The sequence below is a fragment of the Carassius gibelio genome, chromosome B7 (assembly GCF_023724105.1).
Source record: "Carassius gibelio isolate Cgi1373 ecotype wild population from Czech Republic chromosome B7, carGib1.2-hapl.c, whole genome shotgun sequence".
Lineage (NCBI taxonomy): Eukaryota > Metazoa > Chordata > Actinopteri > Cypriniformes > Cyprinidae > Carassius > Carassius gibelio.
In genome coordinates this window covers 23,259,424-23,381,319 of record NC_068402.1, presented here as the reverse complement: position 1 = coordinate 23,381,319, position 121,896 = coordinate 23,259,424, and the positions used below count along the sequence as shown (strand labels likewise).

Here is a 121,896-nt window from a genome sequence, read left to right as displayed (position 1 = left end):
TTGGCTCATAAGCTTTATTGGAACGTGTCATCGTTTAGAGAAAAACATTTAAGATTAAGAACAAATGTTTGTGGAAACGTATCAAAAAACATGCCAAGTTGATGAAGACAAACTTAAGAATATGGTGTGATGCTTAAAAACATAATAGGTATTGGTGACTTACAAGGCATCATTTTCCAGATTATGCTTTACCGCAAACACCCCCACATTGGTTTCCACTGCAGTCCGTGGGTGTATTTTCTGAACTGAACAGGAGGGGAGTATGAGAGCGAGGGGGCAGACAAGATCAAATCAGCATAAAACAAGACAGACTTTGGGCCTGTCCCAAAACACACTTACAGTCTTGGGTGCTTGAGAGCATGTGTACGTGACAGGAAGTTAGTTTGCAAAAATCGTCCAAGGTCTAAAAAAATGCCAAAGCTCAGGTCCCTTAATGCACACTAATCCCACACTATCTCTAACACTGGAGTATTTGAGGCTATGAAAAGTATAATATTTTATTGATGCTGAGATGTATGTGTATTTTGTAAAAACACCACAATTAAATTGTGTGATACATAGGGACTACCGAATACAAATTTAGAAGTACTACATGTACGAAACGTGTTAATAAATCTCTGTAAAAACTTAATTTACATTTTACAGCACTATGTTATAAGTGTGTCCCATTGGTTATTTAAAAGTCTGAAACATAGGCTACTTGTGGTCAAAATATGTTGTGCAAGTAGACGTGGTGAAGAGCAAAGGCCGCAATCGTGGTTATTGTTTTTCACAGCTCCCAACTTGTTGCTTTATGGAGTTTTTGTCTACTTATTATTATTATTTTTTTCATAAAGATATTTTGTAGGCTGAAAAATAATTATGTTTTTAAACAACAGTACATTTGCTACACTGTACTTCTAATGATTGAGCTGATCGTTCACTGTACTTCTATCCCTCTCGACCGCCTCTTCGTGTCTGTCAAAACCTAAACATGAAGCAACCCTGAGTAAGGTGTATATGCTAATATATGTCAAACACTAGTCTGAACGCTCTGTACAGGATCTTTGCATATGCCAAGACAGAAGAGAGTATGACTTCAAAGCCTGGTTGCTGCCTAACAGCATCCTTTCAGTACAAGAAAATATTTCACAGGAATATATTATACAGTCAGACATTTCCTCATGATCAGAGTTGTGCAGCATTTGAATTGAAGGATGCAAAATTTCAATTCAAATCTGAATAAAGTAGAATTCCAATGACATTTACTTTAACTTTAATTTCTCATATTCCCTGTTATCATAAACTTAACAAACAACATGTGGGTTAATTATTTCTACATATGCATATATATTATTATATGTAATTTCAAGCATTCATTGGCTAATTTAATTTTACATAACGTTACCAGGGTGAAATAATTATTCGTCATGCCAATTCAAATTCAGCTTCCTGAGATACCTCGCAAGCCACTTATTTAATTCTGAAATGTGCTTAATCATGCTTATATTCACAAACAATGCAGGTAAATTAAGTTGCTGGATTGCAGTTTTTCTTCCACATAAAGTTTGCAACTTATGTTTGTCTATGGTTAGGTTAACGTAACGTTACACAAAATATAAGGGGCAATACTTTTGAAGCGAACTGACCCACGGGTGTGTCACCTTACTAAAACACAATAAATGTCATTTGATAACAATGGCTGGTAGAAACTTACCTGATAAATAAAAAAATAATAATAATAATTAATAATTAAAAAAAACGCTAAAATCTCGTCACACTTCACATATTCTTGTTTCTGCGCACGAGACGATGAATTTGTGCTCGCGCCCATTCTTGACTTTGGTTGATGACGTCGAGGTGGGCGCCACTCAGCGAGTCACGTGTGTAAACAGATGCTGCCACGTGGTTTGGCGGGAAAGCTTCCGTGACAGTTGAGTTTGACAGCTAACAGGATACACTTCTTGACATAAGAGTGGTGAAAATATATATATATATTTTTTTTTTTTTTAAACAATGTATTGTTTTTAATAAGTGAGGTCACTTTGAAATGACGTGATGAGAAAGTTATTTTGTAGCCAAGAATGCAAAGTAGGCCTTTTGCAATTGTAGGCCTTTTTGTTGTTTTAATTCGTCACTCAGAAAAGATCTACAACAGTAATTTACTAAATATATTAATATAGAAATGAAAATAGTTATATAATATACTAATATAGTACTATAATAATAATTATAGTATTACTATATTTTAATACTATTGCAATTTCGATATTAATAGATTTTGTAAATTATTGTTGAGTGACAAGTTAAAACAACAAAAAGGCCTACATTTGCAAAAGGCTTACTTAGAAAACAAAAACAGTATACATAATGTACATAAAAAATAATAAGATTTTTCAATTATATATATATATATATATATATATATATATATATGTGTGTGTGTGTGTGTGTGTGTACTGTACTATTTTGCTGTACTGTGTAAATATCAGTTTACATTTCCAAACATTATTTTTGCCATTAAATACAATAATCCAGTGAGATTTTTGTTTGCACAAGAAGTCTGACAGATCTAATCTCTTCATCATCAGTCTGTCTGGAATGACATGAAGAAACAAAACAAACTGAGACAGATTCAATCCAGAAGAACTGTGGGAATGTCTCCAAGAGACTTCAAGAAACCTGCAAAGCTACAGTACTCGGCCAAGTTTTAGGCACTTGTGTAAAAATGCTGTAAATTAAGGGTGCCATCAAAAACAATGCAATAAATAGATGTTATTAAGTAACCTCTATTAACTTAACTAAATTAAATCCACATTTGGTTAAAAAAGCTTTTGTCCTAGGTGCACTTGTGCATTGCTTTTTCAGGCAGCTTTGCAGGTTTCTTGAAGTGTCTTGGAGACGTTGCCACATTTCTTCTGGATTGAGTCTCTATCAGTTTTATCTGTTTCTTCATGTCAATCCAGAAAGACTGATGATGAAGAGATCAAATCTCTGTGTGGAGCACTGGCTGCTGGCAGACTCCATGTGCAAACAAAAATCTCACTAAATTATTACAATTAATGACAAAAATAATGTTTGGAAATGTAAACCGATATACTGACACACTACAGCAAAAGATAGAAATAAGTAACTTAAAACAATATTTGTTGGTGAAAATAATAGTGGCCTAAGACTTTTGCAGAGTACTGTTCATCCCTGTCCACCATCGACTGCACCTCAAAAGACCACTCTCTCAAACTCCTGAAGTTTGCAGATGACACTACAGTCATCGGTCTCATCCAGGACTGCGACGAGTCTGCTTACAGACAAGAGGTTTAGCAGCAGGCTGTCTGGTGCAGTCTTAACAACCTGGAACTGAACACGCTCAAAACAGTGGAGATGATCATGGAAACCTAGGAACCCCCCCCCCCCCCCCCCTGCACTTCCCCCACTCACCATCATAGACAGGACTGTGGCTGAAGTGGAGTTAGATTCATGGGAACCACCATCTCTCAGGACCTGAATTGGGACACTCACATTGACTCCATCGTTAAAAAGGCCCAACAAAGATTGTGCTTCCTTCGCCAGCTGAGGAAGTTAAACCTGCCACAGGAGCAGCTGAAACAGTTCTACTCAGCCGTCACTGAGTCTGTCCTGTGCACTTCAATAATGGTTTGGTTCAGCTACAAAATCAGACATCAGAAGACTTCAGAGAATGGTTCAGACTGCTGAAAGGATTATTGGTGCTCCCCTGCCCACCCTTCAAGGACTGTTTACCCCCAGAGTTAGGAAAAGGGCTCAGAAAATCACTCTCTAGATCCCTCTCATCCAAGTTATCCCTTTTTTCAACTTTTGCCATCTGGCTGGTGCTTCAGAGCTGCAAATACCAGGACAGCCAGACACAAGAACAGTATCTTATTATTATTATTATTATTATTTTACAATCTATTTTAAAAACAAGTAGTGACTGGCAACTGGGATAACAATTTTTTTTTTTTTTTTTTTTTTTTTGGAGTGGGGGGTGATGATTATAAGACTATACTGTATAAAGAGACCCACTTAACCATGTTTTTCCTTTTATTATAACAATATTGTATTAAAAGAAAACACTTCTACTCCATTAGTTGAACTGTTCTCAGTGAAAATGAGACAATGAAGATTGAATTTTCTCATTTGAACTGAAGAAAAGTTGTGTGAATATAGCTTTTAGCCCCCGCTACCTCTATGAACCGTAGGGGGCTTTTGATGAAGATGGCTCACTAACAACCCGAGAAAAGCACGTTTATTTTGCCTAAAACTGAGTCATCTAAATGAATTATCTAAAAACAATTTACTCCCCAGCCCGTGTCATACAGGAGACAGAACAACACAACACAAACTCATTAATGCATGTAGGCTGATTATACATTTCAACCCTGGCAGCACCTGAACTACTCAATTAACAATTACAAACAAGCTATTCACTCAAGGACTGGAGAGCTGACCCTATTGTTGGTCTGAAAAGAAACTTGTTCTTGTGTCTTCTCCACTACTGAGTGGAGTGACTTTCACACATTTAAATGAACTAAGAGTTACCTACCAACCAAAGATGTAACTAACATAATTTTACCTCATCCAAAAATATTATCTATTAGATACTTGATGGGCAATACTCCAATATTGGAGACAATAAAATGTATATCTTTTTTTTTAAATGGCATGACTACAAAGCTTACTGAATGCTTCATTTTTTATTTTTATTTTAGTGTTTCAGTTTATTTGTGATATGAATGGCTGTAAATGTTTATTGTCTTGGTGGTAACATGGAGTCACAATTTCCAAATGGGTAAAATAAAATGCATTTTTATTCTGAAATCTATTTTAAAAATCAGTGATGACAAAACTCAAATGTAAAATATATACAGTGTGTGTGTGTGTGTGTGTGTGTGTGTGTGTGTGTGTGTGTATATATATATATATATATATATATATATATATATATATATATATATATATTACTATTTCAATACATCTGCCATATGAATGACTGTAAACATTAGTGATATTGTTCTTTAACAACCAGATGGGACTACAGAACAGCTCTAAAAAAGCCAGATTTAAAAAAATGAAACGCACACTAGCTTCTTCTTGAGGACCAAACTGCTTCGAAACGTTCTTCATCCTAAACAATTAAAAATGTAAAACAATACAATCAGCATTGAAACCAGTTCTCATTATTTTAACTAACTTCGAGAACTCTTTATTGGTTCGTGTCGCAGTAGTTCATGGCATTATGAATATTAGTGGCAGACAGGGGACACAGAGCTCAGACTAGGTGTGACTTTTGGCGGTGGTGGCTGGGAGATCATCCAATGGGCACCTGCTGCTGCTGCCACCAGCGTCTGCGCGGAGAGAACAAAAGGGGCCATTGAGCACATAACAGCTGTTGCGCTGTTGCCTGCCTGAGGGCCCCCCGGCCCCCAGGGTCTGTCTGCTGGGGCAAGACCCCTCCTCCTCTTCAACGTTGACCTCCATACAGCTCTTTTAAGAGACTGCATGGTAGCCATCCTGCTGCCACATTGTTAAATACAGACCAGTGACGTGGTGCTCCATTCACGGTCATCCACAGCAAGGTTAAGAGCTTAGCATGAGGGACAGAAAGCTTGGAGTTTGAGAAGCTTTCATGTACCTCTTCTCCAAACCCCTTTTATTATCAACTGCTTAATCTGCCATTAAACATGAGGTTTTCATAATTGCCTCGGTCTACATTGTATGATACACAATGGTCATTGTTTGAGAATCGTATGCATTGAAATGACGTACGCTTGTAATGTTTCACTAAAATAATGCAAAGCATATTCAGGAGTTTGCCATTTTCAATAACTGAAATAATAAAGCCAAAACCCAAATTGCCTTAAGCAGATTCCAGTCACCAGCACAGCACCCAAACACTGCCAGAGCAAGGCAGCAGAGTGTTGTCAGTGTGCTATGTAATGAATTAGCCTTGTCTCAGCAGCAGCTGTTGAGGAGCTCACAGACCTCCAGTCCAGCCTTCTGATCGTGACAGACAAAGCATCACACTGACATCTAGTGGATCATGTCCTAGGTCTCTCTGTAACACTCGTTCTCAGACTGCAAGCAGAGGGCACTGTGTATGTAGATGCACGAGAGAGACAGCCATTACAGGCCCTGTTCACCATTTTGTAAGGTTTCATAGATGCTGTAAAGCAGCTTGTAAGTGCACATATTTTTAACCAAACTGCATGGATTGCTCTTTAATAATCAGATCAACTTAGATATAAGGCTGTTCCTAATGCAATTATTCCAGTTCCATTAACAGCCAAATTAGGCTGCTTTTTTACATGTATGTCAAATTACACACGCTTGAGTTTTTCGCATTAAGTTGAATGCAGCGCACTGCAGGGTGTAGCCTTGTTCGGAAATTAAAAATAGTTGCCAACTAAATGATGTTTTATTTTTGGCAATGCCTTAATTTCTACAGTTGCTCTTTTTTTCCTGTCATTTCACTGACAAATGTATAATGGTTAAACAAAGCTTTTTTTTTTTTATTAAAATGTTATTGTAAACATACGAAAAACTTATGTTTACTTTATGTTACAACATTTAAAAATAAAGACACAATAATTAGTAATTTATACAAATTAAGAAACAAATCAGCATGGTTTACGTAAAAACTGTCTGAGACAGTGGCTTTATTTAGACATATGATATAGAGAAATGTAGCAGCATCTTGTTTAAAAATAAACCTATATAAAAGTGACCGGTCAAATTTGGTTACAAACACTTGGGAGGCGACCAGAGGAAAATCTTAAAATATAAAAACCGAGTCCTAGCTTCTGAAGCCGATGATTTCTCCGGTCCTTTCTGGCATTGGAGACTCGAGAGACAACCTGTCAGGATTTCCTGGTCCAAATGGCAACCTGAGCCCCAGAAACCCATGCCCATATTTGTGTGGGGATCTCTGTGGTCATCTTTCCATCTGCTCCAGTCCCACCCTCTTTTAGCAGCAATCAGAGCCAGCAGCAGCTCTGAGATTTTGGCAGGTAGTCTACATTTGGAAACTTAAAATAAAAATAAAAATAAAGACACCAAACCTTTGGACCATTAAAACAAAAAAGTATTTCATGTCTTGCAAGTCTCGCATAAAGGAGATAATAAAAAAAAAAAAAAAAAAAAAAAGGAGGCGGCATAGGACTTTTTGGTCTTGAGTCTTATGCATGTGAATTGATGCTTGGGTTCAAGCAGTAATGCCATTGATTTGTTGATTTTGATTTAAACGCATCAGTCAGGGTCGGGTCCTATTCCATACATTAACAGTCAGGAGCTGGTGCTCTCGGGCTTCTCACTGCTGGGTGGTGGTGTGAGCACTCCAGAGGGAACTGGAGACCTCTGACTGCTCTCAATGTCCACTAGCTGATACGAGTGCACTCTTCCCTGAAAAATAAGACAAGAAACAAGAAACCTTTAGGCCAGAGGAATGAATGAAACAAGTGTTGCGGCTGGAAAAAATGTATGCAAAATTCTGTAGTGAGAACAAGATAGATGCTAATGTTCAAGCCCAATTTGTGTTTGTACATGAATACACACACACACACACACACACACGAGCTAAAATCCAATTTAAGACAAACTAAGCAAAAAGAAGTTTAAAACACAAGTAAACTTACCAGCCATTCCAAGTAAGGCACATGGGTCTGGATATTGTGCAGATCATCTGCTGCGACTCCTTTGAATGTTTTGAGGGGCGAGCTGCCTGCTTCACGGATTGACATGGCGAAAGGGACCATCCATCTCACACACTCCTCCAAGTCACACCACTTCAGCCCTGAAACCAAAGAAATCAAAAAGGTCACTTCCAGTTCCTTAAGAAAAAATTGTGATGTAAATGCTCAAATTGAGCCATTGAGAAGAAATTCACACAAAAATCATACCTGAAACTTTCATCACTAGCTCTAGAGAAGAGAAGTGGAAGAGTGCAGAGGCTGCGAGAAGACCAGAAGAGAACTCCAGACTTCTTACATCCAATATACACAGATCCAAAAGCTACAATACATACAAGACAAAGCCACAATAAGTAAATCATAACAGAAAGAGACATCCATAACACAAGGTTATAAAGAAGTCTGATTTTCTATCTGTGATTTTTATTTCAGTTTTGCAAACACTAACGTTTTGTCTGTAGGTTCACAACTTTCAACCTTCAAGCCCTTCAAAGAAAAACTAACAAAATCCCCTGGAATTTCAGAGTGGAGATCACAAAATTTTCCAACTGTGTAACAGTAACTCGTACTGAACGATGTCTAGGGTTAGATTCTTTTAAAAAGCAATTTGGAAGAGTTCTGTTGTCAAAAGGGACACCTAAAATTAAATTGTCATTATTTCCTCACCCTCATGCCATTCCAAACATCTATGACTTTTTTCAAAATATCATCTTCCACAGAAGAACACAAGTAACATCCATTGCATGAACACAAACAGTCATGTCTCAAAACTGCTTTCACATTCCACAGAATTCAGGTTTTGAATTGCATGAGGATGAGTAAATGACATCATTTTTTTGGGTGGATTAGGCCCTTAAAGCACATTTTCAGTGCAGCGCTACAGATGGACTTTGTAGGGTGCATTCATATACTGGGAGCAGCTTTAAGAAAGCTAAAATCAGTAGCCTGTGGAACGGTTTGAAGCCTTCACACTGCAGACACAACATGTGCAGAATATAAATTTAATTGAATCCGAGCCTTTTGCAGTAAATATAGTCACACACCATATTGCGATTTTAATGTGATTAATTGTGCCGTCTTACTTCTGCAATCTGCACAAATGTAGCCTGTGGGTACTGGGCCATGAGAACTTGAGCGGTCTCCTTCAGATAGGCCATCTGCATGTAGATGTTGAGCCAAGCCACCGGGGTTAAAGGACTCAAACTCCAATTCAACTCCTGAAGAACAAGAAATGGTGTAAAGAGTAGTCCAATACATCATACAAGCAGCAGGGCTGCAGGTTTAGGCACAGTACAGATTAAATGAAGATAATATACCTTCATGATGATAATCTCCATGCTAAGAATGTCATCCTCTGTGCAGGCCCCATCAGAAACGTAAGCAAACTGATGCACCTTAGGAGGGTAAATTTCCTTCGGAGAAATACACAAGTCTAATTACATTTCAAGCTTACAACATTGTGACAAATGCAGCACCTCCATTTTTTTTACAAACAAGTACCCAAATTGCAAATTTACACTGCAAGGATAATATAATTCTTCTCCAAAGTTCAGGCTGAAATATAAAAGGCATCTACAAGTAAAACACACCTCCATTTTGGCAGCGATGAAGAGACAGGAGATGCCTATGAGCTGTAGTGTTGTTTTGAGAACATCGTCTTGTGTGGCCATGAAGCGATCAAAGTAATCCTGACCCAAGTAAAACGTCTCTCGGTGTAACTTATAAACCTCACAAACCTGGAAAAAAAATAATAATAATAATAATTTTAGTCAGAACTATTGTGCTGTTTGCCATTTTTATTCAATGTTTGTAAAATTTAACAGAACCATGCATGTCCTTACGACAGTCCTTCCTTTACAAAGGAAACACTTATGTGCAAATGTTGCAAGATATACATTGAGCAAAATGATCCTGAAATGCAGTACACATCTGAGCCATCTTAAATGAAACTGACAAGAGTCATGACAATTTTCGTTACGAATACATCTACCATTTAACCCCTATTATGACATAAATTTAATCTTCAGCATAGTTCAGAAGTCGTGGCTAATGGTTAGAAAGCTCGACTCCTAATCCTAAGGTTGTGGGTTCAAGTCTCGGGCCGGCAATACCACGACTTAGGTGCCCTTGAGCAAGGCAACATTCACAGCGTTACCTAGATAGTTGATATTAAGCTGGTCCTAAATTTCAGCCAAATACCATTGTTGCAGTGTTCAATACATAAAATATGCATCAAATGTATACATTATATAGATTTATTTTTTTTTTTTAATCAGTTCCTGGACGGAACAAACTCTGCACAAGGATGAAATGTTATTTTCTACATGTGTTGATCAGGCATGCCATCAAATGGATGGAGTGTTTGCATTAAAAGCGAAGTGTACATTGGGCTGTACTTGTAGTTAGCTTTTAATTTAAGAAAAGGCTGTTCCCCAAGTTCTCAGGATTTGTAAACAACTTGAGGTTTAGAAAAGAATGAAGGAACTTTTGGTGTCTCCACCCCTCTAAGGGAGATCAGATTGAGACGTGTGAATGGTTAAACAGTGATTACAAACCTCCATTAGCCAATCCAGCAGAATCGCTCTCATTTTAGGTTGAAGATTTGGATGTCTCTCCATAACATGTGTATCTCGCAGGTAGAGTTGGTCTTTTCTGAGAAGGTTGTTCCACACGTCATCTTTGCTTGCCCAGCTATGTGAAATTACAATATTGAAAGTCAATGCATGTAATGTTCCAAAACACAACGGATATGATAGACCAAAAGCAACATATTGTCTAAATGAATAAAACTAAGTGGTTCGGGCTGAAGATCAATGCAGATGTTGACATCTCTAGAATGTTAACTTTTGCATGTAACACCAAGCATATCACAGGATAGTCAATAAGGCTGTATTAAAGATTCTTGCCAGACAATATATTCTACAGGCAAATATTTAGACATGTCATTCTAACATAGCTAAAAGTTCAAAAGTCATAAATATCTCACCAGAGGGCCGGCAGAGGGGTAGAGCGCGTAGGGGTGATGAAGATGTTTTCTGAGGCGTACTGTGTGAATCCCACGCTGCTAACAGCAACCGGTTCCTCGACTTCATCAGGTGTGGGGATCCGCCTGCATGGGCTTGTGTAACCAGTGTCGGGATTCCAGCAGGCCTGTGCAGGAGGACAAGAGGAGAGGAGAAGAAAAAAAAAATGGGTAAGCGCTCTAACGGATATAAACAAATACAACAGCCCACCCTCTTCAACTAGGACAGGCTTCAAAGGCATTTTGAAAAGGACCTTCCATGACACAAAAACAGCTTGCCATGTAAATTCAAGCTGAGATATTATTAACCTTAACCACTCACGATAAAATGGTAGTGATATGGTATGATACCTTTGTTATGCAGGTCTGTGATCAGCAGAGACATGTAATAAACTTGATGTTGCTTTTTGTTGTCAAAATGTTTAAAACTTCCATTTTTAGACTGGCCTACCTTAGCAATCAGTCGAAAATATATCAAGACAGCCAGATATATTGTTTACAAGGACCAAACACTTCAGTTTTTAACAGTGAAAGAAAGATTTTAAGGTAAGTTAGGGTTGGTCCAAAACATTGTTATGGCCTTGAAATTAGGTTCAAAATTTACGTATACATTATCACAGATGATACTGAATAATTTCAGTACATTTCGGACACAGGTCACATTATACATTACTCCGCAATCTAAAGAAGAAACTAAAAATGAAAGTGGAATAAGTTTAAGGTCACTGATATGCCATGACTGGCGAGGCCTATGGACACACACACACACACACCAGTCAAGACTCATTTATACCTGGGAAGCACATGGTTTCTTTCTGGTCATCTCTGTGATCTCTTCATCTGGATCTTGTAAATGCTGTAAATTCAAAAACCAAACAGTCAGAGACTTCATCTGTCTGAGTTTGTAGTATGCAAGTATTAGTTTAAGAACGGTGTCCTTACAATAGCCACGTCTGCTTTCCTCTTCCTGGGACGCACTGAAGCAGTTGGAGGAGCTTCATCTGTAGTGTTAACCTGCTCTGTTCGTAGCCTGCATCGAAAACATAATATCGTTACATTTTTCACATTGGCCTGAAACTCCGTGGAAGTCACTAACTGGGCTAACTCGCTGCTGCAACTTTTCCATGCACACCGATGTCAAAACCGCCTTAAAAAAGACACGAAACCGAAACTTACACTTTCTTGCTTGGCATGATATCCCCGCGTGTGACCTTCTTGAGTGTCGAGAGCCTAAAACATAAAAATATTACTTTATAAAAATGTCCGATTTGAGGCGTTTAATCCCAACCCCCTCATGCAAGTAAATCTTCACAAAGCGCTTTGGGCGCGGGGAAGTAGAGCTGGGCACAATGTTCAAGAAGTCAAAACTACACGAAAATCACAACTAATCACTTCAAAAGCTCAGACATTTTCACTTCACATTCTATATTTTCAAAGTTTCTGCACTGCACGCTCATATTTCAATCGTTTGTATTAAAAATACACGTTTGCTTTGCTCTACCCATAGGAGTCAGAAAATGGCCGAGCCAATCATTATTACTCATTACATTGAACCCGCTCTCTGTAAGAAACAAAAGACTGTACAATCCGATATTCCCAAATTTGCTTCCCCAAACCCTTTTAATGTATCTTACGTGTTTACTGTTACTTTTACCGATCTTTAACAATAACCCCACGATTGTGCAATGCACGTACCTTCCTGTGATGCTCTCTGAAAATGCCTTCTCTCCACGGATGTCCTTTAATGCTAAAGTTAGGATGGTGTTACACAAGTCATTATTTAGTAAAACCGCTCCAGTAAGAGGTAAGCAGGGCGCATATGGCTAAGCTGTGCTGTGTTCCGCAGTCCTCTCGCTCTGAGCTGGCGCCAGTATCTTTGCGCCTTGTCTTATAACCCGCCAGCAGTCGTTAAGGGGCCGTGAACGCGGGTCATTTAAAATCCCCGCTCTGCTCTGATATAACAACAGCGAAGCCCTGCGATCGGTGACGCGGGGGGACTGACAGCAGCACGGAGCGGGCACGCGAAATCCCCACGTTACACTTCAAATATTTAATGTCAATAAAACTAAGTTTAGAAACGTGAACATTTTGCCGGCAAAATAAGGGGTGTGTTTGGTGACGTCACTTGGGGGCAGTCCGAGGTGAGGTAGCGGAAGTACGTTGAGCACATGGCTAGCAGGCTCAAAAAGTAAACAATCCGAGTATTTGGGCTAAATAGTTGGATTTTATCTCGCTATTTTGATAGTGACATATAAAATGCAATGTTTCGGCTGTGCTGGGATGGCCGTTTGAGATGTCAAGTGTTGTCACGGTAATATAGTTATTTTTTTTCTGGTTCAGTAGCTGCAAAGGGTTAACGTTACGCAGGCAAATCAGTTTGCGGGCGCCCCTTAGAAATACACGATATACTACAGTATACAGCAGCATTTTAAATATATTAGTATGAAATGTGTTTATTCTACGTGCCCATGTAGAGGATGTATTACATGTGGCTAGGGTGTTGTCATTAGAGCCGTACTTTCTATCTAACCTTTGACCAGTCACATGACCATCAAAACACACAAATCTGGGTTTTGTTCACTGAAGAAATGAAGTTTTTCAACCTTTTCGGTCGCTTAAAATCAAATGTCATAGGTATGATTCACGTTGGAGCCTTGCCAGGTAAATAACGTATTTATGTCACCAGAACAAACTTGAAAGAGAAGAAATACTGAACTTTTAATGTATTTCTTTTGCAGGAGCCCCCTTGAGCCGCGCAGCTATCTCTGAGATCACAGAGGAGGCTTGTCGAGAGGCAGAGATTTACCACCGCGCAGGACTTGTACGTGTTCAATATAAGTGAAATGTAACGTATACATAATCATACAATTATAATCATAATGCGCTTTCTCACATTCTGAAGTTTATTAAGTATTAGGGGTGCTTGGTTCGTGAACGAATCATTTGAATCTTTTCAGGTGTCGAATCTTGGCATCGGTTTAAAACGATTCATGAACCGGTGAGATTCTGTCCGAGCGGTTCTCGAGTCATCTGACTCACTGAAACGAGAATCATCTTCTACATGTCCGAACTCGGGAGTATTTATTTCATAGTGAACCTAGGATTGGACTGATGAGGAAAAAAGTTAATTAAAATGCATAACCATGACAGTTGTTAGTTATTAATAATAACGGTTTAATAATAATTATATGGAGAATATGGTATGTCCAAACTAGTTTATAACGATAACGACACAGAGGAATGATATCGTTGGAATGGAATCACCTTTCTAACTATTTTCTTTCAACTGATGAAGGACAAAATATTGCCAGTCAGTCACAAGCGCGATAATCACAATCAGACCATTATCTTTCGTTGGTTTACACATAAATAATGACTGAACATGAAATTGCAATAAAGAACTTTATTAATGTAATACCGAAAGTGCCATATGGCTTTGTTGTAAAGTTTTAGTAAGAACTTTCCAACCGATTCTTTGTAACGAGCTGTTCAAAAGAACCGTTTAATGGAATCGAGTCAGAACAGTCTTTGGACTGACTTCTCGTCGCTTCTAGCCAGTACGGGTGCCTGCAAGGTTCATAAACCTAGCTTTCTTTAGGAGATATTTTCCATGTTATTTTAAACGTGTCTGAACGAAATTACACGAAAACAGTCTTGCATACATTAGACAATATATACCTTTTGTCCTTTGTCCACCAATACCTTTGTCAGTTGTGTTTCTGGCCAGTGTGCTCTAAATGTTATTGCTAATTTCAGACAATTCTGTCTATGGCAGGATGGGCTGATCATTGAAAACATGCATGATATTCCATACACCCTTGAGGTGGGTCCAGAAGTGTGTGCATCTATGACAGCTGTGTGTGCAGCAGTCAGGCGCCTGTATCCATCTTGGCCGCTTGGTGTTCAGATTCTCTCAGCTGCAAACCAATTGGCATTGGCTGTTGCCCTGGCCTCAGGTGTTCACATGACTGTACAAGCCATCAACGACATGTCATTTCAAACCCAAGTGTTCTCTGACAAGATATTTATTGAATATTAACAACTTCACAGGGCTGGATTTCATCCGTGCAGAAGGGTTTGTGTTCTCACATGTTGCAGATGAAGGCTTGTTAAATGCATGCGCTGGTGAGCTGCTGCGCTACCGCAAACACATTGGAGCAGAGCACATTCAGATCTTTACAGACATCAAGAAGAAGCACAGGTATGATCTGATATGAGTACATTGCATGCAGCTGGCTGGCCACAGAGCTCTAAAAGAGGCACAACACAGTGTGGTTTCTGTGTTATTGTGTCACATGATCACATTAGTTATATTTGAAAACCGTCATTACAGTGCTCATGCCCTAACTTCAGATGTCAGCATAGTTGAGACGGCCCAAGCAGCTGAGTTCTTCCTCTCTGATGGAGTCATCATCACAGGAACTGCCACTGGAGCGCAGGCCGATCCAGAGGAACTGAGGGGTGAGTCTGGCAGTCTAATGGCTTGATACACTTTAATGTGACTGTAAAAGTGGTTTGTGCATTTTTATGTTACATACTACACCTTCATCGTATCATTAGGTAAATTGTGATGCTATCCAATATGTCCTCTTATACTATTCGATGCACAGCATTTAAAAGTTGGCAAGTTTTCGAAAGACGCCTATTATGCTCACTTAGACTGCATTTATTTGATCAAAAATACAGTAAAACTGTAATATTATTCAATATTATTACAATTTAAAATATTTCTGTTCTACAGGATTTAATGTATATTTTAAAAAAAATTCTTTCTTTTTTTTTTCTTTTCTTTTGATGGCAGAGGTAAATTTTCAGCAGTCATTGCTCCATTCTTCAGAAAAGCTTCTAATATACTGATTTGGTGCTCAAGAAACATTTCTTCTTATCAAAGTTTAAAACAAATGAATAGGAAGTTCAAAGTTTATTTTGAACAGAAACCTTTAGTAATATGTATTGTAATGTATATTTGAGGATAGAAGAGGTTGAGGTCTTTTACCTGAAATGTTCTTTAACTGTAGTATAACTTTTGTATTTGATGTACTGTATTAGGCCATACTGTGGCCATCCTAGTATGCTGTGCATGTTTGAATTAGGCAAATTTGATCTGGCACTGTACAACCCACCTTTATCTCATGTCATCTTGACATTTGTCTGCAGCTTCCTAACAGCTCACAAAATAAAATCGAACTATTGGTAATTATACATTTACTGATGCAAACATCATTCGTCAAGGTATCTTATCATGATCAGTTTATCATACAAAAAAAAAAGAATTGAATGAACTATAGCCTGCAAAAGACCTATTTAATATATGGTCAACAGCATGTGTATGGTGCCACACATGCACAAACAGTTTTTGAGGGCTTTCATGTGACCAGCGTGATGCTTGAGTTAACAGGACTTTAGCCTTTTGCTTTCCTGTGTCCCTTTACACTCCGACACTGCCTTTAACTTTTTTTTTTTTTTTTTGTAAATAGAAAATGAATACTTTTACACAAAATGTTAGGACTTTTACATTGATTCAATTCATTAATAGTTATTTTTAACTTTATGTTAATCAAAACATGCTTAAAAAAATATCAAGGTTTCCCAAAAAAATATTAAGCAGCAAAACGGTTTTCAACATTGATAATAAGATTTTATTTAATTCTTTATCTTGAGCTGCAAAGCAGCATCATTTCTAAAGGATATGTCACACAAGACTGGTGTAATTGCTGCTAAAAATTTAGCTTTGCCACCACAGGAATCAATAACTAAAATATATTATATTGAAATCTGTTATTTTAAATTGGGCATCATTTCATAATATTAAAGTTTTTACTGTATTGTTTATCAAACAAATGTTCCCAGGTGAGCAAAGCTGTACAGTTTTAACACTAATGCACTTCTGTGATACGCTCTCAGTGTTCAGTCCCATTCAGAGGTTAATCTGCTAATTTAGAGGTTAATCCGGTTTAATATCTAATGGAGCACATCAGACAGGTGTATAAATCCTTAAAAACAGTGGTGTCCTTCAGGCAGAAAGATGCCACATAGTCTCCTGGCCTCCCTCAAAACAAGTGGCCTTGTATGGGCTAACATAGACACCAGCACTGCCAGCTATTTTAAATCCCACTTCCAGATGGCTGGTGATCGTGGAAGGCTGTAAACACAGGCATGAAAACCAGGCCCAGCCTAGTCTGCCACTGCCCTGCTGCCTTTTTTGGACTTGTGCCTATTGCCTCCCTTAGTTCTGATCCATTGGACTGGGGAAGCTGTCAGATGGAGGATGAGCCACAGTCTGCCAGAATCCTCATTACAATGAAGGAACAACATGTTTTTGTATTTTTATGCATGCATGTAGCAGAAAGATGTTCTCACACTCATGTTTTGCTGACCCGTTTTCTGAGCCCTATTTGTGTGACAGAGGTTACCCAGTCCGTCCGGATCCCTGTTCTCATCGGCTCTGGCGTAACCCATGATAATGTGGAGCACTACCTTCAAGCAAGTGCCATGATCATAGGCTCTCATTTCAAGAAAGGAGGTCACTGGGCAAATGGTGTGGATCCTGAGAGAGTCAAAAGGTTCATGGGGAAGATGCATGAACTTCAGAAGTAACTGTTGTAATTCAGTTGCACGGAAAAAAATAAACAAATGCAATGTTAAGATTAAATGTTTATTTTTCACTTTTTTTTAAAGGTTTTATCAAATACGTTCTTGAAGATAAAAAATAAAGCAACACCAAAAAGGCATTTAAATATACAGAGTCAAACAACAGTTATGAATCAGATAACAATATGAATCACTGGCAGTAAATCACAGCATATCGCTTTGTCATGTGAGCAAAATTAAGGTAGACTTTCACCTTAATATTTGATGTAAAGAATGCATTGCTTTGTACAGTACAGTTTATTTTAGGCTTCAACACTGAATCTTTTTTTCTTTCTCTTAATATGCATGCAACAATCACAGCTAAGCTAAAATAGAAGCACACGAAACATCATTACACTGTTTAAAAACGTTAAAATCCTAGACTATTAATGCAGCTTACTTGCAGTTTTGTAACACATGCTTTTCCGAGTTATTACAGTGTCGGGCCTATCAGTGAGGCTTTATCCCTAAGATAATAACACACTGCATTTATCAAAATGTCTCACAGGGGAATGGTTTTATGGCATGATTTGCAAGCATACCCCTTTAAAACGACTATTCATTTATCAAGGCTGGCTGTTCAGTGGTTTCAGATGCGATTGATTATTATCAATAGTTGTACAGACGCTGAGTGGGCTGTTTGAAGAAGCCATAGTGGCGCTCTGAAGGTGAATAGCGTGTTCTTGCGAGGTTCTGCCTGTTGAGGGCACCACGGGTCAGCTTTCTGTGCCCATTATAGACTCTGGCACGCTGCACTGAGAGCAGAATGGTGCTGCAGGGCAAGGGGCTGCCCCATGCAGCTAACCGCCAAGAAACGTGACGTCTGATGGGCACAGGCCTAAAGGGGTAGATTGACAAATCACAAGCCAACATAACCACACTTACAACATGGATATATAGGTTACATATCAGTGTGACATCAATGGATTTGTTAATATACGGGTATGACTTTTGTGCTGCCTGGAGTCATAAATGTGGCCCATATGAAATGCGACTCTCAAACTCAATCCACATACCTAGCTTATGTGTATGTATGTTTTTTTTTTATATATATATATATATATATATATAATATATTGTTTAATAGATGATCTTATTTACACTACCATGGGGGCCAGTAGGATTTACAGTTTTAGTTTTTAAAATAAATACAATTTATTCATTAAAGATGCATTAAATCAAAATTGACAATAAGGTCAAAAAATGTATTAATATTTCAAATAAGTGCTGCCACTTTGAACTTTACATGAATAGTAACAAATGATTAAATAACAGGTTCCCAAAAAAATAAAAATATATTAAGCACAATTGCCTTTACTAAGCTAATCTGTTTTCAAAATTAATAACAATAAATGTTTCCAAAATGGTATTAGAATGAGACAATGAAGACTAAAGGAATGCTGCTGAAATAAATGACATAAATCTATTCTGCCAGGAATAAGTTACATTTTATATTAAAAAAGAACAGCTATTGTTTTTACTAATATTTCACAAAATTGTTGTTTTTATCGTATTGTTAATCAGTTGAAGCCTTGTTGAGCATGAGACTTTTTTAAAATCATTATAAAAAGTCATTTGAGCAATATAGTTATTTAAATAATGAATATTAGCACTAGAAATTATACTCGCTTAAAATTTGTAGTTGTTGTTAAATGTACCTAGCCATGTCCTCCGTTTCTTCAGGCTCTTCCTGGTCATGCCTCATTTGGTATACAGACATGCTGGGGTGCTCGATCAACAGGTTCTCAAGACTGTTTGTGTCAGCGGAGCCGAGGGACTGATTCTCTGCACAGGAAGCATAAATGACTTCAGTTCAACAGCATTACTAGAGTGAGTCAGCTATACAGTGTGAGAGATACTGGGACTAGTTGTCACAAAGGTATGTTTGCCACAAAGATGAGTTTAAGACTGTAAATATAAACAAGTGTATGCAATAAATCCACACGGCTACATTCAGACAAAATCATGAAGGTTGTTTCCTTGTATATCCACTATAAAATACACAGACTAGAAATGAGCCTGCTATGATGTGATTACTATTTACATCAATAAACCCAATCATTACTGCACAGTAAAAATCAGTCACATTTTATCAATACTTGAAAAGTATAGCCAAAATAACTGACCGTGCATCTTTATAATAACCCACTCTCCATCATCAAACTCGAGGAGGTCCGCACAGTTATCAGTCTCTTCTGCAACATCGCTGTCTTTCTCTTCTCTTCCCACCAGCTGTGCAAGGATTCTACTGATCATTTTCTGTGATGGATTTGTAAGAATGCTATCTGTTAAAAAAAAAAAAAAAACAATGAAGAGTTATGTTGCCCTCTAGTGGAATCGACCCCCAATGCAATATTTTCCTTGCAGTAAGATATTTTGCATGCAAGTGTCTTTCCTTCTGGTGGTTGGAACTTGTTGATGGAAAGTAACGTGCTAAGTGTTTCAGGTGTCACATCAGACACCGTAGACAGCTTTACTTAATAAAAAATGTAAGGTCATGTTGTGCTGGCCTGGTACAACTCATGCACTTGGCACGTATCAGCTGGTTGAACTGAGACATGGTGTTCCCTTCCACAGATTACTTATTTTTAACATTGTCTGGAATTCCTTTATAAATTTAGCTTGATTATAGACTAAATTCATATATGAATCAGAATCAGATCATCAAAAACCCCTGTACAGGATCAGATATGTGCAGGCACGCCATCCTGCTATGCTAAAGGTAAAAACTACGAGTTATTTTGTAACTTGATTCTATGAGCCCAGTGTACAGACACAAACTGCGACCAGACACAGACACACACACACACACACACACACACACACACACACACACACACACACACACACACACACACACACACACACACACACACACACATATATATATATATATATATATATTACTGCTTTGAATAGCAATGACTTGTTTTTTATTTTTACACGAGTTTACGATGTTTCTTGGTCGGTTTAAAAATCATCGGTCAAAAACTAAACACTGTTATGTTTATTAATAATACCCTAAAAATATCCCCAATACACGTCAGTGAAATGGGACAGGAAGGAGTGATCAGCTGTAGCCCTGACCATGTAAAGTATCTAGACTTGTTTACAATCAAGAGCTGACTGTACATTCTTATTACCTGCAGAACTAACTCCACCATAAACATGAGAATAATCATATAGGCGTATTATCGAAGAAACTAACGACATTAATGAAATAAGAAAAAAATAACAGACACACTGCTTTTGTCTATATTGTCCTTCAGAAAGTTTCAGTGACACATTTGAATATACTAATAAATAGTTTTTAAAAAATATTCGAGTGTCTAATTACAAAATAAAATAAAATAAAAATCAGCTTAATTTAAGTGTTCAGATCAGTGCAGTTTTCTCGAGAAAACAAAACACAGTAACAGGTTATCTTAAACCCATAAGGAATTTGACACTTCAATAAAATGCGATTAAAAGCGTTATAATAACGTCTAAGGTTTGCCCACCTTATTAGCTGTAAGAAAATATTTTTTGCAGCTTGGATGCTTCTGTTTTACCTTTGTTGTGTCGCAGTCGCTCCCGTCGGTGTACAGTCTGTACTTGTTTATGTACACGAGGCTCCTCCCACTTGTTCTTGACTGTACTCGACTTGACGTCGACTAGCTCCGCCCAAAAGGCTTGGCGTCAGTGGTGTTCACACTTGCGGATGTTCTTGTTTAAATACATAGGCCTTCTGGATGTCTCACATGTGTTCACAGATATCTTACAACAATTAAGAATTTTTCATTTATTTATTCACAGCCGCAGACGCTGTCTGGACGACTTACCTCCTGCTCACTGTCAAACTGACTGGCCAAGTGACCATGGTGATGCACAATGTAGGCAACATTTATAACACCAGGCTAAGTCTTTAAACTGAGCCTAACAAACCGAGTGTAGCATTGTCTTAGACTCTGTAATTCTTTTTCTTTTGCACTGTGTGGTAGGCTATATGGGGAAAGTTTTCGCTGTTATATTACAATTTTCCCCTAGGTGGCAGTAGCAGTGTAGTAATAGCATTACCTACTTGTAATGTTAAGTTCTTGTAACCTACCACACTGAATAACAGGAACTAAACAGATGGACATTGTAAAATTAGTGTATTCATTTATGGATTTGTTTATTTATGCATTTTTCTAAATGATTATGCCAACCCTGCCACCACTCCACCTTTTATTTAAAACCTTTTTTGTTGTTGTTTATGCTTTTGATACATATACTAAAAAACATTTTAAACAAAAAAACAATTTTGCTTCTGCAGCCTAAATATTTCTTTCTTTCTTTCTTTCTTTCTTTCTTTCTTTCTTCTGTCACTTTAAAGGGTGGTGTTGTGACACACACCACACAAATGGAATGTGTCCCTCTAGAGGCCAAAACAGTGTGGGGGAATCTTCTGAATAACCAGAGCCACTGCCAATTCTTTTATTTTACTTCTTTATCTTTATCCCCCCCCCCCCCCAACACACTTTATGAGAAACATCTCCTAGTAATTAAATTTTAAAATGAATTATATAGGCCTATTAACCTCATTTGGATGACTATCTTGGAGCTGACAGGATCTTGAGGAGGCCTAGATGCATATATGCAAAACGAATCTGTAAAATGAATTTTCCGAGTGTGAGATGTGTTGTGTGTCATGTACATATTAATATTGTCACGGTGGTAACACAAATTAAAGGGAGGGGACCCACAAGGCAATCAGCTCTACATCAGATGAACAGACTGCGGACGTGTGCAAATGTAGCCTGCTTGAGCAATCCCTCACTGATTTCACCCAGAGTGACTGGAACAGGCGTCTGCAAGCTCCTCTTTAAAGAAGTAAAGGTACGCTTTGAAAAAAAATCAATGTTTATCATATCAAAACATGACAAAATGATCTGAAAATTTTTATATATTTAGTTTTACATGTTTTAAAATTATAGCTTATATTTTAATTATTATTTTTCTTTTATATATAAAAAAAATATCTAACATATTTCTAAAAAGTGTTTTCAGTTTTGCACTTATTTTTCCATTGTTTGCTAACGGAATAATGAAATCTAAATGAAGGCTGTATTACTGTGAGCAATTAAATTAGCATATCATGAAATAGTTGATAATGTTCTGAGATGTTGCATGTGAATGGGCGACTCGTTGATTAAAGTACTTCATTTACGTTTGCATATCAGTGTGCGTTTCTGTTCTTCTCATTTGTGTGTAAAAGGGCAAATGATCCATTAGTGTTTATTTCCAGGTTTCTCTTGACATCATAATGAGCAGTCGAGTGGATGATGTTATGCAGCTTTGCTGTGAGGTCTCGGCCAGCAGGAAGATGAAAGCGGCCGTGAAGAGCTCTGGAAAGGGAGCTGCAGCGGCTGGTGGAGGTGCTTTTGTAGGGGGAATGGTCGGAGGCCCAGCCGGAATAGCTGTTGGTAAGATCATGCCTCTGTTTTCCATGCAGTCCACAAACTTTCATCTACTTTCATCACAGGGTGGTGTTATAATATCTTCTTTAATAGCCTAGTGCTGTGTTACTCAACCATTTTTGTTTTCAGCAAGGCTACTCCTTCATCAACACCAAACAAGATCAAATGTCAAATATGTTACATTTACAAATACAGTGCTGGCCAGAATTATTAGAACACTAACATTTTCACTTGCAAAAAAACTGGTTTCAAGTGAGTTATTTCTATCTTTTGCTGTAGTGCATCAGTAGGAAAAAAATCAGTTTACATCCATTTTGCCATTAACTGTAATAAAGAGATTAATGTTTGACAGCAGCCAGTGCTCCACACTGATCTCTTCATCATCAGTCTGTCTGGAGTGACATGAAGAAACAGATGAAACTGAGACAGAATCAATCCAGAAGAACTGTGGCAACATCTCCAAGTTGCTTCAAGAAACCAGAAATAAATAACTGACTTAAAACCATTGTTTTAGCTGGTAAAAAAAGAGTGTTCTAATAATTTTGGCCACCACTGTATACATAATAGTAAATGATTAAATAAAATAGGAATCATATTCTGTGCATCTCTTAATGTTATATTTTTATTTATAATATTATAATATTGTTTTACTCTAGGTGGTACTTTGGGAGGTCTCTTAGGAACATGGATGACCAGTGGCCAATTCAAACCTCTTCCTGAGATCATCAAGGAGTTGCCTCCAAAATATAAGGAGAAACTGTACTCTGATGTCATGGGTGCATTGGGCACACTTAACTGGACAGACGTGGCTGGCCTTATTGCTCTGGTTATGGGCAGTGTCACTCTGCAAGAGCAGGTGCTTGCTGCTATTCTCACTTATGCCACAAAAGAGCTCAAGGCTGAGGTGCAGTATGGAAACTGACCACTAGAGGGTTAATGTCAACAGCCAGAGGTTCTCTGGAGCTCCTGGGCAGCATCTTTTTTAAAGGGGGGGGTGAAATCATGGGCGTAGGTTTGGTCTCAGCTTTGGTGGGGACACCAAAGAATATCACAATACAGAAGTGAATCTACTTCATCTCATTATATTGTATCCTGACCCTGATATACCATACTGTCCCTAAAGAGCTAGTATAACTGTATAATCTAAAAAATGCACTCTCAAAAAATAAAAAATAAAAACCTGAGACTGTGTAATGCTATACAACCAAATTAACATAAATTATGTACATTAGTATTTACACTAACAAAAAATACTCTGCCACAAGGAAACAAATCTAAATAAATAAATAGAATAACCCTTTTCTGTTATAAACACTAGTTACCCTCCATTACACTCACATTAATACCTGGGAATTTGAAATGCTAAACAACCATATGGTTTATTAACAAACTAAAATAATTTACTATGTCAGTAAAGTAGCCTATTTATACTTACAAAAAACACTGTTGCAAGAGGTAGACTTTGAGAACTTTTGGAGCATATAATAATAAACCAAAAAACAAAGCAAAAAAAAACATCTTTATTCTACTTATAAGTATAACTCCATTATGGCTACTTTCCACATTTTATCTAAACTTTCCAAACAGATGCCTACGTCTTTCATTTACAGATACAAACTGTTGGCCTACATCATTAAGGTCCACTTTGTCAAGGGCCTCTGGATGTATATGACATACAGTTACATTATTAAGGCAAATACACATGTATCAGTATGCATTCAAAGCATCATGTTTATATTTCAGAGCAATTTAAATATGAAGGTGGCATGGTTTTGTGGATTAATGTGTTGAAATGTATGTTAATCTATGTGTTAGTTTGTCTGTATGAGACTAGCAGTAAAGTAGATTAACATTAGAATAAAATACAGATCATATTCTAATATTTTATCATTGTTTCACTAGATAACATTGATTAGTGACTGGTCAGTCACTACTGCTAGTTTATTTGTGTGGCTAGCTAGTTATTTTGCCAACTTAAGGCGGGCGTACACGGTGCGAATTCGGATGGTCGGAAGATCGTATGTCCACGCACACGGCACGAGTGAGTTTATCTGAAAATCGTACGGACGAGATGATATACGACACGATTTTACAACCTGCGAATTCCAGAAGCAATCGCACGAAGTTGATAGACGCGTTCGACTTGAAGCAGAGCTGCACGCACAGAAGGATCACTGTATGACATTACCGCGAGAGCGATATGAAAGCGCACACATATCCAATGCATTCGAATCGCTCTCGCGGTACTTTGATGTCATACAGGTGATCATTCTGTGCGTGCAGCGGTGCTTCAAGTGGAACGCGCCTAATATAACTGCTCTCCCTCTCTTATAACTGCATATAAAATATTGATACGAGCCGTAACTGTTTCCTACACTTACAGGTTATTTTTCAGCAATAGGAAACCGGGACGTTTGGTTACCCTGTGTGTGTGTTCTTGTATATGGTTTATAAATATCTGAAATGGGTATTAAAATGTTAACAAGGTTTATGAGGACAATTACTGTGCCCTCGTAAACCAAATGGCTTTAAAAAAATACTATACGGTGTTTAATAGAAAATTTAAACATGCATTTTCCGTGATGGATAGAGGTAGAGAATGGGGATATACAGTATAGAATACCGTTACGTTTATGGAGAGTCCCTGTAAACTACATATGCGTGTGTGAGAGAGAGAGAGGGAGAGAGAGAGAAGGCATTGGAAATACGTTGCTAGAAACATCATAACAGCGCTCGCTGTTCTTGACCAGGGGGCAAGGAACTCGACCGGAAGTTGAAGTCGGGTGGGGGCTGCCATCTTTTAGCAGAACTTCACTTGCGTTAGCATTCCCATTGACTCCCATTCATTTTGGCGTCACTTTGACAGCGAATAACTTTACATCTGAGGCGTTTAAAGACTCCGTTTGTCCATTATTTATTTCTAAAGATACACGACAATGTATAAAGGGCTCCATTATCTTCTATGTTACATTATGGCCCCGTATAAATAGTTTTTGTAAAAAATAGGCTAACGATTGCGTCATAACCACTCGTCTCTCTGTCTCATTACCGTACAGACAGGAGGAGAAGCTTGCAGGCAATTAACTTAATATGGCGTACTGGCGTTACATTTTAAAATACTATACAAAATAATTAATCAGAATACTTACTCCTGCTCACTCACGCCAAAGAACTCCCCGCTCAAGCTCGCCGTCTTTGCAAGATTAACGATGGCAGTTTGCACGCACAGCCACTTAGAAGATTTACATCTGTCAGACAGGTTGCTGACGTCGTCAAGCTTCGTTTGAGTCTGCGCGTCAGAAACGGAAGTGCTATAAAACGCTAAAAATGGGCTTCACTTGTCTCAATTGAGTTCCAATGGGGTCGCTGTGTCCATTTCTTTTACTGTCTATGTTCCTGACAGACTTCAGCTGCCGTCTTCGTCTTTCTTCTTCTGTGGTTTTCCTAGTTCGTGATTGGTCAACTTCAGATAAATCAACAAATCGGCTCGTTCAACAGCACAAATGGCACGAATTCAATCCGATAGCTCACAAACTTTTTAGACATGTTTAAAAATGATCGGGAGGTCGGGAAGTGCTCGTAAGCCACTCTGCTCGGCTCGTAATTCATCGCAAATGATACGAGCCGCGACCATACGAGAATACGCGATTTCCACACGATTGAAAAAAATCGCATCCGAACTCGTACGACAGCAAAAATCGCACCGTGTACGCCCGCCTTTACACTCTGACTCTGTTTTATGAAAAAGCTTCTTATGCCCTCTTTCTTCTTCTTGGGTGGCATCTACAAAGTACAAAAAGGGGCAAAAAAACTGAATATTAAAATGTTTTTACTCTGGCCTTTGAATGTGGCAGAGAGACAGCCCTGGTAACTTACCGTCAGCATCGTCAACATGCGCTCGCACACAAACCACCCGCTCGCTGCTAGTGCAAGCACAAAAGTAGTCCCTGCCCGCACGTGTAGCCTGTCAGATACCCCGCCGCCAATCAAATTACGGCGTTTCTTATACTGTCGTCGTCCTGGCCGTTAGTATCGATCCAAATAGCAGTGCAAAGATCCAAATAGCAGTTCAAAGGAGCTTGCTAAATATTGGTGGGGACAAATTTGTCATCTCAAAATATTGATAGGGACTAGTACCTAGCGTCCCCCCCTAAACCTACGCCCATGGGTGAAATGCTCGTTTTCACTCAATATCCTGTTAATCTTGAGTACCTATAGAGTAGTACTGCATCCTTCATAACTCCAAAAATTCATTAGTTGTATTATATTCATAATAGAAAGATAGTCTGTACCGATTTTTCCCGTACAAACACGACCGGCTGGAGGCGTTACATGTGGGTGGAGCTAAAGAATCAGTAGCGCGAGTAAGATTTTGAGTTGAAAGCGTTTGGAAGCTGTGACATTACCGTGAGGAAAAAAACATCTAAAACAAACCATGGCTAACAGTCAGATTCAGCGTGTATTTATGATCCAGAATCAGATCCAGAGGCTGAAATTTAACAAGAGCAGCATCAGCAACGACGTCTCTATGTGGTATATGTACTGAAACTGTATATATTTGCTTAGCGGTTTTGGAAAATGACTAAGTTCCACTTTATGTCGTCTTTTTTTTTTTTTTAAGCTGTACATGTGGAAAGTGCAGTTTGATGACAACATTGCATGTTGTTTACTTGATGTGCTTACACGCCGATAGCTAAGTTAACAACACTGATATTTGAAGCAGTTTTACTCACCGCATGCGGTTTCAACACACGATCGTGACCCTTTTTCGTTGGGACTGCATTACCCTTAAGAAATAAACGATGTGCAAATCTGGCGTCAAACTGGGCCTTGTTTGTAAAACAAGAATCTTCGAAATGCAGGGAACAAACAAAAACACTTGCACAACTCCGTTGATGCTCTGTAAAAATAAACTCCGTCCACTGGTTTTTTTTTGGTAATCTGTGCAGGGTTGTCTTGCCCTGGCAACCAAAAACACACTTCTTTTGTGACATTTCGCGATGCTCTCGCTCTGATCAGTGAAATGTCTGTGCTCAGCCTCGCTATACGGGAGCGCGCGCTCTTCCGGCAGAAGTGTCCTCAGGACCCATATAAGGAAATTCCGCTCCATCTAACGTCACACAGAGCCATACTCGAAAAAAACTTTCCGAAACTTGTGACAAACCGGAAGGAGTATTTTTGGAACAGAAATACTCCTTCAAACGTACAACTTAATTTTTGAAACTTTGTCCATGTTTAGTATGGGAACCCATCTCTTTAACAGTGTAAAAAAACTCAGTATGCATGAAATAGCATTTCTCCCCCCCTTTAAGCATAACGTTAGCTTTATGAAGACAATAAGTTGCATAATGCAGATTATTCCAATAAATCAGACTAATTTGTGGTCTGTTCTGTGGTGGTTTGTTGCATTTAAACCAATAAAATTATATTCCTCATTTTAAAAAGTTTAAATGTTTTATATATGTTTTTTTAAACAATGAAGTGAGTCCTATCATAATATATATAATTACAGGTTGCACGATTTGTTTTTGTTTTTTATTTTAAACCCCAGCAACAATTTTGAAGTTACGTTTCATGTCAGGTGAATTTTATTCTGAAAAAGTTTATCAAACATCCAGTAAGTCTTTGTCTTATGAATATGAGACCGAAAGTAACGTTAACTTGCCAGACCCTTGCTCTAGTGCAAAGACAAACAGGTAAGGTAAGGAAAATGTTAAATATATTTACATTATAATTTAGACTTATAGCGCATCGTTTTCTCAAACAATTAAATGTAGCAATGTTTTTTTTTTCGTTTTATTTTAGGATATATCTCAGTGTGGCAATCGTTTATCGCCAGGTTTTGTAACGTGTCAAAATGGTATATCGAAAAAAAATATATAGGATGAAACTTAGTTGTAAAATTTCCGCAAACAATAAAATAAAAGCAGCATTTAAAAACTCAGCAAAATGAGCTGCAGTTGCTGGAGGAACTGCTTTTGTTGGAGGGTTGATCGGTGGTCCAGCCGGGGTTAAGCTGTTGGTCCAAGTAGGGCTCGCTGCAGCCTGTGGTGGACATTCAACCCCGCCCACATCCAAGCATGATGTCGGAAACCACACCCACATCCAAAGACATCACACATCCAACCCTGCCCACCCGGATGTGCCATCACAAACCACGCCTACGTCACGTTCTCATTAAATTTCAAACAGGAAGAAGCGTCGAGAAAACCCAAGGGGCAAGGAACTCGACCGGAAGTTGAAGTCGGGTGGGGGCTGCCATCTTTTAGCAGAACTTCACTTGCATTAGCATTCCCTTTGACTCCCATTCATTTTGGCGTCACTTTGACAGCGAATAACTTTACATCTGAGGCGTTTAAAGACTCTGTTGGTCCATTATTTATTTCTAAAGATACACGAGAATGTATAAAGGGCTCCATTACCTTCTATGTTACATTATGGCCCCGTATGAACAGTTTTTGTAAAAAATAGGCTAACGATTGCGTCATAACCACTCGGCTCTCTGTCGCATTACCGTACAGACAGGAGGAGAAGCTCGCAGGCAATTAACTTAATATGGCGTACTGTCGTTACATTTTAAAATACTATACAAAATAATTAATCAGAATACTTACTCCTGCTCACTCACGACAAAGAACTCCCCGCTCAAGCTCGCCGTCTCTGCAAGATTAACGATGGCAGTTTGCAGGCACAGCTACTAGAACATTTACATCTGTCAGACAGGTTGCTGACGTCGTCAAGCTTCGTTTGAGTCTGCGCGTCAGAAACGGAAGTGCTTAAAAACGCTAAAACTGGGCTTCATTTGTCTCAATTGAGTTCCAATGGGGTCGCTGTGTCCATTTCTTTTACTGTCTATGAGAAAACCCTAAACAAGAAGATCCGTTGAAGACGTTTGTGGTGTTTTTAATTGGTAAAAGAAGAAATATTGTTTTGCATTCGCCAGAAAGAACAAGAAGAGGAAGTTGTTGTTTTCCGTGTTTGCCAGTCGCCCAGAAGAAGTTATTTGCCATGAATGTAAGTAATGAAAAAATGTGGTTCTTAGACCGGTATAACGCTAATTCCAAAAGTGTCACATTGTATGTCTCTGCTTAACGTGAATAGTTAAAATGTTAAAATGTATACATTAAATTATCAAGGATTGTAATGTAGCACATGTAATTGTTAGACATTAAGTGAAACTAACAGCACAACGATAACTGTTACTACGGTTTGTTTTGAGCCATAGTAAAGTAACAAGGACATGAGGCTGATTTCACACAGGCACGTTATAAGGCTACCAACACTGCTTTGTTTACTTTCATAATGTCTATTATGTTCCCAACTGTATCCTGATAAAATGTAGGTGCTTTCGTTCATGTTTTTTTTTTAACATCCCCAACACATAATACTGATCTCTTTCTCTCACATATAAACACACACATGTTGGTATATGTGGTTTATGGGGACTCTCCATAGGCGTAATGGGGGTTTATTCTGTACAAACTGTATTTTCTATTGCCCTACCCCAACCCTACACCTAAACCTAACCCTCACAGGAAACTTTGTGCATTTTTGGATTTTCAAATTAACTAGTTCTGTATGATTTATAAGCGTTTTGAATTACGGGGACACTAAAAATGTCCTCATAAACCACCTCCTCATTGTAATACCTGTGTCATACCTATGTCATTATACAAATTTGTGTCCTCGTTAACCACATAAACAAGCTCACATACACTTAACCTCTTTCACATACATGTACTACACTGGCCCCACGCAGAACACATAGAATATATTTAATGATATACACTGACAGCTCTTGCACAACAACTCGTTTGAGCAACCACATCATTTCACTATGTCTTGCTTGATAACTCTCTGTTCGTGTCAAATGTTTGTATCCTTCTATATTAATACACATAATAGTTATCATGTTTTACAGCATCCTACACATCTGCAGTCCAAACCTGATCCAGAACAGTTCTGCCGGGATGGGGGGTTTGAATGTCCCTGCTGCAGTTTCACCACTGAAGAGAAGTTCTCTTTTACACTTCACCTAGAGAACCACATAAGTCATGCAGTGGAGCACGGAGGTATGGTGAGAGCATGTCTTTAGATATTGATTGGCTTTTGTGTTTTTAAATCATATGTGCATGTATATGTATGTTGTATCATCTAAACATGTATGTGAATCTCAAAGAACGACAAGATAAGCTGTAGTTTCTTGGCAACAACTAAATTGATGAGAATATTGTTGTTGTTTATCTATGTGCGTTTTGTAACTTGCTGTGTACACTCTACAGTTTTGTTAACTATTTTTTTTTTTCTACAATCCTACAGGTTACTTCATCTTAAAATGCAATAAACTGTGCAGGACCACAGCCCATTTTCACTGTCTTTACTGCAGCCAAACAGTAATACGCAAGGACCAATACATAAGGCATGTTTCCCAGTGCTTGAAGACAGAAGAATTTGCAACACCACCTCCATCTCCCTCTGTAGCTGCATTTCCGACACCACCACCACCCCCAGCTACTTCTGTTTCAAAGCCTCCAGACTCTACCCCCCTTTCCTCTGATCCTAGTACCTTTGCATCATCCCCCATCCCACTCCCTCAAATTAGAAAGGAGAGAGAGACAGTCGTGTGTCCTCATTGTGAACTGACACTTAACAGGAGAAATGTAAAGCTGCATATTCTAAGACGACATATACCAAAAAAAATGGACATCACCGCCCAGAACCACTTTAAATCACAGTGTGTGGATTTTACAAATGGTATATATGCGGTAGCAAAATCATTTTCAACATCAAGCACTCCGATCCATGTCATCAAAAAGACACGGGGCTCTGAACATAGGACATCATGTGAACTTGACATCTGCAGAATCAACACAGAATTTGCTGAACGGTCAAACAGCCGTTCCTATGAATGTCATCACCTTCAGTCGCTTGCGAACCAGCTGAAAGGGATATTCCCTTACTGACAGAGCAAGTTTTACAGACCATGGTCGACGACCTTTGGTTTGGGGAGGACAAGAAGGAGAGATGTTTGGCACAGCAGAGAAAGGCAATTAATGCAGGAGCCCCTCTCTCCTGCCTAGTGACAGTTTGTGGACCCAGCTACAAAAAGTACATTTCTGTGTTTGAGCCCAGCATTTCGTCCTACAGCAGGCTTGGTCGCGTCATAGTTACATATGATGCCAAAACCATTTCTTGGCATTGTCCTTGTGCCAGACCAAGGCAGTCATGCCTTCACAAATATGTTGCAAAGTGGCACCTGTTTGAAGTTGATCGGGAACTCTCTGGGAAAACCAGAAGTGTGGAGGCGGACAGCATCACACAACATATTCCCACCGATGTGGAAGGTTTTGAGGAAGAGGAAGGAATCCAATACCCACCTGAAGAACAGAATCTATCTCAAATGGTTAAATACATTTATGAAAAAAAGAAACTGCCTGCTGTGATTCCCTCCGATGTGGTAAACACAACAAATTTTCCTCTGAGCTTCACGCCATCTGAAGCCTTCTGCACTGAATGTTCAGAGGTTACTCCACTAAGCGACCCAGTGATTATCACTTCAAAAGCCAGAATCGTGACGATGACCAATGTCATAGAAGGTTTGTTGCATTTTCTTTACATGCGTCATCAATTCAACATTTAAATGTACATTCTAACTGTAATGTGAAATGTTGATGGCCGTGATTGTCAGGGTCTTCCTTTCCATTTGTAGGCGTATTCAAATGTCCACGCACTCATTTTAGTGTTGTTCATTGTGGAGGGTTGTACTTTATAGCAGTATTAGAAAATGTTTCACCTCTTTACTGGCACTTGTTTTTGGCAGGAATTTCAATGTACAGGAAAGAGTGCTACAGATGTGGCATGGTGTATCGGTATCAGGAGTGGAGTGATGGGATTCATAATTTTGATGATCACATACTTTTATCGATACACTTGTGCCATTTTCTGCGCAACAGTCTCCAGGTAAGAACCATGTTGGTTTAAATGTGTTTAAAACAACAACAGGTAATTATTGCATGAATATGTATTGTAGAGTCTTAAACTGTGATGCATCTCTTTGGCAGACTCAACAGGCTGTGGATAGTGCAATTGAGGTCTTGGAGAGGACCTCATGTAAAGCCTTCCCTTCAAAAAAAAGGATCCTGCAGGCCTACTTAAGCTTCGAGGCACTGTCCGACCACACCTACACATTCTCATGCTTAACCTGTGGTTATCACCCAGTGTCCGTAGTTAAGGACCTTCATAAGAAGGGTGTTTTTGGTATGCCTGGTAAGTCCACACATTTAATTAATTTTTTTTGTTTTGTTTTTTACTCCTATATTATTTCATGCGCACAGCATGTCCAGCTTGGGTAAAACTTGTTTGTTGTAATGTCTAGGTTTTTTTTTTTGTTAGTTTTTTTCAGTTAGCAGCATTGAGGAACCACCAGAAGATTTTGATGGGCATGTGAATGCTGAAAACTTCTGGAAGCTGGTTTCTCTGGAAATTATCAGCCGTGGTTTAGTTCCAAGTTAGTATGTTTCATACAATGACTACCATTATAGAGTTGGGATTGTATTATTAGCTTTCTTTTAATATTTCTTAATATTTTCTTATTTAAAGGCAACAAGGCATTTTTTCCAGAAGGTTTTTCGAATGCATTCTCAGTTTTGTCTGTTGTCTGTGATGACATTCCTCAGCTCAGAAGGTGGTGGTGTCGTTTGCTCTTGCAAAACATGTCACATGCAAGGTACACACAGATGGTTAATGAAATGAAATGGATTCTTCTACATTCAAACTACCCAGGCATACTTAATGTTTCCTCCTAGAATGTTAAAGGGTTGGTTCACCCAAAAATTTAAATTATGTCATTAATAACTCACCTTCATGTTGTTTCAAACCTGTAAGACCTCCGTTCATCTTCGGAACACAGTTTAAGATATTTTAGATTTAGTCTGAGAGCTCTCAGTCCCTTCATTGAAACTGTGTGTAAGGTATACTGTCCATGTCCAGAAAGGTAAGAAAAACCTCATCAAAGTAGTCCATGTGACATCAGAGGGTCAGTTAGAATTTTTTGAAGCATCGAAAATACATTTTGGTCCAAAAATAGCAAAAATTAGGACTTTATTCAGCATTGTCTTCTCTTCCGGGTGAGAGAGATATTGTGTGAGAGAGTTCAAAACAAAGCAGTTTGTGATATCCGGTTCGCGAACGAATCATTAGATCTAACCGGATCTTTTTGAACCAGTTCACCAAATTAAACTGAATCATTTTAAACGGTTCTCATCTCTAATACGCATTAGTCCACAAATTACTTAAGCTGTTAACTTTTTTAATGTGGCTGTCACTCCCTCTGAGTTAAAACAAATCAATATCCCGGAGTAATTCATTTACTCAAACAGTACACTGACTGAACTGCTATGAAGAGAGAACTGAAGATGTTCAAGGCGGGATTTTCAAAGCGTTTGGCCATAAAAGAGGGTTCATTACCAACTTTATTTAGAACAACGAGCATCTCCGAATCACAACGCGAAGTATGATTATGAAGTTATGTGTTTGTTTTCTCCCGAGCGTCTTATCAGTATGTGTGCTGTCTGCTATCTGCAGCATTTTTCTGCGCTGATCTTCATTTACAAACACGTCATTAAAATGAACTGTAACTCTGTGAATACTCAACGAAGAGATATGAGAGAGATATCTATAGAATGCCTGAACTGTCTACTTTTAAACTAAACAAGTGACTAAAACAGATATTCTGTAATAAAGTAATCCATATGAAAACAACGCGATGTCTGTTTTTCATGTCTCCCTTCATTAGATATAATGTGACCACTCCGCGCTGAACGTACTATTCAGATTCAAACTGAAGCGCGCGGCTTGAATACACCCACACAGAAGAAAAAGCAGCGAGACTGTTCAAGTTTTTTATTTTACTGTTTGCTTCGCGATGAGAGGAATAAGACATAATTCACCCCAAAAAGATGCTAACGCATTGTTTACCGTGAAGTTGTGTATGGAACAACCAATCAAAAGTGACTGTTAGTTGACCAATCAGAACACAGTATGCTACCGAAAGGTGGGGTTTAAGGAAACTGAATCTTTTGAACAGCTTTGCGCGAACCGTTTGGGGATCTCTGAGAATTGAGGTAATTTTAAAATTATATTTTGACAAAATGACAATGTTTTTTAACCTTGGATGGATTTAAACCTATTGTACAGGACTTATAAACAGTGATAGGAAGCTTAGAATTTTCATCTTACTGGCTCTTTAATGTTCAAATGTTTGCAAGTGTCGAGTGTTACTTGGGGTCATTTTGTATCTTTTACATGATTCAAGTGACTAAAATACGTATTTTACCACAGTAAACTGACTTTTACTAGTGACTTTTACTAGCCAACTTGTGTTTCTGTTATCATTGCCTCACTTTAAACCTGTTTTTCTCTAAATTCAAAGTTCAGATAGCCATAACTTTTGTAAGCAATAAGGTACGATAGGCCGTGCTGTATTGTGAATAAATCATGGCTGAAAGCCATTGTTAGGCAAGACGCAAAGTAATAAAATGGTTACCACACAATAAAAAATAATAAAAACTAAAATTCATGTATTGAAATGTTACTTTTTGGAAGCAAGTTCGTTAAATGCTGTCCTTCCGCAAAAGAAATAAAAAAGTTCCTGACAGCATCAGTAAACTCAATGCAACAGAATGTTCTGGGCATGCCTCATCTGATGGAGCTTAAATAAAAACTGAATAGATGACTCTTTTCATCCGCTGTGTCATTGTAGTTTATAGTCATGGTGTCCTAAAATAGCACAGTTGAATACAAGTACTAAAGAATCATGTCAGTATATTAAGTACAAAATTAGTGTGCGAAAATGGAGCAATTTAAGTACATTTTGTAAGTGTGATTTCTTTAACCTGGGGTGGGGTCATGAAAGTGGGGACCTAGAGGAAGACTGTAATGGTCTAGTGTGCCATTTGGGACAGGGCCAGAGTAAGGCGGACCACCCTCGGGCACATTTCTAACCGGCATGCATCTTGTGGTGATCAACGGAGATCGATTCTGTGCAGATCTTGCTAATCTCAAATGAGCCTAATATATTTAGATGTGTAGCATGTGTGCATGTATCGTCTTTTTGTATCAATTCCATTTTAAATGACCTTTCCACAACGATATTCAGTTATTTTGATAATATCTGCCTACTTTAGCAATGCTTATTTTATTTTTTTTCAAATACTCATTTATTCATACTTTGAATAAGTACAATGACATTTTTATTTTTAACTTCTTTATATGATTTTCTTAGCAAAAAAAAAAATGGTTTATACATGAAACCATTAAAAAATGGGACGTCTGAGACAACAAAGGCACCTTTTTCCACCTTTTTCCACCTTTGACCACAAGATGTCATTAGTGTGCCATGCCTTGAAAAGCTTCCTGTAAAAAAAATTATAATAATAGTTACGAAACAGTAGAGGACAAAGTCTTGGTGCTTAGTAAAGCTTTTTGCTGTTTTATAATACAACTGAATTGGTCGTGGGCAGAGTGTACTGCACTGCCCCATTGTCCAGGCTGAAATACCTGCCGCTTTTTGCAGATTTCTCAAACCAGGAGTAACTTCAACTAAAGAGGTACTGTAGGCTAAAGTCTGAGTTATATCAAAGCTGTAATGTAGTTTCAAAACTAAAACTAAATATTTCAAAAGCTAAATTGTAGTTGACCTTTTTCCATGTAGCCTAACATGTTTAGCTTCAACATGTTCAGCTTCGACTGTATTTAGTTTGTTGTAGTTAAAGACTATTTGTTGGATAGAAACCATTTACGAGTCTATGATTCTGTGAAGTGTTAAATCTTCTTACATTTAAGAATACTCAGCTCTTTGATTCATGTTTCTCCTCCTCAGGCAGTGTTTGATCACAAAACAGTGATGGCCAGTGCCGTGTACGTGGAGGAACTGTGTGACTATGAGGAGACCGAGAGCCCAAGCCCAAGCCCAAGCCCAGGTTCAGTAGACCCCAATACATTAATTATATGTCAAACTCAGCACTACAACCCCCCCAGACCCCAGAACTTCCGCAACCCAAGACCAGAATCTGACTTTCAAGTGACCTCTTCGTTCAGCCAAAAAGACAACAATAAGGTTCTGCATAAGGAGAAAACGTACCACAACAACCCCCCCAGACCCCAGAACTTCCGCAAGAGCCCAAGACCAGAATCTGACTTTAAAGTGACCTCTTCATTCAGCCAAAAAGACAACAATAAGGTTCTGCATAAGGAGAAAACTTACCACAACAACCCTCCCAGACCCCAGGCCGCTTTTTCTCCTCCGCTCCCCCGAATAGATGATGTAATCAAGTTCTGCTGTAAGATATCAGAGAATACCCAGATTGAAGTGGCTTTAAAAAAATCTAGAAGTGGAGCTGCTGTTGCTGGGGGAGGGGCTTTTTTAGGAGGGCTACTTGGAGGTCCACCCGGTATATTTATTGGTATGTACACTTATGTTTTATTTTATTTTTTTCGCTTACAACCTTTGACCCACTTCACTTCCTAACCACAGAGTGGTGCTATAATATCATCAAAATAAATAAATGAAAACACTTTTTTGGAACCTTCATTTTTGAAGTGTTGTTTAAATATTAATACATTTCGATTGAACTATGTAGAAAATATGGAAAATCCATCAGTGAAGCCAATGTTTAGGCAAATTGCTAACTTGATATGATCAACTTTCACATGAAGAAAACAAATTATTTTATCAATTAATAATTGTGGACGGTATATTTAGTGAACCAATGCATCTTTAGCAGTTTGTTTCTTTGTTCTTGATCTTCTATTGTCATATTCAGGTGGTACTTTGGGAAGTGCTCTGGGATGGTGGATGACTAAAGACCAATTCCGTCCTCTTCATCAGATCATAATGGAGATGTCTCTTGAACAGAAAGAGAAACTGTACTCTGAGATCATTAACAATCTGGGATGGGATAACGTGTCTGAACTTATTTTGTCAGTGATAAGTAATCCCTCTCTAAAGAAGAAAGTACTTGATATTTTAGAGTCTTTTGCCAAAGAGCAGCTCAGAGCCAAAGTGAAGTGTGGAAAAAAATAGCATCTTATAATTTCACCTGGGGGCTTTCATAAAACAAGTTTACCAAATAAGCCAGGTTTATATAATTTAGTCTTTAGTTTATCGTATGTTTTGTTTCAAAATAAGTCAGACTAACTGAAATACACCTGGCTTATTTGGTAAGCTTTGTTTGTTTTTTGTTTTATGGAAAAAGCCCCCTGCTTAGTCTAGTTTGACTATCTGAAGAGCTTTTTAGGTTTTGTTTCAAAAAAAAGAAAAAAAAAAAGAAAAGTGAATTACTTTATTTTTCTTTATTATAAACACTTATAGCAGCCCTTCAGGATCCAAAAAAGGAGCAGTTTTGATGGTTGTCTTTGATTTATTTACTCGAATAAACTTAATTACTGAAGTATTTTCTGTCTCTGTGGGTTTTTTTTTCTTTTCTTTTTTCTCCATTGCATCTTAACACCGTGTTCACACAGTAATTGACATCATAGCACAATAACAATCACATTACAACATCATGGGATGTAAAAAAAAAAAAAAAAAGACAAACATGAACGAAAGAAAAATAAACTCAACCAACATTCACAAAAACAAACATTTACTGCATTAACAAAACATTTAATATTATTAAAATGAATCAACAATATCATGCTAAAGAAATACATGAAAAACAAACACTCTGCTTGCCAAAGGGATATAAATGAAAGCTCAAATCATTCTCCTAAGCTGTACATGTAACAAGAACAAATGTGGACTATTGCTCTACTCTAGTAGTGATGCCAAGCAGAGCGAGTTAAAGGAGAAGGTCATTACACTCCCACCAAATCACAATTTCAAACTTCAATGTCCTTTTTCAACAAAACCTTGTAATAAACCTATTGTGGGATGCAAGAGATTTACCTGCATCAATGAATCACCATTGAACCATCGCTCCCTTGAATGACCTCAACAACCGACCTAACTGGTTCCTTAGCAGCATGTCATTCTTGATAATGACTTCTGTCGATTTGAGATATTCAGGAGATACTCTCTTTTCTGTTGAGTCCAGACCAGAACTGTTCAATTAAACATTGGACTCTGTTCCACCTTTAGTAACGTGTTTCTTCAGACATTTCTCAGGAGTTACATATGGTGTTATGGTTGACTCCTTCTCTACATATCTATTTCAATCCAGTTTACCAGAGCCACGGAGTATTACTGTGAACCTCAACATGGTTAAAATATTTCAGTGTTGAAACTACTTAAAAGAAATTAGTAATTCATCAATAATCTAATGATTCATTCTAATGAGCCATTTCAGTACAGTTAAAGGTACAGTGCAACATTAAATTAAATTAAATAGTTTAAGCAGTGACAAGAAGAATGCAGTGAATTATGATTTAGTTGTACAACAAGAGTGCTGTCAAGGTTGTATAATGTTGGTTGGTTGCCAAGAAAAACGTAACTTCCCCATATCAAGATGTAATTGCTGACTGTCCCCATGAATAGGACATTGCATGTTTTCTAGCAGTAAACATGAAAAAAAAAACAAAAACAAAAAAAACAGCAGCATAGGAAGACATACATCCCTTTTAGATACACATGCAATCGAAGACCTTAAAAAATAGGTCATTTTAAACCTACATCACTTTCTTTTTTTCTGTAGAACATTAAAAATATTTAGGGAAATGTCTTGTTTATTGTGTGTGTGTGTGTTTGTTTGTCTGAAACATTTTAGGGTTGTTGCCTTTACAGGCATGGTTGAACCAAATATGAACCAAGTCTACAATTTTGTGCAGTGTTAAATCTTCTTATATTTAAGACTAGTCAGCTCTTTGATTCATGTTTCTCCTCCTCAGGCAGTGTTTGAACACACAACACAATGAAGTCCAGTGACGTGCACAAGAGGGGTCCGGGGGCAGCTCAAGCCCCTCCCTCTATAATCCCTGACTGTATGTGAAAAGTGACCATTTGTTCCAGCTTTAATAACCCAGAACCAATATATTGGCTGAGGAGGAATCTCTACCACCACAACACCCCCCAGAACCCAAGCAACTATTTCTCATCTGCCCCTCCCAAGTTCTGTGCTCCATCAAATAGATGATGTAATGGTGCTCTACTGTAAGATATCAGAAAATAGCCACTTGGCTACTACAAGGTCCACCCAGTGTATTTATTGGTGCATACACACTTTTTATTTCTTGTCATTTACAAACTTTGACCCACTTCACTTCTTAACCACAGAGTGGTGCTATAATATCTTCTATAAACAACTGAATGGCTTGTTCTCTGAAGCCAAGCCAGTATGTTGAGTTTTTCTGTAATAAAAACTAAGCAAACACAAAAAGGTTATTTTCTGGCATGTACTGTATGGTTCCATGAAGAACCTTTAACATCCATGGAACCTTTCCATTGCACAAAAGGGTCTTTAGTGGGAAAAAAGTTGTTGAGATTTTTAAAATGTACTTCACACAATGAAAAAATAATAGTTATTTTAAGAACTCTTTATTGAAAGTGAAATTATTATTTATTATTATAAATTTATAAATTATTAAATTTATTATTTATTTTATCGATTAATAATTGTGAATGGTATATTTAGTGTACCACGTACATCTTTAGCAGTTTGTTTCTTTGTTCTTTATACACTCACCATCTGACACTGTCTCGACTCTTTCTCTTTTTTCTTTTTTTTCTTCTCTCAGCTTGTCAAACCTGGTGACTCTAAAACTGAGGAAGAATACTGAAATCTTTACCCTCGTGAGTATTTTCCCATCAAACTACACATAGATCCACATAGTTAATGCTCTGCATTTACACCCCCAAACAATGGGGAAAAATAACATTAAATGTGAAACCTGTCTCCATCATCCTCTAGCTCTTGATCTGTTGTAATATGAAGGTTGTACTTTGGGAAGTTCTGTGGGATAGTGGATGACTAGAGAAAAATTCTGTCCTCTTCATCAGATCATAAAAAATGAGATGTCTCTTCAACAGAGGGATAAACTGTACTCTGTGGTGATGGAAGAACTGTTCAATATGGCATGTGATAACCTGTCTGAACTCATTTAGTCAGTGATGAGTAATTACTCTCTAGAAATGAAAGTACTTGATATTTTAACAACTTTTCCGAGAAAACAGCTCAGAGTCAAGGTGAAGAATGGAAAAAAAAATAGCATCTTCAAATTCTCTCCACTGCATCACAACACCACGTTTACCCAGTAATTGACTTCATAGCACAATAACAATAGCATCACAACATCATGGCTCGTAAAACTACAAAGAAAACAAATAAAGAAACTAACATGAACAACGAAAAATAAACTCAACCAACATTCACAAAAACAAACATTCACTGCATTAACAAAACATTTAATATTATTAAAATTAATTAACAATATCATGCCAAAGAAATACATGAAAAACAAACACTCTGCTTGCCAAAGGGATATAAAGTTGTTTGAGTCCAAACCAGAACTGTTCAATTAAGCATTAAGCACCTTTAGTAACGTCTTTCTTCAGACATTTCCCAGGAGTTACATATGAAGGTGTTGGTTCACTCCTTTAACTACATCTCTATTTCAGTTCAGTTTACCAGTATTACTGTGAATCATTTCAGTAAAGTTAAAGGGATAGTACAGTGCAAAATTAAAATTCAGCCATCATTTACTCACACCACATGTAACTTTCCAGTATATGGTTAAAACAACAACAACACGGAGACAAGTTAAAGCAAAAACTAAATACTGTACAAGTTAAAATACTGTAATTGTAATTGTAACATGATTAACTGCAGGAATAACCCATTAACAGATAGACCACATTATTGTATTTATGCTTACCTGGCACCTTATATACACTATTGTTCAAAAGTAGGATTGGTCAGGTTTATATATATATATATATATATATATATATATATATATATATATATATATATATATATATATATATATATTATTTATTTATTTATTTATTTATTTATTTATTTATTTATTTATTTATTCTTCTCCCTCCAGAAAGTCTGTTTTGCTCATCAGTGCTGCATTTATTTCTCATTGTGTATTTAATAAGCGTTATTTATTAAAGTAGTCATTACTCCATTTGGTACTCAAGAAAAAACATTTTCATCATTGCCAATGTTGTGCTGCTTAATATTTGTAATATTAAACAAAAAAAAAAAAAACAAAAAAAAAACTTTTTCAGGTTTCTTTGCTGAATAGAAAATTAACAGCAGTTATGTGAAACAATTTTTATACAACATTTCAAATGTCTTTACTTTTGACATGAGAAGCGGCTGGCCATTAAACCGCAGTGCCACACTCTTTCTGAACTGTGCTCTGTCAAATGATTCGTGGTAGAGTGCAGTTCATGTGGTTTGCTGGAAAGCAGAAAACTAACTCTTAGAAAAACCTCTCTGAGGTTATAAGCTAACGTTACACAAGAAGAGTGGAAAACAGTTTCAGCCTCTATGTGCATATTTCATCTCATTTGGGAGTGTTTTTCTCTTCAGCTCTCTTACCTTGGTAAAAATTATGCTGGACTGATGCTTCCTCTGATAACTTTCAGAGTAATTGCCCGAGACTAAGTGATTGTTTAAAAGAGATAAATGTTATTTTTTGTTTTGTAAGCCACAGATAATTTGACTTGTTCAATCAGTATAGTGTTACACACCCTAAAACAATATAGTTCTTTAGTTCTATTTAGAACCGTGTCCTTCTGAAGAAGTCTTTCATGTGCTGCCTTCATGTGCACTTGTGAAATGTTGCATACTAATATCAGACTAATATAAGAAACATTACACTAAAGTAACTTTAACAAAAGAGATATATTACAAACATTAAACCCAAATACTGAAAAATTTTAATTTATCTATATGTTATCTATATGTACATCTATATGTTATCAAAACTATATATGAAGCAGAAAGTTGAGTGATTAACACCCTTTTTGCTTTACGCTCACTGATCTCTCTCTCTCTCTCTCTCTCTTTGTTATAATATATATATATATATATATATTACATTAGATACATTACAATAATGTTTCCTCCATGTTTTATCTTGACGTAAGAGTTAAACTTGTAAATATGATTTACTCTGTCATTTGTTATGATATTTCAGCTCTGCACAATATTCCCTCAGTTTCTAAATCTGTAAAAAACTGTATTTAAAAAAAAATTGGTAAAGCACTTTGTAATACGTCATTAAATTTTAACTTTTCAATTATAGCTTGCTTAAGCGAAACTCTCAAAACTGAGTTATTCCTCTTCGTATCCAAAGTCACTGAATGTTAAAACCATGTGAATGATGGGATTTATTAAATATGCATGATCAGTCATGTGTGTCATTTTGTATTTCCTCAAAAACAAGATGGACTACTGTTTATCAATGATTAATCCATTTACTTCCATTAATAACAATTTAAATAATCTCTATTGTGTCTGTGTCTATTTTGTAATTTAATTCCAGGGTAAGATGATGTAATATATAGAGTATAATGTCAACGTGTGTATGTGTGTGTTTAATACAGTCGCCAAAGTATTTTATGATAATGTTTATTTATTGTATTGATTGCAAAAGTCACATTGTTCCCTTAATACTATACATGCTATAATACAAACATCTCTTATTCAATAAAGTTATAATATATATTTACTTACATACAAATATAAATACAAATACATGTGCAAAACAGAAGTCATAGAAGTGACTCAAATGCATTAGTGCAAAATACTTTATAATTACTGCTATTAATCTCTCGTCTCTGTGCTTCTGTTCTTGGGCGAGGTCAGTTTCAGTTTCTTTAAAGAGTTTCAGCTTAGTTCATAATAGCACTTCATCACATCTGTCCGGTTCAGAGTCCACTGACGGGAGGATTCATGTGCTCGGGCTTTATGTAGCAGTATGGGGAGTAATCCTCATCCTCTGGGCTCTTGAACCACTTGGTGGACACCTGGTAGCCCTCCTCACAGGACTCGTCATCACTCGACGTCTCATACTCATGTAGCGTTGTCGTGTCCTCTACGGAGTTTTTCTTCCAGTGCTTACCCTGGGCTCTCTGCTTTCCTTGCTCTTTTCCCTCATGAACGCTGCTCACACAGACCCGGCAAATTCTCACCGGTCTGGAGGAGATGTTTGGTATCAAGGCCCGGCTCTTTGAGCAAGCTCTACACACTATATAACCGCATCTCCGGCAGTGGTGCCTCCGATTGGCAACGTTAAATCGCTTTGAGCAGCGCATACAGATGGCTGATGCCATGTCAGGGATCCAGGTGGCAGCGAAGTTCTCTACAGCTTTGTCAGCAGGGAGGCCCTTAGCTTGCATTAGGAGGGACCTGTACTGCTCAATGCGTCCCATCCACGCATTCTTTTCGTCAGGCGAGGCCGCCGACACGTAGAAAGACTTTCGTGGCGTGCGGATGAGCCATTGGTTGGGCATAGCCACTCCATCTTCCAGATCTTCCTGCTGCACATCCTCCAAAGGAATGATCTTCTGCCTACTGTTCCAGCGACCGGGCACCATGATTCTACCGTAGACCAAAATGTCATTGAAGAGGAAGAACGCTTTGGGTTTGGGTCCACGTCTGCACAGCTTTGACAAGTAGCCCTCTCCCACCAGAATACGGCCCGGTTTGAGAAGCATCTTTCCGGGTCGGCCGAAGGTGCTCTCCACTGCCTGGATCCGCTCACGGTTCTGAACAGTAAAGATCTGTTGTTCTACCATTTTGGTGCTGTCTGTAAAATGTATAAACAGTAAATGGTCAATTTGATTTCGATGGACTTGTAACCACTGGATTATTTATCAAACATGTAGATTTAGTAATTAATTTTTAGCAGTACTTACAAAGCACTTTAACCCGATTACTCAAATTAACAAAAATTACACAACACACACACACACACACACACACAAAATAAATGTTTAAACATCTTAAAAATGTATTCAACAATACCTGATTGATTTGGAAAGCAGTGAATTACCGCTGGGTAAACAGACTGTGTAGCTGTTCGCAGTTCTTCTGTCCTACGAGCGCCAATAAAAATCTTGTAAAAATATTCCTCTGTGTTCGTCGCGACAGATCTCTTCTTTCTCACGGCAGGTTGTTTGAGACGGCCCTTTTATAGTGTCATGAGCTTGTCTTTCCTGTTTGAAAAGGGGAACTCCAGATCTGTTCTGTAGCCTAGAATTTCAGAGTTGTAACCTTCCTTGTGTTTGACTGGAACAAATTAAGACACACCCTCAAGACATACAAATACAAAATCAAATGTTTTGACCTGATGTCATGTCACTAGTCCTGTGTGAAGCGGTAATATATGCTGCCAAGACATTATTTAGACCTCTTTTGTTCATCATATTGAATTTAACCCTTACAATCAGTGCTGTATGTTTTTTGCACGCCTGTCTAATTTATTTCACAGATTAGCTTAATTAATTGTTTTAAAGATGAAATAAAAATATCTAAATATTAGATGGAAAATGTAAAAGTTGAATGTTTCCTTGGCAATGAAATAAATGTTTCATGTACAAAACATATTCAAACTAAAATCAAAACACATTCAATATTAAAATAAAACGCACAACCAAGACATTCATTCAAGTAAAGCATAAATGTAATGTAGTGGCATTCTTTCAATTGAAATATTCCTGTTCTCAGTACTGTTCAGATTTTTCCCATTAAATTATTTTATCATAAAATGAAAGACGTAAATATCTGCAGTCATTTTTATGGGCCTTATCTATATGATTATATTATGAAGAAAAGTGTCTTTCTTCATACGCATTTCCCGTTACAGTGAAAAATGTGTGGGCTGAAGTGAACAATTAAGTCTATATTTACTATTTAATCTGATAAACAGTATTGGCTTAGATAGCAGAGAGCTCCATTATCAGATTTACTAAACAATAGTATCTAAACAACAATAAAACTTTGACCCTTAAACAAGCCGGACGCCATAACCAGCCCAACAAGTTTTTGGAAAAAAAGTTCTGCAAAGTGACTGTAAACAACAGGCTTGTTATATGGGAAAGGAATATCCATTTAATGCACAGCACAACCTGAAACTGTATGTATGCCTTTTTTGTTTATGTTTTGTGTAGAAAAAAAAAAACTGATGTAGAGGAAGTGCATATCCTTATGATGCAACACCTTATGATGAAAACACAGTGTTTTCAAAGGAGTGGACATTTAACGAAAGGACCTCTTTTCTCATAAAAGAGATTGCACACCAGAATGATGAATGGACTTCATGTGAATTTTCAAGAATAATGACATCCATGCTTTTCTCATTTCAGTACATAACAAGCAGTCATAGTCTCCTTTAACTCAAACACTTGCTTTACTCAAAACCTGTACTATGTACTCTTAGAAGAAAAAACAAAGAGCACTAAGCAAGAAATATGTAATCATTAAACAAACGCATACGTATTTCATTAGAAAACCTGTTCTGTGTCTTGGAAGGCGGGATTTCCCTGGCATTACAAGAAGAGGTGTTTACAAGTCGGCTAACAAGGAACAAACCTTGACTACGTTATGGCCAGTTTCACTGTAAAGAAAAAAATAAAAAAAAATAAGTCCCTTGTTTTGTAATTGGGCAAATATTACCACACACATTTCAATGAAACAAACCACATTACTTATTCCAATTTTACTTGAAATGCTTTTAACTGAAATCTGAAGTGGTGCTAGCTCAAGAACACTGAAAAAAAAAACTGCTACTAACAGTACTTCACTTAAAATTGAATAAAAATGAACTGTAAATAATCTAGTTAAATACCTCCCACTATGAGGAAATCATTATACAATATAAACATTAGAACAGCTCTACTATCATACCATCTAAAACTAACAAGGAAGAAGCACTTTTATTTGTAGCATTTGGAGTGCTGCCTACCCCTGACGATATAAGATCATAAATAAACAGTTTGTGGAAAACGTGTATAAAAATTAAGTGACAGGTACGATTTATTTATATATATATATATATATATATATACAGTACAGACCAAAAGTTTGACCTGGCCTAGACAGTCACCGGACCTGAACCCAATCAAGAAAGTTTAGGGGTGAGCTGGACCACAGACAGAAGGCAAAAGGGTCAACAAGTGCTCAGCATCTCTCGGGGAACTCCTTCAAGACTGTTGGAAGACCATTTCAGGTGACTACCTCTTGAAGCTCATCGAGAGAATGCCAAGAGTGTGCAAAGCAGTAATCAAAGCAAAAGGTGGCTACTTTGAAGAACCTAGAATATGACATATTTTCAGTTGTTTCACACTTTTTTGTTATGTATATAATTCCATATATAATTCCACATGTGTTAATTCATAGTTTTGATGCCTTCAATGTGAATCTACGATTTTCATAGTCATGAAAATAAAGAAAACTCTTGGAATGAGAAGGTGTGTCCAAACTTTTGGTCTGTACTGTGTGTGTGTGTGTGTGTGTGTGTGTGTGTGTGTATATATATATATATATATATATATATATATATATATATATATATAAAAAAAATCATTCTTACTCTCTTCACCTCCAAAAAGGCTCCACCTGGTGGACAATGAAAAACAACTACTTTTCCTAAATGGCCCACATATTTTCAAACCTGGTCAAAGCTTTATATAAAGAGTAATAACAATAAGAGGATCAATGATTAAATGTCTTCTGTTAAATCTCCAGGATGAGTCCACTGTTACAGAAAGACATGATGTTTAAAATGCCCCATTACAAGTCAATAGTTCCTTTTACTTTGAATTTCTCTGCTGACCGCTCACTGGAGCACAGTTCAAACTTGCTGCCATAGATGTGTGTCACAAAATCACCAATCCCCACACTGAACACACCATTCCTCTTTGGGATAACTGCAGACAGAGAGCAGGGCAAAGTCAATATTAAAAGGAACTTAAAGAAAAACATATGTATGAGCGATTGAGAGATTAAAGTTAATCAACTGTCAGACAAAAAAAGAGGAACAGATCTTTTTAAAAGACTTTGTTCTCAGGTTTTTTTTGGCATAAGTGTTCTGAAAGGTGGCAAATGACTGTGAGGAAGAAGTTAGAAGTATTTTTGAGACAGAGAGAGCACTCACTTTCGGTCTGGACTAGGGCTGTCATGAGAATATTTTTTCTTAACTATTATCATGGTCAACAACAAATTCATGATAATGATATTATTGTGATATCTCTAGAATAAAAACTGCTCAAATTAATCTTTAACATGTCAACCAGAGAGTTACTGTAATTTATGTGTAACTGTCCTTTTAACAGAGTATCGGCCTTCATTTTACATTGTGAAACCCCTAGTCTGGAAAATGATAAAAGAATAAAGTTTTACATAATGTTTTTTGACTTGATTACCATATAGCCACAGTAAAACCTTTATAGTTAACTGCAAATTTGTTAGATTTAATTTGTTTTGGACTCCACCTTCCTTTAGACTAATGGACAACAGCTTGGTATGGCATCTTTGAGTACTGACATAATAGTGAAATGACGTGAACCTGTAAAATAATGTATATTTACACATATACCTTTCAGTTTGTCCTCTTCTGTAATGATTTTGAAGATGTGCTTCAGTTTAACATACAAAGGGCATTTTGATCTGACAACTGCAAGAAAAAGAGATGTGAGAGAGAACATGAGGCTCCACTATATGTTAAAAATATCACCATTAAAATGAATCAGGGTATACCACTGCTAAAGCAAAAATGTGTTCCTTTGTTCACAGACATTTTCAAATGGGCATGTTGTACCTGTTAAGACAGCACTGTGGAAATCTGCTTTCAAGAGCTTCTGCTGGATCATCTGTGGGTCGCTGCATTCAAAAGAAACAGGGAGCACATTCATGGAGCGTTAGCAAGACTGGAAATTAAATTACACTCAAAAAGCCAGACATTCTGAAGAACATCTTCAGGAAATTATGACACACACATCTTACCTTCCTGGTTTCAATCCATTACACAGATTCACAATGTACTGTTTCCACAGCTCAGACAGAGGCTAGAAGAGTTCATATCTACAATCATTACCAAATATATATGAGTGATTTTTGGGATAAGCAGTACTTTTTTCTCACATGATTCAATACTACAGAGTGAAATTGAGTATAATCTTTGATGTTCAGGTTTGAGCTGGAATATTTTCAGCTGTTTTCTTTCGTTGGCATTCAGTCCCTTCGCCTTTCTTGTCCTTCCCTTCTTTTTTTTCGGTCTTTTACATTCCAGTACCACTGCCTTGTGCCCCATCATTTCCTCAATGTTTTCATCCTTCATTTGGGGAAGGCAATACGTTAGGAATGCCTTGGTGAATTCATCCGCTGCCGCTCCTTGTTGAGACTGTGAAAAGTGACATTGAGCAACATATGGGCAAGTTTGTAAAGTTTTTGTACATCAAACAGTGTGAGTGAGTGCATCTGCATCACTGAACTAACTGTTCCATGATTTCACATGTTTACAGATCCAAGGAGCCCCCATGCAGAGCCCCGATATAATCACTCCGTACCACTTTACATATGAACAGATTTAACAGAATTACTAGTATTTTTACACGATGGGACAGCAGGAATGAGGAAAATAATGATAATGATAATTAACCCAAGTCACCTCGCAAAATAGAGCTTTGCTATGGGATTCAGGGGATCAAACCACACCCGGGAAAGTGAAAGTAGTTAAAACAGTATAAGAAATATCATATATATGAGATTAATTTTGTTTTTTTTTGGCAAAGAGCGAGTAAATGACCGTAGAATTGAACATGATGTGGTGCTGACTATAGACAGGACAGGCGAGCTGATCACAGATTCAGTCCCGAGTAATCGAGCACGGCACCATTCACCATATTTACAGTCTACAATAAGAATAAATAATATTCTGAAGATGATTTATGTCTAGTTATATTGTGAGAATGTTGCACTTTTGATGACATTGATTAGAAATTATGAGGTTAAAAATATTAAACTCCAAAATTAAAGATCGTTCATAACGATATCAATAACATACATTTAGAGTTTTCAATTCTTCCGACTTTAAAGGATTGAAAGTGTGTGTCCCTTTAAGTCGTAGACAGTAAAGGTATGTGTCGGGCTCTTCTGCTCCGCCCAAGCAGCGTTTGAAAAGAGTTACAAGTCAAGGGAGGAGACCGACAGTTGATAACTATTAGTTAACTAAACTTTTTTTTATTGATATCTATCCCTCGTTTACTTTAGATAGATTGACGGTTTAAGCTTCAGTAATGTCTGAGGTGGTGAGAAACGCCGCGACAGAAAACAGCGTAGAAATAGTTATTACACTGAGCAGCGAAGATCCTCCTTAACGTCAGACAGAAAGAGAGCCAGAGACTGTCTGTGATGAGATCAGACCCAACCACAGGCGGGTTTCTAAAGGTGTGCGATGTTTACACGGTATATGAATGCAAGTGTGATTTCTGTGTGACCTCTTCCATATATAAAGTTACTTTGCATGCAATTTACTCTCATTAAATTGAAAAATGAATCCAGTGTCTGGCTTTGAGACTGCTGTTTTTTTTATTAATTTATTTTTATATAAAATTATCCAATATACTTTTGTTTGGATGTTGGATGTAAGTCTGTAGGCTTACATTGCTAATGCATAATGTTTTTAGAGTTATTTCAGACAGCTGCAGAAGAAGAAGAAGAAGATGATGATGACAGCGGCACCCATTATCTGAATGCTGATGAGAGACCCTGTAGTGTACGAGGAAAGAGGCCAGGATGACATGGAAAACTGCCGGACACCTTCCAGACAGACCATCTTCTCTACTATGAGAGATTGAAAGCATATCAAGATTACATGCTTGGTAACCCTCCAAACACTTCTGACAGACACCCGCAGCAGTAAATGAGTTAATAAGTGTGTTTATAAACCTGAGTTGTTTGACAGGTGACTGTAAAACGTCTGAAGTAGAAGCCTTCACGACTGAGTACCTGGAGAAGACCGTGGAGCCGTGTGATTGGCAAGCCATATGGCACACAGATGTGTTTGATGTGCTGGTGGAAGTGAGTTCATTATAGCATGCTTTTTGAGTATTTACAGTTAAAACATGAAATGGTAATGCTGCACAAGGGACAGTTTAGAAAGCCGAGGGTTGTTGTTGTAGGTTGCTGATGTGGATTGTAAGGAGCTGAAGGCAAAGGTGGAGCTGGAGTGTGAGACCAGAGGCTGTGATCTTACTGAAGAGGCCATGAAGCTCCTGCTGGAGGCTACTCTTCATAAAGTGCCTCTTCTGGAGCTCTCGGTTGTTTATGATGAATCTGACTTTGATCAGACTGCTTTGGCCCTAGAACACCTCAGGTTCGTTAACCCTTTAAAGGTATATATTTTTCCCTTATTTTTGAGCATCCATACTATTCAGTTTATGTTGGTTGTTCAACAAACATGAAATAACAATGAACAATAGTAGGATTTATTGGAAGGATTTATAGTAGGAAGTAAATCTGCTAAATATTTGAAATACATGCACTACCGTTTAAAAGTTTGGGATCAGTAAGAGTTTTTATATATTTGACCGAAGTTTCTTGTGCTCATCAAGGCTGTATTTATTTGATCAAAAAATATAAAAAAAGGAACCTGTTATTTAGTAAAATATTATTGCAATTTAGAATAACAGTTTCTATTTTAATATACTTTAAAATATACTTTATTCTAGTGATGCAAATCTGAATTTTGGCAATGATTGTGCTGCTTAAAGTGGGGGTGAAATGCTATTTCATGCATACTGAGTTTTTTACACTGTTAAAGAGTTGGATTCCCATACTAAACATGGACAAAGTTTCAAAAATTAAGTTGTATGTTTGAAGGAGTATTTCTGTTCCAAAAATACTCCTTCTGGTTTGTCACAAGTTTCGGAAAGTTTTTTTCGAGTATGGCTCTGTGTGACGTTAGATGGAGCGGAATTTCCTAATATGGGTCCTGAGGGCGCGTCTCCCGGAAGAGCGCGCGCTCCCGTATAGCACAGCACTGAGAGCACAGGCATTCACTGATCTGAGCGAGAGCGTCGCGAAATGTCACAAAAGAAGTGTGTTTTTGGTTGCCAGGGTAAGACAACCCTGCACAGATTACCAAAAAAAAAAACAGCATTAAGGGACCAGTGGATGTAGTTTATTTTTACAGAGCATCAACGGAGTCGTGCAAGTGTTTGTGTTTGTTCCCTGCATTTCGAAGATGCTTGTTTTACAAACAAGGCCCAGTTTGACGACGGATTTGCGTATAATTTATTTCTTAAGGATGATGCAATCCCAACGAAAAAGGGTCACGATCGTGTGTTGGAACCGCAGGCGGTGAGTAAAACTGCTTCAAATATCTCTGCCTCCTTGTTGGTGAGTCCCCTCCCATGCCGGAGACCCGGGTTCGAGCCCCGCTCGGAGCGAGTCGTTGCTGCTGCTGCTCTCGTTCAGTTTCAGCCTCGGGATCTGATTCTGGATCATAAATAAACGGCTGAATCTGACTGTAAGCCATGGTTTGTTTTGGATGATGGGTTTTCCCTCACGGTAATGTCACAGCTTCCAAACGCACTCAACACAAAAGCCTACTGGCGCTCGTTATTCTTTAGCTCCGCCCACACGTCACGCCTCCAGTCGGTCGTGTTTTTCCGGGAAAAATCGGTACAGACTATCTTTCTCTTATGAATATAATAAAACTAAAGACTTTTTGGAGATATGAAGGATGCAGTACTACTCTATAGGTACTCAAGATTAACAGGATATTGAGTGAAAACGAGCATTTCACCCCCACTTTAATGTTTTTTGGAAACTGATACTTTTTTAAGGATTATTTTATGAGAAAAAAAACAGCATCTATTCAAAATGGAAATATTGTTACAAAATACACTACCTTTCAAAAGTTTGGAGTCGATACATTTTTTTCTTTCTTTTCTGAAAGTAATTAATAATTTTATTCAGCAAAGATGTGTTAAATGGATAAAAAGTGATACTAAACACTTTATTTTAAATAATTGCTGTTCTTTTAAATTTTTTATTCATAAAAGAATCCAGAAAAAAAGTATACGTTTAAAGTAAAAACAAACAACAAAAACAAAATTCTGTCTCCAACACTGATAATAAATCAGCATATTAGAATGATTTCTGAAGGATAATGTGACACTAAAGACTGGAGTAATGTAATTAAATTATGTAAAGAAAATGCAGCTTTCATCACATTCACAACAATAAATGATATTTTAAAGTATATTAAAACAGAAAACCACTATTAGAAATTGAAATAATATCTCTCAATATCACAGTTTTGTTCTGTATTTTTGATCAAATAAAAACAGCCTTGATGAGCACAAGAGACTCCATTAAAAACGTAAAAAAAAAAAATACTGATCCCAAACTTTTGAACAGCAGTGTACATTCACATATACTACAATCAAAAAACAGCTGGACTAAAAATACAGTTAGCCTAAATAGTAATATTGTGAAATATATGTTATTTAAAATAAGTCTGCAGTGCATTTTGCAAATCATTCTAATATGCCTATTTGGTGCTCAGGAAACATTTCTCATTGTCAAAGTTGAAAGCGTTTTTTATTTTTGTGGAAGCTCTGATATTTTTCTTTTCCAGTGTTCTTTGAGTAAATGTCATTCTTTTGAACTTGTTATTTAAAATAGAAATAGTTTATTTTGTTCTAAGTGTATTTTATTGTTACTTTTGATCTTTTAATTAAAATCCTTACTGAATAATAATATACATATTCTATACACATGCATGCAGCCCCACACATTTCAACTACATAAGCTGTAAACCAATTAGTACATTTCTTATTTCTTAATATATTATTGTTAATTTTCATTTTAAATTTCATTCCATAATCCATGAACTAGTGTACATTTCTACATTTTGAAATGTGGCATGAATATCTTGGTTTGAGTATCTAATGATATTAAATTCAGTGTGTCATAATTAGTTTATTAAAAGAGTGATGTGAATGGACAGTTGTGTACCAGTTTGTGATTCTGAAGAGGTTCTTCTCTTAATCTGACCTGACCATCTCACTCTCACACTGTCTTTGTCCCCCTCCCCTCCATCATCCCCTCTCGCACCTTCCTCTCTAATCCCCACAGGTTTTTCTACGAGCACATCTGGAGGAAGTGGGATGAGGAAGATGAGGACGATGACTTTGATTACTTTGTTCGGTGTGTGGAGCCTCGTCTTAGGCTGTAAGTGTCCTCTGTGTGTCCTGTCTCTTCCCCTGAAGCATGACCGCATAACACTGAATAAATCTTTAAGCGCTATCCCAGCAGCCCTGTGGCCACTGTAAAGAAGCTCCGACCACCGGGTGGCAGTGTGTACTCAGTAATGAACAGTTCATTATATGAAAACACTACAAAATGCTTCCAGTATTGCAAATCATTTACAAAGTCATTATGAAATTTGCTATTTAATCTAAGTGCAGGATATCTCATTTTAAACTCACATGGGCAGAAACAACAGTGGAGATGTCAGACAAATAAAGGAGTCTAATGGTACCATTGTGACATTGATTTCTTTTTTAAGTTTGATTGCAGTTCTTTTTGGTGCCACCACTTATGCAGAAACTACACATTGTCACCTTGAATGAGTGGAGGATTTCCCGTCTGCCCATATTCATCTCCCGCTCTATGTATTTTCCACAGGTACTATGATATCTTGGAGGATCGTGTTCTAGCTGGTCTTGTAGCCGAGTATCACTCGACACTGGCACTCTGCTCGCCTCGGAGAGGTTTCAGGAGTTTTCCAGCCTGAGAAGTGGCCTGGACATTGACTCGGAGTCTGAGCAGGACAACGTATCCATGGTGGAAGGACTGCGTCTGTATGAGCAGCTGGAAGCACTTAAACGCAAGCTGCGTATTATTGAAAACCCGTTGCTCAGGTGATTATTACTGCTGCGTGTGTTGAGATTGAGAGGTGTAATGTAATGAGTATAAATGTGATTAATATTGCAAACAGACATTCACGCTTTCTGAAGTATTGACTTATTTACGTTTTCCAAACCTCCGGATCAATACGCACTGCTCCATAATTAATCTTCAGTCTTTCCTAGTTACCGGATTTCAGAAGTCAATGCCAAGAGCTGTGTTTGAGAGACTATGCCTGTTATTCTTTGGGTTGCTCACCCATTCCACCTGTGTGTCCCTTGCAGGTACGTTCTGGGCTACAAGGTGAACTCCGGTCAGCAGTCATACAGGGCAAAGGGGCCACGTCCCGCTGGCTGCCGAGTGCTTCACTTGGTATCTGCCTTGTCCACAGTTCACCAGCTTCAAAGCTTGATAACTGACAAACTGATGCCTCACTATTCAAGTGAAGAGTTTGAAGTGCAGGTGTGTGTGTAACCCTTTTCTCTTTCTCATCTTTAAGTTACATGCTGGTCAGAAGACCTTGTACTCACCTTTTCAGGATAATGGTCTTGTTTCGCCCTGTACTGGCTTTGTAAATGAGGATTTTGGAAGGGGTTTATGATATCTGGACTGTGAAATGGAGAATTCATACTTTATCTTTATTGCTTTTTGTTTTATATATGTATATGTGTGTGTGTTTATGTGTGTATGAACAAGAAACATTAAGTTTAAAGTTATTACTTTCACAGGGAGATATATATTATATATATAGACTCATACACACACACATATATATATATATTCTATAGCATTTATTCATCTTTATTGATGTCAATTTCTTTACTAATACATTTTTGAGGTCAGAAGTTTTATGTCACCTTGTTAAAATGAACCAAGGTTAATAAATGCTATAAAATATATTGTTCATTCTTAGTTCAAGAGTGTTAAATGTTTTCTGGGAGATTTTATGCTTAACTTAACTCCTGTCAATTTGGAATTGTGATACAGATCTAGAGTAACGCAAAACTTCCATGAATCCTGATATGATTGTTCAGACTGAGGTAGCATTGCAAGACCTGTATCAAGACCTGTATCTGATTTAAGACCACATATGGAAGTGACCCAAATTAAAAATGAAAAGTAAGATAAAAAAAAAAAATTAGTTTTTGCGGTTCACACTGCTATTAAAAATAGAAACAGATCTGAGTCATATAAGCAAAAAAAAAAAAGGGTTTAGCCCACTTTAGCCTGCATTCTGAGAAAAGCTTAGTTTCAAGCCATGACAAGACATTTGGGTGGAAAATTTGGTATTTGAATTGGAAAAGGTCACTTCTGCCATTCTGGGAGCTGAATCTGGATGGAGGATGGTCTGATCGTTTAAATAAAGTAGTTTCAGACAGGGAAGGTAGAGTCCAAAGCCTCCCCAAATGCTGATATTAATGTCCTGCTCACTTTCTCCCACAGCCTCTGATCACTGTCTTTTAATTTCCTGGGTTTACCTCCTAAAGGTTAATATCTGCCTCAGAGCACTGGCCGCCTCAGAGCTCTCCAAAAAAAAAAAAAAAGAAAATCAAATCATCGATTTCGCTCGTACTAGTATAATTTTATGACCACCAGGACTCGGTGAATAATTTTGCCAGTAAAATCTCATGTGTGCTCGCTTGCTTCTTCATCTTCTGCTCGACTGGTAAGATTAAAGAGCGGTTTGTACAGAAAGTTGTTAGGACGGTCTGATCACTAATGTGTCAGGGTGCTGTAATGTAGGATTTGTGAAGGTTTTTAAAGCACTGTGTTCATGCAATAGCTCATGTTTGATCTCTCTTGTTCTGTGAGCCAGTTTATCCCTCAAGAACTTGTTAAAATGGTGCAGATGTGTGTGATCAGATGCCTCTACTCAGCCCCACTGAGACCCCACGAGATGGTTTTTATTTTTCCTTTTTTTCCCCACTCACTACAATTGGTACTTCAGTCTTCGTTGGCTTTCAGGGCAAAGCTGATTTGAGTTGAAGTAATATGGTGTGTGTTTTGATCCCAGTTTCACAGTGACCCAGTGCTTGCAGTCAGTGCATGCTATGAGGGGGATGTGGTCATCGTGTGCCCTGGTCTTTACAGCATCACCAGCTCTATCAGTATTGTTGATTCCATATTTCGAAGGTAATCACATGATTCACCGTGTGCATGTCTGTCTGAACTGACATTCGTTGACATTGGTGTCATAGGATTCATCACACTTTGTGCCTAAAATGATGTTAAGGCTTAAAGTGTCACCTGTTGCAGCACTGGTCTGTAACACCTTTAGATTTGCAGTAGAGTGTGGAAAGCTGTGGAAAAGGGTGGGAAGAGGGGAGAAAACAACCAATAACAGACCTACAACACAGTGGTTATACAGACAAATGAATATTCAAATATGTTTATAAAAGAAAGAATAAAGTCGTAGTTATTTTAATACTCCTCTTTGAATTTGTGGTCTATATATCATTGTTTGATGTGTATCACAATAATCCATTGTGTCATCGCATTCATGATCCGATGTACCGCTGTATTAGCAGCCTTTCTTTGTGCATATTTTTTAAGAAGAAATGATATGTGTGCGTGCATGGTGTTGGTTCATATTTGGAGCCTTGAGAGAATAAATATGTTCACAAAAACGTGAAACACGCTTGCTCTAGTCTGGATTATGAACTACTATCCGCATAGCGAGTGTTGTTAAACTCATTACAGCGTTCGGCGCAAAAACTGCTCTCTCATGCACACTCCATGGGTTGTCTAGTCTGTCGCAGCACTAAGAAAAGATGTGAGAAACACATTTTACCCTCACGGGAGTTTCAGAACTAGACAACAAAGGCAGAGGCTGTCTACTTTACCTGCAAAGAGCAATAAATACAATTCACATTCATTTTACTATTAATACTAATTGTAGTCATTTGCAGTCACATGCTGTCATTCGCCGGAGTCATGTGCAAATAGTCACTAGAAGTGGCTATAAAAACTAAATAATAACAAATTCAAAGAAATGTTTTTATTTTGTGTCTGTGCATCTAATTTTGCAGTGTCCATTTGACCCCTAACACAATCAGAGTAGCCTTTTTATTAACACAGCAGGAGGGTTACAATCTAAATTCTGTTTACTAATTTTTTTGTTGTACCAAATATGTATGACTTTCTTTTTTCTCTGCAAAATGAAAATAAGTCTCCAAAATAATAATAATAAAAAAGTGTCATTCAAGTGTCAAGTTATTCGTATGACTCGCCTCAAATATTACAAATCGATATGATTTGCCTTGTGTGAGGAGGACATTGACAATGAAAAAAAAAATAATAATTATGAATGACCTATCCCTTTAAAAGTTAGTGACATTCATTGTTGGGGTAAGTCTTAAGTTATGTAATCAGATTATTATTTTCAAGTAACTAGTAGTAATGCATTGCTTTCAAGTTTACAGTGAAATATGAGTTATTTTTCAAATAATTAACGCAGGTTACTGTGTTTACTCATTTATTCACTGACCCCCTCTCCTGTCCTGTTCAAGAAATTGGGAGTGAGGTGCAGAGGCAGACACTTCCTTAATTTCTCTTTTGGTGTGAAAGGGCCTTTACAGTTGTCAAAAATAACTTTTAGGGTTTTTGTTATAAAAAAAAAAACTACTAAACAAGCTCAGGCTAGATAAGAAAATGTAACGCAAAAGTAATATCATGTATTACTTTCCATAAAAAGTATCTAAATAAAACAATTGGTTACTTTTTTTTTGGAGTAATGCAATACTTTTAAAAGTAGCTTTCTACAAAACTACTGACATTAGTGGTGTCTAAATGGTTTGCCTAGTTTTAGCAGAAGTAATGTAGAGACATTGACCTTTATCATCCGATTGATTTGGAAAGTACTTTCTTTCTTCTTTTTTTTCTTCATCCACCTCCATCTAAAACTCAAAGGAAATCACCTGTATTTTGTTCTATTCTTTTCCCTTTAATAAAGCTTGGTGATACAGCATGCTTCATAACACTAAGTCAATAGTCTGGCACCGGGCCTTGTTTGTCAAAATGGTTCCCTGGACGTGTATAAAATGAACACCGCAGTCGGTGTGTGATATTAGAAAGCCTGCTGAGGTAATTGAGCTCGATGGCGCAATAACCACCTTTCAATGATGTGTGTGTGGGGGGGGGATTAATGCATGAGAAATGTGGAGGCAGACGAGAAGAGAGAGCACGGGGTCAGGGTCGAGTCTCTTTATGCAAATGGACGACCTGGAAAGTCAGATAGTGATGAAGTCAGATGAGGAAGAGGAAAGAAGGCCTGGAGGACGCTGTTTAAATATAGAGGTTTTGTGTGCTTGGCAGTCCCTCTTGCAGCGTCAGGGAAGCCCTGAAAGAGGAGATAACGCACAGGCGGCTGCTGGCTCTACTACAGGAGAAGAGCAACTCAATTAGACCACTGCCAGATTACCATAAAAGAACCCGGCTCCCCGCGCACTAAAGGTCTTTGATATTTAGCGAAAACTTCACGCATGCCTCTGTCTCAGGCTACGGCTTTGTCACCAAGATTAGCTCTAAATAGTTTTGCATGTTTAAAGAAGTGATTGAGTCATTGGGACATGCAGTGATGTTGCACTTTGGAGTGCAGGAGGCACGGTCTGTGAGTTGCTGTTTTCCCACTTCAGAGTGTCCCACCGCTGTCAATTATGGAGAGATCCTTCAGCAAATCCACTGTTGTTACCTGCAGATGTAGAAGTGAGGATGGTGCTGTGACCTTATTGGTCTATATTCAGCCTTTGGCATTTGAAAGAAGAGTGTGAGAGCTGACCAGAGTGCTCAAGTTCATCTGGGCATTGTTAGAAAAGTCTGGGAGAAACCTGCTTCAGGACCATCTGTCAAAGAGCAGCGTGTAATGAAGCCGGGCTGTCAAACTCTGAGGCTTTGAACCGCTGCTCTCGCTGACCTGCCACCACTATCTCAAACCGAGATGGTGCTGAGCTGACCTTTCAGTCATCAGTCTGCCGGCTGCTATAAACTCAACATCCTTGTTGATGGTCATTTAACCACATTGTTACTTGGAAACCACGCGTCTAGACCGAGAGACGGTCTAATTTCCATAGAGAATTAGGTCTTTTATGGAGAGGCTTTTTCTATAATGAGATGATCTTTGCTGGATGGTAGGCCTAGTGGTAAATGACAGTGATCCATCAGGGTTAAGGGCCTGTCAATTTCCCCTCAGCATTTTTTTCTGTCATGCAGGTTCAGAAAATGTTTTATTCAAAGAGTGTAATTTTAACGGGTTCTTGTTACTGGCTAAAGTATGCTATTGACGGCCTGTTTTATAACAAGGTTATTGTAGAGTTTTTGTGTTATTTAGAAGAGGTATAAACAACCTTAAACATCCATGCAGTGATTATTTATGCTTATTTTATTTTGTCAAATACATTTTTTGTTTTTTTAACTTGCTTTTGATAAAAAGTGTAAGGGTTGGACATAAAAGTGTTTTTCCTAGAGCCGTTTCTCTCCTGTCTTCCCTCAGGATACGGTCTGGCGGACGAGGTGGTGATCGAGAAGCGTAACAAGGGTGACACATTTGTGGAGTCAACAGGATCAAACGTCAAACTCTCGAATCTAAAGTTCGTACAGCGCGACGCCGTTGAGGGCATCTTGTGTGAGTTTCAAAGAAAAGAGTCCTGCCTCTTTCCCCCTTTTCCAGCTGTTTGTCGAAGAGTCTTGAGGGACTGCTGCTGTTGAATGGACAGCAGTATATTCAGCAGAGACCTGACATGCACTTTTTGCTCAGACATTCATTTGGCCTCTACAGTAACAGGAGAGTCATCTGATGTTTTTCTTGTCACTTCATTGGTGATCCCTTCTGGCATGCCTAGCCCAGGGAGCTTTTAAATCTGTATCCCTGTGTGCGGCTACACTAAAGGTTTGCTTCCTGTGGCATTTCTGATCTGGTCAGAATAACAGGCTTGTTTATAACCCATTGGATGTACTGCGTACACTGTACTGCTGCAAAACAATATGTTCCCTATTGTATTATGACCAGACAATGTAAATAAGAGAGAGAGAGAAAAAAATGTAAATCACTATTTTTTACCAGTCATTGTAACTAAATAATTTCCTTATTTGAAAGAGATGTTATATTTTTATTCAGCAAGGATGCATTACATTGTTCATAAGGGGTGAGTTTTACAATGTTACTAAATGATATATGATTTGACTAAATGGGCATATAGGATGATTTCACAATATTTTGCTATGTTTTTTGATCAAATAAATGCAGCATTGGTGAGCATAAGAAACTTATTTCAAAAACAAAAAAAGGTACTGAGATCAAACTTTTTAACAATAGGCTGTATTGACCTTTATAAGCAATTGTTAATAAAAGAACAGCAATAGATTAGACACATAGATTTATAAAACATTTTTAAACACAATAAAATCAATGCCAGAAAGGTTTTATTTATTTATTTATTTTAATAACTTTTAAAGGTATACAGTTATATGAAAATATAATTGCATAATCAAAATGTTCAGTTGTTCATAACTTTGAAGTGGTTCACAAACACTGTATGAGTAAAACATTAAATATAAGATGCGAAGAAAAAAACGTTTTCATACTCCGATACCAGGATGACACATCTTACTGTTAGTCTTTTTGAAACTCCGTAGTCAAAGAAAAATCATTGTGATATGACCAATGTTATTTAATTTTATATTGCTTATATTCAATATAACCTAGCACTATTCTGTATCTTTATATGTGACCGGAAACTTCTCCTCCTTGCATGTCCTGTCGCCGCCCTCCAATGTCTTTTCGATTTGTCGCCCTTTATCTTTCGTCAGGTGTTCGCCAGGGGAAGCTGGAAATGGAAAATTGTGTGATGCAGTGTGAGACCACAGGTGTGATTGTGCGATCGGCGGCCCAGCTCTGCATGAACATGTGTGACCTGTACGGCTCCAAGGCAAGCTGCACTAGCACAGGACCTCTCACATAAATTATAAAATGACTTCTTCAGTTATGGAATGAATATTCCCAGTTTAATGCATTGCTTTACTATCTATTCTTTATAGTAGTTTTTACAGCATGAAATAGAAATGTGAAAGGTCTTGCCAGCAGCATTTTTAGACTGATTTACCACCAGCCGTTTTACTAAAGAGCCTCTTCTTCATTGACCAATACCATTATCGTTCTGATGGTCGCTGTGTGCTCTGTGCTTCAGGGTGCCGGTGTGGAGATCAACCCTGGGAGTGTATGCAGTCTGGTGGGCAACGGCATCCATCACTGCAATGAGGGGATCCTGATTAAGGTGAGGAAGATGGATGAGCTCCGGCTCTTCTAAACGCCTATAGATTAGCCCGTCTGGCTCCTGGTCACTGCTAATCGTTGTCCAGGCAACAGCAAGTATCTTACCTGACCCAACGGAGCTGCACTTTAAAGCTGTCTTAGTATCGTATTAATGATCTAGTGGATTAATGCATTTAGAAGATCTCCAGGGAAGTTGGCCCCTTTAGTGTGTTAGTGCAGTGGGACTTTACCGGCCACCGTGGGGCGTCTTTGATGGTAATAGCTTTAAGCCGTGTCACCAGAGGTCAGTACGCTCACACAGTTCAGAGAAAATCTTAGAAAAGCCAGTGAGCTTGTAGACATGAATCTTTGTGGAAAATCTCGCCAGTTGGCTTCATTTGAGAAAGTGTGTCTTGAGAAAGCCATTGCACAGACTTCATCTCAAGTCAGTGGTAGTGTTTCACCTGAGAGCAAATTAGATTCACACACAGGTAGCAGCAACCCAAAAGGATTTTTTCGGTAATTAACTCCAGCAGAATAATTGGACATTATCCTAAAGCTTTGTGCGTTTGTGTACATGCTGCGCCTTCCCGACCTCAGTGTTTTATTCTTCCTCACTTTGCCTAGGCCAGAAAGAGATGTGAGAGTGTGCATGCACATGTTCATTTGTGTAGGCATGCTGCGTGTTTACCACCCCCTGCTTCCCCTTTGGCAGGATTTTACAGACGAGTTGGACGCCATGCCTAAAATCACTATGGTGAATAACATGATCCACAACAATCAGGGCTACGGGGTTATCTCGGTCAAGCCAGGTGAAGCTACCGTGGAGGATCTGCCCGCAGAGCCCAGTGCCGCAGGTGCCTTTTTCTTCTTCTGTCTGCTTCTGGCAGGGCATATTCTCAAATTATCACCAGCTAGTTCATTAAGGGAAATGAACTTTTGAAGTACCTAGCAACACCTGAAGAAGTAGAAACGCTAACGGTTTTGTGAAGACAGATTGCTGCAAGCATTATAGGGATCGTTCACTCAAAAAGAAAATTTTCCCCCTTTTTTGTTCTAAAATAGTATGTTAATTTTTCTCAATGGAAAATAATGTTCACACAGCTCTTTTTTATATAACAGCTGTTAATAGTGACCAGCTTGTCAAGCTCCAGAATGATGCAACTCCGAGAGAGCCATGGTAAACTGATAATATTTCAGTTATTAGCTGATATTTGAGATTTTCTTTTAAGTTTTGATATAATGTGTAAATTTTAATGTAATGTTTAATCTTCAAAATTACTAACAATACATGTCAAATCTTCAGCAAATATTACTAATAATTGTAAAATCCAAATAATAATCAATAAATGTTTTGTATTGTACATCATGTATTCCCAAACCCAGTTTTTTTTTTTTTTACTCCCTGATATTTATACATTTACACATTTGTATGCTCATGGTTCATACTGTAGGTGCCATATGACATGCAGGCAAACAAATAAAGTGTTATATTGTTTTATGCTTTTTACAATTTAATTAATAGCTCCTCATCAAATCACAAAGCCCCTCCAGTTCCCTTACTAACCTCGGTAACCTCGAATTTATCAGTTATCGGCCATAACACAATTATCAGTATGAGTCAGAATTTGTGAAATAATGCATTAAAATGATTTACTTAATCGTACTCTGTCAGCTGTTGCTGCCCGAGAATCTCTACGCCTGGATCATTGGTCAGTGAGTTGAACCAGAGAACCAGTCCAATTTGTAAGTCAGATTAACCGAATGACATTGGCTTCAGAGATGACTCGTATGAGTCGTTGTTTGGACTACGGATTTGATGCAGATTTTTCTTTGTCTGTTTGTTTTTCACAAAAAGTGGTTACTATGAGCTGTTGTTGTATGTATAATGTGAATTATTATTATTAGTATTACTATTATTAATATATAATTTAATTCCACATGAAAACAAAACAGGATTTAGTATTTAAAACAACGTGAGGTGACATGATGGGAGAGCTATTCCTTTAATTTGTTATTTCGTTCATATGCTGAATTTTCTTGCAGTTTACTAGGGAAATATGAAATGTGCTTGAGCTTGCAAATAATTCAGTACATAAATAATACATGCATGTGTCCAGGGCCTCCATGTAAGAACAGTGTTTTGTTTTGTTTTTTTGTCTGCTGCATGTCCTTGGTTTCTTGTATGGGGAATAGTGTAACCTTGATGTTTTCGGCTTTCACACATCTCATCTTCTTTGCCATAAATTAAATAGGGCACGACCAGTCTCCCCATTACTGTAAATGGTTCTGTGCATGCCTGCATACGCCACACGTCTATATCGCTTGTGAAGGAACCCGCAGGACTATGAGAAAAGTGCTCTACTTTCTCCTTTGGTAATATCTGTGAAAATATATTCGCTTGCATAAAATTTTTGTTAAAAATGCCCCCCTGGGGCTGTTGGAAGGCCTGTCTGTAATGACTGCCTTCCCCACGGTACTTTTCTTCAGCAGGATCTGCTTTTTTCCCCTCTCTCTCTCTCAGCCAGCTCCATTTTGAGAAAAGGAAAGAACGGAAATATGCTTGACATTCAGTGAAGGGCAGCTGTGAATGCAGTATGCTTAATTTCTGAATTATGCTCAGCAAAAGGCATCTTGGCTTCAAAATAAAAGTAGACCCTACTTCTCCCTCTGGTTCCTTTATGCTTCCGCCTCTCACCGTCTGCCTTTGTCTGTTAGATGCATTGGCATAGTTACATTCTGTTCTCAGGTGAAGCCTCTCTCACATTAAAAGAAAGCGTAATTTAAATTATTTCAGTCTACATATGTGCATGTTTTCATTTGGGTGTTGGTTAGGGGAATTCAGAATCAATTTTCTTTCAAATAAATGATGTTATGCATTTTTATTATGCAGGTGAGATATGCATGGGTTGCCTTAGCCATTTTTGTATGTGCAGATTTAGAGCAATTTAGATTGCAAATTTCATTGTATTCAGATGAATCCATTTGAATTAAATAGAATACATATTGCAAAAAAAATGTAGGTTATTGGATAGTTCTTCCTTGAAGGTCTCATAGCAAAGAGAAAAAAAAGTTGATACTACCCTGAGTATAACTGTTGACTTTTCTAAAGATGTTTTCTCATATATAGGAAATTAAAGTGTCTCAGTCTAGTATTAGTGTAATTGTTCTTTATGTCATAAATGACTTTGTTTGCCAGGAAAAGCAGGGTTTAGTTTGAGTGCAGAGGCCCTCCATTTAGGGTAGAGTCGTAGATGTTTCAAACACATACTTTTATTGTATCCTATCATTTTCTGGCTGACTATAACTATTCATGTTGCTCCCTGCTGGAATGGTGAATGAGAGCACTTTGTGTTGACACAACAGTCGGTGCTTCCTGCTTTCTGGTGAGGAATCAATGGAATAATTCACTCAAAAAAATGAAAATTGTGTCATTTACTCTCCCTCATGTTATTCCAAACCTGTACGAACGTTTCTGAACTGTTCAAGCATCACAACTGAGATTAATCTCTGTTTGTTCCAATTATGTTTGCACAGAGACTTCTCTAGTTATGATTTACTGTTTCCTTTTAAGGTTTGGGGTTTTAGATTAAAACTGCTAACACAAATTTTTTTTTTAAAACCAAATCTATTCTGAAGCCTATTGTGTGCCTCTTCTGTTTTGCCAGATGAGAAAGAGAAAGAATCTGAGGACACAAGAGTACAATCAGAGGCAGATATAGATGATGAGGATGATGATGATGATGATGTGCCTGCCATTGTCATGGAGGAAGAGTGCCCAGCCATCAAACATGACCATTCTGTCCCCCCAGACTTCACTGAGGGAAATGATGCCATCAAGCAAGAGTTGGTTGCCACATCAGCCAAGAAACATGGGCTTCAGATGAGCCGGATCAAAGCACTAGGGTCCATGCAGGCTGATGAGAATCTACTCTCACAGGAAATGTTCATTTCCATTCATGGAAATCAATTCGAGCACAATGGAGAGGGAAGCTTTGGTACCTTCCTGTACTGAAGGTTTCTCTACGGCAAGCATGCACAGACACACTTTACCGTTTAATTATTTATTGTGTATTTCTTCAATTTTACTTCAAGTTTACTTTGTGAGCTTTCGTTAATTACCGTGCGAGTGAAGTGTCAAAATGAATGAAATGTGCTAAAATGTGTAGGCTTTTAAACATTCTCTTTTTGCCCTGTGTCCTTTTGAATTAGGTTTTTGTTTATCAGGAAGTTTTCGAACACTGAAACACTTATAATATATAAAATAACAGAATATATTATATCATATATTGTATAGCATGTAGTAACACAAAAGAACAGCACCTTGGAATTTTTTGGTTCATGTCACGTTTAAGAAAAGAGAGAGAGTTTATACAGTTCACATTTTGTTCACATTCTACTTAAATGACTACTATAGTCACTAATAAGCACTAAAAAGCATTTAGTCACTAAAAAAAGCATTTCCCTTAACTGTCCCTTAATTGTCTCTTCATATTTTGTAGAAATAAAGATGTTTTGTTGTTTTAAATGGCAAAAATCTGCTTTATGTTACATGGAAGAGTAAGAGTGTTACTGGTTTTGCTGGTCTATAGGGGTTCCTTTTGTGACAACTTGATTCTCGATGATTAAATTCACTTCGATTAATGCTAAGAAAGTTAAAGGTAAATCACTTTATAATGGAGACCATTTAATTAATATCATAATCCAGCATGCTCTGTCAAAAAATATGGTTTTGGTCTGCTTAAGGAGATGCCGCTTGACATGCATTAGTCAAACTTGTTCTCCAAAACCAGCTGAGGCTTTCATTTCAAGTGGGTAAAAAAAAAGAAAAAAGAACTTCAAAAAGGCATAATGAGATCTATAAAGTGCATCAATGTGAAATATAACAATACAAATTCATTGGAGGAAATGAGATAAAGAACAATTAAAGAATGTTAATGGTTTGTCTTTCGGAGTTATCCATCCTTGTACCCTCCTCCAGCACCACGTCAAATTCAGTTTTACACCAAATTAATTTATGAAACTTAATTAAGTGTCCCTTTTTAGACTTTGTACTTGCATATTAACTGTCTCCTTAAACTGCTGGCAGAAGTGTGTGTTTAGGAAAGGCCCATTGTCTTATGGAAAGAAATCTTTTTCCATAAGTTTTTCGCTGTTTTATAAGATGTCTGTGTTTGTTGTATAGGTCAAAGTCTTTGAATGGAATCGATGGTAAAAATAAAGAAATAAATAGAATACACCTTTCTTTTTGAAGGGGGGATAAAGGACCTAGGGGTTATTGATTTATTTTTTTCTTCCACTGATTCTTCAGGCATATTTTAGATGCAACAGAAGTGGAGGGGAAAGAAGTGACAGGCTTCTTTTGTGCCAATTGTTTTATCTTCAAACGAGGTGTCACAGTCTGGACAGACTAAAGCAAGAGCTTGCAGCCATGGAGGACTCTAAAAAGTGTCCCATTTTGAAGCGGTGTCCTTCAGACCAGCGAGCGGTCCAGGGAACAATGGCGGCATCTATTGTTAAAGGTAAGGGCGACTGTCAAAGCCACTCAAGGTGCAGTTAGTTTCAGTGTGTCCCCTATGACTAAACATCACCACCCTCTCCTTGTTTGTCTCCCTTGTCTTCTGCCTCAAAACTAAGGTGACCTACAGTATCTACCAGTTGCTCATTAATTTGTGACAATAAGTGTTTCACCTTCCAGAGTTTGTAATGCTGCGTATGAATGCTAGAGAAGCAAGTTGCTCGTGTACGCGGCGAATATGTTTTTGTTAATTAGCAGAACTGTCTCTTAATTAAATGTCAGGGAGCATCGTCCTTCTCTTGAGGTTGGACGTTTCTAGGATACTGTTATTTAAAAACCCCTCTGTGTTTTATAACATTTTGACAGAAATAAAGGTTTGTTGGTCTCGTCCTGTCTACCTCTGTGCTGAACTGTATTAAAACTGGACAAATGAATTGACCCGGGGCGAGAGAGATCTAAGGAAATGTGGATGCAAGAGGGAAAGCTCTGATAATGTCAAGAATGAAATGGTTTTGTCAGATGGTTTTTCTCCCTTTGTGTACTTGCTTGACCTTTACCAATGATTGTAAATTGTAATTTGTCAGGTAAGTTAATATTCTCACTCTTTTAAGTAGTAGTAGTATTTGAAGCAGGCAAATTGTAAGTAGTTGAAATAATTTTATACAAAGATTAGTTACGGTCCTTAAATTTGAAATGCGGAACATTCCGGTGTTTGTATCACTCCTCTTGTCTTTGAGCATGTTCCAGACAGTCGGTCTGTATTAATGGTTTCTGACTCTCTGCAGATTACATCGTTCAGAATCTTAATACCACTACTGCGAGTTACTCCTGCTGCGACTGCATTTGGAATTATTTCTTCTGCTGGAGCAAAAAGAGGTAAATTAACTCACAAGACTGCAGATTGTGAGTAACTCTGTATATAGCTTTGATAACCTTCAACCTTTTGTAGACAGACAAATAATATTCAAACAACAGCACTCTGTGACTGTGTGATTCTCTTGCAAGAGTGATAAAAATCTGTTTCATACTTGTATAGCAGAAAAATAACTAGCTGCACTCAAAATCCCAAACTATCATTGATAGTTACATTGATATGTCTTGTTAACTAGCGATATTTTTATTGCTCAATAATTTATTGTCAGCTAAGTGGCACCAACTTCTAGAACTGTATACCATTATATTTAACATTAGATAGTTTACAAGTTTACCACTGACGAATGAACAATGAAAATAAGCAGATTTTGGAGATGCCTTTTTTGCCAGAACTAGCTGAAAACGAGATGTTTTTGTTGATAGCGCCACCTTGTGGTTGTGATTGACTGGAATCCACTGAGGTTGGAAGTGGGACGTTTCAAACCCTCGCCTCCCATATTCACACCCCTGACTTCTTCTCGGATGAATTATTAGGAATGTTGGTTGTAGTAGTACTAGTTGTACAATTTCAATGGAATTTGTAGCCTATATGAATTCAGACATAATACTCTTTTCACATAGTAATTTCGTCAACTTTATAGTAATGTCCATATTCGGATGCAGAATGGGGCGTGAATGTTGCTACATCTAAACAGCTGAGGCTGTCTACATTGGTCAAAGCAAAAGCTCTAAATCTATTTGTCCTTTCTTTGGAAGTAGCACAAGCACACGGAGTTAAGAGTTAAATCAAAAATCGAACAGGGCCTCATGTAATGCGGTTGAGCTTGCGATCAGCTTTTAGCTCTGAGAAAACCTGTCACAGATGGTAGGCCTATTATCTCCAGGCCAAAGTGGATGAGTGGTTTGAGTCCTCAATGGACTCCTTCATTTAAATCTCCATATTGGCTCAAGCGTCCAGTCAGCAGACTGTTATTGCCAAATCTGTAAAGGAGCCACTCAAGATAAGTGACTTCACTCCATGAGTTTGAGTCTGAGTACAAGACAAAGCAATAACACCACTGAAGGGTTTAAAAAATAAACCTCCCACCGCCACCTTAATCCAGCAGGCACAAATCTGAATATAATTCATTTCCAGCTAGAAATGTGAACAGCAAGAGATAATACTAAATTGATTCTTTCAGGAGAGGCTCAAGATGCTCTTCTTTCGTGCCCTCCATCACAGCTAGCTCTCTATTATTAGATCGGGGGGTCAGGTGTAAGGTGTCCAGGCTGGATGTGTTGCACACGCTCGGATCAATGAAGTCTGCGCTCACTTGGAGGATCACTTTGCCAGAGTTTCCGAGCTTTAATGACTGCAATATCTCACACCATCTGTCACTCTGCGCGGGACGAGGCGGGAGGTCCGATTCTGTTGTTCAAGATTAAAGGCTGTAATTGTCAGCTCATATTCTGTGTTTCTTGCCAGTATGTTTTGGATGCTATCGACATGCACACCCCCTCAACACCACCTCCCTGACCATTTTCTCTGTCAGCCCCCTCTCCATCATCTCCGAGGAGGGACAACAGCCGGGGATGGCGGTAAAATGTGTATACTTCCATTTGTTCTCACGCTGTGAGTTCAATGAGTTTTGAACTCAATGAATCTACAGTACCCATCCTGTCACAAATTACTTTTTTTTTTCATAGGCTGTCTTGAGTGCTATAAAGCTATTCGTTTTTTTTTTTTTTTTTCAAGCTGACTCGTTTTAAAGGGTTTTTGAAGTAGATGACTTTGTCAATCTGTCAAATTCCGGGTCCTAATATTTTGTAATGAAGGGTTCTTGTATAACTTATCTTTCAATGATTTTCTGTCAAGTCAAGTGTCAGCTTATAGTCAAGTGTCAGGTGAAAATTTGAGAAGAATATTGAAGAGCTCCCGAGAGATTCTATGCCTCACACATTTATAATTGAAGCTGCGACTTTTTGGCTCAGAAATTGTGATCTAATATTTTCATATTTTAAGAAAATTTGATTTAGGACACCAGGCCTGGTTAAAGATCTCCAGAAATTGTGATTTTGCAAGTAAAAAACATGCCTGTGTACAAAGATCTACAGCACTTTTTTTTTACTTACTAAACAATGTTTTCTGTCTGTCAAAATATCTTTGACTGAAATGTCAAATGATTAATCAATTCTGCATAGAAATATCAGAAGAATCTTGTGTAACAGGCGAGCAAGATGTGAAGATGAAATCTTTTTTTATTGGGAACTGAAACACTTGCCCTTTATCTTCATTCATCTCATAGCTTTATGAAATTCTTTCATTCTCATCTCTCCCTTGCTGTCTGTCTGAAGAACCCAAATATGATTTTTGACACATATCAAATAGCAGAAATCGATGTTGTGTCTCATGCTCTTTGAAGATCTGGGCTCTCACTGTTGCACCACTTTTGCCAGGTTTATTCTGTAGTCTCTGATTATTTCAGAAGAATACTGGAGCTGAAACAAATTGCACTTATTAATTTCATCATGTAATGGTCTTAGTTTCACTGAATGTTTGCCTCCATAGAAACAGGCCAGCACAGACCTGCAATAGACATGACATGAGTATCAAGAGGTTGGAATTGGCCTGTCATATATGTTACTGTATAGAAGTGGTTACCCTGGGCTCCCATCAAATTGAAGGCCTTTGTGAAATGGTCTGTTCATCTTTATTCAGTCACTTGATCTTTTCATCACAGCTACTGTCTTTCAGTGAAAGAAGCATGGCAGGCGATTTAACATTCGAAAAGCGAAATCAAGAAAACTACATTTATGTACATTTCTTTACATATGTGAGTCAGAAAGCTTTAGAGTAGGAGGTGGAGAACCTGTTTAAATTTTATGGTTATATTACAATAGGAAAACACAGAAGGCAACCATAAATACATTCGTATTACAGTACATACTGTAGCTGATAATAAAAGTGTGAAAGAGAAATGACCCTCTTTACAGTTTACAATTAATAAAAACAATATTTATTTACCATTTAAGAAATTACAATTTAACACACAAAGGCTGAAACATTTCAAATTATATATACAATTTTAAAATGTATTCATTCGTGTGCCACAACCCAGACTTTTAATACGTATATTAATATTTATAGAGTTTTTCCTTAACTGTTACACTTGTGCATCCTATGTTATGAAATGAACATCGATTTTCATGAAGTGAATGAACTCTTGCGCGTTGATTGGAATGGGATTGCTCTGGTTTTGCTGTGCCACATGGTTCACATCAACGATTAGTCTGATACCAAACCCATCAGAATGGCTTAGACATGCGTTTCACACATATATATAACCCACAATAATTATGACATTCAGAGAGCACATAGTTAAAACACAAGCTCTGAATATCACTACCTGACAAATAACTAAAGTGACAGCAAATATAACAACAGCATTAACAAAAGCAGCAAACTGTGAAACAATAATAGAAACACCGTAATCTGCATAATTTATTCATTCTACACCGTGCTCAAAAATACTCAGTGCTCACACTCAACAGAAGTGAAGGAAGAATGGAAATGCTTACTTTGTGGTTATTTTAGGTTTTTCTGTTCTTGTTTTAATGGTTCTTTAATTTCACTTTCGCATGGGAGAAACACAGCCTGTCAAAGTTTAAGATTTTTCTCTGGATAATATGAGGGGAAAAAAAGTCATACACTTCTGATATAGTGGCACTTAGAAGTTGAGTTTAAAACACAAGCGGTTCATTTGCAAGCTAACCTTTCTACAATTATCTGCTCTTTAAGAGGTCTTTGTAAATAGTTCATACACATCTCTTCCCTTTTCTAAAGCGGATTTAATGCATTTACTTGGACAAAATCAGTTTTCATTGTGTCCTTTTTTCTCTTTTATACATATACCTCAATTAATTTTGTTTACGTTGAATCTGCTGCACTAAATCTATACACATGTATACACATTATGGGACTCATGATGGGATCTTTGCCAAAGGTCTGACAAACACTGCAAACAGTCCAGTCTAACAATTATAGAAAACATTTGCTTTACCACCAAAATGATATTGAACATCTCTAGGCCTGCAGAGCTGCTGATAAAAGTCCAAGCTTGCTGGGGTGAATATATATATATATATATATATATATATATATATATATATATATATATATATATATATATATATATATATATATATATATATATATATATATATATATATATATATATATATATATATATATATATATATATATATATATAATATATTGGAGTTTGGCCACAACACAGGCGGTGGGGGAAAGCAGTGAGCCATGGGATTCTTATTATGTGTGACTTATTGTTGGCCTCTTTGTCTCAGGTGGTATTCAGCATTACTATACAACAGCTTCAGGATCGTGTTCCTATAACTATTTCACAGTGTTGCTGCATAACTGTTATTTAATATTCTGTAATCAATTTAAAACAATATGTAAACAGTTACATTTTTAATCTAGTCTTTAATAGTAAAGTTAATTGCTTGATCAAGCAATGTGCTATTTCTGCAAACCAAGTTTATTTATTTATTTATTTTACCCAAACTGCCTCCAAGCAGGGACAATTGTAGCACAGACACTCTATTCCAAGTTCTTTTGGCTCTGATTGTTGCAGATTGTCTAGTGGCAGGGTTTTGTGTTCCCACTGTTATTTTCTTCCATTTGCCCTCATTAAGGTGTCAGCACCCCGAGTCCTCTGCCATCTGCTGGAGCTAGACTCAAAGGCTCAAGGTGGACAACAGCCACAGTCCCTTCTGAGGTCAGAAAACCATCACCTTCTGTTTGGACATGACCATTGACACAGCACTGAAATATGAGCCTTGAGAGAAATTAACACGAGTACAACTTCTTGGTTTTTAACTTCACTGTGCTCATCCTTTTGTTACAGAATATTCAGATACATTTTGAGTTCTTTGAAGGTAAAGCCTCTCTCACACCCTGTGAAAACTTTTGGTACACATATTAACAAGCAGAGCGGTGATGCATAGGACTGCATGAACTCTGCAGAAGAAATGATAAAAATGCACTATAAATCTATCAGCATAATCTGTTGCAATTTGAACATTATTATTATTATTTATATATAATACATATTATCATATTTTACTTTATATTCATGAAAGATTCTGGAAAAATAACATTTTCACAAAAAATATTAAGCAACACATAACTCATAAAAATTTCAACATATAACTGCCTTTTTTTTCTTTTTCTTTTTTTTTTCTTTTTTTGGTGTGGCCATTATTATACGAAATATTTAATATAGTAAGATGGAAACTGATTTTCTATACAGAGCTGTTTGGTTACACAGTAGAAACTTTTTTCTTCGGTTTTCGTCTGCTTGGGCATGTGATGTGAAACAAACCTGAAGACTACTTGAGGCATTACTGTTGCTGTTCTAGCTGTACTTGCTTGTGTCCACTGCAGTTTTTCTAGCTGAGTACTTGTTAGTGTCAGCGCATAGTATCACAGTCTAACCATGAAAAATCCCTCAGTGTCTTATTAAGTTTGACTGTAAGCTGGGTGTTTGTTTGCTGGACACAGAACTGTGTGGCTCCTCAGCCAACTTATGGGCAGTAGTGCTCCACACACAGTGTCCAAAGTGGAAAGTGGAGCATGTAGGAGTAATGCAAGAAATATCAGAAAACATTGAGTTTGCCAGATTTTCTGAAAGATTGTTAAGCAAAAGTGTTCTAACTCCCGGGCGTCCATCTAAAATAGCTAGAAAAAAAGTCAATTGTGAGCAAATTTCAGTAACACTATCTATGAAGCCCGTATTTATAATACATTATAAGGGTATTTTTAAAGGGTTAGTTGATCCAAATATTAAAATTATGTCATTAATAACTCACCCTCATGTCGTTCCAAACCCGTAAGACCTCCGTTCATCCTCGGAACACAGTTTAAGATATTTTAGATTTAGTCAGAGAGCTTTCTGTCCCTCCATTGAAAATGTGTGTACGGTCTACTGTCCATGTCCAGAAAGGTAAGAAAACATCATCAGAGTAGTCCATGTGACATCAGAGGGTTCGTTGAAGCATCGAAAATACATTTTGGTCCAAAAATAACAAAAATTACGACTTTATTCAGCATTGTCTTCTCTTCCTGGTCTGTTGTGCGTGCGTTCATGATGCTGCTGACGTGTTTTCTCGTGCTCCCAATAACAAAGGTAACACGTCAGCAGCGTCACTGCAGTGTTGTGAACGCGCTTACAACAGACCCGGAGAATACCCTTATAATGTATTATAAATACTGGCTTCATAGTTTTTCCCAAATTTCTTATAAAAAACAATGGCTAAATTAGTTTGAGCCAAATCAACAACAACGATACACATTAAAATGACTGTATATGCATGTCAAGTCTATTCTATTTTGATTCTTTTACTGCTGCTTTGGAGCATGTAAAATGCTATGTATTGCTTAAATGGTTATATTGATCTTGCTGTAAATGATTCATCCATGCATGCTTAAATTTTTGACCTTGGGATGTCTTCTGTCTAGAGACGTACTGCAAACTTCTCCAATTATTTAATCTGCATAAACCCATCTACAATCAATTGCAAGCTCACTTTGAGATCTGCCTCCATCCAATCAACATCCAATGAATTGAACCAAGCCTCCACCTTATATTTTTGTCTAATAATCTGTTTCACTCAGATATACGTTATAATAGAGAATAACAGATCTATCACAAATTCCAGTACCTTGTGACTTTCATTTCTTGCTAATAAAGCTGTCATTTAACATATTGACAAATGGTCAATAATGCAATGACCAATGACTAATGACCAATGTGGACAAAAATGGGGGCAGCCTCTGCCTCTCGATGCTGGATGTGCTGGATGCTGGATGCTACATGTCTACTAAGGCTCAGAGTAGACTGTTAGGCTAGGGGTAGGGGTAGGTTTAGGCTTAGTATAAATTGACAATAAGTTGACAAAGAAAGTGTTAGAAGATATTAAGCAGACAGTCTACTAATACTCTACTAACTGCTAGTTGACATGTAGTTGCAATGTTAGTTCTAGTAGAATGTCTAAAGTGGACTATCAAAATAAAGTGTTACCCTCCAAGCAACTGGAAGAAGGCATCCCATTCTCTGGAGATTAATTAGGGTACGCAGCCGGAGACAATATCTTCAGGGATCCCCAAATGATGAAAGACTTGCTGGAAGAGCATTTTGGCAGTTCAAGAGGCAGTGGGTAGTCCATTTTTAAGGAATTAACTTACATGCTGTTGAAAAGTAGTTTATGATGACGTGTGTAAGAATCTAAAGAAGGTAAGTCAGTGATAAAATAAATTCCAATGTGGGACCAAGGCCTTTTAGATACTAGAAGTAGGTAGGACCAGCTTTCCTCAGGTAGGTTGTGAGGTAATTCGGATATGGCACATTCTGAGCATCCTTGGATGAACTAGGAGACGACCTGGGCCATTTTGGGCCATTAATAGTGATTGGTGAGGAGTGAGAGGGTTTGCTGACTGCCTGGATGTCTAGTCCATGAGGGTAAGAAAGAGAGAAGTTGGCACTTAACTCTAATCCTCAGGACCCCCCCAGCAGAGCATGTTCAGACCACGTGGCTTCCACAATCTGGTCATCAATGAACCACTCAGTCGTGCTGATGATGATGGCTGGAGGAACAATGGGCTCAGGGGGAGTTGTCTTGGACTCAAGATGGTAGACACAGGACAGAGCGTTCATTGGTTCTTACTTCCTGGCTGGTAAGTCACAGTAAAAATTAATCTGAAGAAGAGAGCCCAGCGATCTTAATTTTTTTTTCCGAAGATACTCAGGTTTGTGATGACTTCAAAGGGATGTTTAGCTTTCTTCACCCATTGATGCCACTCTTTTAAGGCTAGTTTGATAGCCAGCAGTTAGTGGTTACTGATGTCTTAGATGTGCACCATTGGGATTGCAATAGCAAATCATTGCCGATTTTGAAAGCGATTTTGTGTAGCTTGTCAGTGAACTACGGCTTTGTTTAGTACATGCCACTCCACCTTAACCAGTGTTGCCAAGTTCATGGGTTGAAGTGACCCCAATCCCAATAGCGTGATATTTAGCCCCTAAAATGTGAGTTTTACTAAGGCAACCCTGCCAAAATAACGTGTATTTTATTCCCCAGAACGCATTTTTTATTGGGGAACCCCCTAGAAACGCAATTGGGCAGTTTTGGACTAGATTTGAGAAGCAACTGGAGAGGCTTTGTTGTGAAAACATGGCAACCCTGATCTGAATGCATGTGCTGGAGATATACTACTAATCACAGGAACGCTTTTACTGACGAGATGCACATGAAAATTGCATTTGATTTTTTTCACAGCCCTACTTGGTCCCTTTTTCCAGCAGGTTAGAGGTAAGCAGATCTTACTGAAATTGTTGATGAACCTCCTGTAGAAGTTTCCAAAACCCAAGAAGTGTTGTACTACTTTTATGGATGTGGGTGCTGGTCAATTCTCAACTGCCTTCACTTTCCTCTGGTCTATTTTGATGCCATGTTGGTTGATGGCAATGCAATCGATACTCAGAAATACTTCTCCATGGTTTTTTTGTTCTGGGATGGACAATGGGAGACTTTACCATGTGGTATGAATCCCCATACGGCAAGTCGATTCCACAGTCTGATGGGTGCCAAAATGTGAAACTGAAAAGCATAGTCTGTGACTGAAGAACTCCCTTGGCGGAACAGGTCGAGTTGATCATGTACAGATAGCGTGCTGGCCAAATACCTCTTTGAAATGAATGGTAAACATTGTCAGCAAGTTAGTAACTGGTCCATCGGCATCCCACATAGTATTTGTCCACTGCAAGGCTCTTCCATATGACAGGGAAATAAATTATCTTTGTAGGTTTGGATGACCTGGTATTGGTGAATCTCCGGATCCAGAAATTGGATGCAGAGGAATGACAGACTGAATAAGTACCTGTACATGCAGGTAAGCAGTTAGATAGCATCCAGGATCAACAAGACCAGAAAAGACCTGGAACAACAAGACCAGAAAACAGAGAATTGAGGTGAGTGGGTTAAATGGTGTGTGCTGATGGTTGTGACAGGTTCTCTCTCTCTCTCTCTCTCTCTCTCTCTGAGCTGTTAGGAGTCTGTGAACAGTTTGAAGTTATGAAAGGGATCTTTGGATAAAGTTTCACACATTCTCTAGACTGAGCAGACTGTGGATTGGTGTCTGTTTAACTATTCAATTTGTCTTTCCCAGCCCTAGTAAATCCAGGGCAGATGTCTTCCTTCTTTCAGAGCTTATTAACAGTGGGTGGGCAAACACCATGTTGAGCAGCCAGCGAGTGTGTGTGTGTGTGTGTGTGTGTGTGTGTGTGTGTGTGTGTGTGTGTGTGCGTGTATACTGTACCTGAATTAATTATCTTTAGTGTTCTGCTCCGGCCCTTCTCTAACCTTCATGCTGGTCATACCCCAGTCTTCTCTGTTCTTACCTCAAGGCAGTGTACTGTGAGTGGAGAGAACACAGCTTTGACACTTTGAATATGAGATGTTTGGTACATTGAAAGGTGTAATTATCATTATGAACATGTGGTTACTACTTCTGACACGTGGATCTGCCAAATAAAGAGTACCGTTTTGACGTGCATTGCTGTTGGATATGTCAGGCATCAGGTGTCGGCTCCACTATTCTGTTATATCTGCTCAAGATGGGTTTTCTGATGCTGCTGGCTAATTACACCAGCGTCCTTTTCAGGTCGGAACTGTAAAAACACACTGAGTGGGTTTCTCTGCAAGCTATGTTTTCTGTTTATGACACACTTCTTTTGACAGGTCTAATAATAAAGATGACAGGCATCTCTTTGTAGGAGCTTCTCCAGCTGACGAGATAATTTTGGTCAAATACCCAAAATCGATGGAGCAAATGCAGTATGCATCACATACAGTATGTGATATTTAGCCCAAAAGAAAAAAAAAACATTGATTATAAGCAAACCGTTGAAATTGCAATGTGTCAGCTTTCAAATAATGTCACTACAATTAATGCAGTTTGACACTCTTCAATGTAGTAATGACATACAGTAATATAACAACGTCAAAAAGATAAGTCTGAAAGTAGAACGGAATCTTTTGTTTGAATACATGCATTCATAACTACATAATTAGAAAGCAAAAACTTAAATGCGTTTCTGTGTCTAAAACTGATGGAGCAGGTCATGCATATCCACCTGGTGCTAAACTATGTGCACAGATACAAGTTAGCAGAAACAAGCCTGCGCTAGGGCACAGTTTATCACAACAACATGCTTCCCGCTCTCTTTCTCCCTCTATCTCACTCCCTTTCTTTTTCCCACTCTCTATCTCTCTCTCTCTGAAGCTTAGACAGCCTGTGGTGGTGTTTGCCATTTGATGTGGCTCCTCTGTTGTGGCAGCAGAGAGGAGAATTCTCCTTCCCTGCAGGAGCATCAGACTCTGTATGTGTGGAGGAAACCTCCAGCTGAGATGCCGGCTCTTTGTAAAGAAAGCTGGGAAAGGAACACATACAGGTGGAAAGAGTGGAGCGAGAGAGGTTTCCGTTTCAGAGATGCAAATGTAGACACTGTGTTAAGGCTGCAGAGAGGGAAAAAAAAAAGAAACAACTTTTAAAGTAAGTAGAAAAGCCGTCTTTATTTTGGACAAAATGGAAGCCATTCTGTTGAGTAGCCCAGAGGTTGGAGACCCCTTACTATGTAAAGCGCTTTGAGTGGCCAGAAAAGTGCTATATAAATGTAAGGAATTATTATAGTGATGTGCAGAATAGGGGAAGATGTAGTTTAGATTGTACGAAATATACAAACTTGATTATTTATTTATTTTTTTATTTTTTATTATTATTTTTATTTATTTTTTACATTTTGGCAGATTGGTGGCTAATTTGTATGAATTTGCACTATAATTTGAAATCTCATTCGTAAATTTTTTTTGTACAATCTGCTTACATCCCACATAACGTTACATTTAGGGTTGGACCTTCAAGGGGTTTTTTTCCCCCTAAAAATGTGGCAAAATATTCAGTGTATTTTGAATGAGCGAACTAACAAACAAGCAAATAATAATAAAAAAATACAATGTGCAAAACACAAATAAATAAATAAAAATAATAAATAAAAACAATAGATAATGCCAATGATAATTCAAAATGAAATAAGTTCAAATTAAATATAAATTTTAAGACAATAACGGTCAATATTACTGAAATTGTTGTGTTATTTCATTAGTTGAATTAGTGAATTAAAGGTCCCGTTCGTCGTGATCCCATGTTTCAAACTTTAGTTAGTGTGTAATGTTGTTGTTAGAGTATAAATAATATCTGTAAAATTATAAAGCTCAAAGTTCAATGCCAAGCGAGATATTTTATTTAACAGAATTCACCTACATCGAACAGCCCGTTTGGACTACATCCCTTTAGTTCCTGCAGTAATGACGTCACTAGAACCGTTTTTTGACTAACCTCTGCCCACATGAATACACAAACAAGGGGGCGTGGTCTTGTTGCGCTCCGACAGAAAAGAGGAAGAGTTGCGTTTGTGTTTATCGCCATGTCGTCGAAATGCTGTAAATTTCATCTCAGAGTCCAATCACCTTTGTTTGGCCTTCCCAGGGATGTTGTACTTAGAGATCAATGGTTACAATTTATGTTTAACTCTGTTCTTGAAAGTTATAATCCACATGTAAAACTATGTGCAGCACATTTTGCTGAGGAGAGCTTCCGCAATCTCAATCAGTTTAATGTCGGATTCGCACAAAGATTATTTTTGAAAGATGGAGCAGTTTCTTCTTTGTCTGGAGAAGGCATTGTTTATGGACCACAACCGAGAAGTGTATCTTATTAATTTGGTGCGTTTAACAGTTTCTGTAACTTATTACACAGAGGGCAACGCTGTTTAGCTTTGTTAAGATGGTAGTGCTGTGCAAAAAAAAACTAATGCGATTTTCACGCGCATCTCATCAGTAAAGGCGCTCTGTTATTAGAAGTACATCTCCAACATGTGCGTTCAGATCAGGATTGCCAGGTTTTCAAAACAAATCCTGCCCACTTGCTTCTCGAAACTAGTCCAAAACTAACCCAATCGCGTTACCAGGAGGGCAGCGTGCACTAAGCTGGTGTCGAATCACAACACAGGAACCGCTGGCACAATCAGAACTCGTTACATATTTCTGAAGGAGGGGCTTTATAGAACAAGGAAGACATCAGCCCGTTTTTATGAGAGTGAAAACAGCGGTATACAGATAGGTGAATTGTGTGAAAAATACTGTTTTTTTTACACGCGAAACATGAACACATGTTATATTGCACACTGTAAACACAATCAAAGCTTCAAAAAAACATGAAAAACGGGACCTTTAATAAAGTTCAGGAAACCCAGACTCATTTGCAACGCATTTGCAATACATAGATAAGAAAACACCAAAGAATAATATTATAACAGATTTCAATGTGTATTACTGAGGCTCAAGTAATGCAGTATTGCACTGACAATGCCAATGTCATGAGTTCAATCCCTCGAGAACACACATAATGTTAAATATATATTTTGAATGCACTTCATTGGATAAAACCATGTCTGTCAAGACCAACGTTTTTTCATCACTATACCAGCCTGCATTAAACTCTACTGAAGAACAGTAACCAAGAAAAATGTGCAAAATATTTCTAAAAATGACCGTGGTTCTCAAAACAGTTGGATAGTGGAAGCATAAAAGTGAAATCCATTATCCAAACATCCAACTTTCATATGCCTCAAAAATCCTTTTTCCCTGTTGAAAAATAGCACAAGGCTAAGAGCAAGCTGATTTAAAATGAAAGCCGCTCTTTCTTTTTCCCTCCATTTCCTTGTTTACCCAGACAGCTAAAATAGATTGTATAGCCTCTTTTGGTAGCAGCAGGAAGCAAAAAGGGCTAAATTCAGATCAGCTCCTCAAATCATGGCCAAATGAAAGTGTAATATTATTGAAAAAGCTGAAATGGTGAGAGATTAATTAGGTGTCTTAGAATGATTATTAGGTTCTTGTATCTGCAAAGGACTAATCATGGTTATTCCCCTCCATCCATTTTCTTTTGAAAATAAATTATTATTCAAAGTGCACAGATCTCTGTATGCACAGCATTTTACAAGCACAGTCCTATCTCCTTAATGAATTCATTAGATACCGCTGGCCAAGGCGACCCTTTAAAAGAGGCTTGGTGAGATGCTCTCCGGTCAGCAGGTCCCTGATGATTCCAAGGGAAGTTCATTCAGAAACAAGTGAGACACCATCGCAAATATCTCTCGCCTGCGTGTGCAACCGCACTGCCGTGCGTGGGCTTATTTGTTTTCTTGTCACTGCTGAAGATAACATATCACTGTACTGCTCAGATAATTACTCTTCTGTGAGTCTGAGGGGGGATAAAGATGTTTAATCTTCTAAGACTCATTACTCACTACGATGTTAATGGGAATTACAGAGAAGAAGCGAATGTAGGCAGGGGACTTCAAAGACCAGCCGCTGCATGTGGAGTGCTGGATTTAGATGTGTGTGGTTGTATGTGAGGCTGGTGAAGATGCACATGAATATATCTTAAATTTCTGGAATGCATCTTAACATCCACAATCATTCTAAACACCATTATATATATATATACTTCTCAACACCCTCACTGTTTAGAGCGGCATTTGATGAATATATATGTGTGTAACTTAGAGACGTTTCCCTTCAGGAACTCAAACTGCGTCAAAGCATTATGGGAACAAGTATGCCCATGCTGCCAGACTTATAAACCCATGCCTAGTGTGGAAGCTAAGCCGAGAGAGAGGGAGCCAGGTGTGGTGCAGAATGCAGGAAAGAACCTGACAAAGTAAGTGAGGTGGACATCCCAAAACATCCTGAAGGCCAACTTATGGAGAAGTGAGTCTTGACCCCTAATGGAAAGGGGAGATCAGCAGACTCAAAGCGATGGAATAGCATCCTGATCCACCACTTAGCATAAGCTTTTCTGGCCGGAGGCCTCAGCGCACCACAGAGAAAACATGCAACTAGTGGGTCTCTCCTGAAAGACCGACCACCAAAAGGGGCATAGTAAGCAGCTAGGGCTGCCACAGAAACATTTAAGGTGGAGTGGGATAACCCTGCAGAGAATCGTACCTGCAAGAACTCCAGCACTGAACCAACAGGGCAGTTAAATGGGTCGAGCTGGCAGTTGCAGCATCAAGAAGTGAAGGTTCACTTCAAGGAGTATAGTTTCCTCGTGGAAGGAGCTCTGGACTGGAGTACGGTCTCAACAACCTCATTTGAGATACCGGAACCTATAAACTGTGACCACTCTGAGCAGGGAGGATTGAGGGGACAGATACCTGAAGGGGAACATTAGAATAATAAGTAAGATCATGTTCTATGGAGATATTTTGTCAATTTCCTACTGTAAATATACGTTTTAAAACTAAATTTTTGGATAGTAATATGCATTGCTAAGAACTTAATTTGGACAACATTAAAGACGTTTTTCTCAATATTTTGATATATAAATTCCAGATTTTCAAGTATCTTTTTGCTCAAGGACAACTGACCTGACGAACTGAACATAATTAAATGGAAACGATTTCCATGTCAAAGGAGGAGTCCCAAACCATATATTAACTGTTTTATAATCATCACAAACCAATGGTAGTTTGAAAATGTTTACCAAGCAGAACAAACTTTTCCAGAAAGTTTCTTTTGGCAACTTTTTTTGAACTCCTAAAATAAACTACAAACTTACTTTATGTTGGCCTGATTTTGTTTGAAATTTTGTCACACCTTAATTTTTCAGCATACTGTTTGCTGTTAACCCAGAAAAGCTTCAGCAAAATTTGATACATTTTTCCCTTTTTAAAAGCAAGTGTAATGTATTAAGTTCAGGAATGCTTGTGTCAGCTTGTGGACATCAGCAACCAGATGCATCACAGGGAATATTCAAACTGCAGTCTCTAGTCTTCTCGTAACCTGAAGCGAGTAAATAATGAGATGTATTTCTGAGTCAGCAGGAAATGGGACTTTGGCCGCTTCTCATTTGTTTGAGGCCTAGCAGCTGGAAGTGAGACAAATCGTCACGGTGAATAGACAGTGACTGAGGTGGCTGTTGTTTCATTGTAGTTTCAGATTGTTATTTCTCAAATGGTCTATTTTTAGCAAAGTCACTTATTCACGCTCAACGGGGGGATATGGTCAGAGATGGATGGGACTCTGGCATGATGAATATGCCATGCACATTATGTGTCACTCCTCATCTCTCCACCTATCAGTCTGCGTGTCTCCATGGGCCCACAGCTGTGTTTGAACATGGATGAGCGACACTGGAGCCTGTGAGATGACCGAAAGCCACATTCCGAATCGCTGTTTGTTTTTGTCACCCACTGGCTCCCAAACATCAGTCTGACATTCTTTAGATTGTCAAGGACATTTGAATAAATCTCAGCAATCGCTTCTCACTGGAGGTGCTGTCAAGTGCAGCTGAAGGTCTTCTTTATGCACGTCTGCTGATGTCATATGCTTTTGATACCTCCAGAACATCCGGTTATGGCATTTTTAATAACAATTATGAGGTCAAAACATTTAAAAAAATTCAAACATGAGAGGCATTTTGCTGTATATGCATACATTTTGTATCGTATAGTAGTTTCGTCCACACGGATCTGGAGTTTTGGGAGAGTGAAACCAATATTTTTTTGAAACCGGGTCCCAGAGTGGATAAATTTGAAAACGCCGCCTTTGCATTTTCATGTGGACAGCAAATCTGTATATTTTCTTGAACAATGACGTCACCAGCCCACGTCTCACCCCCAGTCAGACACTGCCACGTCACGTAACAGCATCAAAAACAGGAACAAACACTGAACGATTGTCCTTTTATTAACTAACATTAACACAGATTAATAAATGTATTGTTCATGTTCGTTTGTAAACTGTGTTATGTTTTATTTTTTTCAACTTTGTAATGAAGTACTATTTTTGGCCGTAAATAATATTCCCTGATCTGGAGATAACTTTATTTGTTCATCAGTAGATAGCATGTGGAAGGTTTTGATAGACTTGATGTGAGAAACTTACACAAATTCAAGGAAACTGGCTCTTTTCATTGTGTCACTCTACAGCTGGGGATGAATGAATTTATTTTGGCAGAGGATAGATTGGTCTCTGTTTGCACATATTCCAGTCACCAGCCTTCAGTAGACCCACAGAGTGAGCAGTGACATCTGTTTACTGACACCATCTGTTCGCTCCCTCTCTGTGTGTCTCACTACACTGGAAAACCATATTTAGCATACTATAAACTCATTGTACTATGACGCGCTCAACCGTCTGTGTGACAGTTCAGCTACTTTAACACCATTACTTCTGCCATTAGAGAGCAGTGTCTCTTCTCAACCTGTTGGCTGACCAGGTTGTATTTTCCTGGAAGGATCCCTGAGGTCCTGTGTGTTAATGAATGTGAGGTTCATCTGGTTAACCAGTCCATCAAGCCTCTAAGTGTCAGCAGCCTCAGCCGTTCTCCAGACTCTTTAAGGGCTCACATTTATTGCTGTTGTCATGCTGCATATTGGGTTTGTTTTACACAAATGCTCTTTTCTTCCTCCTTCACCTCCGCCCATTCATAACAATTACATCCCTGGTGTGTCACTGGTATACAAGCCTTAACAGATTGATGGTTGCTGCACTGAAGTGTAATAAAGCATTTGAACAGCAATGCCAAAAACATTATACCACTGGAAATTCTAAATACACCAGGGAATATAACGGAAAGGTTAATGTGTGGCCCTCAGCAGAGCAGTCTGCTTACATAATGTGTTCAGACATCAGGGGTTGTGCGATTCTGTAAGCCCTTTAAACCTAAAAAAGCCCAAATACAGTCTATGTGGATAAACTTTACATTTCTGGATTAAAATTAAAGACATATGTACTGTATTTCCTTTCATTTTGAATGGTTATTTCTACTTGGACTACTGTTCAACATTTTTTGAAAGAAGTATCTTATGTTAACCAAAGCTACATTTATTTTAAAATAATATATTAAAATAATTCAATATTATTATATTTATAAATGAACTGTTATATATTTTAATACATTTTAAAATGCAAAGCTGAATTTTCAGCAGCCATTACTCCAGTCCTTAGTGTCACCTGAAGACATTCAGAAGTCATTCTAATATGATGATTTGGTGCTTACCGACCCCAAATAGTATTCTGAATTATTTTTGCTACTTCAATTCAAATTAAGGAACTGAATTGGAACTTAAATTAAATTCGGAAATGGTGCACAACCCTGTCACAAACATGAATAAAAAGATAATGAAAAATTTAAACACTTTAGTATAGTGACCCGTTCTCACTATAAACTAAATAAATGAACATATTGGCTTGTTATTGGTGCTTATAAAGCACATATTCTGCATGACCATATTCTACATGCCTTATCCTGTCTAATACCTAAACTGAACGACTACTTCACCAACTATTAATAAGCAGCAAATTAGGAATTTTTTGAGGCAAATGTTGTAGGCGAGAACTTGACCTTAAAATAAAGTGTGACCTAAAAAGTAGTGTACAAAAAGTCCCTGGACGCCCAATATTTCTGGTTAGATTAGTATATCTTAATTATATTCATATTACAAACTTTCATACTATATAGGATGTAGTTTTTAACAGTCACTAAATGAAAAAAGTACCTATATAGAGAGTATGGGGTTTCGGATACAGCCCTGGAGTCACATTTTCTAGAAATCATCTGTAGAACACATTTTGTTGGATGGCCAGGAATACTTCTGGCTACACTTCAGATGATATTTCTTCAATATTTCATTTCTCTCATAGAAATTCTGTGTGTGGAACAGGATGTTTGCCATATGGAAAGGCCTTTTACAAATGGGACTAAAGTGGCTGGAGCAGCTTCCTTTTTCTTTAGGCCTCTGTATGTCATTGATTTAGAATTGTTAAAATGAGTCAAGCTCAAGCATTCACTACTGAATAATATAATACATAAAGGTCATCCTAACTCTTTTCCTTTTATTCTTAATAATGGCTTACAAAACTTTACTTGGTTAATTTCTAATGGGGGGCATGTGAGTTGTTTCTGTACAAAAATGTTTGCAGACATATTTCTCTAAACTATTAATGAAGCATAGGCTGCAGTGACCTGTATTTTCATAATGCTCCTGACTTCCTGGCATATGCCTTGATACTGCAGCTGAACCTCATCATCACGGCACCGAATGAGTGCCAAAAGACATGCCCACATCACTGATGCTATCATAAAAATCCATCCTTGCAATACAGACACGGAAAGAAGCTCTCTCCCCTCCATTAAAATGGATAAGCCAGCGGTCCACCTGGCCTCATTGCTGGAGAGATAACATTTTAGAGAATCTGAAAGAGAAGAGGGAATATGCTACAGCTGCAGAGAGTAGTGTGCTTTCTAATGCGATGCTTTCATTGTGCCGCTGTCAGCTGTCAGTGGGAGTCGAGCTGAAGGGATGGATGTAAACACACAATGTGCTAAATGAGGGCATCTTACACCGTGTTATGGAGAGTTGTCATATCAGCGCTGTGGTAAGCCAGCACAGATCCAACTCCCAGTTTGCTTTTGCGTGTCAAATTGACAAAGAATTTAAGATCCTTTCTCTTTTCTCTGTGAACAACCTCTGTCATTCCCATTCTTCAATGGGAACGTGGGACGTGAAAAGCCGCCACCTATCCAGCATTATTTTATGCTCATTTGGGTAACATTATGGGTAGAATGTTCTGTGCAAATCAATTCTATCAAAGACGGCATGACATATAGGACAAACAGCAGTGGGAGAACAACTTCAGCTAAAACAGATATTGACAGTGTGTCCCTCATGTCAGAAATTGTGAACACACAAAACAATATTCAGTTTGAGAGGATTGAATTGGTCTTAGCTGTTCTTAGACGACCTATAGCGAGGCATTGAGAAGAGGACCAGTTTTAAATATGTTTTTAAAAACAGACACATTTTTGTCACCTGAAGCTGTTCTGTCCCTTGTCATCAACACACTTCTCAAATCAGTATTGATACAACTATTACAGCAGATAAAAAAAAACCATTGCATGGAATCAGATTTAACCTTTTTGTATCTTTTCTACTTCACAGCTGTGAACTAGTTCCTTGTGAAGACAATAAAAATCAACTCACATATTTTTCTCATATAATACCCCAGCAAGCCTCTTGCCGATACCCCTTTTAATACTGCAGCACAGGCTTTCATCACTCTCTGATATATTTTTGCCACAATCCTTGAAACCACAAGAAACACATGCACAATACTGTTTGATTCTGCAGTGGTGCATTGAAAAGAAAAGAGAACTAGAGCAAAACACAACAGAAAAGTAAATAAAAAAGTCCCTCAGTGCAGTGCATTGGTGGATGCCCTACTACTATACAAATTTGTTCAGAGGCACTTTTCTTTGATGCAGTTTCACATCAAACCATTACATCTGCCTTTAAGAGGCAAGCTGAAGTATATTGTGTTTGGTTACTTCACCTTCAACCAAGTGTCCGTTTTATTTTGTACATGCATCATGTCTCCCTTGCAAAGTCCGAAGTGGATGTTGCAACATATCTTTCTTTGGATGGCTATTTTATGTTTTTATGGCTCAAGACAAGCACTTCAGGGCACCACTTTCTAGTGCTGTAAAACTAAAGCTTGCTTTAATTCTGTCCAGTTTACAGTACATGGATCTATAATAATAATAACTGATTTTTTTCTTCTAATATTTCTCAACAAAAACCATTAGCATGAAATCATGCTTTTCTCGACCATCAAGCTATTCATATGTGAGGAAAAAAAACACCTGACTTAATAGATAGCTGAGTCCCAGTTAACATAATATCCATATTAAAAAATAGCCTATTGGAAATTATAATTAGTTTGTTGTAGTTTCGATTATTTCAAAAAGAAATAAAAAGTGTTATACAAGTTAGCTGAATATATGAGTCTGTCAGTTAAGTAGAGAGGTTTAGATAAAGAAATTTGATTGGTTAATCAATACTTAACCTAATGAAAAAAACATTTATTTAATGTCATCCATGATATATTTCATCTGCAACAACATTGGATATCCTTAGATAAAAGACATCAGGCTTTTTTTTAGGAAATACTTTTTACAGACAATTTAAAGCACCAATTATTTTATACACTGTGTAGTGGAGTTGGTTTTTAGAGTTGTTACATGTAACATTTCAGTTATTTCAAATCAATACAATGTTTTAATTTATTTTGTCAGCCATGTGTAATAAGTGGGAAAATTTGCTTCAAATTGGATCCTGATCACCTGACTTTGTTTATTTTGCGATGATGAATGGCTGGCTGTGTAATATCCTTTATTCAATTAAAATAAATAAATAAAAAATAATAATAATAATAATAATTTTAGAGAAAGTGCTCCAAGAAGGGTTTAAGAAAAGCTCCAGGGATATGTAGTGGATCTCCAGAGGGCAGCCCTCCCATCTTCCATAACAAGTTTCTCTATTTTCACTGGAATATCAGATGATTTATTAATCAAAGCAGGTAGCAAAAAAAAAAAAAAAAAAAAAAATTGTGAGTCACATAAATTAAAGTCAATAAGCAGAGGCATCATGTAAAGTATGCAGTTAAGGAGGTGAAATTAGACACATCTGAACAGCAGTGGAACCTTGGGGCTCCATTGTTGCAGCAGGGGGTACCAGCAGCTTTGTTCATTTAACAAGTGTTAATCTGTCTCTATAGAGGTGTTAAAAAACCTCAGCACTTAAATTAGTGCTTCTCCTGCATCCCACAACATACGCTATGTGATAGTAATAATAAAGACTTTTAAATACACATACTGTAGGTAAGATCAGGGCTTGTTACAGTAATTATGTCTTTGTCGTGCTATTGGCAAAGTGAACTGGGGAAATTAGATGTTCTAATTTTTTTCTACCATTTTTTTTTCTCCATGTGTGCATTTGAGTTTGAAATTGCACTGTTGAGTGGGTTAGACACAATGATGTGCAGGTCATGTTTGGAAATATTGCTCTTGTAAAAGCCATTATCCCGTACCAAAGAGTAGTATGCTTCAAGTTTATTTTATTAAGTAACTTTAATTAAAGTTCAAGTATGTTTTTAAGTATACTTTATGTAGTAAGTATACAAATATCAGTGTCCTAGTAGTGTACTATTTCAGTACTCTTTGTGACTAAATAAGCCCACTTTCTAGTATATAAAAGTAAACTTTTAAGTATACTTTAAGTATGACAATTTTTGTAAACTTTGAAGTATAGTGTCACTACAGCTAGCGTAAATGACTAGCTTAGTAGATTTATACTGCACTCGTAAATTTTCTTTAAGTGAACTTTACATCATTCTGTAAGTATACTACTATGTCCCTATTTAGGTATTCATTTGTATATATTTTGTTATATGAACATAAAAAACATAAAAATAACAGGGTATCTGCTCTTTATTCTAACTTCATGCATTCTTATATATATATATATATATATATATATATATATATATATATATATATATATATATATATATATATATATGTATATATATATATGTATATATATATATGTATATATGTATGTATATATGTATATATATATATATATATATATATATATATATATATATATATATATATATATATATATGTATGTATATATGTATGTATATATGTATGTATATATATATATATATATATATATATATATATATATATATATATATATATATATATATATATATATAAACACTTGAATGTGGGTAAGTTTCATAAATATTAACAACAGATAAAAAAAAGAAAAAAAAAAGCTGAAAAAAGCTGATTGGATTCAAAATGACAATCAAAACATAAATGGAGTCAATCAACAACTCAAAGCTTGACAGATATTATTACCTCTTCATTGGTAAACATTTTATTCCATAAAATTACACAGTTTGTATGCTCTTTTATGTCTAATGATCATGTTATAAAACATGTGGAAGTATCTGTTATTTTGGTTTCTTCCTCACTTGTTTTTTTTTTTTTTTTTTTTTTTTTTTTTAAATTCTGTACAGATGTGTAATAGCGTCCCATACCGTATAACCATGAAAACACAGATTTTCGGAGAGCAAGTATAACTCAAATATATCGACTTTCTAAGTATTTGTCATATGTCATTTTGAGTATATTTCTGAGAAGTACATAAAGCCCATGTCTGAGAAGTACTTAATAAAGTAGACTGAAAAAAGTAGACTGAAAGTATACTTTCCTATTTTTAGTTTTAAAGAAGTATACTTATAGCACACTTGAATAACACTTGAACTTCTTTTTCGTAAGGGATGCCAGGGTGGTGGGGCATGTGGGATGTGAAGTGGATATCTTCTGCTGCTAATATGCCCCATATGCCCATCTTAATAGCAGGGAATTTTGTTCTATAAAACCTTACTCCATCTGATACCTTGATAGTTTTTCACTGGTGGATAAAACTGAATATATATCTGTGTAATGCAACATTACATATTTCCATAAGCAATAACAGAACAAGCATGCATACATTAAAATCATGCAAATTAGTAGTCATTTTTCTTCATAATTGATTGGTATTGCTTGAGTTGTGTGTCTGATGCATACAGTTAATTACAATGGAACTTCAAAAGCCATTTTTAACCTTTCATTGTGTGATGTTACTGCCAAACCATTATGGATGATTACTTCAAACTCATTCTCTCTATATAACTGCTGTATGACTTTATATGCCATTGTTGTTGTTGTTGTTTTTTGACAACATTAATATACCATTTATTTTTCATTAACTTATATGTTCTTGGTTAGATTGTTACACTAGTAAATGATGATATAGTAATATAAATATTTATATAAATAACCAAAACTTCTTATTATATAGTCTTATTATTTACCTGTCTACAAAGTTATTAGGAGTTTTTAAGCATCATAAACATTTACCTCAAAAAAATTACAAGGTAGGCTTACATTTTACCCTTCATTTTGTCATGCATTCAACATGGATGACTGAAGAACCCCTGAAATATTCAGTAGCTTATCTTCTGTAATACAGTGAACATATGTTTCATGCCTTTAAAATTTATTTAGTAAAAAAAAATTAAAACAAATAAAAAGATTCTCAAGTTGTAAGGAAAACATGGTGTGAGAAAGGACCACCTGCAGTGAGGGATTTCATTTACCTTGAGACTCTAGTGAGACTCTAGTGTCATTTCTATGCAAACATCATCTCAGATAAGTGTACTTGTTCTCTGTGCGTGCTTATATATATTTTTTCACTGATTGCCTCACTGTCATTGTTGATGAATTGCAGGCACAGTAAGGTGATGTTGTCAATGGGACCGCCGATTTCAGGCTACCCGTTTTGCATTTGAAATGAATGTAGGGAGAAGACAGATTCTTTAAAGATTCAACCTTCGAGAATAGAAAGGGTTAGTGTAATAAAGGAAACCTGCTGTCTTCAGATGAGACAGAGAAAAAGAAAGGGAAGGAAAATGAAAGACATGTTAGAAAATGTTTCTATCAGACAGACGGCGATCTGAGTGTGGCTGATCTGATTGCAGTGAAGAGGTAAGGTGATAAAGTGCCTCCTATTTCTATATTTGGTTTAAAGATTAAATGGAAGGAAATCGGACCTTTTTGTCAAGCACTGTAGAATAGCTTCCTCCACTTATGCTTGGCAAACTGTCTTCTTCACTCCTCCTTCTGTGGATTAATGTTTGAATGCATATCTGTCAGAGAGATCGAGAGGAGAGCAGTTTGGTGTGTATTTACGTCTCTGGGCGTGTGTAACTGTCGGCTTCAGCGTGTGTCTGTACAGGCGTAAAGCTGTTGAGCGTGAGTGTTTGTATGAAAGTGCAGTCAGCTTTCATTAGGAAGGACTCGTTGGGCTTGGGGGAAGCGCGTGCTATAGAAGCAGCGGTAACAGCAGCTACTGGCAGGCACTCTCTCCCCTGGTTTGTGTCTGGGGGCAGGACCTGCATACTAATGGCCCTGTTTCAGGCTTGATCAATGAGCACAGATCAGACACTGGCTACCAATCTCTCCTAGTGCAGGAAGAGGGAGAAGCTCTTAATACCTTTAAATGCAGCTGTACTGATGTTCCTGATCTGGCAGAAAGGTACATTTCAAAATCTTTTATTACACACATAAAACCATATGGGATTTGTATAATATAAAGTAGTCCATGTTCAATTCAAAGTGGCTTCTCAAGTTTTATCTGTACTGTTTTTATTGCTGTATTGTAAGAAACAAATATTGCTTAGAATCACCAATTTCACTAACCACAATTACTTTAGTTCAAGTCTATATATATATATATATATATATATATATATATATATATATATATATATATATATATATATATATATATATATATATATACACTGTATAGATCTTCCTGCCTCTAATAAATTAGAGCTTTGTGATAATTACATTTAGCAATGATTTAAACCAGGCTTGGGGAACTTTGATCCTGGAGGGCTGGTGTCCCTGTAAAGTTTAGGTCCTACACTGAGATAAAAAAAAAACAAACAAACAAAAAAAAAACCCACCGTTATCCTGAAGACTTTGATTAGCTTGTTCAGGCATTTGATTAGGGTTGGAACTAAGGTCCTGTCCACAAGAACAGTTCTTTTTAAAACTGTAGCTTTTTCTACTCTGTTTAGCCGTCCGTCCACACACAAACGTAGCGCCAGGTCACTGAACATGTTTGCAAACAGCTGCCACGGTTGCTGGTTGCAGTGTTATCATGTAGACAGTGAAAGCAGAGTTTTTGGCTTGTGACGTCAGAGCCTGCGCTGTTATCTCCGAAACTTTTTTCAGTTTTTGATTGGCCAACATGCCTTTACAGGTGAGATCATATCACCATCTGTTGATTTGGCATGCTCTTGACAGTACTTTATAGCATGCTTTTAAGTTTTTTTTTTTTTTTTTTTTTTTTTTTTTTGTAAACAGAGATTTTTCTAAAAATGGAAGAAAGATACACTTTTTTTTGTTTATAAAAATACCAGTGTATTTGTGGACATGGCCTTAACTCTACAGGGACACCGGCCCTCCAGGATCAATGTTCCCCACCCCTGATTAAAAAAATCAAGCAGTTGAGATTGTCTAAATATTTAGACACTTTGTTGACGTATAAGGTATGATATATATATATATATATATATATATATATATATATATATATATATATATATATATATATATATTACAATGGTGTTTCATATATTGCTACTGAGAAATTGACTGCATATTTTAAATTTTTGTCTCTTCTGTCTGCTGTAATCCATCTTTCTATATTTTATTTTCCTATTTTTGAAAGTCGTAGAAATTCAATAGTGAGTTATTCTTATTTATTTCTTTTTTGTTGGAGTGAATGGAAATTCAAAAATAAATATTGCTTTCTTATATTTTTCAGTCTTTAAAATGTGAAAAGGGTCCATATTCAACATTTGAAGGCAGTCAGTGGATGGAACAGAACAAATGCAATTTGTTTGCTTAAAAGATTAGTTCAAAAACACTGATTTGTTCAAAATTTATGATCACTAACACAATGTAAAATAACTGCTGTTGTGGGTTGGTAGTCGGTTGAATTGGAGGAGATTCTTCTGACAGGCACAGCATGTTACTAGAGTTAAAAACAGAATAATGCAGCAGCGCTGGCTGTCTGAGTCACCGCAGTGCCATCTTTTGCCTATAACAAATTGAAGCTAATGCAATGAGGACGCAATCTTGTTCGCTCCTGCTGTCTCTCATCTCTCACTCTCCTGATTTCTCCTTTTTATTTGTGTTACCACTCCTCCCCACAAGTCTTCTGCCCAGTCATCATGTCATAAACAGAGAGGAACCTTGTCCACTTTTTGGCAAAAACCTCCCACTGTTAGAGTGCTACAATATTGGCCTGTCTCCATTCCACCTGACTGAGCTTATGCTAAAGTGTGCTAAAGGCTTTTCACAATAACAGTACTTTACTTTTCTTAAATCAGTAATTCACACAAAAGTGACAATTCTATTGCTTTTTGTTAGTTTCAAATGTTTTTCTTTAGTCGATAACAAAACATATTTTGAAGAACATTCACTGAGCCTGTTGGATATAAAAAATGTAAAAAAAAAAAAACCTTTATAGGAAATACAATTATTTAGGTTTGAAATGACATGAGAGTAAGTAATTAATATAAGTGAACTATCCCTTTAAGATGCTTTCTAAGTACCTATTATTTAACACACGCACTAAAAAATTCTTCCCTCTTTGTCACCTGTGCTTTACAGGGTAGCTTTTAAGTTGGCATTGAGCATTGAACTTCAAATTAAATCAGATTCTCAATAAATTGCCATTGGCATTATTATGTGTACAGGTGAGAAGCTTGTGCAGGAGCTCAAGGACAGACACCGATGTCTGAGAACAACAGGAGAGAGGCAAATTTCCCTTCGCCACCACCAGGGGCAGTAAAGCACTTCTTTTTTCCACAAACTTTCAGGTGATGCAGTTGAGACTAGGTGTTGTCACAGTATCACAGGCAGAATTTTAGAAGTAACTGAGATAAAGTATTGCCCAAAAATACAAACTATCTTACACAACACACACACATCATAGGCGCATGGCACGCACCATTAGCACTGAGGATTGTGGCTCAACCTTCACACTACGAATGTTCACTGAATATTTTGGCACACAAAATCCCGCTGTCTCTCTTTCTGAGAGTGGGACATGTTTGCCTTAGCTTGCTGCACCCCTCATGGCTTATTCATGAGCTGGTGTTGTGCTTGTGGTTAGCTGTGTGGGTTCAGAGCCATCCACACTCCTGCCACACTAAACAATGGCAGAGATCTCGCCATGTTTATTTATCAGAGTCAGAGTGCCCGGTGCTACGGCTCTAACATCATTTATCTCAGCTATCAGTTCGGTCGCTGTCTGCTGTAATGGGGCCTGCTTGGTCTGTCCTCAGAGAGACAACTCCACAGCGGACCATTCAAAGGCACCTTGTGGCTACTTAACAAGCCCCTGGATGTTTCCGCTTTGGTTCTTAATTGGCACGTCCAAGTTACTTTGGGGTCAATGTTGGACCATTGTGCTGGGACAAAGTTCTGGAGGTTGGGATGGAGCAGTAAGACAACATGACTAGTCCTTGCTGGAGATATACTGTATGGAAACATATATGCAGGATACACCCCCAATCATGAACTGTCGTAAAGGAGACTGCCAATAACAGTGTATGCACTCAAAAAAATGTACTTTCACCTTTGCTAATTTTACTTAATCCGTTCATGTTATGATTACTTAAAAAAATTTATTTAACAATGTGAACTTGATTTAATCTAGTTCATTCAACAAAAAAGTGTGTATTGTCAGCTTTACTTAAAAATTATTTGTTCAGCCAACATAACATTTTTGCGTAAAGGTAACATATTAGTGAAACCAACACAGACTTGCATCTCATTGGCTGATGATTTCTGCAGTGTATTATGGGTAATTGTTATTCTGTCACCCTCTTGGAGAAGTGTAGCACCATTAGATAGGTAGATGAGTAATACAACTTATAGCAATTAAGTTGTTCTAATAAGTTTTAGAACCAAACAAACAAAGAAACAAAGGGTTTGAGATGTTGCTTTGTAATTTAAAGATGTTTGTGATATGCTTGATAAGCTGTAATTATAGAAAGGTTTGAATGAAAAGTAATTTTAATCAGCTGCTCATGATCCTAATGCAAGGGGGTGGCATTCCTAAAATGGCATTATTCAAATTTTATGTCATCATTATTTAACATTTTCAGGTACAATTAACTCATGTGTTGTTTGTTGACTCTATTAAGGGTTGTTAAGTTTACTTAAACTTATTTTGTAAAATGAACTTAATTATTAAAAACATTGTCTAAAACATTGCAAATTAGTTGGGCTGACACTATTAAATTAAGCTTTGCCCAACCATAGTAAATAAGTTGAATCAACCTTAATAAATTAAGTTGACCCAATGTAAGTACATTAAATTGGAGTAACAGAATTGCATAATGCTGAAATAAAGCAAATTAATCATGTGGAAATCCTTTCCATGATTTTTTTATGTTCGTTCAAAGAGTTATTTTTTTGAGTGTGGGACAGGACCTGTAAACAATGATAAGACTATTATATTATGTTTACATTAATCTATCTAGAGTATTTTTTTTTAAGCTGCATCAAAATAATATTATTAATAATAATAATAATAATTCCACATGATTTTAAGTCTCAATTGTATTTGTACAGGAATCACAATCACAGGAAACACATAATATCCTTGTAAGTTGATTATTGATTTACATGCACTGGAGGCTGAATGCATGGTGCATTCTAAAATAATTGCCTTCTCTTTTATCAGGGTTGTGCACCATTTTATATTGAACTGAGAATGCTTTGAATTTTATTCAAATTTAAAAAAGTCTTTTAAAAAAGGCTTAAAGGTTTAGTTCACCCCAAAATTTAAATGAGACCATAAATTACTTGGTGTATATGACTTTCTTCTTTCAGATGAATCCAGTATGAGTTATATATACAGTATTTAAAATGTCTTTGATCTTTTAAGTTGTTAAATGCTACTCAGTGGGTGTTGCATCAGTCAAAGAGAAGTTAAATAAAAAGTGCTCATCCATAAAAAAGTGTCTCACACAGCTTCGGGGGTGAACAAAGGCCTCCTGTAGTAAACAATACATTTTTGAAACATATCTACATTTAAAAATGTAATAATCACTTTAATCTACTGTAATAATTTAAAACCTTAGTAATCATCGGGAAGAAGGAGGCGGGAAGAAGGAGGCGGGAACCGGCGGACAATCAAAATGAAACTTTAATTAAATTAAAAAATTAAAAAATAAACACAAAACAGCACAACAGTCCCTCGAAGACACAAATAAACAAATAAAAACCAAACACAAATAAAAGCCCAAGCCTGGTCCTCTCTCGTCCTTCACTGTCGTCGCTCCAGTTTTATATCCTTCCATCTCCTCCGTGGGACTCGAGATCGGTGGGTCGAGCAGGTGTCACTCATCTCCAATCACTCCACCGGCCTCGCCCGTTCCCACGGCCCTTGGCCCCGCCCCACTCATCACATCTACCTTGCGCTCACTGTTGTATACCGAAGCAGTTCTGGGCAGATGACATATGAGGTTGGCTTTGCTATGTAGAACTGTTTACAACATAAATAAGAATAAAATAAGAAATTCATAAGTTTCCTGAGCACCAATTGATTATAATAATTTTTGTGCTAATATCAATTGCAATAATGTTTCCCAATATTACTTTTTTTTTTTTTTTTTTACTGAATTTTTGATCAAACAAATGCAGCCTTAATGGGAATAAAAGACTTCCTTCAAAAACATTAAAAACCTTGCCAAACCCAAACTTTTGGATTTTATACAGATTATATTCCATCATATTTAATAATTAATAATGTATTTTTGTGGACCAGGAAGGAACCCATCATTTCCCAGTACACATTACCCCCAGTGCATTTATTTTTTTATCTACAGTTCAATAAATTCCCCTTGTCACTTCAAAATTGTCTTCTTGGGGAATGTGACCAAATCATTTGAAATTTGGAACGGAATTGAAAGCGACACAATTCTTCCATTCAGAATTTTGCATTGCACCATCATTGGCCATCAACAAGGTCAGGTTTATTCATCAAAATATAAATCTCCAGTGCTAACCTGTCATAGATTTGCTGTAGACCACCAAATTAACTATATCTAAAAGCAGAAATCATGTTTGCCACTTAGTTTGCTGACTGCATTTAAATAATAAGACTGCATCTGAATTATATACAGTAATCAGCTCCTGTATAAAGTACCTAAAATTTCTGCTATATTTCACTTCTGATTGTAATTCATAAGATCGTTTAAGTAGATAGTGAACTGATGGTTCAGGGAGTTCCAGGTCTGTTGGTAAAGGAAATTGTAGCCTGTGTCACTTTAGATGAGGGCCGAGATATGTGGTGAGAAAGACAGGGCAGATCAGGGGGACTCTGCTTTAAACTGTCCCAGCAGAGAGGCGGCTCTTCTCACTGTCACAAGAGAGCCGACCACTCAGTCTGTCTGAGTTTTGTCATTTCTTTCAGTCTCCAGTGCGCTGCCCATGGGAGAGTGGCTAGGAGCGTCACAGTATCTGAAAGGAGAGAGACATGTAAATGTTTCTGAGGTCTGCTGAGGCGATCTTCCTCTTCAAACCAACTCACAGTTATCATATGGCCCAGAGCTCTATGGAAAAACATGAACGCTGCATATTAAATGTAATGACTTCCATGACTCTACTTACACAGACAAACGTACAAGTTCTTGGCATTGAGATAAAATTAAACAAATAGTTCCTCTAGAAATGAAAATTGGGTCATCATTTACTCACCCTCATGATTCTTTCTCATGCTGAACATAAAAGAAGACATTTTGAAGAATGCTGGTAATCAAACAGTTGGTGGCCCCATTGACTTAAGAAATACATTTATACATGTTCGGAACGACATGAATGTGAGGAAATGATGACAACACTGTCATTTTGGGGTGTACTAATCCTTTAAAATGGGTCTATAATGTCATTAATGGGATGGTTCATACAAAAATAAGAATTTTATAATTGTTTACTTACCTTCATATTGTTCATAACCTGTATGACATTTTTTATTTTATTTTTATTTTATTTTATTCTGTGCAGCACAAAATAAGATATTTCCCTGGCCTGTAAAACATTCAATATGAGTCAGTGGTGTTCAAAACAACATTGCAGCCCACTGTCTTTCACTGTATAAAAAACAACAACAACAGCAGCAGAAAACCGCAACTAAAAAACAAAGTCAAACAGTTTTGGAACAAGAACAAAGCTGAGTAAATAATGATTTTAGTTATTTAGTTAATTTTTTGTTTTGAATGCAATTAAACTTTTTAATATACCTCTTTAAGCAGCACATTGTCCCATCCTGCACTTTTCTCCCTCTCCCTCTCTTTCTCCCCTTTTCATTTCTATGACTCAGCTTTTTTGTTAGGCCATTAGGTACATAGTTTCTCAATGCCTCCGCTCTGTGCCCTGGATACTCAAAGTTCCTTTCATAAATTAAGATGTGAGACTGAGGGGAGAAAAAGCCAGAGCAAGTGACACACTCCTGCCACAATGCATTCTCCTGTCTCTGCTCCAGCACGAATGGACTGTATCACTTCCTCTGTTGCAATGTGGCTAAATGCTCTAAAGGAGATTGGCTTCTCTGTTGCTGAGAAGTCATTTACAGTGGGTCACACTGAGCCTTGCTGTATCAGAACACTCGATTACTTAGGAAAGTGTGAGCACAATCTTCCACTACCACTACTTCATCCTTTTTGTTTGTCCTCCTTCCCGGGGGTGACAGTGGTTAATATAAGGTTAAGTCTTACACAGCAAGACCAGTAATGCCTTACTGTTTGCTAAATAACTCTTCTGTTGAGGATTCATACCAAAAATAATTTTTTTAAGGTCCAGTTCTCACCATTAAAAGACAAAGTTTTATGGTTTTGTATAATGAGTGTTAGAATATTGAAGTTTCTTTTCTTTATTTTAAATGTATCTATCTGTGACTGGTTTTGTCATCAACATTGACTCCTTCACCGTGATGATCATGAAGAGCTGCTTGAGGGACAGCGGTGTGTGTGCACATACCGCTTTAGCCAATACCAATTTGTAATTTTATTTTAATTCCATCAGGGCCTCAGGTAGGAGCTGATATTTAAGTGAGCAATGTTATTGAGATAAAGCAAACATTACAATTCTACAAAAAACACACAAGTTTTCAATTAATTTGTGTGTGTGTGTGTATACGGATGGAACAACATTCCAACTGTTTCTCTGAGTTATTTCAGGTGCATTATGGCGCTTGTTTAAATTGCGTGATTTGTAGTTAGGCAAGTCATGAGAAAATTGCATGCAATGAATGTCATAGTAGTTTGGTAGCTTCGACCATCCCATCTTTTAGCGATACATACCATGTGCTTACTTTCGGAAACAACGGAGGCCTAGTAATACCAAGTCAAGATACCATGAAAGTGATTCGCTCAGCTGAGCACTGCATCCGACGGGCCTCTAACATAAAATCAGCAGCCTGTCAGTGTCCAGTGTCTCTATTAAACAAAGTCGTGAAAGCAGAAGTAGGCTCTGAGGACATATTTGGTTTTGTGAACACATTGTTGAGTCTCAAGATGGCATAGACAACCACAAATTTAGCTTAATTTCACTGGTTGTCTGTACATTTCATAAGTTAAGACAGCACCATGTACCATACATTCTGTATGAATGAGACTTTAGTACATACTTAATATGGCAAATTATTGTAAAAAAAGAGAAGACTGAACGGTCTTTGGCACCTCAACTGTCTAGCTTAAACATTATGTTTCTCTAAAATTTGTGATTTTCTTCCACCTGCAAATTGCTTTGTGTATCATATTTAATAAACCGATACAGTTTAAATGTTTAAATTAACATGTATAGTCACACCATTGTAGCAATTTTGCATGCAGTAGGCTAAGGTAAGTAGCGATAAATAATTCACAGTTTACTCAATTGGAAGAACTTATAAACTTAGGCCTACTAGCACTATGCATTATATTTTGAAAAAAGTAGATTATCTTAATATCAAAACCTTAAATTTTCTCTGGACTCAATGATAAATACATGTCTGACCATTGGAATGAACCAAAAAAAAAAAACATGTCAAGTGTGATTGCATCACAGTGGCCCTACGAAGGCTGTCCCAATCTGAAGTGTGTGGACTCCGAAGTGCGGATGTGAAGTGCGATTGCGTCACAATTTAAACTGTCCCAAAGTCAGAAGCTGCATCGACAACTTTCAGACGCCATCTTTATTTTTTGGCTTTACTGTCATAGAATGGAACGCACCGGATTGCGCCCTCGGACAACCGCATTTCTTCACCGCGGTGCGATGAAGGCTGATGAATTTCGAAAGCAACTTCAAATGCATTCTTCATTTCCCAGGAAAATGAAGTGTACATCTAATGGACAGTTTGCACCCTACCATATCCCAGAATTACTTGCGCGCAGATGATGAGGATGTTTATTTTCAAAGACAGCGGGTGAGAGTTCTGTGGGGGAATTCACATTGAAATGTAAGTATTGTGTTTTTATTTACTCAAATTCCTAGCAAAATTGTTAAAAGACAGGGCCCGGTTCCCCGACAACGCTCACTCTTAGCGCGCTAAGAAGATCTCGAAAGATATATCTTTCCAAAGTTTTTATGTTCCTAAGTGTGTTACCCGAAGTGTCCCTTAGGAAGCTTCTTAGCACGCTGCCTCTTACGTCTGACGTTACAAGAGCGCTGTCCAAAGTGAGGGTGCTGAATTAGTTGGCATCGATTGCTCATGAATCGATTTTCCACTTCACGCGAAGGTGCAATACAGCGTTAAGAAAGATAACACGTTCTATGCAAATGAATATTCCTCAAATTATTACAGTAACATTTATTTTAACATCGTTTAAGTTATCAGTAGAATATAGACTATAAATTAAATTATCAAATGGTCAGTAATATGTTCACACAATATGTTGTGACAGTTAGACGAACCGGGTATCGCTCGCTAATCTTCCACCCTCCTTATCCCGTTGTGACGCTTCTTGACATGGGTTTAACGACTTCTAAAAATTATATAATACACTTTTATATTAATGGTAAGGTACAATCAGAATTGATTGGCAAGCAGCTGCAGTTACTTTTGTTTAATGTGGTATTAATTGCCATTGGTTAATGTTTTCAATAAAAAGCAACCTATCTACAATTAACAGAGAGAGAGTTAGATACAGAATATGCTGGGGAAGCAACGTAGAAAAGGGCACCAAGCTTCTCGTCAGAGGAACTTGAAGTGTTGCTGGACCTTGCCACCAGGTCTGAGATCACACCAATAAATGGTCCACTATAACCTGCACGTTTATGGCCGCGTATCCCTTTAGCGATATGTACGCCTGATCAATCACTGATGGATTGACGATAGGGATGAGTGTGAAATAAAAAAAAAATAAAAAAATTGACATGGACTAAATGGCCGGCGCCGTCTTTGATTCAATACAAGGACATGTTGGATCGATGCCATAGTTGGTCGCTTACTGGACACCACCATGCTTACCCATTTATAGATCTTGGCCATTTAGAGCCAAATTGTTTGCCAGATTTTCATTATCAAAAGTGATTGCCAATTCGCTTTAATTACATTACAAAATAGCCTAGGCTAATTACCACCATATTAGTTCTGATACCACATGAAGTTAACTTCATAAATAGCCCTGTATCCATTGCGAACATGTTTTAATATGAGTCTTAACAAATGTCCATAACATAAAATCATTGTTTAGCTACATTATTATCAACATACCATATTTTGACCTCAAAAAAAAAAAAAAAATAGCTACTGCTGCACAGTGGCGGTGACTAGCATTTTGAGCTCTAACAACGCTAAGAGAGAGCTTACGAATGGTCCAGACTAACCTTACGAAAGTGTGACTAACAGAAGATATACTTAGCATACGAACGTGTCGGGAATCGTGCCATAAGGTTAAGAGAGAGGTTAAGGAATATGTTAAGAACTACTTAGCGATAAGAACGGTTTGGGTAACCGGGCCCAGGTTTTTTTTTTTTTTTTTTTTTTTTTATACATAAAGGCCACCAAACAATAAAACGACCACTATATAAGGCAATACTTTCTCTTTGTTGTGTTTCTGTAGCACTGTCATGCAAGAGAATAACAAATATTTTAACCAAACTTAAGCACTTCAGTATTTTGTGTGCATTTCCTGCTGTGTCATATTTTCTAATGTTAATTGCAAATCTGTCTTTATATTTCTCATAAGTGTTTCCATTTACAAAGTAAGCAAGTTAATAGACACATTTTTACTGAAATTCATTGTGCTGTTGTTGTTAACAGGCATGGTTTATTTGCTAAGTGTGCTGAGACGTGAGGGAGTGAGTGGAAGCTGGTGGAGCTGCTCAGGGAGGACATCAAACTACAGAAATAGCGAGAGAGAGAGAGAGAGAGAGAGAGAGGAGAGAGGAGAGAGATTGTTTTCTCTTCTTGAGAGAATGCATAACAAATACATTATTTATTAGCCATTCTCCATTAGCCAAGAGATGGGTACATTACAGTTTTTCAATATATTTTTTAAAATGTCATATTGGCAATGCAACAACTTAATTTCTGTAGTCTATTTTTGTGATGTACTGTAAGTTAAAAATGAAATGTATAAGTTGTATATATTATTGTGTCATTTATTTATAAATGAGCCTGAGTGCTTTCTGTACATTTTGTATTTTTGTTTTTCATATCCACATGTAAATAAAAGATAAGTAATTATGTACATTGTATTTGTAAATACAGCCTATTATATATTTTTTGTTCACAAAACAAACTGTTATAGGTTTTCTTTTCTTGTCCTGTTTTTTTTTTCCACATTAAAACTAATTGTTCTATACATAACTGAAAGTACGTTTTACAACCATTTACAACATAGCTTAGGTTTAACCTCAGAAAACCTCAGTTTGAGCCCAGCCCTGCCTCCATGTGTTCTGGGGTCTTCAGGAGGTGAATCTCATGGTGAATAACTGGCACCTCCTCAGCGACTCAGAGGACAATGCGGTGAAAGTGGAAAGAGGCAGATGTCAAACACTCTGGAGACCACTTTCTATGATGTACCACGAGCAGACAGAAGAGAAACACCAGGGTCTGGATTGTGGCACCCATCGTTGTTGCTGTTCACTTCTCAGAAGATCCTGCTGCACTGTCAGGGCCTCCCTGCTCCCTGCTCCCTGATCTGATTTAGGAAAAGAAGAAAAAGAGAAACTTTTAAGAGCTATGACAACCTTATTAGTACAAGAAATATTGAAGTACTTTAGTAAACTACTTTTAGTAACTACTAATACCATATTGGGGAAAAACTACTAGTCATATTTAAAACCTTCGCTAAAGGGATAGTTCACCCAAAAATAAAAATACCAAACCTGGAACAATTAAATGTGAGTAAATGATTACAGAACTTTTGTTTTGGGCTGAACTGTCTTTTAAATAAAATGATAATATGGCATACTCTAATATACTTAAGGTATTGAGAGTAAAAGTAAAGGTATACAGTATTGTTATGATTCAAGAGGGTGGTTTTGCATTAATATTACTGCTGCTCTGATGTTTATGTTGCAGTGTGCTTCTAAATTAAAAAAACTAAGTTTTTTAAATTTAAAGTTGCCAACTAAATATACTGTTGATTAGTTTAATCTACAACAATGCAAAATTTTGTAAAACACCATATCCAAGATATGTCACTCCATATAGTTCTGAATGGGGAAAAATGCGACACTCAATCACAGGAAGCCCCGCCTTCTGAATGAAAGAGTAAGGTCAGTGTCTCATTGAAGATGCCGTTAGAAGTCGTAGAGATGTGCTCTTAGGACCGCACATGCACACTGGCTGATTTAACCTGAAAAAAAAAAGCTTTTAATAACGCTATTTGTTGTGTTGAGGGACATGACTCGTCTTAAAAGGACTTAAAAAGGATAAATCAGCCTTAAGCCTTAAGTTCATCACCATCCATCTCCATTATCACGTAAAACATAAAAACAAAACTGAGCAAAAATCAAATTTCATTAACTAAAACTAGACTAAATGTCATCAGTTTTCACCGACTAAAACTAGACGAAAACAGTCATTGATAATTCTGACTAAATAAGACTAAAATGCTCAGACTTTTAGTTGACTGAAACTTGACTAGAATAAAAGTATGAACCTGACTAAAACTATAAATGACAGCTTCACACAAAGACTAAAAACTAAAATTAAAACTGGCCTCCAAAAACAACACTATATATACATATATATATATATATATATATATATATATATATATATATATATATATATATATATATATATATATATGTGTGTGTGTGTGTGTGTGTGTGTGTGTGTAATTCCAACCTTACTTATGAATGGTAGTCTAAGCATAACAACAACAATAACAAAAAAGTTTATATTTCCAAGGCATAACAATGTATGTGCAAGATCAACAAAAAGGAAATTTTTTAGTGACGGTTCCGCCTGCTGGCCAAACATTCTCTCTCACTGACCAGGGCCAGCAGGGAATCCTTATGGTTGAGCCCTCCAGTTAGTTATTTATTAGATGGTCTTGAAAAGCACCATTGCACCTTTGGTACATTATAAATGTTCAGCTAGAAAAGTGCGACCACTAGGCTGCAATGTTGAAACTGAAAATGGATATTCACTTTGTTTAGATGAAAATTGTTTCAAAAATAAATATTTGGAGACTGAAATAAATACAGGGAAAATGAGGGAAAGTGAGTAGAGGAGGATAGGATGTGGAAGAGAGTATTATCCCTCAGGTTGTTGGCTTGTAGATAAGGGCTCTTGGCTGATTGGAATTTACTGTTACATACAATGCAGGCAGTACTTGCAGCCTCTTAATATTCAGTATGGTGCTTTGAGTCAGAATCTGAAATAGAGCAAATAATGAAAATTGAGAGTGAGCGAGAAATGTGTGGCATGCTTTGAATAAATGTCCCTCTCACAAAAAGAAATTCTGACAGGGGTAGGAAAGCTCTCTTCTCATTTGACTCTATAAAGACAAACTGGATAAAAGGAATTTGCATGACATTTTGGAATAATGTGCTCATCTAGTCAAGGTGACAGACGCAATATATAACTTTCTTAAATATGCATGGATGTGAGAGCTTCCTTATTACTCGCACGGACCATTTACTAGTATACCTCTGAAAATTGGCTTCAAATCTGCTTTGTGGGAATAGCAAGTAAGTAAGAATTAGATATGGGATGCAGGCATATAATCGAGGTGTGAAGGGGAAGTTAGCTGCCTAAATCATAAATGTAAACATATGCTGCGTGCTGTTTTATGCACATTGACATGCACATCAGTTGACCAGCTGGAAATTCAAGATTTATTAATTTAACTCTGAATCACACTATAAAAACACAATGTGCCTCATTGCTTTTGGCTGTTTTTAAACCTTTGTTAGGCTCTGATTTTCGGTTACCAGCTTTGACTTGTCCATATCGGGGCAAAAAGTAATGTATTTAATCTTTGTGTATGTTCAAAATAGTGCTCACAATTTGCAATATAAGAAGCTTTGCTGCAACATAAAGATGTTGCTCCATTGACAAAATGAACTTGTAAATAATCTTTATTTTCTTGGGTAAACAAGCTTTCGTTGCCTGTTTGATTGAAAATGCAATATCCAGTGTTACATTATTTGCAGTGTTGAATCTCCCTTGGCTGATGTTTTCCTAACAAATTGAATTGCTGTTAAGCATGTATAGTATGTTACTGTGACAATTATTTTAGCTGGAAGTTTTAAGAGGCAAATCGATTATAAGTGTCCCCGACTTAGTGAGCACACCAACATTTGTATTCAGAAGCCAATTCTAATGCTTCCTAATACTAATAGGTAATATTTCTGGGTTGAAATTGCTAATGTGGTGCAGATGGCTGCCAGGTAACATCTTAATTCACATTTTACACCCACTATAACTTGTATGTCTTCTTCAAATTATACTGCCTAACCACTCACTTAAAAATCCAGAGTAGCACCAAATAATGATCACCTTCTATTACAGCCTCTCCAGACAGGAAAGGCCCGTATGATTTTGAAGGCCACTTTCTAACACAGACAGTCCTTGAATTGAGTAGCACTCTTTACTTTGGGGTTTCAAGTTCGATTAAATGCAAAATATTTGTCATTGTGTAAGTGCTATGCACTGCAGATTCAACATGAAGAAGGAAGATATTGATTTTGATGTTAACACACAGCAAATAAATAATGATTTACATGTGCATCCCTATTTAGGTCTAATTTTGCACATTTGTTTAATCTCTAAAATAGATTATTAAAAAATGATTTAATAATTTAATGTTTCTAAAGCTGTCCTTATGTCAACGTTTTACATGTGTATCAGTGTCTGTAAATACTAATCAGATCAGACTGTTAGTTGAGATGATAATTTTCTGCATTTACCTTCTATTTTGTGCATATTTAATTTATATATATGTAATATGGCATCATCAGAAAAGCAAAGAGACTTGGCCACAGCCAAGCAGTAGTCTCCCTTACGCAAATAAAATACATTCCTTAAAATATGAATGATTAAATAACATTATAACAGCACATTATAAATTATACATACTAATACATTGTGTTAACATATTAAAATATATTGGATAATACATAAGGAATTACTGCTTTAATAGATTATATTGAAAAATATGTCACAATATATGGTGAGTGTGACTTGACCATGTACAACATGTTTCTGGATCAAAATCCTTGTTGATCAAGGAACATTATTCCAGTCAACCAATCAGAATTGAGAGATAACTTTTCAAAAGACGTCAGTTTTAGGGTTGCAATCAGGATTAGGTGCTTTTATGCCCTTGTTAATAAGATCTAATTTCCCTCTGATTTTAGGAATAAATTATAGGTAAGGTTAAGTTTAGGGGTAGGGATTTGGTTAGGTATGTATTTTTGGACAGCAATGTTGATCCAGGAACATGTCTTACTTGGCAAAATCATGGTGGCCGACAATATATTTACTTATAAATTACAATACATTTCATTTTATATTCAGTAAAACACTTATAATATATAGATGTGCATGTGATAAGATGTTACTGCCTATGTAAAATATATTGAAAATATTTACTCATGCAGAATATACACACATATATGGAAATTTATACTCAAATTTTTTTTTTACAATTTTGCTAGTTTACAATAGCATAAACTCACCTGCTCATAATGAAGTACTTAGTGAACAGACTATCACTATGCTGAACAATTCACAGCCATTAACATGTTTTGGCCAATCCTCTTCCTAAACACAGACTCTACTCTTCTGCACAGTAGTAACCCCACAAACGTACACATATCAAAATCACTTTTACATTTCAAAATAATACAACATTAAACACTACAAGATCTCCCCCTAATATTGAACAAAAACACTTTTTTGTATTTTGTATTTTTTTTAACAGTCAGAAGCAAAGCATGCTGGGGACTAGAGGTCTGCTTTAAAGGCACAAAATGTAGGTTAATGCTACTAGAGGGTGGATATTCAAAACAAACAAAGAAACAAAGTTGTTGGATGGCGCTGTGACTGAGTGTGTAATCATGGGAGTTGTCATCTTTGTCCCCACAGCCGATGCAATCCAATGGGACTTGCAGAAATCATGTTCATGGATGAGCTAATGATTTATTAACGGGGCGGACTGGCCATCTGGTCATTTTGGGGAAGTCTAGAATGGTCGTCTGACGGCCGTCGGCCTGGCTGGTTCATCATCAAAGAAAAAATGTCTGATAAAGTGACGTTGATGGCTGGCAAAAAGGGGCGCTTTGCAATCTATTTTGCTTATAAGAAACATTGTCGCCAAGTCTGTGGTTTTCCAGTGGAATTGGGCTACTTTAACACTGTTGCAGGCTGTTGTTTTTCATGTCCTCGGGTTGAAATACGACCAAAATAAAGTAATATTTATCCCCTGAAAATGAGAATTTTACAAGGGGAACCCTGCCAAAACACGTGTATTTTATCCCTGGAAGCTACAAGGGGATGCCCCTTGAAAGCAAGCACCATTCTGCTCTTTTTATGTAGATTTCAAGTATTATAGTTCATACAATAATACATTTATTTAAATCCTCTGTTGAAAAAGGAAAATAGAAAGCATCACATAATTTGCAATGGTTTTACTTATTATAATGAAAATTGTATTAGTTTTAATGGAAACTTTAATGGCGCCTGTTGGTCTAATTGGTCAGCTTTTATTCTTGGCTTTTGTTAAAGTTACTAAATCCTAATATATGTCCCAAAACACATTACATGAAACCATTATTTAATAGTTTTAATGGTAAAAAAAATTATGGTTTTTAATGTTTGTAATGGTATTTGTAGAGGAAATCATTCAAATTTATGTGATGTTTTCTATTGGTTTTGTCAGCAGGGTCACCATGGGTTTTGTGATGTTATCTGCCATAAATGCAATAGGATTGACACATTCACGCAATGACTAAACGGCACAATATGTAAGATTTATAAATATATATATATATATATATATATAAATCTTACATATTGTGCCGTTTAGTCATTGCGTGAATGTGTTTGTGTGTATACATTCACATTTATATGGGAGCATCTATGTGCAATATACAGTATACAAAATTATAAGATTTATCTTTGTGTTCATTTCTAAAAATATTTGAATGTATCAATATATAGCCATATATTATCAAAGCATACATTGCTGGATATTGAAAAATATAAGCATTAGATGGATAATGTAATATATCACATTATATTTTGCAGTAAATTCCCATAGTTTTGTTCTGTAAGGGCTGGCATCATCACCGAGCTTGATATCCTGATCTCTCTGATACTGGAAATCGGGTTGAACTCTGTGATACTGAGTTGAAACACTCCCTAAATTGTGATTTTGGTGTGTGCCAAATTATCTGATGGCACCAGAATATCTGAAGACCTGAAAGAGCTGTTTTTCCTTCACAGCAAGATATTTAGAGTATGTCCTCTGAGCGGGGGCAGTGTGGTAGGCTGTATAAATTGCAGAACAAAGCAGAGATAATGACCATATGGGTCATTTAGAAATGGAAGAAAGCTGCCATTATTTTCAGTCATAACTAGAACAGTAAAATAACTACTGAAATCTTTGCAACATCTTCAAGAATTGGCTAAAAACACATCTCTTCCATCTTTATTTGACCCTTTAACTCTAGCAATCTCTATTCTAATTATATTCTTTGAAAAAATACATTGCCCCATTTTAGACTTGCACTATATTCATTTAATAACTGCTTGTTTTCTTAAAAAAGAAAGAAAAAAACTAACTCTTGCTTCTCTATTCTTTTTTCTTTTCTATCTATTCCTTTCCTTTTTATTTATTATACAATTAACAAAAGCAAAAAGGGCTCTAACACTAGCTTGTGCTATTATTTTTCTATTCTAACTCTTTTCTTTTTATTTATTATATAATTATATATATATGGATTTTATCACTTTGGATAAAAGTGTCTGCTAAATGTAAATGTAAAATCAGGTCCTTTTCACCTGTGTTCTGTTGAGATGGCTTGAGTCATATCGTCAGACAAAGCAAGGTTCATATGTGTCTGCTTGTCTGTATCAAAGTGATGTTACAGCAATCATATATTGTTCCTAAGCCCATATTTAACAGATAAAAGATAGTGTGTGAGCGCTGACAAAGTAAGAAGTGTTTCCTTTAACTCATCCGCTGACCTGTGCGCCAGCTGACCGACCTCTCCATCGGTGTTCTGCTTCTGAACATCATAAATCAGCATGAGGGGGCCGTTTCCTGTCTTCCTGCTCGGCTCGAGCTGCTGCCCGCGATGCTCACCGGTCCGTCAATGCGGTCCGTGCCACTGCCACCGATGAATCACATTAGGAGGATAATGAACCATTTAATGACCTGTGTGTTGATTTATCAGATGCTCTAGAGAGGGCAATTTAAAAATATAACGCCATAAGTCACAGAGTGGCTCGACGACATGTCTTGCTAAGCCTTTCATGGCCTCCACAGCCTCACATTGTCCGAACGTTAATCAGCGTGTGTTTAGGGGACGCGGAATCACGGCCCACTTCTCATGCAGGGAAGCGGTCAGTTTTACACCCCCTGCTCAGACTCTACTCTCCTTTCCGCGGTGACATATTGAGCCCTGGCAGAGTGAGACAGAGATATTTCTAGCTTCTGCTCAGAGCACTCCTCAATGGACTGCTCATCATTAGGATGAGAGATCTGACACAGCATGCAGCTGCACTGGGAGATTTCATATGCTCCTCAGGGCTAAGCTTACTAAATTGCCTCTGCTTGTTGCGCTTGTGGAATAAATACAGCTCTGCGAGACATATTTTTCAAATCCTAAATGTCGGTTCTGCTCGTACAATTTTGCCCGGACCAAAATAGGAACATGTTGCATTTACATACACATTTATGTTTTTCACAGATGCTTTATTATTGCAAAAGTGTGTGTTGAGATTATTTTGGAGTACTGAGACTGAACCTCCGCTGCGACTATGTGCACAGCAACTACTGCTGATCAGTGGAAATTATGACTAGAAGGGTAAAATGTATAATTATTTTCATCAGTTACAGCTCATCTCAGAAGTTCTGTGTGAGGTGTAGGTTTAGGTGAAGGGTTGTAGTAAGGGAAGAGAAAATAATGTTTGTATAGTATAAAAACCATTATATCTATGGATTGTCCCGATAAAACATGGAAACCCATGTTATGTGAATGCGTCTACTAAAGAGCCAGTCATTCTACACATAGTTCCATTGACTTTCATTTATATGCATGCAAATGCAGGAGACAGGAAACGCAAGCTCAGGCAAATCCCACAGTGTTCCAGAGTTCAAGTTTGGTGAACTCTGTTTTGTGAGTTGATATCAAATGAAGATGTGTGACCAGTAGAATACTGAAATGTCAAGTAACAGCTGAAAACTCATCTTATTAGAAACAACAACAACAACAAAAAACATTCTCTTTAATTATTCCTTCTTTTTCTAGCTTGTACTTATTTGAACAATGTCTAAAACAAGCACACCCTGTGTCTGTTTGCCTCTTTAAGAAGAGTCACTTATGTATACCCCAGTTGTAAGTCGCTTTGGATAAATGTGTCTGCAAAATGACTAAATGTAAATGTAAATGAAAAAAAGAATGCAAGTTTTAAATCTGCAGGACTGGAGTGTTACAGTAAATTTAAGTAGAATACATACTTTTACATTTTGGATATATTATATGTATTATATATACATTTATATTTATGTTTACATTTAGTTATTTAGCAGGCACTTTTTTCCAAAGTGACTTAAAAAGTAGAAGTACCGCTCTTTGAAACATCTGCAATAAATTATTAAGATTAAGTTATATGTGTCTATCTGTTACGTTTCTCTTATAGATGGTATACTTTACTCACTCTTTATTGGTTGATTTGTTCTTTATAAAAATAAATAGAAAAACCAATGCAATCGTTTTTTTTTTTTTTTTTACAGGATGTGTTGGTTTTAAGTCAGATTTTCTATTCAGTTTAATGTACTTTATTGGCATAGTTTGTGTGTACATTCCCAGACAGCAAGCAGTGTCATCCCAGATCTGGCCCACATGTGGCTCACATGGATTTCACGCAGGCCAGATGTGGGCCGGATTTGGGCCAACACTATGTTGCTGTCTGGTTTACCAAAGCATGTCACAAAATGAATAATTGTGATTATAGTAATATACAAGGCAATAATATGAAATATTAAGATTCTTTTTTCCAAGACAGCAATATAGTGTTGGCCCAGATCAGTCCCACATCAGGCCTGCATGAAATCGATGTGAGCCAGATGTGGGCCGGATCTGGGCCGAAACTGGGCCGAAACTGCTTGCTGTCTGGGTTGGGTCTGGGCTATATAAAGCTCAGGTGCAGCTTAGGCCGGGTTCACACCGCAAACTGCAGCAGAGCAGAAGCAGCGCGTTAGCAGCAGGTAGGCAGAGCAGAAGCAGCACGCGCCTATTTTGCTTTCACACCGGCAGCGGAGGCAGCGCGCAACTGAACAGCAGATTTTGGTCAGAGTGCTCTATAATGGTTACGTTCGCATTGCTTTATTTCCCATTTAAAATACATTTAAATAAAAAGACTTGGCAAGAAGCTTTTTTAATTAATAATTTCATTGTTACTTTTGTTGCATCTTTGTTTTGCTGTCTTTGTTTTCCGTGCAGTACGTGTTGTTGATAGAAGAAAGGCCATTGCGCTATATTTGTTATTAAGGAGACTAAAAAAGACGCAGACTTTGGGTTCATCCCATTAACCGACGTAGGAGAGAACATGGTGCATATTACCATCTTGTCACTGGGTTTGTTTGCAATAAAATTTACCAAAGGACCCCCTGAAAATCAATTTAATAAACGGTTTTAAATTATGTGTAGGCTATTGTAAATGGTTCACAGCCTTGACTTCCTGCTCATCTTGAAATCAGCATTTACTTGTTTATTATATATGCATGTATCACCTGCTTTTGTTATTTGTGTGCTTATGTGTAATTTAGAAATTGTAAATAAATGGTTCCAGTTGAATCAGTTTTGAATCAAATATTGAGTTGTTTGCTCGTGTGCCAGCGAAAGCGTCAAAAACACTATAAAATTACTTACCATCTGCAATAAGAGCCGCTGCAACTTCATCCCATGCTTTTTCCTTCTCCTGCAAGTCTTTGTAAAGTACATTGTGTGGATCATAAAGAACTTGATATTTCTCAACTTCCACAATGAGACGAGAGTCCTCCATTATTGTCTTTCCAGGTGCACTCTGAAGACCACTGCCTGTGACACCACGTGCTGTTGTTTCTGATTGTCAGCACGACATCCATTCTTCTGCCAATATATAGGCCTAGTTAAAAGAATACGACTACTACTAATAATAAATAAATCTCCAAGGCTAAACTAGCAATACAAATTATTTAAAGTTCTTTCTGTATTTCGGCAAAAAAAGTCTATTTTTGGATAGAACTGTAAGTATACTTTAACAGATTTTGTAAAAAAAAATATATATATTAAAAATAAAATTATAATAAAAAATAGAAAAATATGTGATTTTAAATATCATACATTTTTAATTTAATTTGCTAAGAACACAGTAGATATCATTAAAGCAAATTTTGAGCAAAATTCCTTTTTCGTTTAAGGAGCCTACATGTGTATTTTGGCCATGATCATTGTCACTTTATCTTCTATACATATTTTTTTATATTAATTTTCTTTCCTAACATACTCTAGTTCTTGTTAAAACACCCTAGATGTGCTTTTTTGTGCATTTAGAGCACTTTTTGTGTGAAATCATATTTATTTTGTCCATCAAAGGTGTACTTTCACTTTAACTGAGCGTCAGCAGCGGAGCAAAAATAGACCCAGCGCCGAAACGATCGCGGCACTGCTGCTTCTGCTCTGCTTCTGCAACGCTCTGCCGCGCAGCCTCTGCGCGCGGTGTGAACGCTCTCATCTGTTAACATAGGCACCGGACAAAATACGCGCTGCTTCTGCTTTGCTACAGCTTGCGGTGTGAACCCGGCCTTAGATTGGGGGATTCTGGTTTACTTAAGACTGAGAATTGGTACCAATAATAAATCCTTTTTTTGGCCCAGTTCAGGGCCAGTTAAGGGTGATTAACTGGCTGAAATTCGGGCCGGTTATGGCCCAAGTGTGGCTCTAGTCTTTAATCCAGTTCTGGGCCACTTCAGGGCAATCATTCTTTGCTGTACTTGGGCAGAGGGAAAAGTGATTGTGTGGCCCGGATCTGGGCCAGAAGACATTTGCTATGTGGGTGACTTCTGCATTCTGGATCGATGGTAGAGGCTTGATAGTACGTGCAGGAAGGCCCGCCAAGAGAGCATTACAATGGTCCAGTCTTGAGAGAACAAGTGCTTGGGCAAGGAGTTGTGTGGTCTTCTCTGTTAGGAAGGGTCTAATCTTCCTAAACTTGTATAAGGCAAATCGGAAGGACCAGGCCATTGTAGAAATATGGTCTGTGAAGCTTAACTGATCATCCATCACAACTCCAAGGTTCCTGGCTGTGCTGGAAGGAGTTATGGCTGACGAACCCAGCTGTATAGAGAGGCTGTGTTGAGGTGCTGGGTTGGCTGAGACCACAAGCAGTTTTGTCTTTGGAAGGTTGAGTTGAAGGTTGAAGGGATCCTCCAATCACTTCAGCAATGATAGGAAAAGCCATGCTTCTGAATGACAGATACTAAAGATTACATATACAGTAGATGGAGAAGAGAAGTGGTCTTAAGGAACCCCGGTAGCAAGAAGTGGTGATTAGAAACCTCGTCCCTCCAAGATACCCTTAAGGACCTCCCTTAATCCACTGGAGTACGGTTCCTGAGATGCCCATCTTTCTGAGGGTGGACTGGAGGATATGGTGGTTTACCGTGTCAAAAGCAGCAAACAGATCCAGCAAGATGAGTACTGAGGATTTGGAAGCTGCTTTTGCCAGTCTCGGTGATTCAGTAACAGCGAGCAGTGCAGTCTCAGTTGAGTGGCTGCTTTTGAAGCCAGATTGGTTGCTGACCAGGAGATTGTTCTGTGAAAGAAACATAGTGAGTTGGTTAAACACAACTTGCTCAAGTGTCTTTGCAATGAACAGAAGAAGGGATAATGGTTTGTAGTTTTCTAAAAGCACTGGATTTAGAGAAGGTTTCTTAAGCAGTGGGGATATCAGAGCCTGCTTGAATGCTGTGGGAAATGTACCAGAGTGAAGAAATGGCCTGAAATTGGTGAGTGGGGATACGATCAAGCGGACAGGCAGTAGGATGATTGGAAAGGATAAGTTTGGAAACGTCTGCCTCCGAGAGTGGAGAGAAGGAGGAGAGAGAATGAGTATTTGTGGTTATGAATTTTTGTCCGTTTCTACTGTGGAGAATTGGTCACAGATGTTTTATTTATGAAGGATATTGCAAAGTCATCAGCAGAACGAATTGATGAAGAAGGGGGTGGAGGAGGACAAAGAAGAGAAGAAAAGGTTTTAAAAAGTTTGTGAAAGTCAGAACAGCTGTTAATTTTATTTTGGTAGTGTGATGTTTTAGCAGTGGAGGCATAAGCAAGGAAGGAAGAGAGGAGTGACTGAAATACACTAAGGTCAATAGAGTTTTTTTTTTTTTTTTTTTACATTTTATTTCCTCTCTGTAGCTCTGAGTCTTAAGCAATGTTCCCAGAGAACATCAGACAGTCAGGGGGCAGAGGAGGTGTTGAGTGCTGGTCTGGATGAAAGGGGGCAAAAGTTATCTAAGCAAGATGTTAGAGTGGAGCAAAGAGTGTCCGCAGCAGTGTTTGTGTCCAGCATTGAAAATTGAGAGGGTGGAGGAAGTGAGAATGAAACCATAGAGTATATGCGAGGGGAAGAAAGTGAGTGTAGCTTACACCGAAAGGTGACCTGCCGAGGAGTGTGTTGTGCCTTAGTCAGTGTGAGGTTAGAAGTGATGAGGAAGTGGTCTGAGGTGTGCAACGGTGTAACTAAAGTATTGTCTGTTGAGCAGTAGTGTGTGTAGATAATGTCCAATAGGTTAGTTGATTTGTGAGTAGCTGTAGTAGACAAATGATGCTAGTAGAGTGTTAATGTCAGCAGCCTGGGGTTTATTTAGGTGGATGTTGAAGTCACCGAGTAATACCAAAGGAGTACCATCCACAGGGAAGTGTGAGAGTAACACATCCAACTCATCTAAGAAGTTACCCAGTTGACCATAAATAACTACAAAATGGATTGTAACAGGGTGGGTAAACGTAATTGCGTGTGAGGCAAATGAACTGTTGCCAGTAAGATCTATGCCGTGGCCAGGGGTGGCCTTGCCCCCCCTGAAATTTGGCTGGCTACCCCAGGATGAGCTAATGATTTATTAATGTAGTAAAATGAAGCAGGGTGAGGATAAAAACCATCAAAGTGAAACAAGTCTGCTGTACAAGCATGACACATGGCTCGAAAGCAGCAGAGCTTTTAATATGCCACTGTTGACCGCTCTGCTCCTTCCAGTTGTGTGCATGTGGGGAAAATTTTTTTATCACACTAGATACGTTTGAGAATTCATTTATAATGCTACTCTGTGTGGTTGTCACCTGTCTATTAAAATGCACAACATATTCAAGCATCTTTGGTGTTTCCATGTTTTTTACAAAACAAAACCAGAAATCGAGGGGTTATGATAATCATTGGCAGGCGACACAATGACACCATTGACACGGTCCATGTCAGTAGTTAAAATTGCTTATTTCTCTGGATTTAAACATCCTTTGTAACATTTGGGATTATGTAAGTACACAAGTCAGCAAAATTTATAATTCTGTTCTAGTGTTTTTTTTGATATTTTAATAAAGAATCTTACATATTACCTTTAATGCACATTTTCACATATTTTGTCCTGACTATTGCTTATCACCATGTCAAACACTGCTACTACGAAAGCGAATCAGATGTGACATGCAGATGTTATTCCTGAAACTTTGCAACATGTGTGTGGACAAAAAACAAAGTTCTACATTTTAAATTGATTGCCTAGAACAGTGATCCTCAAATCTGGCTCATGAGATCCCAATTAAAGTTTAGTTCCGACTCCAATTAAACACACCTGCCTGTGATTTTCTAATGATCCTGAAGACAATGATTAGCAAACTCATGCGTGTTTGATTAGGGTTAGAGCTAAACTTCGCAGGAAAGTAGATCTCGCGAGCCATATTTGAGGATCACTGGCCTAGAACAATCTCTTTGTTCATCGCGATTTTACAAAGTTCTGTTACCATTGAATCTCACACTCTGCAACGTTCTTTCTGGTAATTTACCAGTATAAGAAGTTTGTGAGATTTCCTTCAGCTGCTGAGGGATGAGGAGATGGGCCTGGGCACCTTTCATATGTGAATATGTGAACTGGATGACTGGATCATGTGGCTTGGATGTGGTATATGGTTTGATCATGTCTTACAAGTAGAAGTACACATTTAAATTTGAATAGTAGAGGTTTCTATCACTCATTATCTATCACTTTCTTATAATCTTTTATTTATTTATTTTTATGTTTTTTTTAATAATGATGAAAAATGTATACACTTTGTGAAAAATCTATATTATGTCATAGGTCACATTAATTATGTTAAGTTTCTTTTCAAACATTTTTCTTTGAACAAATGAAACCGATTCATGCACACTCTAATACAACCAAGGATTATATTTTATTAAAGTGTTAAAAACTATATGTGGCAGATAAGTGTTAAGAAATTATGTATGGCAGATATGTGAGGTCAACGGTTAAATAGAGAGGTTTGAGTGATTTAATAATAAATCAAACTATTTATCCAATGCTATCCGCATTATATTTAATCTTCAACAACATTGTGAACTTTTATAAAGATATGTTTAGTTATTCACTTTGAAATGCATCATTATGCAAACACATGAGGAGAGCTCTCCATATGAAAGACCAATGACTGGCAGATCAACATGCTGCTTCATTTCTCTGATATGAAATGTGAAATGTTAACTATGATAAGATGTTATGTGATAGGATCCACATAGCTCTGCAACACAGTGGTCTGTTAAATATGCATTATGATGAAATACATGTAGTATATCCCAAAGCTTCTGCTACAAACTAAACAAAAAATATGTACTCTTTCTTTTTTAGGGCATAGTACAAGAGGTGAATTTGGGACACATCATATACCTGAAAGAACAAAAACTGACTCAAAAAATGCCTCTACTAATTCTTAAAATCAATTAATTTTGGAATGCACAAGATATATCTATTTTGTCGTATTTTCTGCTTCAATAAGTAATGGCATCAGTGCACAGGCAATGCTGTGCCATTGTTTTTTAATAATCAGGGTGCTTTTTGCTATTATGTCTTTCACAATGATTTATTTTCAGGTTTGCAGGCAGGTCATAAAGTTCCACCAGAATGAACCGAGCAGAAAAGGATTTGCCTATAGTCCACAGGATGTCACATATACAGAAAACTAGTCAAACGTACTTTGGACCAACAACAAATGTAATTTTCAAAGTCGCTTGTAAATCCATTAAGGAAATAGAGGAGCATTCAATCTGAAGATTACTCTTTTGTCCTCATGTCCTAGGTCTCAATTTTAATGTCCATAGTCCTAAATCTGATCTGAGTTCAATCGAGGAAACCTGGCTTGCTGCACTCTTCTCCATAATGCAAATATTCCCTGCTCAGCACTCAGAGAATCAAATATAATACGTTTTGTTCTCCATGAGAGATACTTTTATGGTATGGGGCGTGTCTATTACCGGGAAAATGAGGTGATTTTTCACATTTTTCTTTTTGCCAGTGTCCCGCAGAGAATTTCATCTTGTGCAAAAGGACAGACTATCATTCCGGCAAATAGCATCATGGAAGCCAAACTGTAAAAGGACGTTGCTTATTGGTAGAGGACACAAAATATAATGTAATAAGAAAATGTGGCAAATGTCTGTGCCCCCTCTGTCCTTTGCAGATATGGCAATTAAGTAAATGTTTATAACATAAAGCACAATATATGATGAATCAGTCATATGAATCAGCTAAAAGTGACCCAGACAATTTGTCTATAGATACATTCAGTGCTTCAAGTGGAACGAAAAAAACAAACAAAAAAACGATGTACTCTCCTTTTGTACTGAACTCAGTGTTTTTAAATAACTGATACTCTGGGACTTTGATTTTGTTCACAACATGCTTATTTAAAAAATAATAAATCAAATGGTCTATACCTATATGATTAAAGGTCCACAGGTTAATGAAGAAGGGTTTGGTCACTCATTATTTATTCCTAATGGACACATAAAAACAGAGTGGGTGCAAGCAGGGCTGCCGTCAACTTGATGTTGAAGAGGAAGAAGCTGAAGTGCTTCTGTGGGAGCCCGCTCTTTTTCTCTAGATTCATAAGAGTCACATATGCATGTGAACATATGCATATAAAACATTCAATTTCAATCTCAGTTGCTGCGACTGTGAAAATAATCCATTCTTTCTCATTTAGTGCATAGTGGGTAAAGAGGTTCAAAGCATTCAACAATGCAAGCAGCTCATCAGGAATTTAAGGACATCATTAAATAATTCTAAATTTCACAAGCAAATTTCAAAGTGTTGACATTCGCTCCTACAGCACAATTATATGACACTGCTTTTCTGTATTTCAATACATTTCAATAAACAAGAAATTAAAATTGAGTGAGTGATTCAGTGGAAGTTGATGATTCAGTTATTTGCAAAGTCACCGGGTGCATCCTAAATAATGTAGTAAATAAATTTAGTAAAAATAATGTTATATTTAAGTTCTGTAAAAAACAAAACAAAAAAAAAACAGTGACATAAAATCAGAAATTCTACTATTCCTATCAACCAGTGGACTGGAACTAACTTACATACGGTCATTTTTAAAAGCTTTCAACAGCTAGTATGCTTGTCTTCACACTTCTCACAGTTTTCAGGGATACAGAATGCAGCCCACTCTGCCTGGATCAATGTCCTGAAACTTCACCTGAAAATCAATGAGCGTTCTCAGAGCGTTTCTGTCCGTGTTAATGTGCCCCAGGCCATTGACCCGAAAGGTGACAGCGGCAGCATACTCCAGAGATGTCTGCTTCGCTGACACTGGAAAATTCCCCTGCTGAGCCCTCCACATATTGCTTCTCTTGTGGACTTTACTTTACACACTTCTTATAACCGTCAGGTCTTATAGAACACTTATCTTCAGCAAATCTCTTCAACAAGAACACAGCAGAGAATGAGATGTATGTATTGTTTAATAGCATGCTGTGTGTGGAACACTTGATGTGAAAATTCAACATTGTGGATCTGAGTGGGGTGACACGGGATGCTATATGCTGTTCTCTACATTTACGAAGAGATACAAAGACGCATATAGTCATTAAAATGTCATTAGAGGATGTAGGCTGGAGATCAGAGGATGCTCTACTGAATCTGCTGTTTCCATGGAGAGGCGAATGACTGAATGTTATAGACACGAGGATCACAAAAGGCTGTAATCACATCTGTGTCGAGGCGTGGAGGTGGGGAAAGTATAGGAGGAGGCGGGCTCCTTTGACATGAGGTATTAGCACCCTGCTCTTTGAGAGCCACTGCAGCTAAACAGTGCTGAACTATGGAGAAGCAGACTGTACAGGAAGGTCTTTCACATCAAATATACCTGACCTTTAAAATCTAAATTGCACTCAATAGCCACATTTGATGCAAAACAGCCTAAACAATTCTTCCTTCCATGCATACTTAATATAGATGTCACCTGCGTGTGTTGTCTCTCTAGAAACCATCTACAGAAAAAAAAAAAAAAAAATCCTCTCACTGGTATAAAAGGATGTCTGGTAAGAACTGTGTTAGCTTGTAGCAATTACCACCCGGACATGACAGTCAATCTTGATTTTGAATATGATAACAGAATGTCTAAGAGAGACTTTTGAGCGCAACAAACCATATGGTGTGTGATTTAGAACTCCAGTAGAGCAATTCTTTCCATCCCATTAATCCTAACGTGGATAAATTAAAACCATTCTACAAATTATGTACGCCAGTTATAGTATCTGCACTCACAAGACACCTACATTTTATTACCATGTCATATTTATGCGGCTGCAGTGCAGCCATGCTGCTTGTGAGCCAGTGATTCACTTTGTCTCAACAAAGAAACTAGCCTCACGGGAGTTTGTTTTGCGTGTGTTTGGGGAGTGTGAGGGTTTGGAGTGATGCCAGTGTTTCTAGAGCGCACATAATGCTCAGATCTCATGTCAAAACATAAAAATGGCTGTTTATTTCTCTGCCTGTTGCTCCTCAAGGTAATTCATAGTCACATCCGTGCCTAAAAAGACAAACAGGGAGACGGCGAGATAAACACAGAGAAACAAGACAAAATATAATCTCTTCTGTAAACAATGGCTCGGTGGATACTGAAGCAGCCAAAGAAACAAGGGGTTGTTTAAGAGTGTGACTGCAGTATGTGGATGAAACAGGAATTAACCTTTTGAATAATGAGCTTTATGGCATTAT

At 37.4% G+C, this 121,896-nt stretch overlaps 7 protein-coding genes and 2 pseudogenes across 8 annotated transcripts; 5 read left to right on the top strand and 4 right to left on the bottom strand.

The window, feature by feature from the left end:
- Positions 1–6,623: 6,623 nt before the first annotated feature.
- ccne1 (cyclin E1) lies at positions 6,624–12,772 on the bottom strand. The gene is made up of 12 exons (XM_052561252.1): positions 12,400–12,772; positions 11,881–11,934; positions 11,647–11,734; positions 11,498–11,560; positions 10,669–10,832; positions 10,238–10,373; positions 9,272–9,418; positions 8,999–9,094; positions 8,765–8,899; positions 7,893–8,004; positions 7,629–7,786; positions 6,624–7,395 (listed from the first exon to the last, which is right to left on the bottom strand). Exons 2-12 carry the CDS (start codon positions 11,895–11,897, stop codon positions 7,279–7,281), a joined length of 1,233 nt encoding a protein of 410 aa, XP_052417212.1. The 5' UTR covers positions 11,898–11,934; positions 12,400–12,772; the 3' UTR covers positions 6,624–7,278.
- A 66-nt stretch (positions 12,773–12,838) lies between these two features.
- zgc:162297 (uncharacterized protein LOC555865 homolog) lies at positions 12,839–17,356 on the top strand. Its single transcript, XM_052561253.1, has 6 exons — positions 12,839–13,365; positions 13,443–13,525; positions 14,480–14,660; positions 14,755–14,905; positions 15,038–15,165; positions 17,111–17,356. The coding sequence occupies exons 1-6, from the start codon at positions 13,293–13,295 to the stop codon at positions 17,299–17,301; spliced, it is 807 nt and encodes a 268-aa protein (XP_052417213.1). The 5' UTR covers positions 12,839–13,292; the 3' UTR covers positions 17,302–17,356.
- Positions 17,346–20,964, bottom strand: LOC127961938 (tumor protein p53-inducible nuclear protein 2). Of its 2 annotated transcripts, none has more exons than XM_052561255.1 (4): positions 20,886–20,964; positions 19,461–19,619; positions 18,993–19,119; positions 17,346–18,172 (listed from the first exon to the last, which is right to left on the bottom strand). In XM_052561255.1, the coding sequence occupies exons 2-4, from the start codon at positions 19,588–19,590 to the stop codon at positions 17,944–17,946; spliced, it is 486 nt and encodes a 161-aa protein (XP_052417215.1). In that variant the 5' UTR covers positions 19,591–19,619; positions 20,886–20,964; the 3' UTR covers positions 17,346–17,943. The 2 variants fall into 2 exon arrangements, with proteins under 2 accessions (XP_052417215.1, XP_052417216.1); XM_052561256.1 differs by having other exon boundaries at positions 20,835–20,926.
- Positions 20,965–21,832: 868 nt separating this feature from the next.
- LOC127961937 (protein C19orf12 homolog) lies at positions 21,833–24,875 on the top strand. The gene is made up of 3 exons (XM_052561254.1): positions 21,833–22,191; positions 22,601–22,778; positions 23,429–24,875. Exons 1-3 carry the CDS (start codon positions 21,970–21,972, stop codon positions 23,692–23,694), a joined length of 666 nt encoding a protein of 221 aa, XP_052417214.1. The 5' UTR covers positions 21,833–21,969; the 3' UTR covers positions 23,695–24,875.
- Positions 24,876–29,576: 4,701 nt separating this feature from the next.
- LOC127962116 (uncharacterized) lies at positions 29,577–33,510 on the top strand (annotated as a pseudogene).
- Positions 33,511–36,231: 2,721 nt separating this feature from the next.
- Positions 36,232–38,224, top strand: LOC127962117 (uncharacterized). The gene is made up of 3 exons (XM_052561584.1): positions 36,232–36,379; positions 36,652–37,234; positions 37,595–38,224. Exons 2-3 carry the CDS (start codon positions 36,676–36,678, stop codon positions 37,852–37,854), a joined length of 819 nt encoding a protein of 272 aa, XP_052417544.1. The 5' UTR covers positions 36,232–36,379; positions 36,652–36,675; the 3' UTR covers positions 37,855–38,224.
- Positions 38,225–43,423: 5,199 nt separating this feature from the next.
- Positions 43,424–44,911, bottom strand: plekhf1 (pleckstrin homology domain containing, family F (with FYVE domain) member 1). The gene is made up of 2 exons (XM_052560332.1): positions 44,753–44,911; positions 43,424–44,534 (listed from the first exon to the last, which is right to left on the bottom strand). The coding sequence occupies exon 2, from the start codon at positions 44,521–44,523 to the stop codon at positions 43,654–43,656; it is 870 nt and encodes a 289-aa protein (XP_052416292.1). The 5' UTR covers positions 44,524–44,534; positions 44,753–44,911; the 3' UTR covers positions 43,424–43,653.
- Positions 44,912–47,386: 2,475 nt separating this feature from the next.
- LOC127961894 (ribonuclease P protein subunit p29-like) lies at positions 47,387–49,037 on the bottom strand. Its single transcript, XM_052561203.1, has 5 exons — positions 49,020–49,037; positions 48,731–48,792; positions 48,546–48,607; positions 48,324–48,401; positions 47,387–47,655 (listed from the first exon to the last, which is right to left on the bottom strand). The coding sequence occupies exons 1-5, from the start codon at positions 49,035–49,037 to the stop codon at positions 47,519–47,521; spliced, it is 357 nt and encodes a 118-aa protein (XP_052417163.1). The 3' UTR covers positions 47,387–47,518.
- A 1,365-nt stretch (positions 49,038–50,402) lies between these two features.
- LOC127961893 (SHC SH2 domain-binding protein 1-like) lies at positions 50,403–67,461 on the top strand (annotated as a pseudogene).
- Positions 67,462–121,896: the final 54,435 nt, after the last annotated feature.

What these genes read in the sequence shown, in the direction of transcription:
- ccne1 (XM_052561252.1), bottom strand. An exon ending in TCATCGCTGCCAAAATGGAG is followed by an intron (nt 9,095 to 9,271) that starts GTGTGTTTTACT and finishes ATTTCTCCGAAG; the next exon opens with GAAATTTACCCTCCTAAGGT. An exon ending in TGCCTTACTTGGAATGGCTG is followed by an intron (nt 7,396 to 7,628) that starts GTAAGTTTACTT and finishes CTTATTTTTCAG; the next exon opens with GGAAGAGTGCACTCGTATCA.
- zgc:162297 (XM_052561253.1), top strand. Translation starts at nt 13,293, where the DNA reads ATGAAGTTTTTCAACCTTTTCGGTCGCTTAAAATCAAATGTCATAGGT. An exon ending in TCACGTTGGAGCCTTGCCAG is followed by an intron (nt 13,366 to 13,442) that starts GTAAATAACGTA and finishes TTTCTTTTGCAG; the next exon opens with GAGCCCCCTTGAGCCGCGCA. An exon ending in GGCTGTTGCCCTGGCCTCAG is followed by an intron (nt 14,661 to 14,754) that starts GTGTTCACATGA and finishes ACAACTTCACAG; the next exon opens with GGCTGGATTTCATCCGTGCA.
- LOC127961938 (XM_052561255.1), bottom strand. Translation starts at nt 19,590, where the DNA reads ATGATCAGTAGAATCCTTGCACAGCTGGTGGGAAGAGAAGAGAAAGAC. An exon ending in GGTTATTATAAAGATGCACG is followed by an intron (nt 19,120 to 19,460) that starts GTCAGTTATTTT and finishes CTTCCTGTGCAG; the next exon opens with AGAATCAGTCCCTCGGCTCC. An exon ending in GAAACGGAGGACATGGCTAG is followed by an intron (nt 18,173 to 18,992) that starts GTACATTTAACA and finishes CTACCCCTTTAG; the next exon opens with GCCTGTGCCCATCAGACGTC.
- LOC127961937 (XM_052561254.1), top strand. Translation starts at nt 21,970, where the DNA reads ATGAATTTTCCGAGTGTGAGATGTGTTGTGTGTCATGTACATATTAAT. An exon ending in TCCTCTTTAAAGAAGTAAAG is followed by an intron (nt 22,192 to 22,600) that starts GTACGCTTTGAA and finishes GTTTATTTCCAG; the next exon opens with GTTTCTCTTGACATCATAAT. An exon ending in CCCAGCCGGAATAGCTGTTG is followed by an intron (nt 22,779 to 23,428) that starts GTAAGATCATGC and finishes GTTTTACTCTAG; the next exon opens with GTGGTACTTTGGGAGGTCTC.
- LOC127962117 (XM_052561584.1), top strand. Translation starts at nt 36,676, where the DNA reads ATGGCCAGTGCCGTGTACGTGGAGGAACTGTGTGACTATGAGGAGACC. An exon ending in TCCACCCGGTATATTTATTG is followed by an intron (nt 37,235 to 37,594) that starts GTATGTACACTT and finishes TGTCATATTCAG; the next exon opens with GTGGTACTTTGGGAAGTGCT.
- plekhf1 (XM_052560332.1), bottom strand. Translation starts at nt 44,523, where the DNA reads ATGGTAGAACAACAGATCTTTACTGTTCAGAACCGTGAGCGGATCCAG.
- LOC127961894 (XM_052561203.1), bottom strand. An exon ending in CCACAGTGCTGTCTTAACAG is followed by an intron (nt 48,402 to 48,545) that starts GTACAACATGCC and finishes TTTTTCTTGCAG; the next exon opens with TTGTCAGATCAAAATGCCCT. An exon ending in AGAAGAGGACAAACTGAAAG is followed by an intron (nt 47,656 to 48,323) that starts GTATATGTGTAA and finishes CTCTGTCTGCAG; the next exon opens with TTATCCCAAAGAGGAATGGT.